This window comes from Crassostrea angulata, chromosome 4, assembly GCF_025612915.1.
Source record: "Crassostrea angulata isolate pt1a10 chromosome 4, ASM2561291v2, whole genome shotgun sequence".
NCBI lineage: Eukaryota > Metazoa > Mollusca > Bivalvia > Ostreida > Ostreidae > Magallana > Magallana angulata.
In genome coordinates this window covers 21,602,299-21,725,232 of record NC_069114.1, presented here as the reverse complement: position 1 = coordinate 21,725,232, position 122,934 = coordinate 21,602,299, and the positions used below count along the sequence as shown (strand labels likewise).

General features: G+C 32.3%; 7 protein-coding genes and 1 long non-coding RNA gene across 12 annotated transcripts; 7 read left to right on the top strand and 1 right to left on the bottom strand.

Moving 5' to 3' along the window:
• Nucleotides 1–1,262: 1,262 nt before the first annotated feature.
• On the bottom strand, nt 1,263–9,827 carry LOC128179268 (methionine--tRNA ligase, mitochondrial-like). Its single transcript, XM_052846648.1, has 12 exons — nt 9,669–9,827; nt 7,748–7,863; nt 7,212–7,283; nt 7,000–7,086; nt 6,674–6,802; nt 6,468–6,573; nt 6,111–6,238; nt 4,950–5,059; nt 4,198–4,297; nt 3,495–3,606; nt 2,486–2,677; nt 1,263–1,786 (listed from the first exon to the last, which is right to left on the bottom strand). Exons 1-12 carry the CDS (start codon nt 9,793–9,795, stop codon nt 1,428–1,430), a joined length of 1,638 nt encoding a protein of 545 aa, XP_052702608.1. The 5' UTR covers nt 9,796–9,827; the 3' UTR covers nt 1,263–1,427.
• Nucleotides 9,828–11,062: 1,235 nt separating this feature from the next.
• Nucleotides 11,063–13,370, top strand: LOC128182563 (uncharacterized). The gene is made up of 4 exons (XM_052851278.1): nt 11,063–11,219; nt 12,134–12,251; nt 12,558–12,633; nt 13,124–13,370. The coding sequence occupies exons 1-4, from the start codon at nt 11,080–11,082 to the stop codon at nt 13,132–13,134; spliced, it is 345 nt and encodes a 114-aa protein (XP_052707238.1). The 5' UTR covers nt 11,063–11,079; the 3' UTR covers nt 13,135–13,370.
• Nucleotides 13,371–16,317: 2,947 nt separating this feature from the next.
• LOC128182564 (uncharacterized) lies at nt 16,318–20,407 on the top strand. 3 transcript variants are annotated; one of them, XR_008243434.1, is made up of 4 exons: nt 16,318–16,869; nt 19,170–19,287; nt 19,801–19,876; nt 20,201–20,407. It is a non-coding gene; the product is annotated as an uncharacterized LOC128182564 (long non-coding RNA). The 3 variants fall into 3 exon arrangements; XR_008243435.1 differs by lacking the exon at nt 16,318–16,869 and adding an exon at nt 17,944–18,421; XR_008243433.1 differs by lacking the exon at nt 16,318–16,869 and adding an exon at nt 18,442–18,691.
• A 1,514-nt stretch (nt 20,408–21,921) lies between these two features.
• Nucleotides 21,922–31,830, top strand: LOC128179270 (annexin A7-like). The gene is given in 5 exon segments (XM_052846650.1): nt 21,922–22,050; nt 24,386–24,407; nt 29,642–29,991; nt 30,081–30,156; nt 30,698–31,830. Coding segments are annotated over 4 exon segments (459 nt in total). The 5' UTR covers nt 21,922–22,050; nt 24,386–24,398; the 3' UTR covers nt 30,722–31,830.
• A 3,174-nt stretch (nt 31,831–35,004) lies between these two features.
• LOC128180952 (rhodopsin-like) lies at nt 35,005–36,950 on the top strand. 2 transcript variants are annotated; one of them, XM_052849164.1, is made up of 5 exons: nt 35,005–35,134; nt 35,847–35,873; nt 36,042–36,325; nt 36,501–36,576; nt 36,729–36,950. In XM_052849164.1, the coding sequence occupies exons 2-5, from the start codon at nt 35,868–35,870 to the stop codon at nt 36,744–36,746; spliced, it is 384 nt and encodes a 127-aa protein (XP_052705124.1). In that variant the 5' UTR covers nt 35,005–35,134; nt 35,847–35,867; the 3' UTR covers nt 36,747–36,950. The 2 variants fall into 2 exon arrangements, with proteins under 2 accessions (XP_052705124.1, XP_052705125.1); XM_052849165.1 differs by lacking the exon at nt 35,005–35,134 and adding an exon at nt 35,269–35,364.
• A 4,822-nt stretch (nt 36,951–41,772) lies between these two features.
• On the top strand, nt 41,773–52,013 carry LOC128182460 (sideroflexin-5-like). The gene is made up of 12 exons (XM_052851088.1): nt 41,773–41,936; nt 42,690–42,758; nt 44,124–44,228; nt 45,320–45,374; nt 45,606–45,631; nt 46,364–46,474; nt 47,643–47,708; nt 47,911–48,001; nt 48,261–48,376; nt 48,513–48,598; nt 48,822–48,939; nt 51,887–52,013. Exons 1-12 carry the CDS (start codon nt 41,886–41,888, stop codon nt 51,962–51,964), a joined length of 972 nt encoding a protein of 323 aa, XP_052707048.1. The 5' UTR covers nt 41,773–41,885; the 3' UTR covers nt 51,965–52,013.
• A 3,539-nt stretch (nt 52,014–55,552) lies between these two features.
• Nucleotides 55,553–73,522, top strand: LOC128182457 (homeobox protein EMX2-like). Its single transcript, XM_052851086.1, has 3 exons — nt 55,553–56,226; nt 67,999–68,171; nt 72,688–73,522. Exons 1-3 carry the CDS (start codon nt 55,770–55,772, stop codon nt 72,862–72,864), a joined length of 807 nt encoding a protein of 268 aa, XP_052707046.1. The 5' UTR covers nt 55,553–55,769; the 3' UTR covers nt 72,865–73,522.
• Nucleotides 73,523–104,931: 31,409 nt separating this feature from the next.
• Nucleotides 104,932–111,225, top strand: LOC128179362 (homeobox protein EMX1-like). Of its 2 annotated transcripts, none has more exons than XM_052846774.1 (3): nt 104,932–105,651; nt 108,830–108,993; nt 110,667–111,225. In XM_052846774.1, exons 1-3 carry the CDS (start codon nt 105,078–105,080, stop codon nt 110,886–110,888), a joined length of 960 nt encoding a protein of 319 aa, XP_052702734.1. In that variant the 5' UTR covers nt 104,932–105,077; the 3' UTR covers nt 110,889–111,225. The 2 variants fall into 2 exon arrangements, with proteins under 2 accessions (XP_052702734.1, XP_052702733.1); XM_052846773.1 differs by having other exon boundaries at nt 104,935–105,651; nt 108,827–108,993; nt 110,667–111,224.
• The last annotated feature ends 11,709 nt before the right edge of the window (nt 111,226–122,934 follow it).

The window sequence follows — 122,934 nt, the reverse complement described above, 5'->3', positions numbered from 1 at the left end:
TCTCCATCTCGTGGTACTCAGTGGACAAGTCAAAGTCGATTTATTCAAGGAAAAACGAAATGTACTTAGATCAGTCGACTTTTTTGGAATTTTGATTTTGTTGACGAGAGGTTTGATGAAAAACAAACTTTTCATCGTCTGTGTCTGTCAGTGGAAATATGAAATGGTCGTTTCAAGACACAAAGCATGCATGGTTCAAACTGGAAATCATCGATTACAATTAAGTTTTGATAAGATATAGGCAGGGACGTATTGATACACAGATATATTCCAAAGGTGCTTGGGGACAGGACCCCTCCCCATATTTATACCCACGGGGTAGTAGACTCTCCTAATGATAAATATTCTTTTAATGCGTGTAAACAACTTGTGCCTTTCCCAATATCTGAAAATTAACGACAAATAATCGATTTATACATGTAAAACATATATTACTACATGTAGCTATGCTGGTCTATTAGTCTCTGTTCATTTCCAAATCTTTGGAAAAAAGAGATATACAATCTAATTAAAATTAGATGTTAGATACGCTCGCTTACTCGCTGTACACAAGTGTGCAGCGAGTAAGCGAGCGGATCTAACACATAGTTTTAATCAGATCGGGGGATCTATTGTGTATATGACATAAAAAAAATTCTATCAAAAGGAGAGTAAACTGGAGAAGTGGGGGATCCTGTTCGCAAGAATCTCATATATATATATATATATATATATATATATATATATATATATATATATATATATATATATATATATATATATATATATATATATATATATATATATATATCTTTCTCTGATATATCGATATATATAGCTAACAAACACCTCAAGTTTGAGCGAGTTATTCTGGTCTTACGTTGCACGGCGGCCCCCTGTCCAATTGTTTATCACTTTTCACATTTTTACATCTGCTCTGAAACTACTTAGGTTATATAAACCAAACTTGGCATAAAGCATCCCAGGGTAAAGAGAAATTTACATTTTTAAATCAAAGGGCAACGCCCTTATTGAATTCGAATGAAGGATAATTTAATCAATTACAAATGATAAGATTTTCTCAAGGAAATAATATGAAAACCGCTATTTAAAAAAATCATTAAAATTGGGATATCAACATTAAATTTGTTTAAAAAAACCCTTTGCAAACTCGCGGCGTTTTGTCGACTTATGACTTATCAGCACTCGTGATAGTTCGTAGCTCTAAATTGTGACAGTATGACCGGGATGTTAGATGGGCAAAGAATCCCAAAGGTAATAAATAGCATTCATTATTAAAACCAGAATATCATTTATTTTCCATCAAAATCAAGTTGACACAGAGACATACTGTGGTACAGATATACCCTATCATCAAGCTCAGCTGAATCTTGTCTATCAAACACCAATGAATTCATGACTTCACAAAAGAAACATTCTCTGAACATCTACTTAATTCTGTCCATGATGTGGTTTTTCTGAACTTTGAGGCGATGGTCTTGATCCCGATGACTTTGTCTCCTTTCCTTACAATGTCTAAACAGTCTGTCATCCTCACTAACTCCAAGTCTATCTAACACTTGAGCTGCTATATCTGGTATCAGTGGTTGTAAAAGAATGGAACACACACGTAATGTTTCCATGGTAACATGCAGTAAACAGTTTAAATGTTTGTCATTGGCTGGTTCCTTGCACATGTGCCATGGTTCATGGTCGTTGAACAGTTTATTACTCCATCTGATGTATTCAAAGATGGCTTCACTTGCTTTGTAACACAGCAGCCCTTGGTAATGAGTGGTGCAGGTTTCTATAACAAACCACAATGTACACGGATCACTACTAGATAAAGACTGATTTCTCACTTCACAGGATTCGTGGCCAGAATCTACCAGTATTGACTCTTTATTGTAATGTAGCAATAAAATACATGCATATAAAACGTGATATATAAAAAATTGATTTCTAGTATGTTAACATGAGCATTGAAGATGTACATGTATGTATATTTTTATTTCTTCCATTAATATAAATGTTTGCCATTCTTAAAAATAACATATAAATGTTTGCCATTCTTAAAATTAACACAACTTGTAAAAAATGTAAAAATCATTTTCTTGTTGATACATATGTTGTACATACTGTATGTGCATGGCGGCAAAACTTTTGTTTCAATCAGATTTTTTCCATTTCAAAATAAATATGAACAAGACTACAGTTTTAGCATTTTATCACCTCATTTTGAGTAAAACATGATACATTCAATCAGAAATCTATGTGTATTAAACACGGCAAGAGCATTGTTTACCTAGCAAAGAATTTTTAACTAATTGCATGTACATGTACTTTAAAACCCACATTCAAATTTTGATTGATTGTTGGAAATAATATCTAAGCATTGTAACTGAAAAACTTTCATTGCAAACTGTGGTCATGTAACTTACTTTTCATGTTATTTTTACATCGGGCTTTTACTTTAAGTACAAAATATTTGGAGATCATACTCTACCTGTTAGAGTAGGTAAATTATTGAACATGTCCCTTTCCTCTTCTGTGAAGAAGGTCTGAAAGTCACCTTCATCAAATGATGGAAAAATTGCCTGTTTGTTTATAGACTTAGAGGAGGACCTGGACAGTAGGTTGAGGTAGGTGTTCACAATCTCAGCATTTATCAACTCCTTGGCAACCTCATCATTATAATCTACAAGTTGATATACAAAAGGTGTACAAATAATTTTTCAGTGGAGCCCAAATACATGCATGGGTTTTAAAAAAATCATACATAATAATATTTACACATGCAAAAGTATATGGGTATTTTTTAATCATACTGTAGATTCCGAATTTATTGCGAGAAAATAATTTCTGCGTAAAATCGTGAGAAGCAACCCTTGCGGATTTTAAAATTCATTTTATTTTTCAGACAGTTTTTAACCTTTAAAAAAATTATAACAAAAAAACTGGTGCTTGTGATTTTATATTCTCGTGATTTGATACATAACAGCAAAATCGCAAATTAAGTACTCGCTTAAAATAAGGAATTTACAGTATTTCATATTGGTTTGCTGCTTTGTAGCTGAATTAGTGATACATGTGTTACATTAAAGTTTGAAAATCTAACTGTTATTGATCGTTTTATTTTATGAGCTCTAAGAATTTTTAAACTTTATATAATACATGGCCAAACTGTTAATGCTCAAAATGCATAACATACAACAGACATACATAATTACAGTGTAATAATTCTTAAATGTGTTTTGCTTTTAATGCCAGGGTTGTCTCTAAAAATTAAAGTAGAAGGAGGAAATAAAAAAGTAGCAGGGGGTCTGGGGGTCTAGCTTATAGTTACATTGTGTTTGAAACGCAATAATAGCCGGGTTATTAAGGCAATATAGGCGGGGGAATTCCCCGCCCCCCGGTTCTTAGAGACAACCCTGTAATGCAGTAAAACATAGTGATTTTCATTCTTAATATATAAATTCAAAGTGCAATAGTGCTTCACTGCTGGTAAAACGTACTACAATTTGTGAAGGTATTCCCAGATTTCAGGAGGAAGTATCGGAACCCAGACTCTGTCAGTTTATTCATCCGCTCCTGAGGATCCACCACATTGCCCCTACTTTTGGACATCTGTATAATGAAAGACAGAATATGAAAACTTTCTAATGATTAAAAAATGATTAGATATTTTTAATGCTCTATTATAATTCATGTATCATAACTTTAGACTTTAATCAACTATTACTTCAAATGAATTAGTAATTTGAAATAAAATATTATTTTAGAATAAAAATTCTCTATACTTCTTGCTTTCATTTATCTCCGCATTTCAAGAATATGGACGTAAGAAACCAAGTATTACAGGCTATGTTTGGAGTGGACAGATAATTTTTACTTTCCGAAATAAAACTTTAATGTTATCATAAACTATATGAAGGGTGTAGCATTAATGTAAAAACTAGAATTTTTTATGTCGCACATAGCACCGCCTAGCAAAACTTGTCATTGCTTATTTTTCTTTTTCTAAAAAAATAAATCAAGTATGGATTTGGTTTATTTGGTATTATATGATAAAGTGTCTTGACTCTTGGAACAAAACGTGGTTTTATAAAAAAAAAATTGTAATGAACAGATTTTAAGTTTTGCTTTCTGCATGTTCTGTCTAAATAATTGTAGGACAACCCTTGTATGTTATGTACAATATAAAGAATATGTAATCACCTTATAACCATCCACTGTCCAATGGGCATGGCAGACAATCTGTTTGGGTAAATCTAAACCTGCAGCTATCAAAAATGCAGGCCAGAACACAGCATGGAATCTGAAAAATTTAATATAAAGTGTTTATTAAAAATCATATCACCAGTATAAATATTGATTCCTGAAGCATGTACATGTAAATGTGTAACACATAAAGTTACCTCGTTTCCAATTTCAGGTGTCTGGAGTGGGATGATTTTTTACATATGAACATGATGTGGATTACATGTGCATGTATTAAAATTTATAAAAAAAAAAGAAAGAAATGAAACCTGATAAATCTTCCAAGCTAAGATTGATACTGGCTCAATTATTTTTATAATGACTGTGCAAATATATCTGCATTGAATACTAGCAATCACACATAAATATATTGAAACAACATTTATCATAATGATAAAATTGAATACTTAATGGAATATACATTGTATTGAACATTATACTGTTAAAGTACTACATTTGGCTGTGTATTCTATTTAGCGCTTTTGGCAGAATGAGGCATCTGCTCAATCAAGCACATCACTAAATGCCATGAATAATGAATAAGAATAGTCACATTCCATAATACCCTAATTCAAACCCACACCAACTTGTTCAAAAACTAATTTCCGCCAAATATCGTACAGGCCAAATAAAATATGTTTAAAGTAATTAATTTAACTGTGTTTTTATACATGATTATCATTGACATGTACATATTTGGATATCCTTACTTGATGATGTCCTGCCCTACTATCTGAATGTCTGCCGGCCAATTCTGTAGGTCATCAGGAAATCCCGCCACTGTTAGGTAATTTATCAGGGCATCCAACCACACATAAATCTGCAAGATAATGGAAAAATATTTGGAAAGGTATCTACACTGTACAACAAAGCAATATACATGTACAAACAAGCGAGTCCAAAACATTAATGGAGTGTATAAACACGGGATAAATTCGTTTTAATAAATATGTAATGGAATTGGTGTCGGTGACAGGATCTAGGTAAATGATAACAATTATAATGTTGTACATGAACAAGTGCATTGCATATAGAGCAATTTTCAAACCAATTTTTTGTTATACTCTGTCCTGAGTTTTTGCTTCAACCACTTTCCACTTGATATTTTGATAACCATAAATACCTTTGTGCTCAAACTATGTTCATCCACTTTTATAGAAAATGTCCAGATTATATGTTTCAAAACGCCCCCTCTACTGCTTTTGGTTTCAACACATATCCAAAAAAAGTCTACGGGGACTTTGCATTGCATCAGCCATGACATAGCCTTGATAATAACGTTGAAAAATTGTACGAGGTATTCTAGGTGAGTACCCAATGGAGAAAATATGTAAATATCTCCCATTATAAATCTCCATAAGAAATTTGTTTTCCTTCCTGTTAACTTTTTATGAGTGAAAATGATAATTTGTCAAAGAAGATATCTTGGATGTTTTTCCTTTTATCGAATACAACTGTATTTCTTTCACTGTCAGGTATGTGTGTAATTTTATTAAAAATCATCAAAAGATGATGGTAATAATAACTTGGGACAGACTATAGTGGTTAGTAAGCAGTTGCATATAATCAAGTAATTGCAAAACTCAGTGAGGGAAGAAAGAAATAGGAATACATGCTAAAACACAGGAATCATGAAAATTGCTACACAATTTGAACAAAAAACATGCTATTTTCCCAAACAATATTACAATTTCACAAAATCATAAATTCACTAGAAACAAAGAATCATGTAGAAAGATTTTACTGATTAAAATGAACGCAAAAAATTGAAAAAAGTAATTAATCAAAACCATGAAAAGTTTCTTAACTAAAATAAGGATAGATCCCTCTTTGAGTGTTCCCTGCCCTTGTACTAAAATATGGTTACCTACTGTTTGGGAGGAATCACCAGGAACGGGGATTCCCCAGGAGAGCCTGGATCTACTCCGGGATACCGATAAATCTTGTAAGTTTTTCAGAATCATTTCAGCTTGATTTCTTTTTTCTTTAGGATAGATAACTAATTAAAAAGGAAAAGTAGTCAATTTCAATATATATACATGTAACTGTATTATGTTAAAGCATGATAGAACTGAATGAACATGAACTATTGAATATGAAAAAAATGGACAAATGGAGTGGATGACATCTGAAAAAACCAGTAACAGAGTCAGGGGATACTACATATACTGATATAGTGACAAAACCTCTTGTGCTACATAATGTCACTAGTTGAGAAGTTAGAATACCTCCAGAATTTAGCCACTCCCTCAGCTGGGGTCCAAAGCTGGCTAGTCGGAACATGTAGTTTTCTTCAGCCATCCACACAACAGGCTGTCCACTGCTCACGGAGACCTGTCAACAAAAGCAAAGGGGCTGTCAATTACATCTAACTTTGTCACTTACTGTAAAGATTACAGACTCACCTTCTGAGTTCCTTTATTCACAGACTCACCTTTTGAGTTTCTCCAGACTCCAACTTCTGAACACACACCTCCTCCTCACTGAGGAACTCCTCGTCAGACACAGAATACCAGCCCTCATACTGCCCTTTGTAGATATGACCTTTCCTCACCAAAGTTTCCTACAAGCAGTTGCTATCTTAATAAGATTGATTAAAAGACAAATTAGGCATGGCAATTCCAATTGAAAGATCATATAATCAAAAGGATAATTTAATACATTGTACAAACTTCCAATCTAAGCAATTTTGAATACAAATAGGAAAATGGAAGTCCAAAACCAAAAGTGCCCTGTAGTCATAGGATTTCTAAAACTTACCCAAAAGTGTTGAACAGCTCTGATGTGCGTTTTATCTGTTGTTCTTATAAAGTGGTTATAGGACACACCAGCTCGATCAAACAGCGCCTGAAAAATAAAAACTACCGTAATACACAAAGAACAAACTTGATTCTACTTCATATATTAAATAGATAATGAACTTATAACAACAATCTCCAAAATGTTTTGAGTGAAAATGAACTTCTACATACCTTGAACTGAGAGGATATTTCATCACAATATAACTTTGGATTTTTATTATGCTTTGCTGCAGAAGCTTGAATCTAAAAACAACCATTAAGAACATTTGCTAACAGTATAATTCTCATTTAAAACAAAATTCTAAAAATTTTAAACTGATTAAGAAGATATGCTATATGTCACTTACACATATATTAAAAAATACCTTCAACCAATTTTCAACCAACTGTTTTTTAACAAAAGGCTAAACTTTTTTTAAAATAACTGATATCTGATAAGTAGTGATAATTTCCGGTCATAGTTTTATCCTTAAAACATCAATATCAAATAATATAAAAAACGTATTTTTTTCAATGGTCAGATGAAATCATAAAAACATAAATTGGAGGGAAAACTCTTGCATCAATGTACTACAATCAAGCTCTGGTGCTGTTTCCATCTAAATTTTCTATAGATGCCTCCATCCACAGCTAAAAACATATTTACCTGTTCGAGAATTTTTTTTACTTAAGATACTATGATTGGAACAGTCATCAATTTTCCAAACCTTCAATCCATGCTCATCAGTTCCAGTGGAGAGCACGACATCCTTTCCCTGAAGACGGTAGAACCGGGCGGTAGCATCAGCTAATAAGGCTGTGTAGAGATGACCAATGTGTGGCGCTAAATAAACAGAGGGAAAATGTATTATAAGCAGCAAGCAACTTGGCTTGGCAGATTTGTTAACAGAATTATTTATAAAATTAAAATCATGGAGGTAAACAATTCCTGATAAAACTAATTTTTCCTAGCCAAGGGTTTTCAATCCACTTCATTCCCAAAATGGGAAACAAAGTGGATAAAAAAAATACCCAAGGTTTTAGAAGATGTGCATGTCTTTAAACGTGCGTAGTAGATGGGCTATATGGACCATGGATATTGGCCTGGGTAGCTCAGTGGTAGATCTCCTAACAAGAGTTGCAGGAGTCCCGTGTTCAATTCCCGGTTCAGCCATATGTTTTCAATGTTTTATATGCTCATTCCTTCTTTCCTACTTCAGAAAATGTAATAGGAAAAGTAGGAATGAGCATATAATACATTAAAAACATATCACTGGACCGGAATCGAATCTTGGACCCCTACAGCTCTAGTCAGGAGCTCTACCACTGAGCTACCCAGGCCGATACCCACAGTCCATATAGCCCCAACTACTACACACCATATACATTGTATGTGCTAAAATTGAAAAACAAAAATGAACAAAACACTTAATTCTACTGGTGTTCTATTAAGTGATGCAAAATGACATTTAAATTTTTTGATACTTTTACATTCGTTACTCCAGACAGTGAACTACAGAACAATATCTCTACAATATTTCTTCTCAAAACAAGAAACTTTCCCTTCTTAGAATTAGAGGACGGATAAAAAAAAAAAAGTGCTTTAAGAGATAGACAAAAATTTCTCAACCATTAAATTTACTTTGAATTTACGAACAGCATTTGCCTAAATCATTCTAATTTGTAAAGTTTTAAAGTGTGGTGCTTCAACACCTTTTAAACTATCATGTTCAACATGTTCAACGGCATAGGTGCTTTAGGACAGGACCGACCCTCCACCCCCCCCCCCCCCCCCCCAATTTTTTAAAAATTAAATTATCCTTTTATGACATATTTCTAATCTACTTTATTCATTCATTGCCCAAATTCACCTAAAACAAACATTTTGAAAAAAATCAGACCCTCTGTGTATATAATACAAGAAGGTTGCTAACTTCGTCCATCTAGAAACAAGGGAAGTAAGGGTTTATCGCAAGGAAGATAACTCGTAACATTAATTTATTAATTTTCTTTTTTAATACAATTGTAATACACTCAGTATGAGTGCCTTCTTTTAGGTTTTCCAGTACCCAAGAAGATAAAAAAAAGTTTTCATTTCTTTGCGGCTTGATTAGAATTCATACTTCTAATGGATTGTACTTTTTTCGAGTTTGCCATGCATTTTCGTAAATCTCCTACATTTTCATTGTTCTCGTGTACACTCGCAACTTCTCTGTTTAAGAGCGGAGTTATCTTGCATCTTGTCGGTGAAAATTGCCCTAATTTACCCAATAAATGTATTTACACGGGCATGGCATGCAGATATTCAGTGAAGGGAATTATCGGCTACGACATGAGGTCACCGTTTTTACTGGTAGATGTAGTTTGATAGTACATTTCAACAAATATTCATCGGCAGTGCCACTCAGCGGGCAGACGAAGTAAGCAACCTTCTTGTATTATATATGTAGAGGGTCTGATATTTTAAAAATGTTTCTTTTAGGTAAATTTTGTGCAATGAATGTATAAATTAGATTAGAAATACGTCATAAAAGGATAATTTAATTTTTTCAAAAATGAATAAAGCCCTGGGGGTCTATATACTGGGGGGGGGGGGTGGGGGGGGGGGTCGATCCTGTCCTCAAGCGCCTGTGTTCAACTGTCCCTTACCAGCATTGACATAAAAGATCGGCGTCGTAATGAAAATTGACTTTGAGTTAGAACAGTAGGACTTGTATGTAAGACAGGGCCAATTCTTCCGCAACCACACCAGGTTGCATAATTTACCGAGACGCATTTATGGTAGTTTAGTTTGTTTATCGACGTTCACTCAAACTCAAAGACTACTACCTATGGGAGCAGACATCTTGGATATGATTTTAAGTCATTCCGATCCCGATGTAGATAAAAATACAAATTGTGAGAATGTAATAAAAATACCTTCAATTAGGTTACAACTAATTAGAATATGTATTTTATAATATTTGTAGATATATGAAGAATGTGTTTTTTCTATAGTGCAGAGAAATTTGTCTATGTTCTGATTATATCTTAGTGATTTGTGGTTAAAAGTGGATTAATTTTGATTTGTGATTTTGAAAAGTAGAGTAGATATATATATCATTATGGATTATTTGGCAGTTTTTAGTGTTTTTCCGCTGTATCGCTATCACTGTGTTAAATACTAAATCTGTTTCTTTATTTGCAAATGTGATGTCTTAAAGTTATTCTTGTTTCCAACTTATCTGTAGACGTCCAACAATTTAGTTAACATCCAGGTCTGTCTCTGTCCATTATTTTTTTTAAAACGGCGGTTTCTATCCATTATCTTTATAAATGGACACCTGTTTGGTTTTTTTTTTAATTAAGAAGTATTTTCAGAACAGCCAAAAAAGAACTTGCAATTAAAGGGTTATTCAGAATCAAAATATTTTTAAAATAATTAGGACGAATGAATTTAATTCCCAGGGCATATGAGCATATCACACCTGATTTACACGAACATAAACATCAAGTTAATTTCAATTTCTAGTACAGACCCTGTGAAAAATTAAAATGAGTGATCAACAGAAATCAGCAAGAGTTAGAGAGAGAGGACAACTTGATTTTCTGGAAGCAGTGGACTAACCAAACTAAACGCGTACGTACCGGAGGGTTCAAACTCATTTAATTCACATACTTGTACTTAGTGTAAAAGTTACCCAAAATATGCATTGAAACAAGCCCAACCCCCGAGCAAACAAACTTATCCCCTACCCCCACCCATGAACATATTGATATGGATATACGCATGCACTCGCCATATTATCATGATTTACAGAAAAATAATTAAGATCAAAGAAACTAACGTTGTTTCAAATCGTGCTCTTGTTTTATTACATGATTTACATGAACATTCAAAGCGTGCTCCCGCCAGCTTTTGTTGTTGTTGTTTTTTGCTATTTTTTCTTATTTACAAATAAAATATTTTTTTTTTTTTACAAATAAAATATTTCAAGATTTTTCGGACTTATTATTTCTGCAATCGGCTGGATCCACCCCCGCTTCTTTAATTTGTCGTGAAATTCCATGTACTTTTTCCATGAACAAAACTCAGTCACGTGATTGTCTTTGTCATTCGAACAGCACAGAGAACCACACTGTGGCACACAAAAGAAGCCTATGTCGTAGAGAAAACATCGACGGAGGGAAGAAGATAAGTTTGATAAGTTTGAAACTAAGGTAGGAATTGATTTTGGGTTGTCTTTTACTTGTAATGCAGAACGCACGAATGGGTGTATGTAATTTTTTAAGTAATAATCCCTTTGATAAGTTACATGTGATAATTAATATCCTTTTTAACGAAATTTGTATCCGAAATTGTTTAACCGGTATTGTAAATAACGGGGTGATATGGTACACCTAGGCAATCGACCTTGCTAGACGATGACGAGTCTGCACGAGAGATAAATCTGAAATGCATACTAAGGGGATGTGGTTTGTAAAGGCGTAAGCAATATTTGGCAGTTATTTGTGAAAAACAACATTTTGGGGGATTCTTATATCATATTTTGCCACATTTAAGAAAACATGAAAAATTTAAGTAATTTAACCATGTTCCCCAGCACTGCGAAATTGATCTTTGCCGCTCTATGATCGAGCATGTGCGAAAGACAGCAAACACTGTCGGTTACAGTACAATCTCTTCATTTAGCTGTATATAGTATAAGTTAGCTGTAGCTCTTAGATAATCCAAAGTATGTCGATGACCATCAAGAGGACTATATGGTCGATGCTAGATAATTTTTCAGCATCTAGACAAAATGACACTTTAGTGCAATGATAATTATCAACTTTAATTAACTGTTCTGTAAACAATGCATGTAAAGATTACTCATCAATTTGCGTCTCTTTAAGAGACCCTGCACTTAAAATTTTAAAAAGTTTGGGGGCAATTGATTTACGATCACACAGTTGTACTTCTTGGATGAAATATAAAGAAGGTCAGCTATAGTAAGCAAAATATAACTGATTGGTACATGTAAAAATTCAGCACATTGTAAAGAAATCATACTTATCCACGCATCAGTGCACACAAGGTGGTGGACAGTTAACCAAACATGGGAATATAATGTTGTTATTTTTAATTCTTTCAGTACCTATATAAGGACCACTATCTTCCATGATGTCAGCCACCCACCACACAAATACTACCACGGTAGTCATGGCCGCTCCCCAACCCACGGTAGTGGTCCAGCAACCCAAGAGGGAAAGGTCAGATTGATTGTTAGAAATTTTGTCTTGTTATACTAAAAATGAGTAAAAAGCTCGACATCTGTTATATTAATAATAAATATACAGTACGTATTTCATACATTTTAGTGCAATATCTTTTGTAATATGCAATTCTAGTAGTCTGATATTACAAAGCAATGTCAAAAGCAAATACCCATGCTATGTGAACATCTGATTGAAAAAAAACTTAATTCATATAATCATTTATCCATCTGACAATCGTATGCAGTAACAAATTATGGAAGCTACATATAACATAATTCATATGTTCTATTTGTTTTGTAGGTTTGCGGACAAAATTTTGCTGAACCTCATAATCTCGTTTTTCTTCCCTTTCTGGCTCTTTGTGTGGTGCTGCATGGTAAGTAGTACTGAAATATGTCAAAGTAGTATACACTTGGACTTATATAATGAAGACACTAAGGGGAGTTTATAAGGTTACGACAGCTGATCAGTTTCAGTTGCAAAAAATTTAGAATTATTTTTTTTATAGTATCAATGAAAAATATTTTTATGTAATATAAAGTAGATGTATGTAGAAAAAAAAACTCTACATCTTTTCGATTCTTTTAAAAATTGTGATTTTCATGTTAGTTTTAAAACGTTAAATACACAAGTTTTATTTTATTTGCAATTTCTGTATTGACTGTCATTGATTTCACTTTTGAAATATCATCATAAAATGTAATTTTCATGTTAGTAAATATTTTCAGTTTTAAAAGAAAAATCCATGTTATGTTGCCATGGTATTACATGGTATACCTGCTATATACCTCGTGGTTGTATATAATTATGTTAAATTTTAATAGACCATGTTATAAAGTGTGCTAATGTACTTCTATTCTTTGCAGTGTATTTGTGAAAAGTGACACAGCGCAAAGGATCCTCTGGCGATCATTTCTGTGCAAGGATCATGTTCACAAAATGTTGAGACGTGACTTTTCATCCGTAGACTCCATAAATATAATTTATGTGTCCTTGCCTTTATTACTGCGTATACACTGTTATTCAGGATACATGCCTTTGTATATACTTTTGTATATTTATGTTCCGCAATCAAGCATAAGATAGTTAAATTAAATGCATAATACAACAGTTTACTCATGTTGCCATCGTTTAGTTCCATTAACTCACCTCGGACCAAGGCTTGTCCAACCGACAAGTACCAGGAGTAATATACGCTTTCAAGACATATTTATTTTATTTGTTTAAAACTGCGCAAGGTTAATATGTCAGTGCAATGTTTGACAGAAAAGTGCAGCACATCAAGTAAGCATTTCTGCAAATAAGCTAACTTTTTTGCTCTATAATTTTAAAATGTAGGATAAAGGGTTTTTTTATGGATAATGTAAAGAGATTTGATTGTCACGACACACCAATGGCGCCGCATTTGAAACCTTGTAAGAAACGGTCACACAAGTCTATACGTGTATTGCACGTATTCAAATGACAACAATTACTTTATAAGCGGTTTTTTTGTAAATTTTCCCTCCCTAATCATTAATAAATGTGCACTTAGTCTAAATTTTGTTATTGTAAAAACTTAAATTAGTATTGTATTGTTTATTGGCTAAATTCAAATGAATTATAAGCTGTTGAAACATATGTACATAATTATAAATATATAATGCTACACTCTATCCAATCAAAATCAAACAGTTCGCTATTGACGTTAAACAATATTCTAAAAAAATATTATTCATACATGTACATTCATAGGAGGAGAGACCCTATAAATCAATAAATCAAATGATTATAATAATGATAATAATGATAATAATAGTAATATTAATAATAATAGTGATAGTAATAATACATCAGTTGGATGTACTAGTTATCCGACATCCCGTTTTTTACCTGCCTCACGCAGAAACATTGCGAGATGGCACAATTGTTTGCGATTATGAATGGCAAGGAGTTGAACTAACTTAAACATTGAAGGACGAGACCAGTAATATTTTTTTAAATACAATACCCGTAGACTTTTATAAAATGGACAGATAAGTATGAAATGGAATTCATCCTCGACTTCACCTAAATTACAATATTTACAGATACGCATCGATCTGACAGTTCCATTATAACGGCCTTGCTCTACCAAAAGCATATGCGATGACAGTCTATATTTTGTTAAAAGGACAACAAGGTTTTCCGGAATATTTTTACTCAAATAAAATTGTAACGAAAAAGTGTCAGGCAGATACTTGTACAATAAACATTTAGAGGATGACTCGAAAAATGCGTCTCTTTCCTGAATAAAAAAATCAGACAACCTCTGCTTTACAATTTTTAAGAAGTAAATATTAATAAATTAGTATTATTGTTATCATTACTAACTATTCAGATATTATCACATCAGGAAAGATATTTATGTAATTTATACAAAAATTTACAAATTTATATATAAGATTCCTCTTCCTCCTAATAAGTTGAACAATGTAACCTGGAGTGTATTCGTGCGATCGTATTATGAAGAGAACAAATGGGAATCCAGTTATAGCTCTGAAACTGAGTATCATTGGTCACTTTGTAGACACTGGATGTATAAACTAATTACTTCCTGTGGTATTATCACATCGGAAAAGATATAAACTACGTTATTTCTACGAAAATTTTCTAAATTTTAGAGTTCCCCGTCCTAAGAAAATTACCTTTCAATATTGAAATTGGATAACATTTTAATTAACTAAGTGACAATTTACAACGTGCTTCGCAAATCTAGACGATTTTGTATACCTTGTGTGTATTACATGTATCTCCATGATATGTTTTAACCCGGGGTAGCTATAATTTGTCCCAATTATGAGATAGCAATAAAAGAAGAGAAATTTTAAAAAAGAAATTCATGAACTTGTAGACAACAATATGCATGTATTTTTCAAAATCATGAGTTCATTCTATAAACCCGCCACAGTTAATGATTACCTTTAAAGCATTTATTGGCATTGAATGTAGGTACATATTCCAGTCTTTGTCTGTGATAACACTAAGAATCGATTTTTGTACTTTACAGTCCAATAAATTCAAATGACGTATTGTTGGGGCGCAAGCGTGTTTGCATACTTAATATTGTAATTTTAATCGTACAACTGATTAAAATTATGTAACATATAAGTAATAAGGAATCATTCTTTGAATATTATAAGGTGATAATTTCATGAGATATCATAAAGCCTTCGGGCTTTATTGGATTTGATCACGACCCGACCGAAATTATCACCTCATAATACTCAAAGAATGATTCCTTATTCCTTCAAAACTCTCTAAAACTGTGAACATTCACTACAGAAATCCGTATATATGTACATGTATAATACCTAACTCATAGCATGGTGTACAAAACTAGTATGAATATTTATTTCATTAAATTAATCAGGGTAAAAAAGACTGGAGTAAAATGTTAGAACCTTGGACTTTTGGTTGGACGTAGCTATCTATTTCTTGCGTCAAAACAAGTTAGAAATGACGTGGTTTCAAGCGAAATATGCACCGATTTCGTAGTTTTGCCTCAAAAGCCAGACAAATCTTGTTGATTTCAAAGAGCAGTGGCTGAGTGGCCAGCAATGAAATAGACAGGCCTACGTCACATTGCTGTTTGACACAACTACCCAAAGTCCAAGCTCTTGTTAAAATGGTTCTATGTTACAAGTCAAAGGTAAACAATCCTCTATGTTGTGCTAGGTGGATAAGATAGAAAAAAGTCTGCTATATGTAGACTGAAAATTTTAAACATTGTCTAGTCTTGTTCATTTACCTCTTGCATCACTGAGGACTTCTATTTTCATTGTACATGTTTTGCTCTTCCCAGTTTTGTTCTTGTGATAATTTCATCAAGTTTCCTAATCTGCTTTGTCTTCAAACCACACTGTACCAGCTTTTTCTAGACTAGACTTGATTTCTGTCCGTTGGCTGGTAATTTTAAAAACATCAGAGAAATTTGACTGTCCTTCTTGAGAAACGTACTCTAGGAGAGCTTAAAAACATTTAGCAAGGGTTAAACAAAAAGTTATCGGATTGAATTTAAGAAAACGACATCGGTGAAGCTAATCTTAATTATCCAACATATCTTACACATTCATACTTTTTTTATTCATTTATAAATATTCCAGTTTTTCATTGATGATAAAATAAAAACACTGCAAAACAAAGTTGTAGACCTCCGCACGTTCTATAAAATGAGGCAAAATTATGCACGCTATCACTCTGTTTGCATATGTACATGTACTTTCATTCCTTTCAAATCTCCTGCTATGTAACTTGTTCAAATGTGCATTACATTGCATCTTAATCCTCGGCATAAGACGAAGTGAAACTGAAAAAGCTCAATTTCTGAGTCAAGATGCACAATGCGTTTCTTTGAAGCGGTTGAGTCAACCAATCGAAAGCTTGCCTGGCATGCATAACTCAGCCAATCAATCAAGGAGTAATGCACAAGTTCGAATTCTGTATAGTAAAAATTAATTGGTGTAAAATTACTTAAAATTTGCTTTTGTGCTTTCATTTAGAACAGTTATGCGGTTAGGTCGCTTGTTAAGAGTGCATGGCATCATATTTTAATCCTCAGAGGAAGAAATCTCAGAATTGGAACTCATTTAAGGTAAGAAAACTAAGTGTAACTGCATTTCTTTACAGTTTTGATGTCAATTATTTGCTTTTTCGCTTTAATATTATTTTTGAGTTTTGAGATTCAATTTACTTAGTCTAGTCATTGTCCATAAGAATCTATGGCCATCATTTTGAGATAGATTATCGATAGATAGGTTATTATTAATTGATTTCGTGTAAAACACGTAACTGAGAAGATCATGAAATTATACAGGAGTGTTAAAAACATCATGTTACAAATCAAACTATACACAGCAATTAATGTGTAAATCTATTTATTTTGAAGGATTGTATAATAGGAGGAATGTTACACTGTAATTTAAAGATGTACCTAATGAAGGGGATACCTTCATTAACTCAATTGTTCAAAGAGACAGTTGAAAAAATTCCCACAAAATTCTTTTCAATATATACTAGTAAGTTATATCAAGAAAACAGCATTTCGCCACCAGACTTGTAGACTTAAGGAAACAAAAGCAAGGACAATGAGTAATGGCTATCATTCGACTTGGTCTGGAGCATCAGTGTTTCGTTTAATTATACCTCAACCCCTTAGTATATGAATTTACCTCTCACGTGTATGCAAAAGTGTTTTAGCTCCAGATACTCCAAATGGCCTTGTTTTGAAGTTCCTCAAAACGTGTTTGTCAGTTGTTTACTTAAACAATAAAATGCTTTCCTTGGTGATTCACTCGGGATATGAAGGTAGCGACATTGCAGAAAAAATACATTCCCGCGTTAGCGGGTTATATAAAATTTTTGCTGCAATGATCACTACCTTCATTGTATTGTTTATATTTACATCTTTCTTTTAACGAATTGATCTGATTTGAACATATTTTATTGCATTATATATATATATAGAGAGAGAGAGAGAGAGAGAGAGAGAGAGAGAGGGGGGGGAGAGATTACAATGGAATTGGGCACAAGTTATAAAAACTTAATTCGCCCTCTCCCTGCATATTGAACAACAAATACAATATTATTGCAAATACGTCTCAATTTGTACTTATACAATAATAGATTACATCAGTACGTAGATATTTGATAAATGTTATCTATGTTATCTAATATTAGTATTTCATGCATGCAAGGATGAACGAGATAAATAAATAAAAATAAGCAAACTAATTAATAAATTGATTCTAAAAAGTTAGTAAAATTCACTAAATTACTGTTAATGTACACAAGTGAAAGAGCCAAATCGTCTCCTGTGAGACATCGTCATGATTAATTCCACCGTCGGTGACCCACGTGTGATTCACATCGATTCTCTCCATCATCACCCGTGTTCGTGCAGTCCGTGATTTTTCTTAAGTCGCTTTAGGCTTCGACCAATCGATAAACATGGCGTGTCAATTTCAGTCCTGTCATTTTCTTGTTAGTTTCAGCCGCTGTAGATTTCGACCAATCGATAAACAAGCGTGTAGATTTCAATATGGCTGTTTCTATAGAGCTATGAAATAACTATAAGTTTCCGTAAGAAATAGAGGAAATTATACTTGGTATATGTATATATAGCAAAATGAGTTGACAATCTAAACGTAAGTATACATTACTATAGTATTGTTCTCAAAATGGCCGGGTCGGGGATGGGTGGAGACTGGGAAGTACAGAAAACCATGACAGAGCGAAAGAATGAGCAATGAAAATTCTGAAGATTATATCATGTTAAGGTGGTATGGGAAACTTCAATGTTGTGACGTATTGTTTATCGCAATAAACAATAAAATGAAGTGTAATTCTATAAGTAGTTTCTTCCCCAACATTGTCAACAGTGTAGCGCAGTTGGTTAGAGGATTGACTACGAATCTGTAAGTCATGAGTTTGAATCCCACTGGGTTTTGGGGGTTTTTTTTTGGTTTTTTTTGTTTTTTTTTGTGTTGTTTTTTTTTTGGTGCTTTTTTTTACAATTCTTACTTTTCCGACTATTTTCAAAAGCTATATTTTTGGTTAAATATTGTAAAATTTGAAAACTCTAAACTGGTGAAAGTATTTCAATAATAATGTACTTTAATCCACATTAAAATTGACATATGTCCCTTACCACCTTAAAATTTATTTTCTGAAAGACATGAGTAAAGATTATATTTCATAATACTACTATTTGTCTGTCCTAACAGAAATATACTGAATAATCACCTATGTATAAATGACAGTAAACGATGCAAATGGCATTGCACCCGAGCAGGAGGCAGTCATGTAAATGTTTGTAAAGATGAAGTTATAGTTTTTATTTAATTATTGTGTTTAAACATCTTTCAAATCATCATCTTGTTTGAATTCTTTCAGTACCTATATAAGGACCACTATCTTCCACGATGTCTGCCACCCACACCACAAATACCACCACGGTAGTCATGGCCGCTCCCCAACCCACGGTAGTGGTCCAGCAACCCAAGAAGAAAAGGTCAGACTTTTCCTTATCATTCTAAAAGTGAATAAAAGCTTCTATTTTTGATATGAAAAAAAATAGTCAATGTACATTTAAGTTGTAAGAGCGTTTGTATTACGCATACAATGTCATGTAACTGATAAATAATTTTGGTGCTCTTTTTTATTTCAAGTGAATTTTAAGAGGAATGTGCATTTTTGTTTGTAAAATCTTTACATTAATTATATTCCTTATGGTATAACGTTATGTAATTGGTATTACATTCTTATATTAGACGCTTCAATTCTAAGGAGACATATAACAACTACTTGTAAACCAGTTAAGGAAGAATTAATGTTTCCTTATATCAGTTCTCAAGGATTACAATCTGCAACGAGGATGTTTCTGTGACTCCAATGTTGTTTGTAGACTTCATGCAGTTTGGCACTGAATACTGAGTACATGTATATCAGCAAAATACTGTGGTTAAGTACAATAAAATTGATATGCTACATATAACCAGTGTTTTGTTTGTTTGTTTGTTTGTAGGTGTGCTGACAAAATCTTGCTGAACCTCTTAATCTCGCTTATTTTCCCTTTCTGGCTCTTTGTGTGGTGCTGCATGGTAAGTAAAACTTGGAATATGTCATAAGTACAAGAATAGGGAACCACTATAATGCATGGAAGTTGGTCTCGTCAGACTGCGCCTTGAATTCTTTATGTTTGTATGGCCGCTCCCCCAGCAGTGACACGAAACTTCCAGACCATTGTCATTTTTAAAAAGAAAATAACACTTATTTAAAAAAACGATTTCCTTTGATAATCTTTTATTTTCTTTGATGTAATTGTGGATGCCACTTGAGGCTGCAATAGTTATAAGGATTGTTTTTTTCTTCTTTTCTTTATCCTGTTATAAAATCTGCTTATGATGTGTTTCTATTTCTTCCAGTGTATTTGTGAAAAATGACACAGACAGAAAGGGTTTCTCTGGCGATCATTTCTGGCCAAGGATTATGCTCGTGAATTGTAGAAACGTGAACTGTTGTTCATAAACTCTATACCTGTGTCCTTAACCATATATTTATTTTATTTGTATATCAATGCTCAGTATTCATGTACATAAAAAGAATTGTAATAAATAGGTGATCTACCAGTATTACCAGTTATTCTTTTAAATATGATACAAGACAAAGACTAAGGGTTGTCAAATCTACATACTAGTAAGTCTACTACTGTAAATTCCTAATTAAAAGTGAGGAATCAATATTTGCGTAAAATCGCGAGAGTCACATCTCGCGGATTTAAAAATCTCGTTTTTATTTTGGATGCATGTAAACTATAATAGATAATGAAAAAACTTCGGCGTTCGCTATTTGATGAAAAATAGATATATCGCGGAATTTAGTACTCTCTTAAAAAAAAGGAATCTACAGCTATATTAAGAAACGTGCATGTAATAAGCAAGCAAGGATATATAAAAAAAAAATTGGCAAGTAAATAATCATTTATTCCTTTGGCAACATTTCAACATCTTTTTTTTTTCAATAAAAGTATTCCCAATATACAAAATAGAAAAACGAACGTGACGTAATTTAACGATGAAGACCCATAATTAACGCCACATGTACATTATATTCTACAACAGCAAAAAAAAATTGAATATGTTTTCCTTTTCTAAGTAGATAAGGAAAATCGAAACAATTTGCTATCAAAGAACATGTATCTTGAAATTGTCGAACCACGCCGGTCTTTTTAGCAATACTTCACCCCATTCAGGGTCGCTTGTGTCTATAGAAAAATATCTTGATAACTTATTTTATAATATATTGAACACTTATACACTGAAGTACAATTTAGACTCACGGTTTTTATAGTATCAATAACAAATTAATTGGCTCATATAAAAAATTCATTTAAAATGTTTGGTGTTTTTTTTTTTGGTCCCACATTTCGAGGAAAACAACACCATTTCGCGTCTGTTTCTGATTTATATGATTATATACATGTAATACCATTAAAGACCCTCCATTTATATGATAATTGTAAAAGTCTTCCTAGCTACTTATCTTTTTTTCTGAATATATGTCATATACTAGTATCTAAGAAATAAAAAGTAAGCTAAAAAGTTCACAGGGATATGAACTTTGTTGGTCACGTGATCAAATTCTCTGATGATATTTAGATACGGTAAAGCTACCATAATATTGTCATGTACAGTGGGTTGCCTTAGTATTGTTGTTGCAGTGCAAAGAAAACTTTGCCTGTGATGGATTACAATGTACATATATGTTTCACAAAGATGTGCAAAACCAATAGAGTTGCATGCACTATTTCAATTCCAGTATAAAGTGTTTTTAGTGAACATCCTACATTTTTATACTGAAACAAATAAATACTGATTCTGCCTCTAAACTAGTTTGTAAAGCAGAGTAAAGTGATATGTTTCGACAAAAAGGTTTATCTTGCAGTGGATGAACGTCATGTATGTGCATCTGCAATGAAGTTGGCGTCTTTGCTTACAGTCAAGGGTCACAATGCTTTCTCCTCTCTCTCAAGCGGTTCGTTAGTCAAGCAAAGAATACAGAAATAATTTGCCCGACACTGCTTAGCAAATTTAACAAAGATTAATGCACATTTTGTAAAAAGTCGATGAAATTTCAGTATAAAATTACTAAAGCACGCATGTGCTTTCATTCAGAACAGGTATGCAGTTGTAGTTATGTCACGTGTTCAATGTGCATGGCAACTTGATCCAGCTCCGAAGGGAGAGACCCTAGCACCGTTTCTGCTAAATTTATTGTAAGTGAACAAAACTCTTATACACATGTTTATGAAATTTGCATGTGGGTGTTTTTTGCTATTTCCTACTTATCTATATAACGTCTAAAAAAAAATTTGATACTTGTGAAAAAAAATTGAATGGTACTTTTAGAGGCATATCATGAAATTGCATAATGTGTAAAGAAAATACATGTATTATAATTTATGGATTATAATACATTTTGTATAATATTTATGATGGCCATGACTAAATAATTGGGAAAGAGTATAGTTATCTTGTAACTTAATAGTGCAAGGGAAGATTTCCGTGTCACGTTTTGGGTCGAAATAACAACAAGTGTAATGAGCACTGGGAGGGGGAGAACGATCTATCTTTAAAAGAAACTTTCCCCATGGGACCCATTTCCTAGCAGGTGGATTACTATAGAAGGGGAGTTTTATATAGATTAAGTGAATAGTCAGAGTCTGTAGCATCCATGTGTTCACACACTACTAACCTGTTGCAACCCCAGCCATTCTAAGTGGTGAAGATGATCTTTATTGCATAGATGTGCAAAGCGGGGTTTTTTTTTTCAAAGTTATTTTCCTGTCGTCCAAAAGTCCCGACATTCAATAGTATATTTACTCTGTTAATCTGGTATGTGTCTTTCTGTTTCTCCTGATTAATGTCCAATCAAAAATATTCATTCTGTTTTCGACAATCTAATATCATCGATTATCAATACACCTGTAAATATACATGTAAGTTTCTATATGGAGCAGAAGTACGTGTATTGTTCCGATAAAATGGCCGCGGCTTTCAATTCAGCTGTTTCATAGTTCTGATAGATTAGATTTTAATAGATGGATATATTTTGAAATATTTGATAAATGTATGTTTTTTACGATATTTAAATTTCCCAGTGTCTTTTTCTCTGATAACACTGCAAATCAAATTTGTAACTTATAGTCCAATACATTCCATCGAGGACGCAAATGAAATCATTCTTTAAATATTATGCGGTGACCACTATGGTCGGAGCACGAAGGGTTTTATGATAGGTTTGATCACCATAAAGATCACCTCATAATACATTTTGTATTCAAAGAATGATTCCTTATTCCTTAGATATAATCAGTGTCCCGGTCGGATATTAAATTTTCAAGGACATCATACCTACAATATTTACAGGTTTTTTTGGGGGTGGGGTGGGGGTGAGGGGGGGGGGGGGCGCTAAAAACTTGTACTATTAACTATACTTCTTACTTAAAAAAACAAACACAAACATCAAATGCCTTACAGCCAGTCGTGGTCGCTGGACGCCTTTCATTTATTTAATATTGTCATATATATAGACAAACTTGCAAAAATACATCACGATGAACTAGCATTTATTAATATATCAAAACTACTAGAGTACTAATATACATCAAAAATAAATATCAGAATCATAAAAAATATCTCCCTTTACACAATGCATCAGGGTCGGCCAGGAAAAAATAAAGATAAAACGATAAAAATCGAAATATAAAAACTCTAGAAAACCTGGGTCTGTTACCAGGTGCCGCTGGATGCAGGAAGGCTTTTAACAGACCTCACAACATTTACGGTATATTGTACATAAAGATACTTAGTACATGTAATAAAAAATGTATTAAATTTTGTCTATTACTCCTGACGCGCGCGGCTAGAAGTGAATACCTCAATAACACCAGTTAAAAGGGGCATGGTCACGATTTTGGTCAAAAATCATTTTTTCGATTTTAATGTTTACAATGCTTCAGTAGGGCATTTTTACTAGGCAACCAAAATTTGAGTGTCATATGTTGAGTTATAAGCGAGTTACAGAGCTTACGATTCTTCGCTACGTAAACAAATCTTTTGTTTACATTTTGAATGTTGAAGTGAAAATTCCCGTTTAAGACCTATAATGAATGTGTTAATCGTTCGGAACTGTTTATTTATGCTTAAAATGAATAAGAAGATAGACAAATCAGTTAAAAAAAGAATTCTTTTTGGTATATCGAACCTATGTATACAAAAACAGGACACGAGCCTTGTTTACATGACGAAGAGTTGTGAGCCCTGTGTCTTCCTTAAAACTCATCGACTGGCACCCAAATTTCATTCGATCATTAGAAATGCATTTCTAAAGCATTTTAGATAATAAAAACAGAAAAATAAAATTTGACCAATCGTGGCCATGCCCCTTTAAAACCTTTTCTACTCTCCCATTCTATTGGCTACTAATGGACCCTTCCATAATAATGCACCATTCCGTAAATACAACATTTTCCCGCTATTACTACCCAAAATACAAAAAAATTTGTTTACTATGCATTTACTGATGAACGAATTCATTTTTTTCTTCAGATAATTTAAAGCAATGATGTCTGTAAGTACAAAACTATCAATTACATTGAAAAAAATCTGCCACACATTTTTTCTTTCTCGATTTAATAAACGTTTTCTTTTAACATTTGTATATATACCGGTATATACATGTATATATACATAATGTATGATTTTTTAAGGTTATTATTGAATTTTGTAGCTTGAATTAATTTGATGTATAATCCAAAGAGGGTAATATGTTACAAAGAAATGATGTGTCCTAGAGGAAAGTGAAAATTCGAAATCAGAGGGGGGGGGGGGCAGGAAGACGCTTTTTGTCACCCGTGTGTCTGGGTTCTTTTTTTTTTATTGTTGGCTAGCCAGATGGTTAAAATGTCTCTTTTCTAGTAATTTTTAAGTTAAATATAGTTGAGTTTTATGAATTTCAGATCAAATCGCTTATCGGCAAGAAGCAGTGCTGGTGCCACATCCAAAGTCAGTTAAAGTGCCCCAAAAATTTTCAAAAAACGGCTCAATACAGATATCGCAGGAAATGTATAAATTTGGAAAGAGCAATATCTGAATGACCAGAAAACACATATAAGAGCTCTGGAAAATTAGATGTTATATTTTTCAGACATATTCAACAAATCCAGTGTAATTTTAGAAGTGAATTACGTTACTTCATGTAATACTATACAAAATGTAAAATCAATTTTTATTGTAGCATTCAAAATAGCGTTTCAAGTAATAATACTTGATGCAGATAGAGTAACTATCCGATTAAAAACCATAGTTCAATGGAAAATTGACTATCAATTCTAAAATAGTCCATTTTACACATAGTATCTGTAAGGTAAAAAGAAAAAAATGTCGTCTTTTAAAAAAACTATTTTATTTATTCTTTTTTTAAACTTACTTATTAAATTCAACAAAGAATTATGCATCTGCTTTCATTTGTATACCTTTTACGAAGAGATTCTTAAGTTTTTGTAATGTTGAAACTCGGAGGAAATACTTTTTTGAGACATAGTTAAATGGTCTTCTTTGTAACGTAATTCACATTAATTCCTTAAATTACAAATCAATATGATTTTTTATGATTAAACAACAGTATTTTCTCAAATGAAAGTATGGGAAATAAAAAAATATATATTGCAATACTTATGCAAATGATAACATATATCTCTAATGTGTTATGATTGTTTCAAATCAGACTATGTCACATTTCACATATCTTGTTAAACATCAGGGGAATTCAAATGCTATATGTTCTTAAAGAACATAATTACTACTTACTACAAATAATGAAAGCAACATTTTCTTGTGTCCATATAAATTTGATTGGAATGGGCAATAAATTATATTCCAAAATTAGTCTGTAGAATAAAACAAGCAACGTAACGTAATTCACAAACGAGGTTGTAAGAGTCAATATGTTACAAATAAACATTAAGAAGTAAATTAAGTTATCTTATTGAAGAGATTTTAACAGTTTATCACACAAACTTTGAACTTTTCCTCATATATTTCAGAAAATTTAAACATATTCATAGTCTCTTCCTGCTAAATACTGGATCGTTCAACGAGAATAGGATATCACTATTTCTCTGTACTAGGAATCCAAGTTTTGTCTGTCTGTTTGGGCCATCTAAAAGACTTTTCCCCACCTATCAAAAAATGTGATATGATATCCCTGGTCTTATTTGATAATTTTTTGAACACACAGTGTACTATAAACCTTCATACGTGGTGGCAACATGCACGCATCTACTTGATCTACTTGATACTTTCATTCACCTATTATCACTAACAATATATTTGTTCCAGTGCTTGCTTTCTGTAAAACTATTGGTAGGGGTGTCACTCTCACTGCCTTGACAAGGAACAGAGCTCATACAACAAGTTACCCACTCTTTGCAAGCCACATGGTACCAAATTGACGTTTTTGAAACATGCGTCCCCGTAAAATGATCTGCACGGCTATTACAACTCAACCCCCCCTCCCCCCACCACATGTGAAATAACAGCATAATAACCTCTTTTTGCGATAGTTTTCTCTAACCTTTGGTCTTTTTTGTTCCCAGGATTTCTTTTAAAGCTTTGCATATTTCATTCTAGTAATTATATAAAATTAAAACAGTAGTTATGTATGTTCGTGAATTACGTTACACTGTTGTAAATTACGTTACACTCTAATACAGACTTATTCCTGATTTAAACACCCAGCGAACCAATGTTTTATATTTATGATATCAAAGTTTAACCTTTATTCTTCATTCTCAATATAAAATTCCAATAACATCATTAAAAATCAAAAAGTTTTCCTCAGTCACAAATAAGCTTAATCACACTTCTGGCGATTGTGTACACTACTGCAGTAGTCAAAATGGTTCCCGCATGTAAACTTTCTTTCTACAAGTGCGTGTATGTTAAGCGGTGTCAGTGAATAAAGATTCATGGTGATTTTGGCCCTAGTTAGGATTATTTTACAATATCAAGTAAATTGATCATAACGTAATTCACTGTAACGTAGTTCACAGTCTTGGCTTTTAATTAGAATATGAAATAAAACTGCGGCAGTTAGAAGCATTGTGTATGTGGTGATTATGATAGGCAGCGGTGTGTTCATCAGTCAGGATAGTTGAAGTTTGTAGCATTCAGGCACTGTGTGCAAGGTTGCGTAACGTAATTCACAATTTAATGTAAAAATGGAAAGTTTTCAAAATTAGTAATTCTTTTTTTAAAAATGGTATCTTTTGTTAGTGAATCATAATTTTTTTCATATCTTTGTAACATTGTGATCAGTTTTATCAATTTAACCTCACGGTAAATGCCTATTACAATTTCATTATCGATGCAAGAAAATCGTAACGTAATTCACAGCATTAAATGGGACACTCAAATTTTGGATTGCAATTATTTTCTTAGGCCAATAGTGAGAAAATTTTAGACAAAAAATGTAAAGTCTATCCCTTGATCATTATAATATACATCACTTTGCTTCCTATATTGGTGTTTTTAGATTATTTTTTGTAACTAAACACGACCACTCTCGTTTGTGACATCCGGTTTTGATCAAATTTGGCTCATAAATTCTTTATTTTAGTACAGTAAATGGGATTAATACATCGTAATATCTTAATTCATAAGTCAGGCATACCTAGATATTAGATTTTATCCCCTTAACAACTAAAGATGGAGAATTTTGTTTTCAAAAATAGCTTGTGACAACGAAAACTGGTTTTGGGGCACTTTAACTGACTTTGGATGAGCAGATTTTTCTAGCATTTAATCGTACTCATTACTTGGGTGATACTAACCTGAATCCAAAGAAACACATGTACATGCAGTCACATCGAGAAACGATACAATTTCTCAACTGAAGTTTATGTAAAGTCGGTTTTTAAGTTAATAATTCGAACCCAAACAGAGGAAAATAGATGTTAACTTTTATGCATTTAAAATATAATAACAAGGACATTTTTAGTTATATCTCCATCAGGTCAAATGTGTATTATTTAAAATGTTTGTATTATAGTCTGTTCCAAGTTATTGCTCCCATCACTTTTTGATGATTTTTAATAAAAATACACATACCTGTGAAAGAAATACAGTTGAAATCGATGAAAGGGAATATATCCAAATATCTTCATTGAAAAATTATCATTTTTCACTCATAAAAGTTCACGGGAACGAAAACAGATTTCTTGCGGAGATTTATAAAGGGAAATATTTACATCTTTTCTCTATTCGGAAGTACTCGAGATACCTCGCGCAATTTCTTAACGTTATCATCCGGGCTTATTAATGGTCGATGCAATGCAAAATCCCCGTAGACTTTCTATTTTTGGATGTGTATTGAAACCTGAAGCGGTAGAGGGGGCGTTTCAAAACAGATAATATTGACATTTTTCATATTGGTGAATAAACGTAGTTTGAACACAAAGGTATTTATGATTATCGGAATATCAAGCAAAAAGTGGTGGAAGCAAAAACTCGGGACAGAGTTATAGCAAACAATACCAATAATATTCTTTGCGTATCATAATTTTGGAAAGTGATCGCAAAAGGAGCAAAAAATATATCATTGCAAAAATTAATGAAATTTATTTTTTTTAAATCTTTAAAATGACCGCAGCTGTCTATTTTCAATAATATATCTACACGAGAACATAACTGTCATGTACCTGATGTGTTGTGTGTTTATCAATTTAAGGGGGGGGGGTTTGGGGGGTGTTTGTTTTTTGTTTTTGTTTTTGTTTTTGTTTTTGTTTGGTTTTCAGTTTTGTGTTGCATGTTGATTTTTCTCTTAGTATGGGGGGGGGGGGGGGTTTACGTGGGTGGGTGTTTAGTTAACCATTAGCTGCTTGTTTACGTTTTGGTATTGTTGCTAATGACCGATGTGGCCCTTAATCTTGCTGTTTTTTTTTCTTATTGGCATCCTTCACCCCTGCGAATGCTATTGTCATTTAAATTTTAGACCATGTGGTTTTATTTGACCCTTTCTGTTTCGCAGTAAAAATCGTGCCTCGTGTTTATAGTCTATTTTAGAGAATCTAGGTACACTGTACTTGTAGTCAAATATAAATTTAAATTTTATTTTCATTAATTAGTGGATAAAATGTGTTCTAGAAATAAACGAGACAATACAAAAAATAGGTTTTTTTTCTGCTGTTGCAACAATTAACATGCGTAGTAGAGATCCCCTCTAAGAATTAATTTTCGATCCGCGCCTGACCTAGTAATAACATCAATAGTGAAACAGACTGACTGTACTATTTTATGCAGTATGTTCCTTGAAAATGGCTCGATACATTAAGTTTTTATGCAAAACATTCACCCATTAATTTTTTAAAAGCATGGTATTGCACACCACAAGCATCAAACATGGCTATGATTTTATTAAGCAACCCAATGTTTATATTATCAATTACTTTACACGTGGTTGAACACGGACGATAACTCTGTTCTGAATATCATCGTTTAATTTAAAAAACCGCTAGATGGAAAATAAGACATACATCTTAAAAGATGTTGATGTTTTAACATAAATCAAAGTAGAATATGATATGTAAATCTTACGTATTTTGAGAATATTATCCGAACACTTATACTTCCGCTCGAAATTTCACAGGAACTGAACAAATCTCAGTGAAGTCTCGTGAACTTTCATTCGAGCACCTCTGGATTTATTACATACTTAAAAACGGTAAAGAAAAAACATTCCGAACACATTCGTAGGGGTGTCCTTAATTGTTTATAAAATTCAAGTATGCTGAATTTCTGTTATAGGACAAACCACCACCTTATCAATCACCCCAAGGCTATGCCGCACCCCAACAAGGCTATGCTGCACCCCAACAAGGCTATGCTGCACCCCAACAAGGCTATGCCCCATCCCAACATGGCTATGCACCGCCCCCATAAGGTTACGCGACACCTCCCCAGGGGTACGGTCCACAACCGCAAGGATACTTTCCACATCCGCCTCAGCATGTGTATAACGCACACCAACAAGGATATGCCCCGCCTCCCCAACAAGTGCACGCCCCTGGCATGCATTCCTCGCACTCCAGCACCACAGTGGTTGTCGGGGGAGGGGTGAGTACAGCACCTGTTGTGGTAACGCCGGTTCACGAAAGGTATTTTTCAATCGTAGAGATTCATGTTTTACTTCATCCTTAATTAAGTATTATATGTATACGGTGTAAACATCACGGTCTTTTTTCAGATTTGCAGACAAGATCTTGCTGAACCTGTTGATCAGCCTGATTTTCTGGCCGTGGGTCATTGTGTGGCTGATCATGGTATGTTCTTTTTATGTATAAACTATTTAATACTGTATTTGATTGAACGATTGCCTCTTATATACACATGTGAAATTCATAAGTAGGTGTTGATATACATTTTAAAGAAATCAAAAGAAATCAGGGTAGAATGTTCTTTTTCTTGATTTCGGCATTTGATGTTGATGGATTTTGAGAGATCTTACATAGAATGAAGTCAAATGCCAGTCAATCATCAAATAAGTACAAGTATAATAATACATTTGTTTAAAATATGAAGATAACAACTACTAGATAATGACAAAGTACATAATGTGTTCCTGCACTTTGGACTCTGTATATATATAAAATAAATCGCTAATGCTGTGTACAAATTCTGACCTAACTCTAAGACTGATTCATGTTCCTGGGGCTAGGCCCCAAGGCTATAAATATTAAAAGAACTGACACTAAGCCAGCTGTCTGTAACAGACAACACAAGAATGGTAATGTATTTTCATTTTAACAACATTTGTTATGTATTTTGATTCAAATTTTAAAAAAAAATATTATTTTATTTCAGTGTGCTTTTGAAAAAAGGGTGTGAAGAATTTTAGTGGATTCGTCAAGAGTGGCTTGCTGACACGACATCGATATAATAGTTTTATACTGGCCTTCTACTATTAATGTTACATGTTTATACAGATCATGTATATCTTTAACATCATGTACTCTTGTATAGTGTAGTATTATTGCATGTCATACCACATGACAGCACGAAACCTTGTGATTGAATAGAGAATCATTTAAGAAACAAACCCAGACATTTACATGATCATAATCAACAAATATTTCAATTCGCAAAGGAAGGATTTTGGACCTCTTATTTCAAAGCATCATTACGAAATTGTTATCATTTTTATCAAATTTTTTCATTCTTTAATGTCGTTTGCTAAATTTTGTTCAATCAATTTAAATAAAATACACGTCTTTACATAGTCATATGCATGTACTTAATTTCATCTGAGAACACAACAAAAGCATAGTAATTTCAAACATATGATATTAACTACCACTGCATGGTAATTTTTTTTCCTATTTTCTAGGAAAATCGATTGTAATTTATGTAGAAACTGACGAGACTGAAATCTACGCAGTCCTGTAAAACGACATGTCCGCAAATAAATAGAATCATTCTTGTAACCTTATAACCTAATTTCAAATGTATTGTGTTGCTAATTAATAATACTTACTTTTGGTGTGAATTATTTTTCGATCAAATCTGAAAGCACGAAATTCATGGACCAAGAAGATTTAGTAATCATGGTAACCTTCACATCTATGGAAAATCATCCCGTTCCTCCGATGTAACGTGCTGATCAACAATGAAAAAAAAATTACGTACTATTATTTACTTTCTATGGATATATAATCGGTTGAACGAGTCAGATATAAACTATAAAAATATAAACTAATGTACTACTCCCCCCCCCCCCCAAACTCACACACAAACACTTTTCTTTCATCTTATTCTCACTAACTTCCTTTTTCAAGTAGTATACAGGTACATTTGTAAACGAGATATATGCATAATATATAGACCAACATTATATTGTTTTTCTTTAAGAGACAAGCTATTACATTGTGAGATATGTATACTTGTATCCTTTGTATCTTTTTCTACTGTCTTTGTCAATGAATCAATAAAAAAAAACAAAAAACAAAAAAAAAAAAAACAATATAAACAATGAAATTGATTTTTGTTGATGTCTTTACATGTATATGAGGTATATAGCAAGAATCCCTGTGAATACATGCTATAACTATAATTCCCCCCAAAAAGTGAAATAAAATTAATCAAATTGAACTAATTAATTAGATTGAAAAATACATGTTATTCTTATCTATATTTTGATATGATAATTGAAATAACAAATTCAATAAGAAAATTTTTTTTTGCCCATGTCATATAAAGGACGATTCTTTTTAGTTATATAATTTTCAGCATTTCTACGATTATATATTTATAGTCATTGATGAAATGTATTGGATTATGCATTACAAAATCGATCCGTAGTGTTATCACAGACAAAACACTGGAAAATGTAAATATTTGTTTGCAGAAATTATGCAATATTTCCCCCGGCTTCGTCCAACTCTGCGCTTTACCTTTGCAGTTAGAAAGCAACGCCTGATTGGTTAGCTTGCACGTAAACCAAGACAGACATGTGCATATTTGGTAACTGACAAACTTCATAGGTTTTTGGAGATTGTAAGGGAATTTCGTATTTTTTATCTTTAAAATCACACTTTATGTTCATTAAAGGGTACCTGCAGCCCAGCCGATGTGAAACATATGTTAAAGAGTTTATTTACCAAAATTTAATGCAAAAAACCGCATCGAAATCGGTGCAAAAATAAGGGAGTAACGCCTCTTCAAAGTGGCTATTTTTACCTGCTTTGGGAAATCTAATCAAGAGAAAACAGAATTAGGCGATAACGAGGCTTCAGCGGAAGTGACGTCACGAGGTCAACAGGAGGAAAATTTCCTTACAAAACTATACAAATTAAATTCGATTTTTCAGCCAAAATGATTGATATAGGTCTGATGTTTTGACTTATCTTGTTATTTTAAGTATTGTAGATCTAGAAATTTGTATCCGTTATTATTTTACTACAATCAGGATTTTAAAATTTGTTATTCTCGTCGCCTTTTTACCGATGAATACGATATCTTAAAACGTTTACATGGGCAAATTTATGTTCATTATTCATTTTTTGATTACATAATATCCTTTCACACACGAGTGATCCGAGACAATGACACAGGTAGACAGGTAAACTAACGAAGCCACTGCTCCAGACACACGTGTATCTGGGGTATGTATACACAAGGTACACGTGAGTCTGGTGAACAAAAAGAGGGTTTCACACCTCTAGACGGGTAAATTGATTTGTGTATAATTAGCTACTCAATTGTTAAAAGATAAAACAGAAAAATAAATTAGACTGTGTAAAATCAAGCATTCGTCAGCTAAAACAAGTGTTATAGTCCGTCAATCAGTGATTAAAGAATCATGCATGATACTATTAAATAGTAAAACTAATGTTCGAAGTAAATGCCTTTATTGTTACTTATCTAATCACCTAAATAGTGACTAAATTTACTATTGAGCAATTGAAACCTTTTTTATGTGATCAAGTAATTATTTCGGAAGTAATTACGTTGGTCTTTATAATTTCTTATTTAATAAAGTGCAACTTTTTTTCGAGCGCTATGGCCAGCAATTAAACGCTTTATAACTCCGTATAGCTTAAATTGTAATACATGTACTGACAACGAATCATTATGAAATCTGAATAAACTGTAACATTTTGACAAAGGATGTAAATAAATGTAAAATTAAATTCCATTATCGTATTTTTAAAAGAATACGAGACAGACTTAATCATGCAGCCATCTTGGACTTTCGCCTTGATCCGTTTATAATCCCGTGTTTGTTTGTTAAAGAATGCATACTATTTTGATTATTATTGGTCCGATATCAATATTATTGAATAATCGGGCGACACCATTTATAATTTTATGTCTTATACGAGGAATAGACCCCGAGTTACCTTTTACGAAATATCATTTATTTATGTATTATCAATATTATTAATCAGTTAATAATGTCACTGAGAAATCATTCGAAAGAATGACAATATTAACAAAACATGTTTCTTATATCAATAATGCTTTGATTATTGTCTTTTTGCTACATATGTTGTGCATTTATATGTAAAATGTGTTACACATTTGACGAAATTCATGAAGCAAACAATTGTCCGAATTCGGCATTTTTGTTCGATAAAATACGGGTTAAACTCAAACAACAGTATAATTAGTCATCCAGGGTTGATAAGGAAATAAAACAACAGAAAAAAATGTTCATATATCGATAAAACAATGCAAGAAAACGAACAGTTTTCATACGATATTCCTGTTTCTCACACAGCGGTGTTGACCCCGTGACGTCACAGTTCATCTCGCGCCAAATCGGCTTGATTCAAAACTCGTTCAGGTGTGAAATCGGGTTTTCCCCAAATATCTCGAAAACTACGTAAGCGATCGCTGTAAAATTTTCAGGATGATGTTTTTACACATAGATCTCCATTATATCAAAAATTGACCGGCACTGCAGGTACCCTTTAAGTAAAACTATTAATGGCGGTTATCTAATTACTTAATTTTCTAAACCAGTGCTTACCTAAAACAAGATATGCCGTAATGATATTCAATATTAATGTACCGCCCTACCTTGGGACACATGACCCTTCCATCTATTCATCAGGAATTGTTTGAATCATCGCAAATGTAGAAATTTTAAAATCAGTCAAACAAAACAAAAATATAACTAAAGTGAACACAGCACAGGAAAATAAAGTACATGTCATTGTTGTGGTATCTGCACATAGGCCATGAATGTGTTCAGATGAATTGCATATTAGTGTTTGAGTGTCCGCTACAAAAATAAAAGTAAACGTACATGTATATCGCGATCTTTGTATTTTATTAGATAAATATATCACATACTAGCAGAGACATAAATAACAGTATTAAACCAAATTAATATCCCTGTCCGAACCCCACCTTAAAATGGAGGTGTTCGTAACGAATGGAATGCGGATGGAGTTTCGGTTATTTTTTATATTTAATGAAATACTATAAAGTTTTCTCTTTTAAAAATGTTACTCTTAATATCTTTGCCAACAGTTGGTTTAAAGCGGATAACCACTCTTTGCTGTAACGGAAATGTTAAATAGGTCGCAAGACACCGATTGATCATGAATTTCATATAATACCATGACCATCAAAAATGTAGCATATCGCATCATTGTTTGTTTTGGGCTGTTCCGAGGTGGTTATTATCAAGCTGACATGTAGTCATGTCACGTGTTCAAAGTGCACGCGACCACATCTAGACTACAGCTAGATAACCGGAGGAAGTCCCGTGATTAACAAAGACACCGTGATACCGTAAGTCAGGAAATATTGTGTTGCTAACTTATTTGTTGTATTTGCATATCATGTTGTTATAAATTTCGAGAAGAGTTCCTGGACAAAAATGGGTTTTATGGCTCCACACATTACGTAATTTATGGATTAAACAGTTAAAGATTACAAGAACCGCTCATGGTCTCGTTTTGGTGTTGAACTACTAGTATAGACTTATTTTTGAATCGTGTAAAGCCGGTCGCTGGGTGGAGGTATGTACGGTAATGGGGATCTGGTTTTATAATAGAGGAGTGGTCTGTTACAGTTAGTACTACAGTTGGAGGACTTTAAGTAATGAGAGTTCGATGACCAGAGGTCAATATAACTTTATAATGGAATATTTTTTTTTACGGAGGGATCTGAAATCTTGCATCGTAACTGCAAATCCGCGTTAGTGTTTTTAAGGGGGGGGGGGGGGGGTTATATAGAATGTAGACAAACTTCATTATTTCAGTAGCGGGTGATAGTCACTTTGTTCGGTCCTTTGAATACGCTTATGGGGTTATTTACAGTTTAATATAACAAAGCGAAAGTGGTGGAATTCGAAGAAAAGCAGCGAAGCATTTTCGTAAAAAGCATGGAATCTGAACTTCGGGGGGAGGGGTGGCCGAGACACAGGGTGTGTTTTTAAGATAGATCTGAAGCCAGGAATAAAAGTTAACATTTTCTGAAAACATTGATTTTTTTCTTTCAGATTAGTATACACAACGCGGAAATGTCTGTAAGTACATGTATGCAGTTTGGTCAGAAAAAAGTCAATGAGCATTTTCCTTCCCATTTATGAATTGTAGCTTCTTTGCTTTTTGTATAAAATTATACAGTAAAATTATTGATGTCATATACGTACATTTAATTTAATGATGTTAATTTATGTTACACTATGTTTTAGGAAAAACCTCCCCCTTATCAGCCCGAACAAGGGTACCCCCCGCCCCAACAGGGCTATGGTCCGCCCCAACAGGGTTATGGTCCGCCACCACAGGGGTACGGTCCGCCACCACAGGGGTACGGTCCGCCGCCACAAGGCTACCCCCCGCCGCAGCAGCCTGGATATGCCCCGCCACCCCAACAGGGGTACGCCCCACCCATGCACACTTCACAATCAAACACAACCGTGGTAGTGGCGGGAGGGGGAGGGGCGGCGCCGGTCGTGATTCAGCAGGTGCCCGAGAGGTAATCTTTTGTTGACTTCCTTGTTGTTGATAAAGTTTTCCATTGTGGTTGTATTTTACCTTCACTCAGTTTATGTACAGAGAAAAAACTCGACCGTGAAATAAAATGCGCTCTGTTTAAACAATTTGTCATGTACACAAGAATGATTTCCGATTTATATACTTCTGTCTTTTAGATTTGCAGATAAGATCTGCTTAAATTTGGTGATCAGCTTTTTCTTTTGGCCTTGGCTGATTGTATGGCTGTGTTTGGTATGTATAATATTAATATACCTCTATATACATATCCAATGTACCTTTCCATTTTAATTGCAATTTTCAATGATTCAAGCTGTAGTCAGCAATGTATTTATGTATTTGAGGCTTTTTATTTACATTAATTGGTCTTTTTATTACATTTTCAGTGTATTTTTGAAACATAGAGTTGGAGATCTGGTGCCTCTATATGGAGATACAGAACAACTTATGTGAAGAAACATTCAGTCATATAATCATATCAAGTAGTTAATTCCGACGTTATTACGAATCATAAAGAATTCACATTGGGGTTTTTTATTAACATTTTTGTGATCATTTGAAAGAGCATAATTATATAGCTTGCATTTATAATGAAAACAGACATATTACATTTGGTTATTTTTGTATATTTACGTACAGTAAATAGTTTCCCTGTTTTTCTTATGGATTTAATCAAATGCTTTGTTTGGTGATTCATGCGGCCGGATGGATATTGGCGACATGGCAGGAAAAAAAATCCTGCTATGGTCGCTTCCTTCATGAACCGCATGAATCATCAAAGAAAGCATTTTAATACTGTTTATATTTTTCATCTTTCTCTTAAAAGATGATGAATTGGTAATAAAAAGTAAGTAAAAGTAACTAAATTATTGTTAATCTGAATCGGAACATTAAAGAAAAGAAATGCATGTAGCTAAATATTATCATATGGGGTCTTAGAATTGCATTTCTTGTAATTTTTAAACACTGTTATAGATGCATAGTTTAGTTTTTAAAAAGTCAACTTTAATTCAAGTACACATGTAGCTGTAATAAATATTATTATACTTTCATGGAAAATACTTAAATCTGATTGGTTTAGACGCGGTTTAAATCCGTTCTATTGCGGCCCTCAGCATTAGCAACGCACTTTGCAATGGGTAGCACTATATAAATAGTGCCTGTTTGGGAGGGTAACTGTTGAAATTGACACCCCAAGAAAACATTGTCAACCGACGCAAAGCGGAGGTTGACAATGGTTTTCGAGGGGGTGTCAATTTTAACAGTATTATATAAGTAGTTTCTTTCCAAAAATGGTCACCTAACTCCGTAGTGCAGTGGGTTAGAGGGTTTACTACGAACCTGTAAGTCATGCGTTTGAATCCCGCTGGGGTTTTTACAATTTTTACCTTTAGAAATATTTTTAAAAGCTATTTTTTGGTTAAATATTTTAAAATTTGAAAATTCTAAACCGGTGACAATTTTTCAATTATTTAGTACTTTAATCCACATTAATATCGACAGATGTCACATACCAACTTAAATAGAAATGACGTGAATTCTATAGCGAACCGTACGCGCATGATTTGCGCGCATGTAACAATTCGTTGTGTTACCCGTTGCCAAGTGTGTTGCTAACGCTGAGGGTATTAGAACGGATTACCAACTGCGTTTAAACCAATCAGATTTCAGTATTAACATGAAAGTATAATAAATTAAAACGAATTGTTTCGTGCACCTTATTCTACGAGTAATGCGCATTCAACGGAAGAGCCTTTAGAACAGCCGAATAATGCTGACAAAAATGATCTTTGGTATAATAATAATAATAAGTTTGATGTTGATTTAATTGGTATTTGATTAATTAAATTCATTTAACTGTTAGAAAATATTTATATCATTGAAATGATTATCAGTGTAATTACATGTATAATACATGTACTGACTTTCAGTGTACAGTGAGATGTCTTTTGCAATGTGAGGATAACAAGAAAATTCAAAATATCAATGTCAAGTTTAAGATCATCTATGCATATCGATACACAATTTTCCATATTTAAAAAAGTAAGTCGCATCATTGGATTGACTATCTGTTCGTCCTGTTGCTTTGAACGATATTCATTCGTAGCAAGAATTTAAATTGGAGTTCGGTAGATAACTTGTATTTTGAAAGCACATTCTGTGCCTACAAAATACCCTATCTGACAGTGATCGACTTTCACACAGACTCATACGGATTCGCATCTTTTTCCTTATCCCACGCCCGTAATGACGGTGTCTTCCCACTTAGCCAACATTTTGAAAAAAAATACAGGTGAAATACAGGTAGATTTGTGTTGGCTAAGTTGGAATGGGGTTCAGGTAGAGAACAAAAGAATTTTCAAATTACAGGTAAGCTATAGTCTGTTTTCAGATGAAAGTAGGAGAAATAATAATAATAATAATATATATATATATATATATATATATATATATATATATATATATATATATATATATATATATATATATATATATATATATATATATATATATATATATATATATATATATATATTTGTTAGCCTACAGAATAATACATATGAATTGAGCTTCTGTCCCAGTAAATTATTTAATAATTAATTCAGATGAAAATGTTATTTTTACAAATGAACTGTTACATATTCCCCTATGCCCTTGATTAGGGTACAGATATCATGGTTTTCATCATTAACTGAGATAACTATATAAGCTGACTTAACTTAAACATGGCATTGAAAAATATTGTAATTGTAAGAATCACGTTTGAAATTTTAACTATACATCATATGGGTCATATTTAATTTTTTTTTCAAGTTTCTTTGGTTTTTATGATTATATTGATTAATTCCAATCTACAGAATAAGAAGTTAACAAAACACAAAAAAGCTGGAGTTAAAGTGCTAATAGTTTGAATGGTGTAAACTTTACATTTAATAAAAGGTTAATACATCATTAGTTATGAAGATAAACTCCTCCGTTGTCGTTTTCTATAAACTTGACCTGTACGTTAAGATTAGGCATTTTGATTTTTTATGTCTTTTAACTAACAGTCCATAAACAATTAAGAACTCATAATTTTCAGGCTTTTGATTCTGTAAATTAATGGCCATAATAATGCTTCTCAATTTCAATTTGTTCATTCCCTCAAACCATTAAAATACACATGAACATGAGGTACAAAATTGTGTTATTTGCGTTAAACTGTAATGTCAAAGGAATATAATATTGTATTACAACATAGTAATTCATATTTCTAGTCTATTCATTCTTTAAAAACTTCTGATCGATCTTATTTGATTTATGTTTATATATTTTATACATCCAAATTTAAACAGTTTAAAATTATTTACATGAACGTTTTAATCATGCAAATACCGTATTGGTTTATGCAGTCATATAAAATGTTTTGTGTAATGATCTTGCAGAAAATTACTGACATTTTTTTTTAATGGTTATTTTTATTCATTTATTCTGTTTATCATGTTCTAGGCAAAATTAAATGCTATTTGTTTTCAACAAACTATTCTCAGATAATTGATTCAAGTTCAAGTTCAAGCTTGATCACTCAGGCGTGAAAATCAAAATGTTGGCCAGGTGGGAATTGAGAATTTCAGAATGTGAATGTTGCAATTTTTTGAAAATATGTATATTGATTTTTAGAAAATATATTTAAAAAGGATGTTTGCATATATGCATACATGTACGTAGACTAGTAGACTGCACAATCGACCACATTTTACACAGATGACATTTTAAGGCCCGTATATGGATGGGAGTTGTTTTTATCAGCATAAATTCTAAGAATTTGAGTGAATTATTTTTAAACTTATATTTTCATTTACATTTTCTTCAAACACAAAATCAAGAAATACAACAGAACTGTGACTAAAAACATGCAACCCGATTTCATTAATTTCGACTGCCATTTTCGTATTTTCGATTTAATCGAAATTTTACTTCCATTGAATCGATCGATTTGTGACTAATATATATTATTTTAATATTTTTTTAAGCAACAACCACATGTACAATAAAAAGATTTTCCTTCCAAAAAAAAAAAAAATCAACCCCTTAGGGATATTTCGAATGTGATAGAATTTGGATAGTCCATATTATGTGTCATCTATATCATATATTTTCCAGCTTCTAGTTCCCGGCAAAACTAACACCCCAACCCCCAAAAAAGAGATACTACTATGCTTACCCTCAAATTGGAAATATAAAAAAATACATTTACTTTAGTTTCAATGTAGTGATTTAGATTTTTAAAATTCCTATTGTGGTAATGGTGCTTGGTTTGGTTTGGGTGGGTGAAAAACAGTTTTATGAACAGTTCATTAAATTTAATGTGTTATTGTATTTTTGAAAGTGACGGAATTTTGTGATGAAAGACTACCTGTATCTTTCGGACATCAATGCACAAAATGATAAAATTAAGGGTGTTGTTTTACTCAGGGTTTGAGTTCTCAAATTCGGATTGCTATAAAGTTCAATGTCATGAGTAAAATTTGTTCTAAACACAAAAAGTACCTGTGAAATTAAATAATTATTGTCATTACATTCGATATTTCTACTATATTATGGAATTATGCCAAAACAAAAATAGACTTTTAGCCAAGCAGAGGAAATTCGGACTAAATTTTGCAGATTTTGTTTTCCGCTAAAATATTTTTGGAAGTACTCTAATATTAAAAGTTAAGATTTAATATTTTAGTCTATATAATTTTGCAAATTTTCTGTTAGTTTTACCTCATTTATTCATTATAATAACCGTATGGCCCGAATTTAAAAATTATTGAAATATGCTTAAAAACGAGAAAAGACACCATATCTCAAAATTTTTATCATTTACCTCATATAAATTATATGCCAACAGAATAAGATCAATATAAGTAGTTTAATACTATAAATGTTTTTGTATTATCATCATTCAATTTTTTGTAAAATTGGATCAAAAATGGGTAGGAATTTGAAAAGTAGTAGAGGAAATTCGGACTGGAATATTTATAAAAATTGTGAACGAAAACTTAATGCTTTGTATGTATTTAATGGCATTGCCATTCATAAATTATATTTCATTTTCAAAAGTGTTGAGCAGTTTGTATTATTTTCATAATTAAGGAAATCTCAATCATAGTGTAAAATTTTAAGGGATTTTTCTTTAATTTTCCAAAAATACAAAATGGCCATTGATTCAAAAAGTAGGTCATTGACCTACATTTTTGAAAATGAAAATTATCACTACAATAAAAGTTCTATAACACACAATAGTTAGTTTTTCATTATCATCAGTGGAATTTTTTTCGTTCTGAGTAAACGTCATCCTTAATATATTTGGCCAAATGGGATATCAATGTTATGTGTTTTTGTGTTGAAATAATCCGGAAATCACAAATCTGCGTTGAAGGTTTACTGCATTATTGAGCAAAGTCTACATCTCGTACTTTTTCTCAAGGCTAGTTTCAATCTACTCGGACTGACAGATAAGCAAAGCACGGAACTGTCACATGACAAAGGCATTGTTTTCATAAAAGCCGAGGAAAATGTCGAATGAGTACCCTCCTTTTAGGCTTGGAAAACCAAGATACGACCAAGTAAGTGGACTGACAAAAATGAATTGGGGAAAAAAAACCCGAAATACCGAGACCTAGCGCTGGTCACGTTCACATGGTTTGTACTATAGCATCAGCTTTAAAGCCTTTTATGAATGACTTCTCAGCAGCAATATCTGTTTACACCAATGATGCATTATTTTGGATGTTTATATAATTTAAGATCATTGAATTAAAATTAATATCGTGTATCGGTCAATCGGGTAATACATGTAACATGAAATTCCTAACACCTGTCAAAGTCACGTTTGCGTTGTTATTATATTTTTTTGTGGGGGGGGGGGGGGGCTGAATGTAAAAAAAGGCTCATGTTATGGTATTGAATTTTGTTTGAATGGGAATCTATCTTCCTGATCTTTTAAATTTATAAACATTTATTGTAAAAATGTAACAATTCTAAGAGCTTAAGAAGATGCTCACATTTACGATGGCATGCTATTTTTGTGATGATCCTTGGCACTTATAATGTCCAGGAAATACAAAGTCTGGGTTTATGCAATGCACAAGTAAGAATAATGACTAATGTAGATATAATGAAGATAAAAAAAATTATATTTGCATAGTTTTTGTACCATATATTTCATTGCATATTTTTTCCCACAGCTACAGCTATGTAACTTAACTAGATTTGCAATTAGCTTATTCACAAATTAATGGTAACTACTGTAAATGACTGTAATTATGAAGTTTCATTTTTATTTTCATTTTGTATGTATTAGATTAAAATTATTTTAGTCTACATTTGATGGAAGACTTCGCCACTTTTTTGATGTCATTGATCCAAGGACCCTCTTTACTTCAGAGGTGGGTATATTTATATTAGCTGTTTTTAATCAACGCAAATGAGATGACTGCATTTCAAATGAGCCATAAATTTAGTTCAAGGTCATGTTCTTGCATGTAAGAATGTATGATTATTGTTTTAAAGGTTATAGCTTGATTGAAATGAATTTCTTATCACATGTATTAGTTAACACTCAACTGCCATACTATGAACACTTGAGAATATTTTTCAATCAAATAATTAAAATTTTGTCTGGTTTGATAGAAATACGAGGGTTGTTCGGAAATTATTGAGACAACTCGAATATTTTCTTTTCTAATAGACGAATTTTGGTGAAAATTGGCAACGACACGGAAGAAACGCCAACAAATAATAAAACAAAGTAATATTAAAAGAATATTTAATATTTTTTTTACGACGGTAGATAAACAAGTCGGTGGTCGGGGTACCCGGCGCAGCCATGAACTCGGAGATTTAACAACTTAAACATCTACTTTATAAGTGTACGTAGAATTACAGTTAATGATAAAAGAAATCAAATTAAATATGTTCATTTTATTTGCTATTCTTTGCGACTAACTTTTGATTAAGTTTCACTGAAGTTCGAGTTGAAATACGGATATGGTACACGTATATTTACTAAACAATAGAAATCTGACAACGACTTTACATTGAATTTTGACGTTAAGGCGGCGCATTGAAAACCGTCAAACTGGTGGAAATCTCACAAGAAGACCTTTTAAGGCCACGCAATTGCTTTAAAAAACTATACGATGACAAGACAAGGTATAGAACTTCAGTTCATCATATTTTTTTCACTGATTTTTAACTAGAATTAGGCCAAAGGGATTAATTATCAAGTACTTTCGACACGCTAATTGTTGTCAACAGTTCTAAAATATATTAAAAATGACTGCAGGAGACATTCACAGTAATTAGACTTTCGGGTAAAAATAACTCGATTTTTCCTTTAAAAAAACCAAGAATGAGAGAAAATGTGAATGATGACATCTTGAAATGAAAACAAAAGATGAGAAATAAAGAATAATTCTTATTTCCGTTCGTTTGTAAGGTGTTTAAAACACATGAGCAATAAGAAGCGTTAAAATGACGTTGCGAAAAGTTTGCGGTTGCGCCGGGTCACTGGACGAAGGCACGTTGGCCAGCTTACCAGGAGTGATCTATTCATGCCATGGACAAGAAACTTTTCACATTGATAATCTCTATCCTGATTTACTTTTTGGTGAAATTTCAAGAGTATATCTTTTTTACTAAAAGAATAAGAGAAAATGTCTCAATAATTTCCGAACAACCCTCGTACAATATACATAAACATATCACACAAATAAGTCATGAGATTTTATCTTTGTCTTTTCTTTAACTAGGAGAAGCTAAAGAGTTGTGTTAAACTGTTAGACGATTTTTCCAAAGGCCACCTACCCCCAACTGTAACGAACAAGGATCTATGGGAAGCACAGAAAATAAAACAGGTGAAAATTTGTATATGTATGTTGTGCACAAAGGCTGCCTTAAAAATGGGTAACAATCACGCACTTTATGACCTGGTTAAGTCTATAATAAAAAAAGATATACTTAGACATGTACAATGGATTCTTTATATTCATGGGCAATCGGGCATCAATTCTGTACTTGTTACAAACACACTTTAGGGATACTTTATGTTAATTTGTGGACATTGAATGCCAATAAAATTATTTCATGTTCATGTTTTATACCGGTACTTAGATGAATCTAATTTTTTTATGGCTATATATAAACATATAATATAAAAACTTAACAACAAAAATAAGCATTCTGCATATAATGATGAAATCCAATTTTATATTTTCCATTACAATGATTAGATTCTATTCATGATTTAAACATATATATGTTTATATCATTTATTGCAAAACAAGAGGCAGTGAGGAATTCAAAATAAATGTACATGTATATAACTTTTCCATTTAAAAAAAAAGTTTATTTACCTTGTTGCCAAATAGGAGACATAAGGTACTAAGATAATTTCTGAAACACTTCACTGGTTTTGAACTTTGTTTGACCAATTCCATGGGCCATGAGGCAATATTTAGATTAAGTCATCAAGTGTCCAGACAGTTTTCATTGAAAACACAAAGTCTAATATATTTTTAAAGATTTTCTTCATATTGAATGGTCAATTACAAATATCAATCACCAGTTTATGTTAAATTTTCATTTAGGAATGATTTTAATTTTTATATGTGTCCACTGCTACATGTACATGATCCCAGAGCTTGATTCAAAGTCTCTATCTTGTTCAAAAGATACATGCATGTTCAATGATAAATTTGTAGGTACATATGTAGGCATCCAAAAGAAGAACAGATATTTTGAATAACAGACTGATCTCTATCTACAATCTTACAAATTACTATAGAAATGACTACATATATATGATATGTATTAATATATTAAATTGCACACATACATGTATATATAAATAAATGGCTATAATTTTGTGCATTGTGCAATCTTAACAAGCCTAAAAATAATGACTCCGCATGAACTTATTATCTTTTTAACTTAATTTGTATCATAGGCAATCATTCACCCAGACACAGGAGAAAAGATTTTTATGCCCTTTAGGATGTCAGGTAAACTTAACCAATTTATTTGTGTGTGAGGAATTTTCACGAGGTTCATGAGAACCACCTTTGTTGCGAATATTTCTTGTCGTGAACAAGTCCTCAAATGTCTGTGGTATAATATTTTCTAAAAAATCTATTTTGTAGTTGTGAAAATAAGTCACCGTAAACCAGCTTATTTCCATTATATTGCGAAATAGAATATATTAGATTTCAATTTGATGTTGACTGTTGTTTCAGGATTCGTGCCTTTTGGCTCTCCAATTGTAAGTATTTTCCTTATCCACAAATCTAGTATCTCTAATCCAGATATAAATTTTGATTTTTACTGTCATGTTTTTCTGAGCTGTCTTCTTTTGTTGGAAACAGTTCTTTAATTGTCAATTGTATGTTTTTAAAAATGTAGTATACTCTGTCCCAAGATATCCTGGATTTGCTAAAAAATGTGATGTCTACGGGGATTTTGTATTGCAGCAAGCCCGGATGATAATGTTGTAAAATTGCGCGATGTATTCTGAGTGTATTCCGAATGGAGAAAAGATGTAAACATTCCCCATTATAAATTTCCGTAAGGAATCTTTCTTCGTTCCTGTGAATTTTTCCGAGCGAAAGATGATAATCATTAAATGTGTCAATGAAATTGTCTTGGGAATTATCCCTTTCAACTATGTTAATTGCACTTCTTTCACAGGTATGCGTATTTTTATTAAAAATCTTCCAAATGTGCTGCATAAATATCTTGGGACAGACTATAAGTCAGAATTAAGTGAAAGGTGCAGATAGTTTACATAGAATATGAAATTTTTTTTATTGAATTGCGTTCGATTTCTCATGATTTTAGAGAGTATAATGTGAAATTGAATTTGTAAATCAGATTGGCAATAACAGTGAAAAGAATTATTGAACTTTAGATTAATATCATTTATTTAACATGTTCTGATATGACAACTTAGTCCTCTCTTCAATCTTTACCGAATACTTCGATACTAACTCCCTAGGTGGTAGGATTGTTGCTGCCCAACCAGACCATTGCCACCACCATCTTCTGGCAGTGGATCAACCAGAGTCACAACGCCTGTGTCAACTACGCCAACAGGAACGCGACCTCCGTAAGTTCATTCTGTCTTTTCTTGCCACTGATTGGTCAGTTATTTGATGTGGGGAGATGTAAACACACTGGCCATTTCAAGTCATTTGCAGTGAAATAAAGATGTATGTGTATTAATAAAAATTATACAAAGTAGTTAATAGGTTTTAAATATCAATGTATGGCATTCAAAGACACTGTTACTTAATATGAAATATATTTTTTTTTGCATGTGTGAATGAAGCTTCAATACTGGTCTTCCACACACAAAATACATATAAGCTGTTTAGCAGAAAAGTTTAAAGAAACATAGGAAATGAAACAGTTTCTGTCTATGTCTAAAATTAATCAATCTTTCTTTCGAAAAATTACTAATTTTATTCGCAATTTAACATTTGTTAGGAGACACAAGATGAGATACTTTTTCATTTGTGTTAATTGTTTTGTTTGTATGGTATTTTTGGCTCTCGTTTTGATAGATACTTGAAAAAATAAAGTTATGAGACATGTTACAGATACATGTATTGCACAATAATTGTAAGGAGATTTATGAAGGTATATTAATTCCCCCAAAGAAAATTTGTGTTTCCTGAGGGCATATTTTACAATTTAATAAATTATTTAGTTGAAGACTTGAAGTATCCTGGTTACGAAACTTTGATACTTGAACATAGTGATGTCTTTTTGTCAAACAATATCTATATCATTTCAGAAAGACAAATAATACCCATCCATTGTAAGTTCTCTGTTTTCTCTATCCTTTAGGCTGTCATACAATATAGAGTTGTTTCCCTCCCTTAAGTATTTATGTTTGGTTATTTTAAACACTTAATTTTTTTTTTCTGTTTGAATGCACACATTTTTTAGGCATTCAAAATTTAGTATTTTGAAAGTACATTCACATACCTAACTAATATAAATTGCAGTGCCAACAATACGTATTTATATGTTTATTAAAAATGAAAATTAAAGGAAAGCAATAACCTTTTATTATATATAAACATTGAAAAACAATTTTACCTTTTGTAAAAAATTTTTGTTTGTTTATGAATTTAATACATGTAGTTTTGTTTTGTTTGTTTTAGCTTTTTAAGAGTAAATATTAACAGTATGATTATAAGTTAGTATTCTACTGATAGTAACAATAACAACACTGGTATATAATAGAACGTTGTGTGTTTTACCTGCAGCCTACTCCAATGAGCCGATTCCTACTGGGGTACACTGGAGCAGTGAGCACAGCGGTGTCCATCGCTGTTAGTATGACAGTATTACTGTCAATCCTGATCTATTTCTATCTGTAAACAAATTATTTCTTTGTGTTAATTGTGTAATAATTTTATATCTTAACTTTACAATGATGTTTTCAGAGAATTTAAGTATCAAGAGTTTTCAATATTTATTAAGATATAAAAAAAAAATCACTTTTATTCTATTAAGATCATTTTAAAATTTAAGGTGGGATTAAATCTACTAATCCAAAAGGCCAACAAATTTAGTCCTGCTACCAAAGTCCTCATACAGAAGTTTGTTCCATTTCCCGCAGTGGGTGAGTTCTCTCTGTTATGAAATCTTTAAAGTTTTTCAAGATGAATAGAATATTGAAGTTAATTAAGACCACTGTACAGTTTAGTAGCATTATAAGCATAACATTTTATTCATGCATTTAAACAAATTCATGTCAGATCAGAATTCTCTGGAAATTAAACAACAGTACAATATTTACATATTTATTTGGTATGATTTAAATGGGAATTGTGTATATCTATCATTATCAACTCATACATGTACTGTTGGTTTATCTGTAGCTTGTGCAAGTACTTGTAACTTACTGCTGATGAGGAACTCAGAGCTATCTACCGGTATAGAAGTGGAGGATCATAATGGAAACGTTATAGGAAAGTCCAAAGTGGCCGCTAAAAAGGTTAAAAAAACCTTTGCATCAACAAATAAAAAAAAAATGTTGATTTACTTAATACATCTATATTTATACAAGAGCAGTATTACTATTATGGTGCAAGTTTTTGTTTATCAGGATAAATGATTTATTCCTGTTTCAGGCATTAATGGAGACTGCAATCACCAGAATGTTCTTGCCCGCCCCAATCCTTGTCATTCCACCAATCATCATGTCTCTTCTTGAAAAGTAGGTCAAAATATGTTCAGGTAGTGGATGCTTGATAGAGCTTCACAATAACCATTTTATATAATTCCATTGATAATCTAGTTATTTCTGTATTGTTATATATTATGTTAAGAACTATGACAACATTTAATGAAAGTCTTTTAAACATCAATGTAGAGTTATCTCTCTTTGCTCATGATTTGCCTTGTTGGAGGAAATATCTAAGACAAGTTTTGTTTTCTAGGACTGCATTCTTCAAAAGATATCCACGTGTCCATTTACCTGTCCACGCTTCTGTAGTCACCATTTGTTTTGGATTAGCTCTTCCTGTTGCCATAGCAATATTTCCACAATATTCAAAGGTACCTGTCACATATTTTATAACTTATTCATCTTTTAACGGCAAGGAGGATTGTCTTCAGTTCAGGAGTACAGAAAAAGAGACATTGAACACCTGTTCAACGTGATTTACAATTTGATAAATGCTCTAATTTTTTTTAAGTTATATTCTGTAAATCATCTTTTGATATGATATACATGAGCATGGTCAGGTTATAGCAATATGAGCCTCCTGTAACATTAAAAATATCAATTTTGCAAAGACTCCTTGACCAAAGGATTAAACATTATTCTTACAAATCAATTAGAGTACAATAATGCCTTCTTAGCTTTTAGTTCTTTCTTTTCTCTTTTCTTGCTAGCGTTTGCTATGGAAACTGGGGTCTATGCATGGCTTACTGATTTCAACTTTCTCTCCCTCTCTCTCTCTCTCTCTCTCTCTCTCAGTTTTTTGAAAAAAAAATGAATTCCATGTCAGAAATAAATAGGATGGCAATAAGTTATAAAATTCACCAGTCATTTTCCTGAACATTGTTTTGCCCTCCTTTTGCTAACTGTTGAGAAGGTAGCTATGGCGATAAACCAGTATTTATCCTGGTAAATTTTGTAACCGTTCTAGTAAAACTTCCATTGGTCCTGCCATGAAGTGACTTTTTTTATTGGGTTTAGATGTTTAATTATCTTCCATTGCATCGGCTTTTATTGTATAAGAAAACTATAAGTCTTGGTTTTATTTTTTTTTTTACAGCAATAGCCTAAATATGCAAATGGCCAAGAGCTGTAATTCTGAGCCCCTGTACTGGGCCCCAAAAAACTAGTATCATGCAATATCTAAAATAGATCATGAGAGGAGGTAGTATTCTTTTATACTATATTAAGCTCTATCCTTTTATATACCCACAAACATGTGACAGCAGGCAATGGAGGGTTTTTTTCAAGGTTATTCATGCCCTTCTTAGGGCTGGTATTCCAAAAGGGCACTTGCATAGCTAAAAAAAATAACCAAGAAAAGTGACGTAGAGAAAGGAAGGAGGGGACCCCCCCCCCCCAGCCTTTCCTTCGGTGTGTGGCACCTACCATTAGGGATGTAAATACATACTTGAAACTATTTCAAATTACCTTGTGATTAGTTTATTATAAAAAAATTGTAATCTCCATGTTCCTCAGAGCCATGGAATAGATAGGCGCTCGTAAACCGCGAACGTTGTGGATGGATCTGTGTGTGACGAGTTCCTAGAAACAGAGATGTTTCAGGGTTACCTTTCTGAATATCATCTGAAGAAATTAATAGCCGAGTGCTTGGAAAAAAGAATTTCACGCCAGCTATGCTAAATGGTGAAATTTTCTACTGTATGGACAAGAAAAAATTCCCCGCTAGATAATCTGTATGGTAGAGATGCAACACTGCAATATAAAAATTTTCTGGGACAATACATAAATAATACTTATTGTTTTGTATTTTGATGAATAACATTCATTTTTGAAGAAACAAATTTTTTCCCCACCTTCAAAAATTATACTTCGAAATTTTGTATAACCATTTCTTTTATAGACAATTCCTTTTTATTACAAATATATTCTTTCCTCATTGTCAATGAAAAAAAATTTGAGAAATGAAATGGAAAAGGTATTTTATAGAATTCAACTCCACACAAATATGCATTTAAGTAATTAAAAAATAACCACAAACATGCTTGCACTGTACATGTATCTTTAAGAAATAAAACATTGATTGCCATGTCTCGAATTCAACCAATCCATGTATGATAGAATCCGATTTTAAATGTTATCGACAGTGACGTATGGGCTTACATTTGACGGGTTTCTAAGAAAACACTTCATTTATCTTGGACAAAATTTTGAAAATTTGTAAGATAAGAGGAAACCCCAAAAGAACTTAAAGATTGATGACAAAAATAACAACAGAAAATGATAAGGCATATAACTGTCTTGGGGCTTGCAGGAACTAGCCGTGTAAATTGACAGCTTAATAGCTTATCAGTGGTGTTAACTATGTTTTCACAAGTGCAAGAAACGAACATTTACGAAGAAACATGTGTATTTCCATCAGATAAAGACAAGATCGTTTCACTTTTGATTTAGAAAGACAAACTTTTGACACCTTTGAAGGGGCCAATTTATCCAAACAAACTATAACTGCCTCTTCCAATTCCTGTAATGAGGACAACCCCGGAACATCGGAAAAACAATTAACGATATTTGCTGGGTCGTCCCTCGTAAAATTCAGAACCCGGCCGATGAAAAGGATTGTCTTATCACACGCTTCAGCGGCAACGTCAAGACACCCAACATCTGCAGGAGCCAATTGGCCCCCTAAGAAGTGATTATGATTTATTAAGCGTTTTGTAATTGGCAAATTAGGTAGAGCATGATGTGTGTCAAAGATAGGATGAAGCGGGCAAAATATGGAAGGAATACTATTGTCTCTGCTTGAACTTCATTACGCCGCGTCGTCTGTCGCCTCGCTTTGGGATGGCTGTAAATCACGGTTTTCGTGGTCCGCTCGTTAGGTGTTGCTTTTGGCAGAGTGGACCTCAATTTGGGCGAGGAACACAGAGGAAATAGCAAAAACCTCAGCATAATGTGGTGTGTTTCCCTCACTAATTGTTATTTACTCTCTGTGGTTTTCAGGTAATGAGCGTGCTATGGGTCTTTGGTGCTGATAAGCTTAATTGTTAGGGTGGATACCATTGATTACTACGATATATTCTTTTTTCAACACGTAGATATATTGTTACAAGCTAATTAGGAGAAAACAATTATCTAATTTAGAGCTTGGTGATAAGCATTTTTGCTTAGGGTTCTGTTGGTTTTCTCCCCCCTCAGAATCCAAGATTCACAAATAATGCCTGCGTGTATTTGAATTTCTAAAACGAATTAGCATATTGTAAATTTTGAATTGCTTACTATAAGTGTAAATACGTAATATGCTTTGATTTTTTGTTTCAGGTTGATACGGCCAGTCTGGAGCCCGAAATTCAGAAGCTGACAAAAGACACCACATTAATTTATAACAAAGGACTTTAAACGAAACAAGATTTTGTTATCCTATATTTTTATAAATGTATATATATATATATATATATATATATATATATATATATATATATATATATATATATATATATATATATATATATTCTGTCATGTAGATTTATCCTACGTGATACTGGGGACCGGAGTTATAATTAAAATGATATTGGTCTTACTATATTCTCATGTTATTACAGAATTGATGAAATATTGTGTATACACAATATCAAGTTGTACTGATTTTTTGAAAATATATAATAATTAAGTTTTGTAAACCAATGTTATGTTAGATGTGTTGATTCTTTGTGGCTTACTGCTCGTGATCTATGGAGGAAAAATATTCTGAGGCCTCGCCAAACGATTGTCCTGTGATGATACAAGCCTCCATTCCTATTATCCGAAGAAGAATTTTCAGAGATTCCGTATTGTTACAAGGACAACCTTGTTTGCAATCCCCATGAAAAATTGAATTGTGTCTTAAATTTTCAATTTAGTTATGCTTTGTAATTATTTTTTTTTCTCATTGGAAAACCTACCCTAAATAAATATACGTATATAAAAGGTCGTTTACTTTAGAAAGATGGCAGAAAGAAACCGGAGATAGGGGGCTTTTTTATTCAAGAGAACTAGAACCAGTAAGGGGAAGAATAGCACCAATGAAATTATTGACAAATATAATTTGTCATATATTTGATTGAAATCAATTCCACCGAATGCCTCTGTTCTATGGTAGTCGTTCACTTTAGGATAATTACGACAATGTGTGTTGGTGTGGATTTGTGAGGTTTAAAAGAATTTCACAGAATTTTGCCGTCACTCTGAAATGTTAATTTTCACAAGTCCTGGTAATTAACATAGTCTTTTTTAAAGTGTCAAAATATCGCACACGATGTGCACGAATATACCCATCAGTTTGGAGAACATTTCATAGAGTTAACCTGCAGGGGAATTATCCGATCATTTTACTGAGATGTTCATATCATTGTATTTTTTTTCCAAAAGAATTGAAGCACATAATAATATTTTGGATACAGGCATACATATCTTGACAACCCCTCCCCCCCCAAAAAAAAAAAACTAAAAAAAAAACAAACCAAACAAACAAACATATACATACACAAAAGAAGAATAAAATATCATATTTGACGATAAACTACGAAGTCCGTTACACAATTTATTGCGATGCTGTGTTGAGATTTATAATTGCTATTTTTCCAGATGAACATGTTTGTGCGAGCATCACTTAAGGAGGTTTGGTGGTCAAATTAAACACCAGATCTCCCTAAATGTTTAGATACTATCAGTATGATGTCTTTAACTATAACACCATCATTTAGTATAGAAAAAATCCATATATTTTAGCGTTGAAATTCGAAGACTTTGCTATGATTGACGGGCAGGCTAGCTATAAGTGAAAGTATGGAGGCATAGGCCTTGCAAAGCAAAAAGCCATCTTCACAATTTACTAGCCACCAACACCTTCAAAGTATTGGAATCTTGACATTCTTGAGATTTCGCTGACATCAAATGATGTATTGCAGATGTTTGCTTTCTAATTGATTTTATACCAGTCAATGTATACTCTTTTTTTTTTCATTATATTAATATAATATTCAGAAAGTACAACTTTGGGCAGTACAACCAATTATGATATATATAGTTAGTTTACTAGTATAAAAATATACACGCAGTTTACATAAGACACACGACTATTTATTATACGGCACAGTAAATTACTGTTGTATTAGTACCATTGTCCGTTTTGTGTAGAATATAATAAAAAAAGAAAATTATATTGTTTCTTAAACAATTTACTGTTCTTGTAATTCTCTTGAACAAATTTTTTGAAGAAGAAAAACAATACTGCGAATAAATAGCATTTTATTGATTAAGTATGTAATTTTTTTTTATCCAGGCCCGAATACCATAAATTGAGAACGTTATCGTATGAAACCGGCGCGGGTTTTTAACAAAGGAGGAACCTTACAAAATTCATAGAACAATTAAAAATAAGAAATAAAATGTATTTATTTTTACTTGTATATTCATATGGCATACAGCGTAGGGTTTTAGCTTGTTAACCCAATAAAGCGATAAAACGAGAAGCTCACATCTTTGAAATTAAAGATATTGCAAAGAATGTATGCACAATTTTTGAAAAAATCATAAATCGGCCAATTTTAAAGAAACTGACTTAAAAGAAATTTTTCTGTTTAAATGACCGGTTAAAAACCCTCATGTTATTTATATTTGAGAAAAGGAATAAAAAATTGCAAGTTTTTATAGAATTTTTAATTTTAATACCAAACAAACACGCTAGCAATTTAGGGAAATAGAAATGGAGACAAAATCCAAAGGGACAAATGTCTATTACAAACTCATTTTTTTTGTCAATTTCATACGAAGCTCAATTCATCTTTGCTATTTTAATTTGATAGTGACTTTTATTCTGTGACTGTATGGTTACTAAACTGCGTTTTGTATAGACTTCCAAAATCGTAATTTTTTTGCGAAATAATTAAAACTTATTAAAGTTATTTTTTCAGTAAACTATCAAAAACTCTATGTCTCGCTTTCATGAGATGAAATGAAATTTTGAACAAACTTGAAAAAAAATATAAGAGTTTGGTCGATGAAGTAAGTAATTTTTTTTTATTCGAATATATGATATTTAGAAGCTGTGAAATAGATGTCAGGTACTGTAAAGTGTCTTTACGCTCAGTATCAAATGTCTTGTTGAGTTGATAAAAAGGCGTCCATATTGCTTCAGTTATATTACTGTCTGGATTGGTATGGACAGATCAAAGATTTCTGTGGGGGCCAAAAAAAAAAAAAAAAAAAAAAAAAAAAAAAAAACACACACAAAAAACCCAAAAAAAAACCGTAAAGCTAACATGATTAACTTAGATTGTGACGGCTTTATTTGTGCTTAGCAAGAAAAATATCATTTTTCATTCTCAAAATCTCACTTTCCACTTAAGTAATAATTAAAAGGGGAACAAATTATGAAATAGTGTTGTTTACACCCTACAAGAATACTACGTGTATTCAACCCAAACCAGTGTCGATAAACAAGCCCAAAGCATCAAGTTAAAGAAGTGGAGATTTTGACCCGAAATTAAATACAATTTCAATTTAATTAGAATTTTGTTTTCATTTCGCAGTGGCAAATCTATTATGAAAGGACAAGCACCCTGTCAATTTACATTTTAATTTACGGGGTATTCCCTTCTACAAAATCTCCGTATCACTTCTCGCTGTAAACACGTGTGTTACCGCTGTTAATCCCCTTTCTGTTGGATCTGCCATTAAATATTATTTTGCATTTATCAAGAGGAAAATATGGTGCGGAATATTGATGTTTTTATTTTAATACGAGGGTTAATGGGATTTGGTGAGCCGCCATCTGACGGCAGGTAGCGCAATGACCCGTGGAGACACGTAAGTGATAAATCGTCCAATCACTGTCCACGGTTTAACGGGCCATTGAATGTCTTTTGAAAAGCAAGATGACGGAATTACGCCCCTTGCCACCTTTAAATGGTTTCCAAAAGACAAAAATTACAAATGCACCGAAAACTCAGTGATTTGCAATTATTTCCGATACTTATTGTGTACCTCAAAACAATTCACATTACATGTATTTAGTTCGACTTCATAAATTTGAAGTGAATTTTTTTTTTTACTTGATTATCCGATAACTCTCTTTTATTGTTGTGAAGCAATGCCATTATCATTTTGACAAAAAAAAATATTTTGAAGATATACTCAGGGAAAAAACTATACATTCAGGTTCAAAATGTTGCCAATGTCTAAACAGCCGTCTGGCGGGTTTTCAATTGATTCTATCATCAACACAACTAGACGTGAAACTTCAAGAGAAGACTCACCACTTTCTAGAAACAACATTGACAATCCGAGACCGAATTTGGGAACGCGTAGTGAACTTTCCGCCATTAACGGCAGGATTCCTCCTTTACACCCGGCTCTTCCACTCCATGTTCGGAATCTACTGTTGGCCGGAGAGACAACGAGATCCCTCCCTCCGGACGTTTTTCACTATGGTCAGTCTTGGCCCCTTCACAATTCATCTTTGCCCTCAATATCAACACTGGCCCGGTCTTTGCCGCAATACACAGAACCTTGCCTAAATGCCGGTTTCCCGGGTCTCTGGCCTCAAGTATCGGAACAAATGGCCTTCCTGAACCCTTGGCTGGTCACTAGAGGGACACAGTCTCTGCTTGGGCTTCCTTTAGGTATGCTGTTTGTCTTTTTAAGTTTTAGAGAAATGTTTTGATACCCAATATAGAATTCCTGTTGTTATTCAAATGCGTATATTGTTCTCTTGCACTTTTTAAAAACATGAATTTACAAAAGCACTGGAAAAATGATAATTTTTGGTGTATATTGTCTGAAAGTAGTACTGAATGATAATAATTTTCACACAAAAATCCTCATTTAACTCAAAACATCTAACAATAATTATCTAGATATTTAAAAAAAAAAATAACAACAACAAAACTGAGAATGCAAATGAATAAATATTGAAGACACTAATATATTCGTCTATTTGTGAGAAGGCTAATGTTTTAATGTTAATAATTACAGAAAATTACAGAGAAAAATGCAAAAGAAAACTACATATCTAAATCTCATTTAACAAAATTCTAATACATACCTGCAGCTTATTTAAATGTAAATATTATTTTTTAGTTTAAAATAAAATGGCGCACATTCAAAACATAAAGCGTATGACCATAACGGAAGCGAGAAATGATCTGCAAATATTTTGTGTGGTCAAACTTTAATCTCCACCGCTTTAAGTTCATTAGCTTCTTGAATTTCCTAAACATATTTACCAAAAGTCTTTATATTGGACTAACATAATAAAATACACAAATATAAAAACTATGTTCTGTTGCTTTGGCACACAATCTTGTTGTAATGTTGTGATATCAAAGGAGAACGGAAATTAAGATAAACAGTTTAAATCAAGATATTGATACAGTGCTTTTTATGCTTGAATTGGGAAAAAAAAACAAACTTAAAACCAGAAATATAAAATCACAGTGCTTTATAAAGGAAAAGAACATGAGTTTAAGTAAAAATTTCAAAACATTACGATTTTGTTTAGTCAAGTTCTAACAAACTTCATTTTATTTCTTTTGAATATAACTAGTATTTTGCAATGATCATCGTTGACTGGGATATGTTCAAATACATTTTTATTAATGAAATAGTAATAGATTTATCATTCTCGGGAATTATTAACTTAAATGGGGTCAATTCCCCGTTTGAATAAATATTTATATATCTATACTGTTCACTGTCGGGTTAAGTTACGATAAGAATGATAGAACATATGACCTTTCCTTCAATGTCTTGACTTTTTCGATTTTATTTGTAAGTCATTCACAGTGAATTTGATACCCAAACACTCTCTTAAGTGAAATCCAAGAGGCCTGATCTGTACATTTAACACAATTCTCAGACAATACAAGGTGGTATTTACTAAAACAATTAGATTGAAAATGATGTTCTAAAAGCGACTAATGCATTTCAAACTTTTGAAAATGTATGAGTATAAATCGTCTCTTCGTGTGTGGCTGTCGGCAGTTGGAAACACGACGACCATTAGACTTTCATTGTTTCCCAACAGTACAGTCCTACGTTGGCACCATCTAGGGAGAAATATTGATTCAATCTTGATATAATGGCACCAAAGGAGGAACCCAAGAACAAAACAGCCCCACACCGTCCGAGACAGATTGACCAGAACTGGGTATATAATATTGTGGGTGGCTTTTTTCTGGATCTTCTTTATAAAAAGTATAATCGAAGAGGGACAATTGACGCAATTTCCTGTCTGTATTTTGTAATGTTGGTTAGCGCCTGCCCGATTCGTATCGGCCCTAGAAAAATGTTTCGCTCTTGGGGAGTTGTTTGTTTCACAAAAGTAAAAGAAAATAATCCGTCTGTCCGCACATTAATAAGCTTCTAATTATGTCTATGTTTATAAAATGTCATTTTTTTGAAAACAATTTATAAAGAATACTTCAAAGCGATTCTGTTGTTTCCTAAATGGGAATCTACTGAGCGAACTTGCTAATCTAACATAATTTGCTATAATTATTCGACAAGAAATGTAATTTTATATTGGACAAATGGATTGAACGAAATAAAACCTTCTGTTTAAAGTTATATAAATTGCCCCAACCTCCATTTTTTTACGCTTTGGATTTTACATTATGATCATTTATTTTTCGTTTTTCGGATTTGAGGAAATGCTACGTTTTCTTTTAAGGAGGCCGGATGGTCAACCAATGACCCGTCAGTTCTGTCTGAAATTTTAACATATGGCATGTTTATAATTAGCTAAAAAAATTATTTAGTTTAGAAAAAATCCATATAATTTACCATTCAAATTAGGATATTTTCCTATAACTTTATATCTATGGAGCTCTTCTTCTAAAGGAGATCAATACAGTCTAAAAAATGGCCCCGACCATCGAGCCCTTTTAAGAGAAAATGCGACGCAAAAATATATTCCTGTTTAAATAATGCAACGTTAAAAAGATTCACCGAAACTCTAAAATTTATAATATAAAGTAGTAATAGTAGTAGTAGTTTTTATTTTAAGTGACATATGTATATACATTCTACTACATCATATCAACAACAGTAGGTATATTAATTTAACACCCGGTCCATTGGGCCTATATGCCACCTTTAACACAATTATATCTGCAAAAATGGTTAAAAAAAGAACACAGCAGATACTTGTCAGTGTACAAGTCTTTAAGTTATTTAGATTTTAACAGTTGATGATAAAATAAGATTTATAGGCAGATCAATAATGACTGTCTGTGAATATAGCATGACTATAAATGTTTTACAACATGGCAGGTGCAATTTGAAATAAGTACATTCAGTGTATATGCATCTTATCCTTCTCTTGAATCAATCAATCTTAAAGCAGCTGGTCAAACTCTGTTTCATCCAGTTGACAAAGCTGATGCATTTAACAAGTATTTTGCTGAAATCTCATCCTTGCCTGTAGAGCCTCAGCTCCCTGACCCTCCGTTACATGGACCTGGGCCACCGAACCATATGAACAATCTTATAATCTCTGACCAAGAGGTATTGGATCAAATTCATATCTTAAATGTAAACAAACCCTCGGGTCCAGATGGTATATCACCCCTTATCATAAAAAATATATCTTTATCTATTGTTAAACCCCTTACAAAACTATTTAATCTTTCCCTATGCTTGGGTAAACTCCCTAGCATTTGGAAAATTTCCCATATAACACCGGTATACAAAAATAAGGGTTGTGCGCAAGAAGTTAATAATTACAGACCCATATCTATTACTTCAATACTGTGCAAGATCCTTGAAAAAATTATCTTTAAACATATTCACAACTATCTCTTTGAAAATAAAATTATTTACAAATACCAGTCTGGGTTTCAACCTGGAGATTCTACAACTTACCAATTAGTTGAAATTTATAATACTATCATATCCGGTCTTGATAAAGGTAAAGATGTGAGATTTGTTTTTTGCGATATCAGTAAAGCCTTTGACAGGGTATGGCACAAAGGTGTATTATATAAATTAAAACTATATGGCATTTGCAATCAAATTACTAACTGGGTTGAGAACTATTTAGTAGAAAGGAAGCAAAAAGTCTTTTTGGATGGTTTTTCCTCATCACTCAGACATACTACCTCAGGTGTTCCCCAAGGATCTGTTCTTGGTCCATTTTTATTTTTATTATATATTAATGACATGTCTTATGATATATCAAACAATCTTCGTCTTTTTGCTGATGACACTTCTATATATGTTATTGTTGACAATGACACACATGCTGTAACAAATTCACTTGTTTCTGATCTTGACAAAATATGTAAATGGTCTGACATATGGGCAGTTGACTTTAATCCCAGTAAAACCAAAAACCTTGATTTCAGTAGAAAAAATATATCTCATCCCCCTGTGCAGTTTGGTGTCCATGGTCCATTTATACAAAAAGTTGATAGTCACATCCATCTTGGAGTAAATCTCCAATATGATGGAGGTTGGAAACAACATATTAATTCTATTCATGAAAAAGCTTGTATAAGGTTAAACCTATTGAAACTTGTTAAATATAAGCTATGTAGATGCTCTCTAAAAAAAATATATTTTTCATTTATAAGACCAGTTTTAGAATATGCTGATATAGTTTGGGATAATTGTTATGATAGAGAAGTTAAACTTCTAGAAGATATTCAAGTAACTGCTGCAAGGATTATATCAGGTCTTAGAAGTAACTCATCCAGGTCAGCTCTATATGATGAATTGGGTATTGACCTACTATCAGATAGACGAAAGGTTCATAAACTCACATTATTTTATAAAATGGTCCATGGTCTTGCTCCCAAATATCTACAGGATTTACTTATGCCATGTACACCGCAAAATAATTACTCACTAAGACACCAAGATGATTTTAAATTTGTTATACCCCAGATAAAAACAACTGCCTTTATGAACAGCTTTCTACCTTCATCTATAAAATTATGGAATGAATTACCTCTTCACATTAGAATTTTACCAACTGAGTCTTCATTCAAAACAGCCATAAAAAACATATTCTTTAGAAAGCCAAACAAACTTTATGACTTTGGAAACAGAAAAGCAAATATTATACATTGTCAGATAAGAAATAATGCAAGCAATTTAAATGCTGACCTATTCAATCATTTTTTGTGTGAAAATTCTATTTGTAATATGTGTGGTTATGTATCTGAAAATGCTTATCATTATTTTTTTGTCTGTCCACATTATGATGCACAGAGGCAAGTTTTTATGCAGTCAATAAGTAATTTTCACTTAGATACCCCCATCTCTCTGGACTTATTGTTATATGGGGACAGTAGTTTGCCTTATAACGAAAATGTTGCTATATTTAAGATTGTACATGATTATATATTAGCTACCAAAAGATTTAAGTTTTAATGCATTATTCACAGTGTCACTCAAACAGCTGAACTGCTAGCTTTCTACAACTATTTTTCATTTTGTACATAAATAATACCCGGTACCAAGCATTTTGATTCCACTTATTTTTATTTTATTTTTTCCTTTATTTTTCTCTACTATATTCTATTGTTACATTGTACCATCAATGTTTGTCAAATTGACTGTTAAAGGAGAGGGCTCAAATAGGCAGATTGCCTGCTGCCCAATCCTATTATGTGATATTTTTTACATAATAAAATATTGTTAAAATCAATCAATCAAATAAAGTGTGTTTAAAGAAGTTTCTTCGGTAATAATAATAAAAAGGACAATGTAATAAAAATAAAACCAATTTTCAGAGAAAAACGTACAAAATCGTTCCTCAGCAGGTTCACCGTGGTATCTACCTGTCTCAATTCTAAATTTCCACATCTAAACTGAGCCAATGTTGATTGCAAATACCCAGGCATAACCAAAAACTCAGTCAAACACTGTTTCAAATTGTATATCATGTACTTAATTTGGGATTATTGACCATCTCACTGCTCTAAAGCTAGACAATAAACAAAGATAGACAAAAATGTATTTTTGATTGTACATGCACGATAAGTCTCAATTCCAAATAGTAAATATCTAATTCTAAGCAGTGAATAAAGTATATTATGGTTAAATAACTAAGACTTAACTATCTGTCATAATCTCGATCTGTTGTATTCATGAGATCGATGATATACATGTTTATTTGTATAATATAAGAATAAGCAAGAATAAGATTTCATTGATCAGATCAACATTTTGTTCCCATGTAATACTATGTATCTAACAGGAACTTTTTCACATAACCGAAACTAATCAATAAATGTGCAGACAAATAGCAATAAAATTGGTGAATTTTGCAGCAGTTAAAATATTATGTTTTGACTGCAAAGGAATCACTTTTTGTTTATGAGGATACCAGCATGCTTCAGACGCTATTGCAAGCTTTCTAAGACAATGGAATAATTGTTATGGTGTTCCATCACGTAGATATCATATCCTCAAATCTAGTCGTCAATTCAAACAGTGGCAATTAACACCAAAAAACTCGTCGAACATGGTCTTTTACTCCTTTTAAGACGTGCGGGCCCAGTCAAATGCCTCGATCTTTGTATCTGATAAATATAAATTGATCAACGCTAGTTATCCTCTACATGTTTATTTCGAGAGAAAAAAAATGCCAGACACAAAACTCAGACGATTGCACACTATGGTATCTTTTTGTGTATGGTAAACTTTTTCTAATATTTAGAACATTCTGTAATATGCTTAACAAAATTAATGCAATAGGAGTAACTTTTACAAGTAATCAAAAACAGATGCTATTAATTTTTATTATCTTTTTTAAAATTTTTGAAATCTTTTGATTTAGATGAATATAAGCTTTCTGCAATTACATAATCATTGTAAAAATCAATTTAAAAAAATGCAAAATGGTGTTTAATGTGTTTTATAAATAATAAACCAGCTTCAAACCTTTAACGATGGTCTGTTTTTTACAGTCTCTGATGTTTTCGCAGTAAGAAGAAATAAAATTCAAAGAAACGAACATTGTGGTCAACACTTGAAACAAAAAAATTATGCTGGTTAAATTTCACTGTGATTTATTTTTACAAAGTTAACCAATATGTATAAAAAAGATAAATAATTCTTGCACGATTTGATGTTGACAAAGTTTTTGCACGGTCCACTTATCGCACTTCAGTGTGAACACATTTTTTGTGGACCTCCTAAGTGAAATGTATGCTTAAACTTCTAAAATGCAGCGCACCTTTAGCGAGTTTCTTTGATTGTAAAAGGCGTTGCAGGTTAATACGATTACTATCCAAATGGCTTGCATAATTGACTTGCATTGATTATTAGAGCATATTACGTATTATACCATATAAATCTGGCAAACTGATGCTATTCTTCGACTCATTTCATTAAGTCTCACCTTTCGATCCTGCAAATACAAAAATGTCTTAAATGACATCATTTCAATTCATAGAAAAGAAATGGTTAAGCCCAATAACTTGGTATCAACTCATTCCCTTGTACAAAGGAAATTGAATATAACCTCAAAGAATAGATGGGGTGGATAAACGCTGATCCTGATTCTCCTAGCCTTTTCTATTCATCGGCTCCTTTTTAAGTGTCAACAGCCTAACAATTCGCTACCTCACAAATCGTCATTTATTATTCTCAATCCGTATTGTAAATAATATTTTATTTCAGAAATTTAAACCCATTAGAATCAAAAGATGAATATTTCGTACCTAAATCGTATTTGCTTTCAGCAAACATAAGCACAATTTGTACTCCGACAAATGCCTTTAAGCCAATTATACCGTCTACTTCTGCCAAGCTTTGATTACTCTTTCAGGAGATTTGGGATTTTGAGGGGGTCATTGAATTACGAAATAAATATGTAAAGAGAACAGTTTTATTCATTTGCATTCAAGTTAACGTTCTGAATCATAATCGCAGATATTTGTCTTGAAGTGTTTGTTTCTTTTGATGTCTTTGACGGTTTCAGGGTATCACTGAGTGAAATATCATTATAATTGCTATCAGTGTTCAATATTAGTCTTATTAATTACCAGATGTAGTTTGAACCCTTCCTTAACTCTCTTAGTATCCTTTAAATCTTGGCAAACCACAGCTGAGCAAGAGGATAAGAACCTAAGGGGTTCGTCTTGTTGAACAAGTGATTAATGTTATGCAAGGTTAATAATTGGCATAATTATAATTCCTTTAGTACATTTTTGCAATATTACAAAGAAAGTTTAACCTTTAATGTTTTGGTCTACTTTTTTAATCAAACCATTCTTTATAATTGGTTTTGTTTTCCTTGAAAAGCATTTGTCGCACCTGTTACACCTTTCTTTCTCCATTTCTTTTTCAGCTAACACATCTATCAAACAGGGTCATACTCTAGATAAAACAGAAAGCTATCTTCATTTAACTTCCATAAATCTTGATTAGAGAAAAAAATATTCTTGATTTGATATGATCATAATTTTCACGATGACGTTTAATATAATATTAAATTAAACTTTGTAAAAAATTTATGGCATAGCGGTAGCTTTGCCCTTTCTAATGCTTTAAAGAGAAGACTTTGTTTGGGACCACAGGAGCTATTCAGCTATTATAACAACATGCACTATTGCCTAATTCTTGTTTTACTTTCCATTAATTGGGATAGTACCCGTGTCTTCATTTTAGCTGAATATAACATAATGATCTTTTATCTAAGGATTCATTTCATAACCCCCAGGAAATTAAACCAATGAAAAGAAAAATAAACTAGATTTTGATTTTATCATTATGAAGATCAGACACTGTATTCACAACAACTACCAAATTATAATTTATAATTATTGTTGTTATTATTATCAACTTTTTTTCTTTTCTTTTTTTTGTTGCATTCGTTGAATTTTCTGTCAAGCTTCATTAATGTGTATTAATAGGTTTGCATAACCAAATTTGTTTTGAATCCAGCTAATTGTTAATATATAATAAAGCAGTAAAATACAGCAATTGAACAACTTTGCAAAGATATTAAAGAATTGAACTTTCTTTTAGAAATTAAATGTAAAACATAATTCGTTTGATTATATACAACGATTTTTAAGGTCTTCCGTTTCCAACGGAAGACCTTATAGTTTTCGTACGATTTCTTCTTATTATTATTTTTTTCCACAAATTTTGTGCACGCGATTTCTCGAAAACTTTTCGACCGATTTCAATCATTTTTTCACAGAAGATGGGACTTGATGTAAACTTCATACATTTTTGAGATTTTTTCTGTCGTCACTTCCGGTACCGATTTATCGGCCATTTTGCACATTTTCACGACCTATTTTGTGCAGAGCTGATCTCAGAAACTATCAGAGATATGACTATGAAATTTTCAGGATAGGTAGTCTATAGTTTGAAGTTGTGCACTATTATGTTGTTTTACGCCAGTGGCGCCATTTCTTGGAGCTCGCCTGGGCTCGAAAATTGAGTACGAATTTTCATTCAAAATTTTCATACGTTTTCATCTGTATCTTTTTATCAGTTGATATTTTGTTAAGACATATATAACAAAAGTAGTAGATAATTAAACGTTCTTTCCAACAAAATCAAGAAAAAGGGGCTGGCCCCTTAAATTAGGGACCAAGACACTCGTAAACTCTATTACAAATAACTTAAAAACGATCAAAATTTTGTAATGCAAGATAGAAGCAAAGTTGTTGATTGTAGCAATATTTATCAGGTAAAATCATTTTCACACCCATTTATGACGTAATTAGGGATTTTAAGGGGTCAAAGTACTTAAACTTTGATGCAATATATCTTGAGAAGGAGACATATTTTGTTAGGCAATGTAGAAAAGAAAATGTTTACATTGATGATTCTAATCGATTCCACTAATCAAAACTCTAAAGTCTGCTCCCATTAAGGATCTAGAGCGCTGGCCCCTAAAATATTCAATCATTTGTATCTCAAAAATGAATAGCAATTTTAGATGGGTGTAAGAACAAAAAATGTTAGTATTCGTGAGACCTTTCGATTGAACTGAAGAAAAAGGGACTGGCCCCTTAAATGAGGGGCCAAGACACTCGTAAACTGTATTACAGATAACTTGAAAACAATCAAGATTTCAAATATCTTTGGTACCTAGCCTTTTTACAAAATTGATACCAGCGAGATTTTAGTCACTGTAAGTGATTGAGACACAAACTTTTATAAATGATAGACAATCGATTGAAGATATATTTAACGGGTTTTCTTTTGTCAACCGTCACTTCCGGTACTCACCAGAAGAGTTCAAACAATTTATTTTTTTCACAAGTTTAGCTGATTATCTTTGGTGTTTCATCTTCCATGATTAACAGTGGTGTACACTAAACAAATGTATAAAAAAACCTAGCTTTTATTTTCATAAACCTCTTTTGTTCGTCCGTTTTCGGTCTCGAGACAAAAAACCTAGATTCACCAAGATCGCAGATTTGGCAGAGAATATCGATATTTCATCGTATCATATGAAAATAAAATCGGGCGGAAGACCTAATCGTTACTCGTAACGAGATCTAGTTAAATTATAATTTTTGTTCAAAATACGTCATTTTCAATATGTTCATAACTTCAACATTAAAGTAATTTGATGAACATTTATTTTCTGCATAATCTACATCAATTGCACATCAAGAATACGAAAAGCATCTGAATTATTATCTATAGATATGCATATTTTCTATGTTTAAGTTTTGTAGATGAAAAGATATCACTTTCTCCTTTAGCTCAAGGCTTTAACATCAGCCAGTGCGCCGACGGCAGTATTTTTTACTATACATCATCGCGAAAATAGACACAATTTTTTCTCGTTAGATAAAGAAAATATAAAATCACACAGTCGTATTTTTTTCTTACACTGGTTGATTTTCTTTGGGGAAATTAATTTTCCCCCACAAGTGACACGAAACCACGTGGTGTGGTTGTGGCATTGCAACATAATATACGTTTATTTTTTATAATTTACATGTACATCTTTAAATTTATTTGTTACTGAAAAAAAATTATTTAGTTATAAAGCTTTTTAAAGTAATTAATTGTAGTGTAACAATGTTCCTAGGAACACTTTAGATATGTTTATAAGGATGAAAAGTTTAGGCTTTGCTTTCCTTTGTACATGTAATAAGATGCACGACAACACACCATGATCTTTAGTGGGTATACTAGTATCATCATATTTGTTCTCTATTTCAATTATCTATTTTTTTTCAAAACCTTTTGAAATCTATTTTTGCAAACAAAAAAGAAGATAAATGATATAGAAACAGATTTTCAAAATCAAGATCTAGATCTGCGAGAGCGGCAGTCACAAAACAGTTTTAGCCGGAAGTACAAGAGTAAAGATTAACCCGTTGAGTACATGTAAGCATAGGTTAATCAACGAGTAGTATCTATTCATAGTATGTGCATATATATCTACGATCCTTAAAATTGGGTCAGTATAATATAAAAGTATATCATATCTCAAAAACAGAGCTCTGTGTGACAACTAGTCTAATTCCTTTATGTATTGTTAACTTTTTTGTTTTAGTTAAGATTGCCAATTTGGTTACACTCCCTTCCAATAAGCAACATGGTTTTTGGTTGTTGTTTTTTTTTTTTTGTTTTTTTTTTTGTAGTTGGGGGTATCAATTAAAAATTAATTAACTAGAATTTCATTTCAATTAAGAGAAGGAAAAAAAATACAGGTTAACAATCATATACTTGGATCATGGGAAAGGTTTGGAATGTCACAAGGTGGTTACTTTAGGGGCAAAACATGCCTTCTTTTGGGGCTATCGCGTTACCATTTAATAGGTAAAGGAGGGGACTCCAACATTGTTAAAATCAATTTACAGTTTTGTTTTTGCTTGTTAATTGATTTGTTAAAGACTTGTTGGTTAGTGCACCGTAAAGTGATTCCATTCGCTTTGTTATTAATTACACCCTTAAATGACATGCTAATCGCTCTATCGGATGTCGTGTCTTTCGCTTAAAAACGACTTCTTTTAAAAGAACGCGAACTTCTTTCTTTCAAACAAGCTTATTCAATTTGCAATTTTGAACTTGGGGAGACATAATGATTTCCGATCGCGTGTCTTGATTACCTTCTGATTTACTCCCACTAGAAAATGTTTATTCAGACCAGTCAGACCATTGGGTACTGCTACCATTATCATATCTAAACTTGTTCACCTTTATGGTTTAAATCATTTTATCATTGGACAGTTATACATTGTTGACTACACCATGAAATATGTTTATAGGTTTTGAATGACTCGATACATGATTATTCTTATTATCTTTTAATATGGCATTATTTTATTGAATGATAAAAACAAAATTGTAACTTTGTTTCTTTCTATTTGGTTTTTTAGAACACTTACGTATTCTCTAAACTATCTTATAACCAGATTCCTTATATATAAAACTCAAGCTGAACCTTAATTTTACTGTAGGTAATTCAGCTCCAGGGTTATTTTTTCAACCTTATCGAAAGCCCAAGAGAATACGAACGGCGTTTTCGCCCTCCCAGTTGTTGAAATTAGAGAAAGCGTTTGAGAGAAACCACTACGTCGTTGGTCAAGAGAGAAAGGATCTGGCAACAAATCTCAATCTTTCTGAAACACAGGTAAGTATAATTGAACCACCACTCTTTAAATTGTTTCAATTTTCAATCAATCATAAATAAATAATATTAGTTATGCTTGCTTTTAAAGGTTTAACAGAAGGATAATTAACTGAAAAAAAATTTAATCAAGTTTAGTATAAAGTTAAACGATTCTCTATAACAAATACAATTGTGCAAGCTCTTTTTTATACTAATTTATTTTATTTTGTTGTTTGTTTAATGCATTTTGTTTTCTTGACTTCGATCTTTCAAAAACCTTAAAAGAAACCTTAAAAAAGATAAACCTTACACACAATTATGTCTAAATGACAAATTAACTGAGAAAAGCGTTATTTTGTATAAGATATAAGAACATTTCAAATGGAAAAATGTTTTTGAAATGTTAAGTAAAAGATTTCTTCCACATGCAGTAAACATTTAGCGGTACAAATTTTGGGGAATTGGAATAAATTTTGCCAAAGATTCAAGTAATGAAAATAAAACAAATTCTTTATTAACACCTTTCCAAAGTGTGAACTGGAAAATGATTATCTGTGTTAACATTAATTTACTTAACCCTAACATAAAAACAAAATTGTTCTAAATTTTTCTTTTCAAACGTTTTACGTTTTTCACTAGTATTACCAGACCTAGCATTCTGATAACAAAGCAATTTTTAAATTAGGGAAATTATTCTTCAATAGAGGCATTTACTGAGATAAAAATATGTATATTCCTTTGAAGTAGAAAACAAAGACCAATCTGGTCCACATGTTGAGTAGCATGTCGCTAATAAGGCCACCAGAAAGCAAAAAATGTGTAACTATTATTGCCCACGTTTTGCAAGAACAAATCAAACTTAATTGAAATGTTTGCAAGAAAATCGGAAACTGTATGATTATGTAATAGTTAGCGTAGATTGCAAAACTAGGGCTATCAACTATTTAGACCACCACTAATGGTTAATTAATTTGAGAAGCCATGCTTAAACGGTCACAACGATGTCTAACATACACAAACAATATTTTGTTGCACGCGACAATTTGCAAGGAAATCTAATTATCCATAAATCAAGTCTGATCTAAGAAATACAATGCCCAACGTAGTAGTCAACTGTAGTTGTGGCAACTCTGATCGCAATTATATGATAAATACTGAGCTGAATAAACACATTTACCTTTTAATCGATTGGAATTGATTTGGATTGAAAGCAAATCATATTAGATTATTAACATATTGTTAACAATTAAATACCTTGATTTGTTCATTTTTAATTTCTTTCGCTATACACACAACATATAACATACCTTCACTTTAGTAGATACTAGTACTTATGTTAAACATTGTTCTGAGAGCCTCTTTTTTTAACGACAAACGTTACAAAAGCAAAACAGACGTCTACGATGTGTCCTTTTTGCGCTTATTTTGTAAATTGATAATGTAATTCCATTCCTTAGATAATAAAGATATAGACATAGGCATGTTACATGAGTTTCTCCATCTATCCAAGTCATAGCGTCTCACGCTTTGAACTATACACGTTTCTCTAAAAACCCATGCATAGATCATTAGATAAGAGAAATTTTAGTACGTGTTTATTCGTTTTCAAAATCATTGCTGTGCATTCAATGGCCATATTAGTCTTATCGGCCATTTAGATCTCACGGCTGCTTTGACTTTGTGCAAAGCGGAAGTGATGTTTGTGAAAAGGGTTATCTGTAGCTCAAAGGTCTCTGGTGGAAATCACTGAAAACAATTAAATTAGTGGCAATGTTGAATAAATTAAGCTGTCTAATTTGTTCAATGAGATGTGAATCCTATGTGTGTTTTTCATCTGTACTGTAAATAAAGCTGGAGGCCCCCTTATCACTGCAGTCAGTAGTCATAACGATTCATTTATTTTGCCCATATTCTTCTTGTCCGTTTACAGTCAAGAGCAATGTTCACGGCCATTTAAACTGTCATTTTATGTATTAGGTAACAAAAGATTTTTCAATTATCATTTGCTACCTCCGTTAATGTTTCCAAATGGTTTTGGAGCTGGAATTAATTTGGTTATCAGTATCGGGAAGAGATGCGAATCATGATAAGAAAGGTCGTGATTCCTCTGTGTGTGGCTCGGTGGATATAACTGCATGGCGAATGTTATTGAGCCTTTAACAGAGCTGGTGGTGAATGTCTAACACCCTCCAACAGATACTGACAACTTCAGGTTCTAACGGTTCAGGATCCCTCTTGTCCATTCTTGACAAATTCTATGAATGTGTAATCAGATGGCATAACATCATTTCATTGTCTTTTTGCCTCATATTCTTCACAACACACCAACGGTTTCAGTAAACAAAACTACAATATGATACATCCAAATTTATACATTTTTGATGTACATTATGATTTTGTAGCTTCTGGAGAAACTATTTGTTTTTTATACAGTATATATCTGGCATTGTGATATTAAATAGCAATAAAATGTAAGCTAGGGGCTTTAAAAGTGAAATAAATCAACACCAAACACCTTCCGCTCCCTGCTAAATTTAAAATACTGGCAGAATTGTATTTGAATATCCCAGCAATGAACCTTATAGCATGATATATTGGTATAATGTCCATGTTTAGCATTTATTAGATGAAATTTACGCACAGTAATTGGATCGGGGGACGGTAAGTAATTCCTTTCTTCCCGGGACATCATCAACGAAAATCAAAATCTTCTCAACAGTGGATGATTATATTGTATTGCATGAAATCTTGCTTCCCATGAGTCCAACAATTTTGCAAATGATGGACTGCCAACATCTACATTAAGGATTTCGGTGAAATTTAATTCTTTTTAATTTCATTTTAAACACGAAAGGGGGTCTTTGTTGGCTCGGTTTATCCTTGTCTGGTTCCAGTGGTTCTAATGAACGGAATTATAATCTGTTTAGGGCTAGCGTATCGCGTTGCGGTGATTTATTACGCCAATTACGTTATCTGAACTAGCTAAACTTCTGATGTTGAATGTATTACCAAGCCATGTACGTTCGGCAGTTCTGTAAAGCCGTCCATTGCTGACTTATGATTAAATATATACATTCAATTGATCATGATCCTATATTTTATTATAAATGTTGGTGTTTTTTTCACGTTATACAAGTATCAACCAAACACTACATTTAACTGCTTCCTTTTTTGGTTGATGCTGGGTAAAAAGATGATAGAAAGAACTGAAAAGTAAATTGCAGAACCCTGGTTTGCTTTCTAAAGGTTTAAAAAAGTCGATTTTGCTTACATTCTAGAACAAATAAAAATTACTAGACTTTTACCCGTGCGTGCACAGGTTGACATTGCATATGATATCGGGCATTTACAAAATTTATAAAATATATAGGCCTACATCGAAACACCTTATATATATTGTTGACATCTGCATAACGAAACTTCAAGCCTACAATAATGCTATTAATTTCACTACACTCTGCTGAGTTGGAATAATCTAACTATGTCTCGGGAAATGCCTTCATCACAGTCAAAATGTCTCCATCGTGGGAACCCACGGGTTTTCTATCCGTCACACTGCAGCACGTAACGGATAGAAAACCCGTGGGTTCCCACGATGAAATGCCTCCCACATACCCGTAATGTAGCAGAAAATTGCTGAACCAAAACGATTTTGGAGAAAAATAAGTTGCATTGAATATAACAGTCAAATTGTTCACAAAAACCATTTTGAAGCTGAAAATACCTTTCCTCGAAAAGTTTAAATCTATAATTGCAGAATCCAACATATTTCAACAACGTTTTTTACACATCTTGTTGACATTCAAAACTCTCGGGATGCACTGTCTTAGAGTTATCTCCCGTATTTTCTTTGATGAACATAAAAAAAAATTCTAATGAATTTGTTTTATTGTTTCCAAGTTTATCCATGCAAATATGATATTGTGGAAACATAAAATAAAGAGCCTCTAGTGATTTAGCGTGAATGTTATGCGCATGCGCAAGATTATAAAATCCAAAAAATTCAGATGATTTTCGGAATTTTTTTAGGAATTTCGTTGATTATTTATCAAAGAAGCCAGATTGAGAATAAATAAAGACAAATTGGTAATCTTCAAGTACCAATGATGTTTAAAATATATAAAACAAAAGACAGTACTCTTCCGAGTTATCGGTATTAAAGCTAAAAAATTCAAGTCTATTATTTTAATATAGTAGTATAGATAAGTTTGGTAATAGACGGAGTCATTCATTTCAATGAAAGCCCAATGTTTAAAGTTCAAATTATGCAGGAAAAGCAGTTGCAAATACTTTTTAAAAGGTAGAAATTGTTTACATTGTGCGTCTCCTAAAATGTATTTTTCTTATTGTGCTTGTTTTTTTTTAATACAAGAAATGCAATTACCCTTAAAATTTGCAACATTTGTTCTGTAACATTAATGCAACAGCTCTAATAATGTGTGCAGAAAAATGCCAATTCTAGAACAACAATGTAAATGCTTGTGTCACACTTTTTTTCGAAAATATATTTCTCAGAAATATCATTAAACTTTTTTAGGTCAAGGTGTGGTTCCAAAATAGGAGAACAAAATATAAGAGAGTGAAAGTAGGTGATGAATCGGAGCTGGAGGATCAACCCGGAAGTTCCAAAGACCATGAATGTGAGGAGATTTATGGGAACTTGAATGTGACTGAAAACACAGATGACGAAAGTGACAACGATGAAAATTCTTGAGGCAAAATTATGATAACAGTATCTCAGGGATAACATCGGGGTTTTTTTTAAAGTCTAACATTCTTGCAGTTTTCAAAAGCTGTTCTAGATCTATTTCAGCAGAGAAAAATGATTCAATATTACAAATTCATTTTTTTTAATTTATATCCCCCATGACTGTATAGACAAAAAAGCATTTAAAATAGAGAAATGAACTTATTTAAAGACAGTTATAAGGAGTGGTCAAAAATATCAATGTGAAGTTCATCATTGGCAACGTAAATTCAATCAGTTCATATGTTATATATTCAATAAAATATATTCAAATCAAATCTATTTTTGGTGAGCATTATTGCATTGTTTGTGATAAGACTGCTTCAACGGGGTTTTTGTATTCCTTCCTTTTTATCTCTTAATACAGTATTGACCTATTATAGTCCCTTAAACCTTTTGCTTTTTCATACTTTTTGTAAATGTAAATCAATTTAGTTTAATTTTGTATAAATAATCTCACGTACCAGATTTCTGTAGCATGAATATTATTCTAATAACTATTTTCATTGTATAATAGTATATACCTTATATGCATTTCCTTTACGATATTATACTCTATAAACAAATTGTTGTTTATTTTATCATTTTGAATTATATTTTTTATTAAATGAATTTTTAAACAAGTTTGAATGATTGTTGTTTCACTATATATATATATGCAGTCGAATCATTAAAAATCTTGGAGGTCATTTTGAGGATTGCCTTTTTCAGGTTCAATTTGACGCATTCTCGTGGCTTCATTTATTTGAATAATGAATAACTAATAATGCTATGTTTCATAGTTATTTCATAAAATCTATGAAGACTGACATAGCACGACTTTCTAATTAATTAACAATAAGTGAAGGCAATTGCTAACAGTTTAACTGGTTATCTCTTACAGGAAAAAATCTCTTTACACAAAAATATGCTCTTGTAATTATTATGTCTAGCTATTGTACATTTTCACGACAGTCAAAAACTAAAATTCCCTCTTCTGAAATGTGTTTTGTACGGGATAACTCCTTACATTTGTGTTTTGTTCTCCCTAATGATCAAATGGTATATTATCTAAGCAACAATTTTAAGACACCCCCTTAAAAATATCCCACTCATTTCGACTTGAATATATTTCTATAACATAGATAAAACATTTGTCATCTTATTGATATTAAACAATCGATCGCGAACAATGATCAAATTCTTAAAAATGATTTGCCAAAATGCTAGATCTGTTAATTGAACAAGATGGTGCTTGAACAAATGAATGAATAAAATCACAGAATTGATTTTTTTTAAAATTCTTATTCCTTTTTTGTCTTTATTTTCACTCAATATAAAATATGTTAAGAATATTAAAACAAAGACGTAACGTGTTATGCGCATTGCCAAATTCTTTTTCAAATTTGTGCAAGGCCAACTGGCTCCTCCTTACAAAATCAAGATGTGTCCTTTTACTTTTAAATAATATAATCATTTACTGTAAACCAACTTTTATTCGCAAACGATAAATTTTTATCGATGTTCGCGAGAGCATCGTCGTCGCAATATTTCACGCCGCGAACCAGGGCTGCATTTTACAAAAGAACTTACGACAAAGTCCTAAATATTTACAGTCTCATAAAATGATCTTTAGAGAACAAAACTGACATAAAACCAATTGTGTTTACAAATATTTCATAAATTAGCATTCATTTATTTGGTCGTAAATCTTAAGTTCTTTTGTAAAACGCAGCCCAGCCCAGCCCTTGTCGTATGGTTGTTTTAACAACACAGCTCTTTATAAGGCTTACTCGCGAAATTTAGTCATCGCGAACCAGTGTTTTTTCAGTAAATCGCGAAATAAAGTCGTCGTGAATAAAAGTCAGTTTACAGTATTATTCACGATTGTTACCATTTTATTTTTCAATAATTTCTTAAAATTTTTCGTTTTTTTTCTTTTAAAATCATAAGAGTGTCTAGGCTAAGAACATTGCATGTATCAAGGAGGCTACTTGGTAACTAAATTATCTATAGGTCTTTTTAATAATTTTAGATATGGTAACCTTTTATAAATTTTTGTTCAGTAAAAAAAAAATCCTAATATTTTGCTTTAGAATTTTAAATACTTATACATCTTTTAACAAAGCTCTTCTTCTTAGTATAAAAAAACCTAGTAAATTATTAGAACCTGTGTTTAACCCTTTGTATATTATATATAAAATAAAATTAAATAAAACGAGGTCTTCTTCTCCAGAGAAATAATATAATATTAAAATGACCACAACTACCACACTTTTTAAGCCAGTTACTTATCAATGTCCATTACAAATACAGCAAAACCAATACTCGCGGCTATCAGTATCTTTTTTGCATAAATTTTACATGGTTCTCTCCTATTAAGAAACCAATGTCTAATACTGTATTGCACAATGGGTTTCTTTAAAAATAGTTTTTTTTCTTAGTATTTTTAGCTCTAAGATTTATTTAAATTTACTTTATTTCAACTAACTTCTAATCAGATTGCATAATATCTACGACATGTGAAACATGCATGTATTCCCCCGGAAGTTGGTTGAAATAAACAATCTTAATATGAATACATAATGTTGCAGCAGAATAGAAACAGGTGTCACTAAATCCCTGAAATCAAAACCAAGTACTAAACAACTGTCTGAAATTCATTTTATTTCCCTCCACACCTGATTTCCTTCTAGAGTTTTCTTTTATCAAAAGGTTACTTTCTCATGTTGTTTGTGACACCTGATCATTGTGTAGGCCCAGAGAGCTGGATTGCAAACACAAGCAAAGCATGCAGAGACCACATCTGACATCCTTAGAAATTGTCAAATAGATATTCCGCTCTAAACCTAACATGTGCACAAACTATTAAGTACAAGTCACTGGACAAAAACATTCTCATCAATGATATTAAGCTTTAATCCTTTTCTATAATTACATTTTAAGAATAATTTTAATATCAAAATGAAAAATAAACTTGCCAATGTGTCCCATTTGACACTAATTCCTATTCATGAGCTTTATACGATATGCTTTTCAGATAAACGATACAAATTTTAATTTTCTGTAATAATATGTTGTAATGACGCCCAGCGGAAGACCACGGTTCATTGCAAATATTTTCGATGGGACACCTTTGCGAGCATTTCATATTCTTTATAGATTCCTTTCACATCTTCTTTTATAATAAATCAATTTTAATCCGTGTCCTTCAAACTATACTTGAAATCAGAAATGAACTTAAGACAAAGTCGTAAATATTTTTATTCTTATTGAATCTTATAGGATAATTTTTTTAACAAACCCCATTTATATATGATATTTTACATTGTTTAAAACATTGATTAGTTTATAATTAATAAGTATTCCACAATTTGGTCGTAAATCGTATACTGTTTTGTAAAACGCAATAGGTCAGGACTCTAGTTGTAACATAATTTTCTTGCATGGGATTATTCCAAAGACAACAACAAAAAAGGAGGCCCATGGGCCACATCGCTTATCTGAACAATAGTTCTTGTGTCAGTTTAAATATGAAAGTTTTTGAAAGCATTAAAAACTCTCTTCTGTTCCAAGATTAAACAACATATAAAAAGAAGGCTACTTATTAGGAAATCTAAGATATCTAAGATTCCAAGATTAAGTACGCATCACCTGGCCAATCTTATCCTCGGCCTCAACATTTTAAAGATAATAAAATTGTTAAATGATCTATACATCATTACAAAAAGTGAACGAAGGTCAATGATACCTTGATACTATGATATGAAAACCTGAGGATGCTTATACATAGTTAAATACCGTAACTTAACGTAGCTTTGAATTTCTTGAGAAGAAAAACTTCAAATATTTTCCCTAAATACTTCTATGTTGAATTTTTGACCCATCTTGGAGACCTAGTATTAGTCTGGGGGGTCACGGTTTTGACAATTAAGAATCTTCTAGAACTTAATGACAAAAAATGACAATAACAAACTTTCAACCATCTCAAAAATTCATAAAGCGAGATACGAATTTAAAGCAGAGCAACACGGACTTCTAAAAATATAGAGGTAGGATCAGGTGCCTAGGAGGAGTAATCATCCCCTGCCGACCGGTCGCATCCATCGTGTGTTCGTTGTCAAGAGCAAGAAAAACGGAAGAAACCCTATTCAGTCCGGTGTATAAATAATGGTCTAACAAGTATGATAAACTTCAGTCACCATGTGTCCTATTAGAACATTGTACTTCCTGACAAGGTCATTGTATCGACCATAGAACTTGCGTAAAGATGATTTTAATTAAGGTTCTTAATATTCTTGTTCCATCAACTTGTTTGTAAGTGGCATGCCTCGTTTAATAAATTGATCGTATGTAGAGCATACACTTGCATAACGAATAAGCTGAGAGACATAAACCCCATGAGCAGGTGATGATTGTATATTGCTACATAATATAAGTAAGGGAAGTTGATGATAGAAAAAAACCCATCTCGTTTATCATGTAGTTTTGTTGTTAGGTTACCATTAACGTCTTTTTCTAGAATCTTATAATATTGCAAAAGTTAACCTTAAAACCCTAGTACTAAGAGCCATTTTAGTCTCAACAAAGTGTGATTTTAAACGCTATATGGTGCTTTTGGCACGAATTCACCGACTTGTATGATTTTTCTAAAACGTTCAATTGTTGGGATTTAAAATGATATTTTCAATGTGGGTCATCTCTCCACGTGTTTGTTAATCAAAATCGGTTTGTTTACCATTAGACCTTAATTAGACAATGACAAATAATACATGTATGGAGCACAGACACACTAAATAAAAGAAAAGGCATTAAAGGTATCAAATATTTTGGGGTTTTGATGTTCATACTCCAGTTTAAATCAACATAAGAAAAAGTATTGAATTTATTTATAGGATACAGATCGATGTTTTTTTTAATATACTTTTTTTATTGATTTTGAAAAAAAGTCAGATTTGTTGATATTTTAATTTTTCAGTATCTTTTCCCCCTTGATATAGGCATTTTACACGCCTTTTCCACCCATCTTTTTTTTAAAACACATTTTTTGGTCAAATATTGTGAAAATTTAAAATTCTAAAACGGTGAAAGTATTTTTAGTATTGTCTACTTTTATACACATTAATATCGACAACTGTCCCATACATGTACCACCTTAACACTTTAAACCTATATATATATATATATATATATATATATATATATATATATATATATATATATATATATATATATATATTTATATATATATATATATATATAGCGCTTGCAGCGTAGTGCGAAAAAGAGTATGTTTTGTAGGTCTGGATGTCGACATATACAAACACACACACACATACCATTCTGAAGTTTTTAAATCCATCTTGTGTAGAATTGCTTGTATCAAATGTAGCAAAATTTTGTCCTCAGTTGTTTTATTGCATATTTTTCCATTTGGTGTTGTGCCTACACATTGTTTTTTAAATTCCTTGTTTTCTACGACATGTCAATATTAATTCTTGATGATGCTTGCCTCAGGTGTTAGGAACGTATCTTTTGTCATTGTCTTGACATAAATCTTTAAAGAACCATTGTCGCTTTCTTGTTTAAGCACTGAAAACACCTGATGATGCATAAGATTCATTTTTTCGCTCAAGATGTTCGAGACTATATTTTAATATTTATTTTATGTCTTCTTGTCGTATGTTTCATGTTTCTTGTTAAATCTCCAACTTCATTCTGCATAGCTTTTAAACAACCTACTTTCTGAAGTGCATATAAAGGATAAATCAAAAAGATGACCTGTCTCTTATGGGTCATAGGGGCATGCTAGAAAAATGGGGAAAAAATGGGGAAGTATGACATTAAGAAAATCAATACAGGTGAGTTTAGGTTTTATTGCATAAAATAATTAAAATGGGGGAGAAACATGATACAAAAGACTGTAATTCGATTAACTGTGCTGATTTTTTCATTCAAAAAACTTAAAGTGCTAGTTTTGAGAACTGGAATTGTTTTCAAAAGGATGCATAACTCCACCAGGGCGACTATTTTGTCATAGTCATATGATGCCTAGAAACTAACAAGTCAAATACATTTAGTCATTCAGTAACATGTATAAGACGGTGTATAAATCTGCATTTATAGCCTATCTAACAAATGCGTAAATCAGTGGTATGAAATTTATTCATTGTTACATCATTCTTTTTATTTTTTTACTGATTTCTACGTTTGTAGTAGCATAATTCTAAGTATGTTTTTTTAAAATATGAATATTTTATTAATTATCTGATGATGTAATAGTCTTTTCTGACTTCAAAATCCTAAACTAAGAATACATCTTGTAAAAATGTTGTGATTTTCCTTTAAAAATAATTTTACACAAATATTGAAAAACATTCTCAGGGTTTTCATGCCTGGATACTTCACAAAAGAGTACAATTAATTTAAAATGTTTAACATTAGGCATATCAATACTGAAATATAAAATTGTTAGTTTTAACTATGGTCGGTTCATGGAAAGAGGTTTGTTTTTTTTCGTCACATCCATTTACTACTTTGACTAACCAAATTAACGATAAACCAGGTTTATTTTGTTAAAATTTGAACTTTTAAAAAATTGACTTTAATCCCAAGTTTACGAAATGCTGTATGGAACTATATTTTATACGTAATTTTCATTGTGATATGATAAGAAATTCATATCATATTACTACCCCAAGACGTATACAGAAAATAAAAACACAGCTTCGATGCAAGAATATCATTTGATGGTTTCGCTGAAATTTGGTATCTTAAAATGTTGGTATTTGAAACATTAACGGTGTAAGTTAACAATTATCGACAATTCAATCATTCAGATGTTATTTGGGAATCATGGTAGATAACTCAGTAACTTTGCAAAGGCGGGAATTCGTTTCGCAAATTTCTGTTAGAATAGATTTCCCAGGCTTTGTGCTCAGTATATTTCATTTTAAAATTATTTTACACTTCCACAACTTTTTTTTATTTAACTTATATATAATTGTTATACATTTTCACTTTGAATTTTCTATCCCTCAACGTCATCAAATAACACATTAGCATGACTTTTCATTCATATGACATCTGAATCTATATTTTTTTTAAATTGTTAAAAGTTGAGTTTGACAGAAAATACATGATTTATTATGAATTCTTCATATATGCCGTCAGTTTTAAATTAGAGTAAATTGACATAAACCCCTGTGCTGTACCAATAAGTACAAGTACATTATCTTCGCATCAAATTGAATTAACTCTCAGAAAGTTATTTTTAAGAGCGGAAATTGAGAAGGGAAATAAACACTCTATGGCACATTAGAGACTCTAGCGCTATGTCCTGGCGATTCTTCCTAAACATGCCTAGAATTTTTCTAACATTTTAACTACTTGTGTCCGTGTGTACGGAGAGATTATTCTGTTTAATGTGTGACAATGATCAAACACGGTTTTCCCTCTATTGCAATACAATTTGAGAAAATGCAAACATCAAAGATTGTTAAACCGTCCACTTTTTAAAACGTAATTGATAAAACATTATATCGATAATAGATCAACCATTTTCATGTTTCCAGCGGTAATTAACGGACTCTTTCGATGGTTTCACGGCAGAAAATGGACAAAGGGATAGCTAAATAAACAAAAGGTTGCAGTTTATACACACAGAGACAGATATCTTATACGAGTGGACTCAATAGATAAACAAAGGACGTGAGAAATCCCCATTATTTCGATGTCAATTTTAGCGAAAATGGGGGCTTTATTTACTCAATTTTCAGTAATCTTTAAAATGAATTTATTTATGTACTCGCTAAAACATACATTAAAGCACTAATGCATTGTCTAACATTCCCTGAAAGCAACAATTAAAATGAAATAATTATGTCTTGTTTGTTTTCTATTTTATGACATGTTTGATTAAATGGAAATTACAGAAAATTAAGTGTTCTAGCAAAATAGACGATATTGATTACCAGAGGTTAGAGATATGGGTGACAGCTATCATTATACTCCGTTCTGTCATTGCCGGTGAAGGTATCTAGAAGAAATATAATTTTATATGTATTTAAATAAAAAATCACATCTCCTTCTATCTTGTTGTAAAAATTTCCCTACATAAATGTACTGTCAACTTTTTAAGTAAATCGACGCTCGTTTTCTATCACGATGCCCTTTTAGAAACAAAAATAAATCGCTAATTAAAGCATTTTCAATTAGTAAGTTGGTGTTTGAAAGGGTATTCCCAAGTACTTGATTACAAATCAAATAACATAAAAACGTTCTAATTGTAAACTAACACTTTTTATTAAGATTGGTCAGGGGTACGGAGTAAGGAACATAAAAAATGTTGTTGTTTGAATGCCACAACAGCATGACACTGTTGTTGATCACTCTGTTAAGACACAATGATAACAAATAAACAACAATAATATAAAAATAACAAGCAGAACAGCTAACAGTTGACAAGATTCTCTAAAAATTAATTAATACGATGAAATATATAACATTTCGCGCCAGAGGGTAGAGCCTGTCAGAAACCCCAGCTGCTTGGTAATGTAGAAATTTTATTCTCTTTGTCCTCGTTCTAGGTAAATACTCGTTCAGAACTACAATGCTTAACGCAACAATTTAAAGGGGCATGGTCACGATTTAGGTCAAATTCTATTTTTTCTGTTTTTTAATTATTTACAATGCTTTAGATATGCATTTCAAATTATCAAATGGAATTTGAGAGTCAGTCATTAGTTTATAAGCAAGATACAGAGCTCTCAATTCTTTGTTATGTAAACAAGGCCCGTGCCCTGTTTTTGGTTACATATGTTCAAAATACCAGTAAAAAATCTTTTTCAATCTGATTTGTCTATCCTTTTATTCATCTTAAGCATTACATAACTTTAACACATTCATTTAAGGTAAAAAATTGGACTTTTCACTTCAACATTCAACATGTAAACAAAAGCATTGTTTACATAGTAATGAGCTCTGCAACTCGCTTAAAACTCAACGAATGACATTCAAATTTTGGTTGCAGATTAAAAATGTAAAAATTAAAATCGGAAAAAATAGTTTTTGACCAAAATCGTGACCATGCCCCTTTAAAAACTTCATGTTTGTTCATCAAATTAAGTATAACTACGTGTTTTAGTTATTGGGAGAATATTAAAGTTGATATCGTTTTTGTTTTAAAGTGCAACACAAAATTTAAAGAAAAAGTAAATTCTTATTAAAAAAATAAGTCCTTTATTATGTATTTGAAAATTTTAAAATATTCTGAATTTCTTTAAGGTAGTTTTCATGTCATTTTTATCTGAATAAATCACAATCATATCTTTGATAAAAGACCATATTATATTTGATAAGCATATATACCATATAGTTTTGATGTAATTTATCATATAGATAAAAAAAATAATACTGGTCATTTTAAGTTTTTGACATGATAGTAAAACAGTTTTCTAGATTTTATTGTAATTAGTAAAGTATATGATTTAATATCATTAAATATCTTACAATTTTTTTTTATCATTTGTAGGGTGTGTTTGCAATTGTGTTTTTGTGCAAGTACTACATAAATTCAAGTATATTATTTCTTTTTTCGAAACATGCTTATCGTTCTCTAGGTTAACAAAATCATGAATTTCAAGCACAAAAGGCAAACTATGTTCAACAAACGCATATTCTAATGCAACATATGGAGATCATCTTCCACTTCAATGATAACCGAATGATTAGGGCGTTAATAACGTAGATTAAAATAATAATCATTTCTATAATGATATTTTAGGGCTTCGGGAATCCCTTTTATCTGTTGTTATTAAATGTGACATCTTGGTTGTAAGTTTCTATGTACTCAATCAGCCAAGAAAGAAAATGTACACAACATTTGATTTACCACCGCAAATGTTGCTTTGAATATGGGCATGTCAATAATTTTTTAACCAAATCGAATAAGCATAAAGGACTTAGTCGTAACTAACTTCTATCGGCCTGATACTCTACAGTCTTATTGTGATTGTTATGAAGGTAAATCATTTACTTAATCAATAAAAATCTAATGAGATTATAAATTAAGATTCAATAATGAAAAGAAAATTGAATTTTAATGCTAGAACAATGTACAATTAAATCTGCTTTAAAATAAATACCAGTATTTAACGAGGAGTCAAAGCCTTCTATTCTAATTTACCGGTACTTATTTTAAAAGCTATCAATTAAATAGTTATATTCGAGTTATTTCAAGAAATATAAATGAATTGATTTTAACATCTGCAACTGAGTTACTTTCCTTCTGTTCACCATTGAACTAAGTTATAGAATAAAAACAATATATGATCAGCTTTTTAAAAACAAAATACTTAAATGTCTGAATATGGTGATAGTGATAGATTTTTTTTAATTCATCCTGAGACAATACTGTACATGTGAAATCCTTTTTATTTAATTCACTTTAGAGATTAAATTCAATTTACATCGTAGTTTAACAAAATGGTGTTTAGCTTGAAAAAATATTTCATTAAGTATATGAAAACAATCATCAAATATACATAAGTTTCGCGAAATTAATTCTTATCTAAATATCGGTGTTTCATCAATAATGTGAAACTTTTCACATTAATTCAATTCTAAATTTTATTTGAAATTTGTTTTGACCTGATACGTGCATATACTTGGTATTGTTGTATATATATTGTTATCTTTACTAGTCATTAGAACAAGTAATTTTCGCATTCAAAGATCGCGTTTCAAACGTTCTTCGAAATGAATCCAAGCATTTTCATTTGTACGTATGTTGGAAAAGAACTGCAAATGTTGAAAAGTAGGGTTATAGTTATTTTTAATGTGCAACAATTTAACCTATGCCATCCCGCTTTTTTTTCTTACCTTTTCGTACTTGTTACTAAAGCTTTACGTCGGAAGTGAATTTATTGGGAAGAGCATTGGTACCACGAGCGGACAGGAACCGGAGCTAGCCATAAATATTCTGTAATTTGTTAAAACCGGTGATCTGCGGAAAGCGCGGTTATGAATTGTTAATTTATTCAAATATTCACACCAAAAACGCCAACATCAAACCTTTATCATAAATCATCCTTAATGAGCCTGATATTTGTTTAATTAACAAATATCTCTCGATGTTTTTCCTTTGTTGTTCATCTGATCTGCTTATTAACAATCTAATTTATAAAATCATATTTGGAGTATGATTTAGATTTTTGGTTTTAAGTTTAATGCTTCTTCAATATCGATTGTTTATTCTTTATACAGAGTGAATGTTTATATTCAGAGACATTAAAGGTAAAAAAAAAAACACAACTGCAATTAACTTAACCGCACTCCCTCATATGAATACGAAGTATTTAAAACAGACATAATTACAACAAATGAATAATTGCAATGATTTGTAAGAGTCTTAATGTCCCTGGCTCCGCCGTCATATATGTGACAAAAGTTACGACTTTCAGGTGATATCCGCCCTAAAACTTTTGTCGGTTGAACGCCCGTTAAAAAACATGGACAAACAAGCATGTTGGACAATGGCCGCTAAAGGTCATTTAATTGACAGCTGGGAGACCTATTTGAGGTGTTGCTTGTTGAAAGATTTATAAGGTTATCCCGGTAATACCAAACCAGGTTATTGCAAATTTTATTTCTAGTTTTTTAAAGAGTTTAATAGTAAGCAAATGGTAATCTGTAGATGCAAGTATTCCATGAATTTTATAAGTCATAAAAACATAAATTGTTAAAATAATTACATATCGTTTGTTTTTACAATTTGAAAACTTACATACATTATATATCAATGATCTTTTATCAGAAAATGCTGATTTTGTTTACATTCGGGTTGTTCATTTTTGTAATTCATAAAATTATTTCATTTACTCCAAAAAGCATAATTATAAAACTTTTAAAGGTAAAGATGTGGCTTCGTTATTTGAAACTAGAAATTCTTTGTTTCTGTTTAAACCACGTCCATCGCTGTTTTCCTGTAGGATACAACCTAGATGTAGGTTTGGTGTACATATAAATTTAATAACAATTCATGACCGCAACGAATCTTTATATAAATGCTTTTGATGTATACACGTAAGTACAAATGTACTTGAAAATAGGAAAAAGATCTAGATTATATGATCTGTCATACTTATTGATATTTTGGTCAATGCTTACAAATGTTATTTTAGTTATTCCTAATTACCATTTTCTCTCTCACTATATCGTTTTTTGATATTCAATGATTAACTTTTAAAAAACTATTAATTCAATTAATTAAGATGTGCGTATGAGTTCTTAAGGATTTAACAAGGTTATTTATGATAATAAAGACTTATTGCAACTCGGAAATAGATAAACGATTAGCATTTGATATAGGTGATTGATTTGAATTGGTTTTTAATTTTTGAAGTTTTAAAAACTAAATCACTAAAACAAAAAAAAATCAAAAATTAAAACAAAAACGAAAAAAAAAGAAAACACTTCAGAGATATTTGAATAAAATCTTACCTGTACAGGTACCTTTGGGGAGATAATTTCCACTCCGTCACTGTGCAAATACATTGTACAGTGTTGATCTTGGATTAATTTTACTTAAAACGTGTGTTTTTCTAATGAGAAAATTACCGCTGTTTTAATCAATTAAATAAGCATATTAAAATATATAAACCAGAACAAGCAAAACAAAAAATCCTCAGTTTCTTACCTTTTTATTTCCAAACCTGTTCAATGGTACAACATAGTACATAGTACATATATTCAATAAAATATTAAAATATGTCTTTAGGAAGAGTAGATTTTATAAAATGTTGAGATAAATTTAATAACATTAGGCGTTTGTTGACATACGATTTCTAATCTGGTTCAAGTTTGGATTTTTACAATATAAAAGAACATAACTTTCTAAGATACCATTTTGTAGTCACTCATGTATTTAAGTTCAAGATCTAGTAAATGAAAGGTGCCGACAGGTTTATGAAATTCAAGATATAAATTCTTTTAATGATGCTTCATAACAACATCTTATAATAAGTTTGTTTCATAGGGTATACCGGGGCTTAAAGTTTTGGTAAACACAATGAAATATCATGTTTTAAACAATCATTTTCTATGAAATATGAAGGATAAAAGTAACAAATCTCGGAGTTTTATCCATTTTTTGACGTATGAAATACATCTAGATTGCCTACAGTGTCTCCAAAAACGGCATTAAACAACCTTTTTAAAATGTCAAACTGAATATAGGTACCAGGATTACTTTTCCCGTGATTAAATATAGAATGTCAGTTTATTTTTTTTTTAATTTTCTATACAATTCCTTTAAAGTCGTAAAATACGGGAAAAGATTCATCAAATCAATCACAACGTCATAATGGTTCTAGCACCAAAAAGACACTCTGGACTCATTTACTAGATCTTGACCTTAATTTATATTTCCGAACCCGTCTTTGTCGCAATTCTAAGTACATAGTATACTCTTTAACTTAAAACAACATAATGTCATCTTCCAGTTTTAAAAGACAATTAATGATTCCTGGGGTTGAAATGTTTTAGACGATATTCATATAAATTTGAACAAGAACGAAGTAAAAATGCACTTAAAAATCTTTAATTGACAGTTGTCTGATACATTGTCCCTGATTAGAAATGTTTAATTAACAATGACCCAGATGTGCTTAACAAAGACCTTTTCGTACTTTGTTTTTCTTTATTTGGCCATTTTATGCTTATAATATTTTGTAATTCTCATAATAAAAAATGAATAAATTGATTAAAAAAAATACCTTTGATTTTTCGATATTCGTCAGCCAAGGATATACAAGACATTGTTTTTTCTAACAGCTCAAAAATGATACATGTACTTACAACGGATATCAGTGGTATTTTTTAAATGTATTTTTTAGACTTATTTTTTAAAGAATTCGTCCATTTTGAAAAAGTTAATCCCAATAAACATCTGACATTTGAATATGTTAAATGAAGTTGAATCATACTAGAGAACTGCAACTTTCAAGGTATTTCATTTCAATTTCTAAAAATGAGTTCATTAGCTGTACAGTTACTTACTTCATGAATCTTCGTGTTCTTACAATTTGAAATTCAAAAAAAATGACGAGCGTGTATATTTCCTAGTTCATTTACATCATAATTCAGCTAAGGTTAGTGCTAAATGCACGGCTTCAGTGTATATACACGTAGATCCTTCTTAGCTGAAGAAGAAGAATTCACAGGATGTATCTCTGCCATTCAGTCAACTGAAAGTTAACTGAATGGTCTGGAAATGTGACTGAATGGCATAGCTGTTCAGACACCTTTCAGTTACCTTTCAGTCACATTTCAGTTGACTGAATGGCAGAGATTCATCCTGTGATTTGTAATGAACGTTTCTATAAATCATATTAAGATTTTTGGGACCTTAAGCCTTGTCCGTAGTATCCTGTCCAAGACCAATGATTAGAACTATTTGTTTTCCTTCAGCGCGTTAAAAGGTATAGCATTATTATAGATCATGTAAAATGGTATCAAAGAATTTTTTGAGCGAACCTCTATGTGGTAGAATTTCTAACCTGATTCATTTTTACAATGAGGATTTTAATCAAAATTTAGTTTGAGCTGGGTTTACTAACTATAAAACTATAAATCAAAACCAATTAAAGATAAAATCAAATAGGATTTGAAACATTGATTATTTTGTTTTTCATTTCTTATTCTGTGGAATACAACGGAAAATTGTTGTTTTGAGAAAGACAAAACAAGAAAGTTAAAAATATTTCAACAAAAAACTAGTTACAAATCTATATTGAAATAAAAGTTGTTAAGAGGATTTTATTTCATATTCATGACAATTATAGATAACAATATCTTATGAAACTTGATATTTAGACCGCCAGAATAATGACAATTTGTAAAGCCTTTTAATGAAATGCAATAAAAAATTTGGGATATTTATATCATCTGTAACTAAATAGTCTCACATTTACACACAGGAACGGGTGGCATTCTTACATGTATCTTGGATATTGTGTTTCTAATCTAAATAATATATCAGTTTAATCATTAGTGTCATAATAATTCGATTTAATTGTTGAAAGAATTAAATCGCTTTATTAGAGGGGCCATTGTTTCGGTTTTTTGGGGTATTAGCATTCCCCAGTAGTTACTTCGTATATTACTCAAACCCCATTCCACTTCCTTTTCATTTTCATCGACGGAGTGAAGCAGACGAGAAATCACATTTCCAGTTTGAAATCTGTTTATATTAATTCATTATTGCTAAAATTTATTATTATTATCATTATACAAGTAATTAGTATTATTATTATTATAGTAATATTCATTTGACACAATAAATACAATACGTATATTGTAAAAAATCTTTTAAGCTGATTTCATACTTATTACACGAATAAGTCGTGAAAAGAACACTGTGCTTGTAAAATTCTGATATCGGCCATTACATATGCAGCAAGTTCAGAATTTACCGACGACGTTGTGCAGCTATATAATGCGTCGCAAGCGACAGATTTCTGATGAATATTGGAATGTTTGGTTATACGAGATACATTAAGTCTATTTATATCCTGCTTTTTTGTCGTAGTAAAATGTCGCTTTTCTATCGTGAAAAAAATAATTTTGCTGTGGTTGAAATTGAGATATTTTAACGAAGCCGAGCATGATTAATTCTATCTGAGATATCTTTATGAAATTCCTTGCATAATGTTTTTATACTGCCATATCAAATATTTTTTAGTTTTAAAAATCGTGTATTTATTATTTAAGGAATGAATTCAATATTTTTTTGTTTTATACGATATAAAATGGTTTGGGACAGTTTACGCTTTATAAACCGCGAAGCGGTTTATAAAAAAGCGTAAACTGTTTCAAACCATTTTATATCGTATAAAACTAATAAATATTGAATTCATTGCTTATAATTTAATTTTTTTACTCTTCATTGTAGATAAAAACGGTCATTTGACCTTTAAAATGACGTAAATTTGTACAGAATTCAAACGTAACGTCAGGCGTATTGATACGTTTTTTTACGTTAGTCTTACTATGACGTAGGCAACATTCTTTATACGATATAAAATAATTTTTTAGCCAATCAGAAAGCGCGTTACAACCAGAATTAAATTATTTCAATTTCATAGGGGCCGTCTCGAAAGTTTTCAGTTTTTACTAATGGACCCTTTGAGACTTTGTTAAAATGCTCTAAATATTCACCTTGTTGTATATATTGTCGTAGAAGAAATATTTAATCATGAATTGCTATTTAGGCTGTTTATATATTCTATAAAAACTGTAAACAAATCTAAATTGAAAACGAGTTCAAGCGAGTCACAGTTTTGTAAAGCTGTATACATTCCAGAAAACATTGATGACGTGAAATCCACTCTAGTTTTAGTCACAGAATCACAATTTTTTAACACTTAACACAAATACGATACACATGAAAGTTATATATTTGCACCATCAACTGCGTGATTATAAAATGCTGCGCAAAGCAGTGCGCATTTGAATTATACTTGGCTTCGTTAAATATTTGACTTCGTTAATTAATCAAGAAAATGAAATCTTTTGGGGGACAGGTTAGCTATGAAGATAATTTAAAATTGATAATTCAATGAGTCATTTTTTGCGACAAACTGTTTATTGCTATCTAATAAATCTAGGTTAAAATACATTCACAAGTTGCTGTCCTTTAAAAAAGGACTACAATACGTGGACCATTTGCATGTGTTTCCAACGAAAACGTGAAAGCCTTAAGATTATCAGAGATTCCACCGACTCTAGCCCTCTGCTTTTAACCACTAAATTTGTACGTTGTATTACGCATACATGTATGTATAGCCCTGACTTTTTATCTCAGAATTTAAAGGATTCATACTTCTAAAATAATTTTGATCTATCTATGAATGAAGTTTGCATGTATAGTATCAGGCATTCGGTGAATTCTACTATTTGCGCACACATTACGCTTCGCACTACTTTGTTGACTATGCAGTGACAGCTTTGTGTAAATTAAAAATTTCATATTTTGATGCATTTTTCTTGAGATTCAAACTTTTATAGTGACATAATTATTCAATCATACTAAAATTCTTTAAAAAAAAAATTAATCGGGAAGTTCTCTGGCCTCGCCTACTATAAATGTAAAGTTAAGTTACATGTCATGATGTGTATTCGGAAAACAACAAAACATTGCAAATTATGCTACCGGTATTTGATGCATGTTGTAGTTACGGCATAACATTAACTTATTTCATAATACTGATAGTTCATATCACATGCCAATCATTTCTTTAAAAGGAATACTTTGTTTCTGTACTGTTTACCGACAACTTTACAATTACAGCGCCTTTGAACTTATGTGTGCATATGGCACGGAATCCCGATCCCGATTCAGATAAACGTGCTAGCCTGGTTCCCTGAGCTACCCATTACGCACAGGAACCAAGCTTGCTCATGCGCAGGCTGAATTTTCCCCATAGCATCCGGTTTAACCTCGCTTATATATTTTCTGCGTGGACCTCAGGGTCCACGCAATAACCTACCGGTTCATAGCAACAGATGGCTGAAAGGGAGACTATACATGTATATTTATACTACTAAGCAGCATTAAAGATAGGATAAGACATTGAGTGCCCACCAAAAACCCATTCAATCGCCATTTTAATTGAAATACATTGGTACCGCTATTTCAAATTCATTTTGAACAACAAATTTTATTCCGGGGGAATTGATTTCATTTCGTGGCAATTAATTGATAAAAGAGATATCTCAAGCATACGTCCTAGTGCAACCAAGGTAGCATCTAATTTATCATCATGCAATAGATGATGTATATGTATAACATTTGAAATAATTAACAACGCATATGCATTAAGTTATGGTCATTGAAAAGTTATGCGCTCTGAATGATCGCGGCATGACGGTTTGAGAGAGAAAGGCAACTGTAGGTTTATAAAGATCGTCACGAGGACACGATAATTACGTGTTTTGTTTACTGCTTACTATTAAAAAAGAAACAAATATATTTGAATAATGAGGAAAAATATTTTAATGAGATAAAATAAAAATAAATAATTAAGACTTTTCTGCGCAATAACAATACCGAATTAGTATAACTTAGAGGCATTAACGTGGTACTCGCATTATATGGATTCCAATAAATGAACACTAAGGTTAAGCTTTTCTTTTTGAAATTATCGGTTTTTTAAATAATTATGATAATATTTTACCTAAATTGCAACGATCCATGTTATATCTTTATTGTAATGAGATATAATTATACTTTCATTTGTATTTAATTGACCCACTGGCTGAATTTCAAGACGGTCTAATGGTGATGATATTTTTAAGGCACAATCGAGGGCGGAATTAAATACACGTACTAAAATGCTTAACTTGCATTTTGGATTATCATCTCTCATTTAAAAAAAAAAATTCGTATAAATAAAAAATAAGGATAGGAGAAGTGTTGTTTGACATTGACAGTTAACTTAGGACGCAGGGCCGACTGTCTGAGTGTTTTTTTTGTTTTGGTGTTTCTGGTGATTTTTCTCTCTGATGTTCCATTCTATTTACAGACTTGCATCTTCTATAAGATTCTGGATCAGTATCATCAAGGTCGGGCGCATCACGGAGTCTTGCCGACACACGACTGTAAACAAAATGTCAGACATGACATCGTAATAGGAAAGGTGGTGTGACATCTGAGATGTTAATGTTAATATTTTCTCGCGGTTGTCCGTTTAACTGTTAATTCTTATCATTTAGACAAATTTCCATCTAATAACATTTAATAGTTTGACGCCATGCATATGCATCGACGTCATGGAAAGGCTATTGTTGCTTCGTGATTCATTTTTTGGGAGGCTTCGGTTTAATTAACAGACCACAGTTTCATCGTAACCTTGAAACCATCTAATATCTTGCAACTTGTCTCTCACTTGACCTTCAAATAGATTCAATACCTAATAGCTACGTCATCATCACCCATAATGCTTGCAGAGAAATTGGAAAATTAAATTTAGTCGTTTCAACATCTCACATTTCTGACATTTGGCGTGTCTTTATTTTTTTATTTTTTTATCCATTTTTTGCAATTGGTCCTGTAAAAGTGCAAAATCGTGAGGTCTAATAATGAAACATTATACATGTATGTAAGAAGAATTCATATCACTATTTTAATACCAAATTCAATGTCTTTCCAATAAATCAAATATCTTAGCGGACTTCAACATTTCTTTGAATATGTATTAATAAAGAAACTTTTAAAAATACAGGTTTCAAGCTGTTTGCGGTTTGTTCAAAACAATATCTGAACATAAATTATTAATACCCTTATCCCAACAGCGACTGCCCCCCCCCCCCCCCCCCCCATCGAACTAACATCGAGGACAGAAACCAAGAACAAGGCATTTTGTTGAACCATATCAAAAATGTCGTAAAGCAAAAACAATTTTAACGAAACGAAATTTAGATTTTACGTGAAGGGGTCTTTCATACCACATTACTGCTTATGCAATTTAATTTTTAATAGCTTTGCTCTCTCCTGTACTGGATAAGTGGGTTAAGAAATAAAGTATTCACGAAGTGAGAAAAGTTCCCCGAGTTGGCTGGCGATCTCTTAGCGTAAACGTATGCGAAACCGTGTTTCCGAAGATGACGTTTAAAACATGTAGTTTTGATAAGCCAAAGTCTCAGAAGAGAAATCTAGGTAATTTGTGATAAACTATTCACACTTCATTATTGCAGTGTTGAACAGGAATCAAGTTATGGAAATAACTAGCTGCACTTCAGAAATTCAGCAAAAACAAGCTTTATATGCCTTTTAATTCAATGGGATTGTTGTTTATTTTTCTCGAGTCAAGTTATACTCTTTTTCACATATAAAAATAATTCATTTCCTTCTATGAATCGTAAAAATGGATAGCAAAATCCTGAATCCTATAACAAAAGTATTGAACAATATTTGTGAATCCTGATTTTTAATGGAGAGGATGATTTTCAATGATAGATCTCTTACGTAACAGATGAAATACAAAAAAATAACATAAAGACGTGCAATTAATAATTATTTCTTTAAAAACTTTTGATTATCGCTATCTGATAAACAATTAAATTACAGTACGTGATTCTTGTTGCCGCAGCAATTAATGATATTCTGAGCTGTATCAATGGTCATTATGATTGTTATGCAGTCTCGCCCTTGGATTACTTTGCCTTAACGACCTCACTATATACGTCCACACAGACACAGAGGATGCTCAGCGTCAGCAGTGGTTACAGTAATAAGTATGTTATTAATTGGCGACGATTTAAAAGTGTGCGTCAATAAATCAGCCACTAACACGAACGCCAGGGCCAAAAAGCTTTATCGAAATGTTAAACGAACCTTTAAACCTTTTAACAGAACAAATCGACCGGTATCCTTTAACTGTTCATTGACAGAAAATGTCCCTCTACGCTGGTCATAATAACTGCTATTAGCAAGATATATATCTTTCTAACTAGGTTGTTTAATTGACATATAGACCCCAACTTGATTTCGACGATTCCGTTTTTGTCCGACCGGAAATCATCCCGGAACGAATAGTCATGTGATGAAACCAATTGCGCGAATCTGGGACGCCATTAAATAATTGTTTCGACTCAACAAGGGCAGTCTCAGAGAAATGTTTGACATCAAATGGCAGATAACAGTGGACCCTTAATTAAGTGATCATGTAGTCTCCTCAGCCATTGTTATTTACAACTGTTTTACAAATAAATGCTTTTAGATTCCTTCATTGTGCCTCCTAGTGTTCAATGTGATTTACTTGTGAGGAATCAACTCTAATTCCTCTGCAAACTGCTTTTAGAAAGCAGGAAATGTGTATAAAAAAGTTGTAAAGTGTTCATTTCCATAAATACTTATTTTCATAATCCTTAAAATGTACTCTGTATATGCGGTTGATAGCTGTTTGGTATAAGATAACAATACCTCCTGAAAATGTTTTTTTCCTGCAATGTAGTCTACATCGTCATCATCAATCTGAAATTTGAAATTGAATTTGAAAAAGTATCTGAATGTATTTCTGAATGTATTTCTAAATGTAACCGCATCCATAAAAGTCTCTTCATAACTATAGTGCAATATTTTACAGCATCCAAATTAAAGTCTTTAAAACGGTTGCGCTTTAGCCCGTAGCGTGACTGCTAGGACTCGAGAAGCACAGTGTACCACATCACAAGTCGCTGTATTGGTATGGGGAAAGGGCAACGAGTGCAGTTCAGATTATCATGTTCAAAATTTAACAAGTTAGCAAATTATCGAGTGTATGATTTCTTTTTTGATTTATGCTTTTCAGGCGCCAAGATAGGATCAAAAGAATTTGTTAAGTAATGAGAATTACATCAGCACAATCCAGAGTAATAGTGGGTTTAAACAAGTTAAGAGAATAAATAAGGGCGAAGAGTTCAATGAGAAAGTTTTTTTTTCTTTTTTCACCATAAGTTGCAGATTTTAAGTCACAATACCGCTCGTAATTAGCGAAGAAAGAGAGGGTCCGATATACTTTAGGTTGTTTAGTAGAGAATGGAATGGATATTCGAATAAACTTGAGTTGAACTTTTAAAGCTATTTTTTTTTTTCAAGAATGACAAATAAGGTAATCTGTCCCATTTTGTTGAAATTTTGAAAAAAGGTTTATAATCAGTAACCTTAGAAATACTTTTTTGTATTAGTCTATAAATAACAGTAAAGGAATGATGATATGATAACAGTTTGATGAAACGTTTAGAAAACTAACCGAGATTCCACATGCTAACTTTGATCACATCGGGTTTTTTTTTTACTTTTTCAATTGCTCGATATTCTATATTACAAAGAATAAATTATCCAATTACGACTTGCTTTATTAATCATTCTTCTGATTGCCCGTCAATAAACATTAACAACTTGTGAAATGTCACCGTCGTAATGGAATTATATCTCTTTCAATTGTTCACTAAAGATCATTTTACGGCCTCAAAAAAGAAAGAAAATTTAATAAATCAACAACCATTGTCGTCCGTATCATTCTGCTAAATAGTTTCGGAAACTTCACCTTCATCTGAGTTTGCACTGCAAACAGCTTTGGTACCATTGCTCTCTCATTACAGCTCACTGGAATGCGTTCCCACTAAGGCCAACCTTTCAGATCAAATGCTCAATCAGAGGTTTATTGGTCTCTAATTTGAAAGTTTATTTTTCATTAATTTGACCCTTGTTGTGAAGTCCGGATATCTTGATTCCACGGAGAATGCGTTAAATTCTGTAAAAACAGACACTTCCGGTTAGTGGTTGGCCGACCTGAGTGCATTTTGACGTAGTAAACCATTAACTTAGAGATTTGTGGACAATATTGATTTCATTTAAACCAACACATTTAAAACATTCAAACAAACCCACCGAGTTTTTTTATTTACATGTGTAGATAAGCTCTTCAGTATAATTCATTGTTTAATGTTAATATCCTTTTCTTAGATACGGTTAGTGACAACAATTGTTGCAAAATTTGGTTTGTAAAGTATTACATTTAGTACAATCAGTAAAAAAAAACTGTACTCTATTTTTAAAATACTTTTCAGACCTTGTTTTAAATTATGTTGGTTTCTAGAAGAGTTAAAAAATGTAATTGAGTTTACAAAATTTATAAAATAAAAAGTAGACATAAGAAACAGCAAAGCGCTTTGCAGCAATCAATTATTTTATAAATTTGAAAGAAGTGAAATATGGAGTTAGTTTGGGATTTACTAAGAGTAAAGACCGTTGCCGTTTGAGTTGGGGACGAATTCAGTGGGATCAATATCATGTCTATATAAATCTGTAATCCAAGATGTTACCTGATGCTATTTTATTAATAACAATTTATCAGAATTACCAGCCCACAATTGCCAAAGACTCCATTTCTACACAAAGTCTGCATGCTGCGAACAAAAGTGATTGAAGGATATCCACAGCTTAACAGCCTATAAAAGTTGAAAGGAAAACGAAAACGTCTTTATAATCCGGAGTCAGAATGATTTCGGCCAATAGTGATAATTGTTCCAGCCATGTGTCACCCCTCTACTCATGCTCTTGTCGTGTTTACAGAGCTTTATCAATAGCTTTTGGTATTAGTTATATGTTTAACAAATGTCTCACACACAGACACACAACATAAGCCTTATTTGTGTGCAGATACACTGACTTTATGGATATAAATTGATATCCTAGGCTTTATTAATGGCGGTCGTATCCGCAACATCTTTCACTTCATTCAAAACGCATTTGATTTTGGATGAGTCATCTTAATACAGTGTATTATATATGATTTTTCTTTTATTTTCCAAAACTATTCTAATCGTCTGATATCTCACTGGTAAATCTGACACTCTATATATTATTGTCATGGTTAAATAAACATCTAAATCTAAAACAATACATGTATATAAGAATGTATTACCCTCCTTTTAGATCTTTTTCTTTTCTAAATTGTTAACCATTGCTTGGTAAAGATGCCTTTATCAAGGAGGTATTTTTGCACTGTCTGAGATGCATTTTCGTTAAAATCGATTTATATCAAATGATAGACCATTGCTTAGATAGTATATAAAAACTTTTGATTTTTTATGCCCACTTGACAATTGAGATATCCACCATTCAAAAATGATATCTGATTAAAAAAAAATACCGTAGGAGAAATAATTTTCCTACAGGATATTTTGAAAATCCTGTAGGAATTTCTAAACATCTACAGGAATTATATTTCCCATAGGAATTTATTTCAGACATGAAGTTTTCCTGTATAAAATTAAGATTTCCTATTTGATATGAAATCCTATGGACATTTTGTTGCACACCTATTGGAAATTAAATTCCCATGGGTAATAGTTTTTTCGGTAGGACATTTTGAAAATTCTATTACAGGGAGATTCCTTTTGGAAAAATATTTGTCCTCTGGATAATCTTTGAAAGGTAAATATCACACCTGTCACGCGAGATACATCAATTACAAAAGTGGTTATACATTTATATTCCCTAGGCAATGGTCTTTTATTTGGTACATTTGGGTTTTTACGAAACTGCATCTTAGACGGGTGCAATGATGCTTTTTGAAGAAAAAAAATGCAAAATTTAATAGTATCAACAGTATTCTTTATTTGTGTATAAATAAACAGTAAACCAGAAAAAAGTGAATAAAATTAATTTTAAAAAAAATATGAAAACAAACATTTTTGAACATTTTAATGTGGATTTATCTTGTCCTTGTTGCATACGCGGTTATGGATAAAACTAATAAACGTCAACTGCTTCTCGGTGCCCATACAAAACGTAGCGCAAAAACTGCAAAGTAATGAATGTAAATATTCATACATAAACTAAATACTTATGTTAAAAGTTGTTCCAAGTGACCTTCTTTGGGACTTAATAAAAAATTCCTAGTAATTAGTTGTAATTCAAAAATTTAAAGATTAAAAAGCGAGTTGAGTTACACTGATATTGGCTGTTAGAGAATAGAGACCACTGCAACCAACACATTGTAAAGCATCCAAAATTCACTTTATCATGCAATATTTATATTTCTAGTGTCTTTGTCTGTGATAACACTTCGAAACGATTTTGTAATGTATAGGTCAATAACTTCATCAATGCCTATTTTGATACTACATCATACATTTGCTGATAAATATATAAGTATACATGTAAGTAATTAAATTAGGAATCGTTTTTTGAGTATGACATGTGTGAGATCATCAAATAGTCTGGCGTGGTCAAATCTACCATAATGCCCTTCGGGCTTTTTGGATTTGACCGTGTTTGATCACCTAATAATATTGAATGAATGGCTTCTTATTCCTTAATAAAAGTCAGTCACAACCTTGAATATTGAACACAATAGTGTACCCAAAATGAGAATAAAATGAAGGCCATGGGAAGTTAAAGTTCACGATATAGTGTGCTTGTAAATTAAACCCATTGTTTTCTTTACATATAGTTAAATAAGTACACATTTAATTTTTGATTTGAAACTCATTATATCAAACGTATTTGTTAACAAGGTACAATATAGTCGTGCTTAGTTCACTTCTTTCGTCCCGTGTTTCAAAATGGTGAAGGGTAAGATGGGGACGACCCTCCCATTTTTTACCCATTGCACCACTAGACCCTTAATACTGGGTACTTAGCGGAGATTTATGGGTCTGGGAAACGATTAGGGTGACACCAGCTAACGCAAGTGCTAGTTTAAAGCATATAACTGTAGAAAAACTAAGTGTAACTGTCGTAAAATTTGCCCGTGCCATGGTCATTATCCTTAATTTTCAGTAGACCGTGTTAATAGCTGGCTATTGGATCAGACAAAGTCGAATCATAAAGTCTTGAAATAAATATGGTAATTCTTATCAAACACTGGTACAGGCACAAAGAACATCCCTTCCCACTAGAAATGCACACACTTCTTTATACTTATTTCTTTTTGTATGTAACAATTTTCCTCGTTTTTATCTATATATGAATTGAAAGACAATGAATTGTTGAAGTAGAAATCTCAAAAATGTGGAAACGTTTGTTTTTTTCTCCATGCTCACATTTTTCATATGCCCTATATCCTCTATCTCTTCTTATTTGCAACAAGAACATCTGCACAGTTGATTTAAGAGTTCATTTACAAGATATTATTTACAAGATGCAAAAGATTTTACATTATGAGTAATTCTAAAGCAGGAAATCAGTTTGGTCAAATTTATAAATTCAGAACCATGCGCAAAACGTTATTGTGTTTTAACGCCAGTTTCTTCCCAAGTGCAAACCATTTTGTAAAAGCTTTTCCCCATAATTTTCAGGGATGATGCCATAAATCACCTCTAAATACCCCTAAATAATCGTCGAGCCCAAATACCCTGTGCATTTTGTACACTGGTTGACAAATGTCTTATTTGTGATTGTCCGAACGTTCATCCGCGAGAACAAAACCGCATCACGACGAAGGTTATCATTACGAGATGACAAATAGCTTCAGAATCGTAAACACGCATATTAAAAGTCCGCCCATTTGTAATTACGGCGACTTGATATATTAATTAAATGCTATTAAGCCATATTGTCGGAAAATGAATGGTAAACTACCATTTAAGGGGTAGCCCGATATCCCAAGCCTTGCTAACAAGATGTTTGGCGTCAAGGAATGTTTAGTTCAAATTTGCATTTATCCCTCGATGAAACGCACGGTACTAACAGTTTGTTTTGACTTTGATTTACGGTGATAGACTTACACGGAATGAGAGAGATATAACCCAACAACCCGACACTTTTTGGCTGTTCTTTGACTATTGCAAAATGAATTTTTGAATGTTTTATTTTTTTTTTAGAAAAATCTGTAGCATATATTTTGTTCTTTTATTATCGCCATGTTCTGCTAGAAAACACAACAATACCAGGATCACCAGTTATCCAGACCCCAAACAACATCGACATTTCAACTTCCGTTTTTTATATTTTCATGAAAATATTTCATTCGAAATTGTACTGCAGGCGGTTTGTTGTGAATCCATCGTAGATGTAAGACGCGTTTTAAAATTTAAAAAAAAAGGTTTTTTTAAAAGCAGTTTTCGTGTCGATGTCGTACTTTACAATTAATGTATGTAAGACAACTTTAATATGCACTCTCAAAATTTTTAAAAGATGACCTTAAGATTCTGAAACTAACGCGTATACGATTAAAAAAAAATCTTTGAGCTAAAAAAGCTAGGAAAATGGCAAGTCAAATAACAATTTCTGGTAAAATCTAGAAGCTGTACAGGTACACTATTTACCATACCCTTACAGACAAAATGATACATTCTGACAGAAATAATAAAGATAATTTAGTAAGCTTAAAATCAATTGCGCATGTGTACATCACAGCTTTGTAGAAAACATTTTTAGAAATGCGTATTTTGTTCTAGATATTGCAATGTTCAGCTACTGCTCCTATTTGATAAATGCTTGTCACGGCCAATGAGGGAAGTGTTTTATTATTAATATTTTAATTTCTTTAAATGTATGCATTTTGTATGAACTTGTGCATTCAGCAACGTCAAAAAATACCATGATCATAACTACGTTATAACCATTTAAAGGTGTATCCTTAACGTTAAAAAAAGTTTTATAGTTCAAATAAAAAATTAATTACCACCCGCCGACACCCGTTTTGATGCCCCATCTACATATGTAAAACACTCAAATACAGGCCAAAAAGATTTTCTCTCGCTTTCATTTATGCATATTTAACGGGGCCAAATATAAATATATATTTTTTATGTTTGGTTTATTGCATTACCTTAGGTTTATTGCATAGATTTTACAAATATACAGATCATTTCAAGATAAATTTTAAGGGTGGGTGGAGGTAGTCATCTGCAAAGTTATTTTTGGCATTTGGACGACCCATTTTTCAACGCTTATTTACCTTGTTACTTGGTTTTTTGTGTGTGTTTGATCCTGATTAATATCTGTCACCTAGCTCCGGAGACGGACGGAGTAATGCTATTTCATGAACCATTAAACTTTTAATTGGTAGTCATATAAGTTTATTTAGATGTTTACATACATATACGTCTAAGACAAAAGAAATTAACATGTGTTAAAATAAATGAAGACACTTCATAACACTGACAATGAATATCTCCGGAGTGAGGTTTTTTTTCATATATTACTCCTCGTGTACATTTATTTTCCCACTTAATTATCTTAATTTGTTTATTGCGATGTTCATCAGCTTTAACATCACGACACACGTTTCTTTATAAACACAGGTAGCGTATGTGGTAACCAGGCACGGATTTACATGTACAATGAATGGATACCGCTTTCTTGTCACATTATACGATACGGTATTCTCGTTAACGAATACATTTTTCGTTTGCTCTTCTTAAATACGCTGTTAAATAGGTTTTTGTGCGGGAGTTGGGGGAGACATTGCCCCAAAAATGTTGTTTAAGAAAACAGCAACACAAAAACCAATAACTCTGCGAAACGTTGATTTTTTAAAATATCTGCGTATGTCAGTGACATGGGGGAGGAGATAGGGGGGGGGGGTGTGTGGGGGGGGTGGGGGGGGGAGCTCCAATCCTTTTGTTTTAATTAAACTAACTTTCAGTATCATTTTTAATGCTGTCTCAAAAAGTTGGGAATAGCAGTCGGCTTTAGTAATTGTATTTCTAGTCTCATATAAACATAAGATAAGGTCGATCGGAGAACAAGTGAAATATCTCTATTTAATTTCACGGACACCAATATATTATATCTCTACTACTGCTTCTCATTTCAAACTCCAGGATTCTAAACCTAGTACATTGAAATGATCATGGCTTGATTTGTGAATATACATGTATTGTATTAAATACGAGGGGAAAATAGAGATGTTGAGAACTGCGGGGGGCGAGGGAAGGGGGGGGGGGTTGTTAAAAAGTATTAGCATAAAAGAGGTGCATGTAATACAGAAACTGGAGAAGAATAAGCCGCTGTTTGTTTTGACTTCAACTGAATGTTAACATCGAATATTCTGTTTTAATCAATACAGGATAATGCTCTTCTTTGGGATAGACCAAACAAAATCAATTATTCCGACTTTTTTTGTTTGTTATATATGATGGTAACACAGTGTGTATATATATATATATATATATATATATATATATATATATATATATATATATATATATATATATATATATATATATATATATATATATATATATATATATATATATAATAAAAGAAAAAAAGCAACACTAACTATATATATATATCTTTATTAGTAAGAAGAAATACATTTACCGGTATTAGAAGTCTTCGTTCACTTATTGATGATATGGACCGTAAATACATATTTAGATCTATAACTTAACATGACTTATTGTCAAAATATGTTAATTCTCTATCATTGGGAAATATGCATTCTGTTATGTCATAATGTGAGATCGTTTTTGCATATAATGTAATTAAGTTCACAAAAATGATAATTTTGTCTGTTTGGAACAGAGAGGGGTTTTCGTACTTATTTTCACTTTTTGAAGTGCTAATTTTGTGTGATTGTTTTCATTTTTTAACTATACTTACTTTTGTGTTAAGTTATTACTTTTTTAAAGCTTATTGTAAAAATTCGTGTTGATTAATATTTTTTGCTTTCTTGTGTCTTTGTTCTATTGTTAATTTTAGTAGGGTTGGTTCTTTTTTTTTTGGGGGGGGGGGGGGCATTTTTTTGTGAAGGGAGGGGTAAAGTTTTATATCCTGTTTTTGCTTTTGTTTTTTTTTTTGGGGGGGGTGTTTTTTGTTTTGGGTTTTTGGTTTTTTTTTTTGTATTTTTTTTGTAGGTATTTTTCATTTGGTATTAATTTTTACACAACCTTCACTTCAGTAAATAAATTGAAAACTGTCTTAAAAAATTCGACTGAGCAGACTGAATTCTTAACACGTCCACAGGAAGGCACTGTTTCGTCACAAATTAGCAACGTTTGTGAAATCTTATTTGACACTAATTTCTACAGAATAAAACGATTTTTTCCTTGTCTTTTCTTGGCTGGAAACTGTGAATTGTGACAAGTACTAAAAATACCACCGCATGATTAATTGTAATAACTTCGTTTCCCTATACTTTTACATGGTATTCATTCAAAAAATATCCCCTCTATCTTAACAGAGAAAGCATTCATTGTACATGTATATCCATCAAGGGAACATACATCCAATTCTCTCTTTGTATTTAAAATCTAAAAATTAATTAATACATTAGAAATATAATGAAAGGAATTTTTAGAGAGAATTAAAGGTAGATCTTATATCCAAGTAGAGTATATTTAGATTCTGACAAGTCAATGAATTAGAGAAAAAAATCTATCATTTTATGTGTGTTTTTTATTTGTTCCGACATATTTTTTATTTCAATATTGATTACATAACCATAAAATTATCTTTTTCCTGCGATACATTTTTGATTTTTTTTTTGGGGGGGGGGGGGGGTGTCAGTACTAAAGGTCATTTGAATTTTGAGCTACATGTGTGATGTAACTTGTATGATTTAAAGTAACGTATGCATAACAATAAGAATGGTGAAAAAACAACAACATCAAAATAAAATTTAATTAAGAATCTGATGTTAGAAGAGGTTTCAAAGATATATTTGGAAGACAAAACGCAAAAAAATGTCAGTCTCATAGACATGGAAACTTCTGTTCCTGCGAAACTTTTTATTCTAGGCCTGAGATATCGAACGCAAATAAACTACATGCATTTGCAGTTGTAAAAAAAAATTACACATACGGATTTCCTTCTTTTTCAAACTTTTAGAGTAGAAGATGAAAAATTTTGAACATCATAAACTAAGAAAAATTCAAAGAAATAACTTCATCTTAAATATATCAGTGTAGCAAAAATGCCACGCTTAAGAAAAAAAAAAGAAAAAAACACCAAATAATATTCATTTATTTATAGAATATGCACTCTCTTAACTTGTTTCCATGTGTTTATTTTTTCACTCTGTTCACAATTTTCTATTTTGTACAGTAAACTAAAATCTAGGTTGTATTATACTGAACATATATCTGATAAAAATTGATCCTTTGTAACAGTATTGTCTGTATGTTGATATACATACTATGAAGAGAGCTATTTTGTTACTACTTTGTTTGTACATGTTTTCTGATCTATATCTCTGTTATAATGGCAATATATCTGAAGTTAATCGCACTGTAAAGTGTATTGCTCATACATATTTTTTTTTACAATTGGATTATGTGATGGAGCTACTACAAACTGCAGACCTGAGCCTAGACTAATGGTTTTCACAGACTTCGCTCAGTGTGATTCCATATTGACGGGTGATGGAAATGTCCGTATGTCCCCATAAATGCCGTTTCATCCCATTCTGTTAAGTTAAATAGCGTAAAAATAAACTGATCCCTCTTGATGTGAATCTACTTCCTAAAACAAAGGAAATTTTAACCCCCCGAAAATTTTCGACAAAATATTTTATATAAAATTATAGAAACAAAAAAAAAATTAAATATTTTGTGAGAAGGTCCATTTCGTGTTAGTTATGGTTTACTAAGTGTTGAAATTCTGCATTGTGTATATCAACTGATCATATGTCTACACATTAAAAACCTAGCTGCCAACGGCGAAGATATTAGGAAAGGAAATTGGATCCATATTTGCAATTTTATGCAGGTGTTGTTTCCTTTGATGATTGGATGTTGTTGTTAGTTTTTTTTTTTATCAAGGTAAAACTTTTTATATGACATAGTTTAAAAAATCAGCACAGCTGAGAGAGAGAGAGAGAGAGAGAGAGAGAGAGAGAGAGAGAGAGAGAGAGAGAGAGAGAGAGAGAGAGAGAGAGAGAAATTAATATCAAGCTTATTACATATACCTGTTTACTTCTAGTATAACATGTTAAAAATTAATTGAAAAATGCAATTCTTGAACATCCATCTGATTAGTTTTCAAAAAAGGTTACCTATGTTGAGAAAGTTGACAACAACAAATTCGCTTGTAATAAACTTTTGAAATCGGGCAGTAAAGAAGAATTATTTTATAGCTTTAATTTCATTATATCTAAAAATTTTAAAAAGTTGATCTTGCGACAAATTTTGATTTCAAATTTTGTAATTTTGAATTGCTTATCAATTGACTATTAACAATTAACAAGTGTATGTGGGTTTTTGGGTTTTTGTTGTTGGTTTTTTGTTTTGTTTTGTTTTTTTCTTTTTTTGCTCCTTAAGTTTTGACTCGATCGGGTGAAAGTTTAAATAACCCGTCAACAATATTTTGTATCGTAAACGCATTTCGTTTTAATAAAATTCTACGATGTAAATGGATACTGCGAAATTTAAATCAAAACTGGTCGAGATTTTGTTGATAATACAACTGAAAATCGTATGAAAGGCGAGGTGCTACACACATGATTAATCAATTTGTGGAATTAGCGCCGCCCGGTGCTTATTTTTAATTGGACAACACGAGATGTGGGCGGTCTTAAGTTATGAAGAACTGCCCTCCACACGGCAGAGATAACCGAATGCATTTTGTCATTGAAGTAAAAATCGGATAAGTCTTTCAATACTTTTCAGCTGAAACTTTTTGTCAATTTTGGACGCATACATTAAATCAATCTGGATAAATACTAGTTGATGAGGACTGGAGACATCTTTCTATAACACTCATGGTGGTTCATGCTACAGACATGGTAGAGCACGGTTTGCGAAAGTCCTCGGGCTTTACGATTGATTCTTTAATAGGAAAAGACTCCGAAAAATCAGACAGTTCGCCAAGTGGCCGAAACTATGAGGAATATGTGCGTGTAAGTTCAGAGCGGACCGACCGGGAAAGTCCGCGACCTCGAACACAGAACGGTTCCGAACTTTTGGAACGTTCCAAAAGGGACACAGTGGTCAACGAATCTCCGGGAACGAGACAGGTTCCCGACTTTTCCGCAGCTCGGAGAGAAAGAGAATTATTCCTCGCTTCACATCAACATAGTGCCTCTGAATCATTAAAACATTTACACGAGGTCCTGTCTCAGACGGCGGGGGCCACGGGGACTTACTACGCCCCCCGAGTGTGCCGCCACCCCCTGTCACCCTATAGTCTCCACTCTGTGTACCCTGGTCAGCTACCAGCCTCAGCCCCCCTCCATCCCTTGATGTTAACCCCCTCAACCTCCCGAGACATCCGTCATCTTCATCCCTGGATATCGGAACGCTACTCTGGATACTACTACCCACGGTTCCCGGCAGGTAACTAGAGATCATGATTTGTTTATCTAGTAGAAAAAAAGATTACCAGTTTATTATGTAAACTTACAAGATACAATTATAAAATGATTATATTACAAATGCTTCAAAACGTGTGTATTTATTGTAAATCAATGTATGGTTGTGTCCAATATATATCTAAATTTAAATGATGCAAAAAAAAATAAATAATACAAACATGAATCTGCATCAATTAACGTATTTAGCTTATAATGGTCTGAAAGGGTAAAATATGTATGTATTGCAGTTCATGGTAATCTCAGACTCTGATTTCATTGAAATGTAAATAGAAAATAAGCTATCATAAAAAAACAACAACACTGATTTGATTTTACATATAATTCTAATATACATTCTAGCTTTGTGCTAGGACATATGATTGTGCATAAGTGGCATCACATTTCAACACTTATGATACAATGATACAGCTCAAATGATGAAATTAATTGATAATAAACCCTATTTACTTTTGTAACGAGCTGTCAATTACAACCCTTCTGTTTTATCGATTTTCTTCACATAGATTGACCCACAGTGCCTGTTTTTGATTTTTATCTTTGGATAATTGTTTGTAAATATTTTTCGTTCTTTTCTTTCTTTTTCCAAACGGTTACACCCTCTTCTTTCCTCTATACAAAGAATAAACTAGCTTTATTTTAAAACCCCTTTCTCCATGAGAAAATGTCATTTAATTCACGTTCACGAATATAACCTCCCCACTGAACGATTGAAAAATTATTCCCGTGAATGAGTTTTAATACATAGACACATTATTAGTCTTTGAAACTATTTACAAGTAGTTTATTTTATCATTCTGATATCCAAAAATTGCATAAGTAATATTACATATTGTTCATATATCAAAGAAAATCCTGCACTAGGAAAGTATATCACCCCCTTTTTTTTTAAAAACCAAATACTTGTAAGTGTTAACAGATATAAAATGCGAGGTCAGTTGAAACATGTTGCATAAAATACTGTTCCTGCTATCACATATTTACATTTTTTTTAACCCGTTAATTCAATTCAGGCCTCGGTATCATGAAGCCTTTTTAGGCTCAAGTCAAAATTTCAGTACATGTAATTCATAGAATTATAATATATCGTAGAATTACGCTTACAATTTGTAAATATCACTGTAATATTGAGACAGATTTTAATAGCATTCTATATTTTCGAAATTTTTAATTAAATCACAATAAGACTGTGTACAAATTTTGACTTAAGTCTAAGAGTTTTTTGCCTTAAGTTAATTTTGATTTAAGTTAATTTTGACTTAAATTTTGACTTAAGTTAAGTCATGATCCTGAAGCCAGGAATTTTATAATTTGTATTGCTAAATAAGATTTTGAATGGTCGAACGTAAAGTATTGATGGTGAAGAACACAGATTCATATTTTAAAGGGGCTAAATGGTTGTAGCCAATTTTTTCTGACTATATATGCCTCCTTTAGAAGAAGAGCTCTGTTTAAAGATATAGGAAAATATTCAGATTTAAACGCTAAAATATGCGGAATATTTCTTGACTTATCAATAGTTTATAGCTTATATAATTATATTTAAAAAATTGAGGTTGCTTTGTTGACCGCCCAGCCTCCTTACTGTAACATCAATGTGTTTGTGTAGACCCCAGAAGTTGATGTCTGAAGCACATGAATCAGGGATTCATGTCTCTGATTAAGACATTTTAGGCAAACAAGTGCAAATATAATTATTAACTTTTGGTAAAATGGGAATTATTCTTATTTGTTATCAAATTGCTTTTTAAAAGTTTAAAATTTTTTTTTTAAAAAAACTCAATGTGAAAAAAATATCTTAAGCAGGTTCCATTAACTGTGATGAAAAATCTAAGAAACAGACACTGTCTTTAAAAAAATTCAAGATTAAGGATATATAATACCAAGAAAATTAAAGAATTTATTTCAGAAAATAAACCAAATTGCTTCATGTTTTATCACAAATTCATCTCTCTTTTTATTATGCAGTGTAAACTGAACTTTCTCATTTCCTGGATTAGTCTCCAATTAAGAAGTAATCACTGCTTAGTTAATATTTCGGTTAACATATTTTCTGTTATTGCAAAGGATGAAATATGTGGGGAATATAGAAATCCAGAACAGCAAGTTATATATAGAATAAAAGATTTTTTTAACAGAAAGGACAAAAATATGCGCTAATTACGCTAAAAGTATCATGTGTACTGTTTGAGGTAAAACAAGAGAGTCTTTATCAACGTCCGAGAAGAAAATTAAAATAAAACAAGATGAAAACAACGCCGTCCTCTTAATTTCTCAGCTTGACACTAAAAAGCCATCTATTTTCCGTTTTTTGCGCGCATTAGTTGCCAAATTTTGTCGTTAGGCCATTCTTTAACGCGCAAGCTTATTAATAATTTTATGACAACTTTACAAATTTAACACCTTTTATGGGAAGAAAACACCAATATATTTGCCACGAGCCTGAATGGGACGAATCCTGGCCACACTGTGTCTTCGTAACGGATTTATTAACTCAAATAAATTAATTACGATATTTACAAGTTGGTGCCGTTATTATGATAATTATCATTTAACGTAGATTAATTTTAATCGCATTAGTGAGTTTTGCATCACAAAGTCTAGCGTCGCCTTGCTCCCTGACCCCTCAAGAGAGGATGAGGATCCCCGGGCAGTTGTATGATTATTGTTATGCGGATCTTCTCCTTCTTTAACATTTAGTTTCCCTGGCATTATGCAGCTCTAGGGTGACATTCGTTATATTCTGTAGCCTTGATTCCTTATGAAATTGATAAACCTTTGCTTACAGTGTAATATATGAATATGAATTCGGAAGTTGACATACAAATCTTGTAATTACTGCAACCATGCGAAGGTCTTATAACCTCAAATAATCTAATGATGATGTGTGTAAATGTTAATTAGTAAATGAAAAAGGTGAATGAATTCGTTTATTGCGCGAGACAGAGAAATGTAAATGCATCCAAAAAGAAAGGATAAATGTTGAACTTTGCAATTTTAATAACAGGAGATTGAAAACATAATTTAGATGATCATGTAATCATTAAAGTTGAGAAGAAAGTTCGTACAAAAATCTTCTATTAAAGACAAGACTGTGTAGCTATTGAATGCAATTAATAAAATAACGGTTTTATTTTCAGCAGCTCCCGGGTTTCTTTTCCAACCTTACAGAAAACCCAAACGAATACGCACCGCATTTTCGCCCTCACAGCTTCTTCAACTGGAGAAGGCGTTCGAAAAAAGTCACTACGTGGTCGGTCAGGAGAGAAAAGATCTAGCTTCTGAACTCCAACTCACGGAAACACAGGTAATTCACGACGCTTGCGCACAACGGCGGAATATAGAACTCACTGAGTCCTGATTCAGGAACTAATTTCAGTTTTGGGGAAAACCTGTAAAAAAAACTCTTAACCTTTTATAAATATCTAGTTACAAGTTACTTATCCTTATCCTACACAATTTTGAAAGTTGTTATTGGTTTTAAATATAAACAAAAGGCTCCTAGGGACGTCTTTAAAACTGTCAATGCAATGGAACCCAAGCCCTTAAATAAAGATTTCATGACCTAGACGTAGAATGGTACAAAATTCATGATATTGACAGAAAGATGAGACAAGATGAAAATTCATTTCTACGACATATAAAAGCCCTGATTAAGTTATATCCAGAAAACGCGACAACGGGTGACATTAGCGTTCAGCAGAGATCTGGTTTCCTCTCGGAAACCCTCGGCCTTACTATGTTACGGTCCTGCTATTAGACTGCAATGTGAGCAAAAACCTGAGTAATTATTTTAAAATGATCGCGCGACAAATAATGGTCTAAAGTTAATCTGAATTTTATTGCCTCTAATATAATATACTTTATACTTCAATTAACAATCATTGCATTTTATCTTGATTCCTCTTTAGTTTGCTATCAATGGCTGCATTAGAAGTGTCGTCTGCTCGGTATAGCCCCAGAAGTATGACCTGCCGTTTTAAGGGAAATTAACTCGGAAATATACATAGAAAATGCGACATCGCTGTTTTGAATTAATGCTTTCTATCTGGTATTTATCCCTTCCCAGTTGAATGATCATCGCTAGTCAGATAAATAGAAACAGATAAATTGCCAGCTAGTTAAAACCTATAAGAAGTATTTAATAACTAAATTACTGCAATCGCCGCATTTAATTTAGTTTCAAATGAACTAACTTTCTAGCCGTTGTCAAATATTACAATATATGCGAATGGTTTTAATGGGACAATACTTGAACTAATCCCCCATGTTCGGAGTGAATCTACTGCGATTGATTATCTCTTGGATGGGCCTAACGGGAGATTGAATTACTGTCGACTGCGCGTTTGTGGCCCCCAATAACATGATAAAGATTCTCCCTTTGTTCCGACTATCGAAAGGATTACCTCTCTAATCAAAAGCTAATTAAGACGAATTCCCGCCATTTATTTGCGGGTATCTTTTCATTGCAAAAATCACTAAAAACTTTGGAATAGCCAACGTTGCAAATAGGAAGATAATTGGAGTTGTGCACGCCTAGTTGATGCGGCCATTTCAACTGATACGGCATCGAATTGTACGGTAACGACTGATAAGAGACATGTCAGGGGGGTGTTGCTTCATCACTCCCCGGGGAAGACGCCGCTTTGATAACCGTTTCACAGCAAATATCACACCTAATTGAAGACCAATGCAAGGAACAACTTGTCTGATTTCTGCGCGTTACCGACTTGCGTGGTCCTGTGGGGAATGTTCAGATTCCCTTTTAGTTGTGTGATGGATTGAAATGTATGAGTGATAATGGGTGTCCATTACCCCAGTGCATTCACGTATTTTCTGATCCGTACCGGTCAATTGAAGTTCCGCGGCCGTCCGTGAATGGACTATCAGACTGTTACAAGACAAGATGCCCACAGACGAACAATTACGATTTCAAAATCTTGTGAATAGAAGTGTAATTTAATCTTTTATCTATTTCAGGTAAAGGTATGGTTCCAAAACAGACGCACAAAACACAAGAGGATAAAATCGGAAGACGGCGATGATCCCAATAGTCCGGACAAAGGCTCTTCTAAAGACATGGACAGCGACAACGAAGAGAAGGACGACAGTGATATTAGTGACATTGATGACATAGGCGATGACGGCATGGGTCATTTCCATGGCAACCAAGTTCATCATCCTCCCCCGCCTCTTTATTGATGTAGTGTGCTTTAGGCAGCCTGAAGGACGACGATTAGACTGATGAGATTAAAAGTTAACGGGTTTATGTTGATGTTATATGAATATATGAACAATGGCAATTGTAATATTTTTTTTTTCAAGATTATATTGTATAGAATTCCCGTCGCTGTTAATCGTACTCACACTCTATTCGTAAAATGCTTGTTATTTATGTGCCACAATGTGTTTGTGACCTGTTAAACAAGCAAAGAATCCATATATGCTTTCTACAAGTGCTCGTCATTATTTATTGAGTGAATATTTGGGAAAATAAATGTTATAATAACTGATACGAAAAATTTGATTTTTTTTTCTTCATTGAAAAAAAGCATTATCGGCCCAAAGTCTACATACATGTAACTCCATGGCATCAGAGGTGATTGAGAAAAACAAGAAAGTGATTCATTTGGTGATAAATATTGTGACGTGCTCCATTTGGAAAAGTCGCACGAAGTCGTAAATTCTATTTAGTCATAATTATACTTAGCGCGGGAACAAAATCACTGCCACCTAAATGTGTCCCTCGTTAGAAGAAAGTGTTGAAGAAAGGCCGCCATAATAGAATTATGACAGGAGAGACAAAAGACCTCTGCAGTCATTGGTGCATACACCTTCTCACTGGATGACTTGATGACCGTGTGTTTATGTCACAGAGATGTCTTAGTCTTAGTGAGACTCTTTCTCTTTCTAGCCCTACACAGCTTCTATGAAAATAGGTCTTCTATTATTAACTCGACAGTCGGGCGATCTTAATTGTCTGATGCAAGAGACAAGACAAGCTCCCTCAACGTAGAAAAGACACAGGTTTTTTTTAATTTTTTTATATTTCAAAACGAAGAAAACAATATTGGGATTGTACATATACATTGTATTTGTATTCTAAGTTAGGAAAAATTTTAAGTCATAAATAAATTCCTGCTGATTTTAAACATGTTTTCTTTCTTCTTTTTTTTAATAATTTGATAAATAATTTCTTTCCCGAACTTATCACCTAACAGAGTGGCGCAGTGGGTTGGGGGGTTCTCTACGTATCTGTAAGTCATTAGTTCAAATCCCGAACTTTAAAATGTTCACCTTTCCAAAAATAATTTAAAACGAATTTTTCGTTAAATATTGTAAAATTTGAAAATATTAAACCGATCAAAGTGTTTTAATTATAATTTACTTCATTCCACATCAATATCGACAGATGGCCCATACCACCATAAAGAGAAGGGCTCTGTAAAAAAAGGAAAACATTCAAATTTCAAAGTCTTAATCAAATGATAGCTAGAATTATAACTTAACAAATTATTTCTTTAAATCTAAGCTACACCAGATGGGCAATCTGTTGACATTGAAGATGATAAATATCTAGATATCTAGACTACACGGAGATCAAGAGAGATAACTCTACATGGACGGTTTGAATTTTGATTTTATTCTGTGGGGGAAAACCCAGAACCACAATCCCTCCTTACCCATTTCATTCCGTGCTTGGAATATTTGCAGTAAAACGAAACGCACCGCAGCCCAAAATAGTTCCTCTAAAACCACGAGTCTATTTTCTGCACAATTAAAAGTAAAGAAATATAAGATTCGTTTGTTTTAGCTTGAACGTGTCCATTCTTTTACCCGCTAGTAAACTACGATTATTTCAGTAGGTATGTTCTATAAAGGAGTTGAATAGTGTAGTTAATAGTCTCCTTGGTTTGGACCGAATGTTATGTCATGAAAACTCACGAGCTGGATTTATGGTCGTTTAGTGTGCATGTTCTATTACTCACTCCGACATTACCACGACGCTATCTAATTTGACACAAAATGGCAATTATTCACAGTAAAGTGACAATTCAAGACTAAAACTTCAAAAGTTTTTTTTCTGCTAATTATATTTTTATCTATCACTCTCTGTTTTTATTTCCCCCTTACATTACTACCTCGAAAAGTTTCAATCTGTGTAAAATTATTAACACTAGTGAATTTATAGAAGCGACAAATTAGTTACATTAATTAATGTTTAATTTCATAAATAATTCCTTTACTTAAATTAACGATATATATTTTTTTGTGTTGAAAATATGTTTTGGAAAACAAAAAGCCTTGCACAAACAATTAATACATTAACATTCATAATATCCAAATTTTGACACCTCGAAAATAAATGAGAAAATTGCGAGAAACGTAATACTTTGTTTTGAAGATACTAGTAATGAATTAAAGTATATATAATGCATTCTGTTACAGTTATAACAATTATTTCGCTTGATAGAAAATATACATTAAAGTTATTTGTTTCGTGATGTAATTTTGTTGTCTGCACTGTCCTACTTTTTTAAGAAGTTCGTAGAATATGTACATGTACATGACGTACGTTTCCAATCACACAGTCCGGAGACAGAGTTGTATACCTGTACGATAAATTGTGTGACCTCGAGCTGAAATTAAATTTGAACAAACTCGTATCATCTTGCTTTGCAAGCTGATCTGTACTTCATCTATATGAATCTACTATAGTCAACAGTTATATCTATTTGGATCGCTTAGGCTTTTCACATACTTATGTAATTTTCGTGGACTGTTACGTGGGTATTTTATTGTAACGTGTACATATGTATCCGAAATGGTCTACGTTTGAATTTACTTCGTAGGACAATACTGGGAAAATATTTGAAAATCTCTTGTCAAGAACCACAATGCTACATTTTGTTATATCTACGAAATCATTCCATAAAATATATTGTATTTAAGTTTGTTCATATATGACCCCTGGACCAAAAGTAGGGCACAAAGCCAACATATAGGCTTTATTATAATGTATAGTAAACAAAAATCCTTGAAACCTTACCCCCACCAACGGAGTTTCTGAATTTGTTGATAAGGGGTACCCACGAAATCAGCGGACATTGAGAAACCACGAATATTAATGATTCCACACTATGCTAATCCTAGGCCGTAACGAGGTACTCTAAAATCAATCTAAAATACCGTGCCGTCATGATTAAATAGGTTGAAAAGTGATTGACTGAATGAACATCTGTATATATCATCGCTCTAAAGTCAATTTATAGATTTTAAGAAGTCACTGCGGTGTGGAAACATTGGAAGGGGCCCGGGGTCTACCCCCCTGGCGTTTCCATATCTGCACCTAAGGAGGGAACGAGTTAGACGGTCACTACCAGAGAGCACAATGAAAGACAACTCGAGTAGACTAACTAAATCCATGACCCAGGTTGAAGTATGTCTTACGGGGTAATACACAGCGCACCTGGTCCGCGGAAAACCTGTCTGATTAGCATGTGAATGTATGCGATGGACAATTGCACGGTAATTTAATTTGTTAAAACTCCTAAGTATCAATTCACATCACACCAAGATCGACTAAATCACGATAAATTTATATCTCCTAAATTGAAATCTATACGCTACTTACGGCTAAGTCTGCGGAAGGGTGTACCATTTTAATCTATTACAGTAATTGTCCGCCTGGATCTGAATAAAACCAATCTCATTACAGAAAACAAGATACCGCTTCTATTCAGGGCTGTAATTTGTCGGCGAAAGGCTCGCAGCCGTAGGGAGGCTATATGAGAAATGAATCCCTATTTCTGTTACAATTCGAATGTGTAAAGCTATTGTCACTAATACGAATTGTCCTTAAAATAGAGACCATGAGTTTGTCTGTGTCGTCTGAGGATATGGAGTATATGTATTATTTCAGATGTATGACGCCTTAGTACATTAAAACGTCCATTCATAGATTTGTCTGCTATATTCTGCTAAAGTTTTGAAAATATATTTCTTTTTTCAAATTTTGTCAAACATTTTAGTAAAAGTTAATTAAAAATCCTCTATTCCTCCTAAACAAATTTAGGACGAACTGTGTGATATCATCACGTTTTACAATAATTACATGGAATTTAAGTTAAAAGATTTTCGACATTTTCCATGGGAAAAAAACCCTCCTTGTTGAAAAATACCTTCCTTAGATTTGTTACTTCCACTATTTATGTTACATCTTCGAAACAATGATACCTTTTATCCGGACAACATATTTCTTAAAGGTGGAATCGTTAAAAATATCAAATGCATATGACTGAAGAAAGAGAACATCATCAAATGCACAGACATCAATTTACATTGAACATAATACATATATATAAACAATCGGCTATGGTATTATTTTGAATGCATATTATATGTTTTAGTAAACTGACATTTAAAATCAAAGATAAATTAGATTGTTTTATAGTAGGAAACAAAGGACAAATTAGACATCGTCTATCGAGCACCCAGAAAACTATGTATCTCAGTGTCGTATGTACTTACTAGATAACTGAATTACTCCAACGATCGATACTGAGAATAAATACTCAATGACATATTACTTTCATATACAGGTATCATCAACCTGTTATGTCATTTTTTCTGAAATCATTTTGTATGATTAAAAGAGCTTATGAGACGGCATCTTTTTTCAGCTAGCCTCGTTTGTCAGGTGTTATGTCAAACACTAGTCACCGTGAGCTTCTGATCTAAGACGTCTGGGATAAATATGAATACGCCTACTTACCAAAAAACAAACACACTTTTTTTTTTTTATCAAAATTTGATCATTGTTCAAAGAATTTTATGATCATGATTAAATATAGCACCACCTGAAGCCCAAATGCATTCACGCATGCGCACACAGATCGTAGACCAATTCATTAAACATAAAAATTAATTACTCTTAATCTACTATTATGAAATAAAATATTTTAGCTTTTAGAGGTAAATATATACTGAAGGAAAAACGAGGATTAAAATACATAAAAACCCCACACCAACAACATGCAGTTGGTTATAGATGCACGCGGAAGCAATCAATCCATCACGGTTGGTGAGATTTCCTTCCCGAAAGTGTAAAGGAGCCAATCGGAATTGGATAAGAGTAACAAGCTTGCCTACGTCAGTAAGCGAATGCAAGATCAATCGTGATAGTTCTGTTTATGCTGATATGTTCTAATACATGTAACTCGTTAAGTAGAGAAGTGAATTGTAATCATTTTTCTAATTATCAGATTCATTTTAATTACTGTAGATTTTTGTAATGATATTTGTTTAATATTGTGTAAGATGGTGGGGATTATTGAATGAAGTTGAAACAGATAGGCGTTGTTCTCATTTTCCATCCAAACATAAAAAGGAACGTACCCTTGTCGCAGATAAAACATTTCTATACAGTTAAAATTAATTAATCAACGTTGTTAGTTCTTGAAATAAGTTTCGTTATAGAATCAAGTGAAGTCGTACCTAAACTGACTCGTACCCTAACAGAGTCAGACTCATAATTAAATGGTCCGCTCGAACCCAAAACTCTGTGATCAACTCGTACCCAAACATTTGATTACGACTTCACTAGTCAACTCGTACCCATCGTAAATATTTAATTTAATATCATCATAACAATGTAATCAAATTCATGGTTTTAGTTCTTAAAATACTTAAAATTACTTGTCAAAAATCAAAACTACTTATGATTGAATTTTTTAAGAATATGATCAAAATATGTCTGTAAACAGCGGTATTTGGATTGTAAAGATAAAAGATGAGCTGATTAGCCAAGGTTTTACTATAATTACAAAAAAATTATGAGATAATAGAATGTAGAATTTTGGATATCTTTAAACAAAGTTAAATGTTTTCTCCTTTAAGTTCGCCAAAAATATTCCCTTTATCAACATTTGATTGACAATCTATGTTTACATGCAATCTTTCGTTTAATAGATTGCACATTTTATAAATTTCCCTCACTCTTTGAAGGCAGGCATCTTATTATAACACACAGAGATAGCTGTAAAACTACACACACAAAATACTACAGGCCCCGCGACCATAAAACTGAGACGATCTCACTTTTGATCTCATTCTCACTTTCCACTATCTATCCACTATCTATTCCTTTTGTAAAAGCGAGACTGAGAACAAAAGTAAGCTTGTCTAACTTTAATGGCCCCGGGGCCTGTATTTACACTCCAAATTTGAAACGCATTACGTATAAAATTTCTGTGGGTACGAGTTGAATTGTGAAGTCGTAATCAAAGTTTTGGGTACGAGCGGACCATTTGATTACGAATCTGTTTGGGTACGAGTTGATGTAATTCCAATTTATTATATTTATACACATATATTACAATATATGTATATATGTGATATACTTATAGACGTTATATTGAGATTACGAGTTTGTTTGGGTACGAGTCAGTTTGGGTACGAGTTGATGTAATTTCAGGTTATTATACTTATACACATGCATTATTTTATATCTCACTCATATCTAATAAACAGTCAAAGTGATCCTATTTTTTATGCATATATTTAAGGAATAAAGAATTTATCTATCAGCTAAAGGGCTAAATGATCTTCATATTTATTAGTATGTAAATGGAGAAATTAAATAAAAGCCACATAATTGAATCGCATTACGTGTCTTAGACATAGACTTATCAAGTTCAATCACGTTGCTCTGACAAACTATTTGATATTTATAGGTTTTTCTAGTTAGTATTTATAGAATTTTTCAAAGAGGTTGAAATATTACCAGATATTTTTATATAGACACGAGTAGACTCATTATTATTATTATGTTGGTACATGTACAAAGTCATTTTCATTCAGTGTACAAGTTATCATTTCCTTAGGTTCAGAACATTCGAAGCGGATGTTTACCAAAACAGAAACTGAAGTTATGTAAGGAAGCAGTAGGTTATTTAGTACTCACCTGCTGCTGTTTATTATGTCATCGGCTTTGTCTCCGTGAATACATTGAGGTGTTGATGTGGCTTCAGTCAGGTATTTTTTACTTTCCATATTAAGATGCGTCTTTTCTGTTGGTTTATGTATTAGGTCTAGTGGGAGACTGGGTTGGCAGATAGAATGATTTAAGATTTAAAAGTACGTCAATGATCATGAAATTTAATGAGTTTGCTAGGGTTAGATTTGTTTCTTCAAATCTTGAATTAAATAATCTTTTTGATCGTTACATGACAAAATAATGGGGTTCGCAAAAAGTACAAATAAATGTTACTAAACATATGCCTGTTTGCTAGATTTTTAAATTCGGTAAACGTGTCCTTACGGATGAAAAATAAAATTAACGTTAAGGAATTGGCTCCTTAGATTTTGGGTAGCCATTTTGGGTCACCTGTAGTCGGAGAATTCTGCATCACATATAAATTCTAGTAGTATATTTAAATTTTAAAATGCCAAATAAACGTTATTGAATAAAAATGTTTAATTTTTTTTAATATTTTTACAGAGTTTAGTATTAAGGGACTATATTTTGTGGCGGAAGGTTTTCAAGAAGGAAATGAACAATTTTCATATCTCAGTAGTTTTAGGGCACTGTTACTTTATCTTCCTAATTTTCGGCGCATACAAAACTTCTTTATAGTTTGTGTATTACGATATATTCATGATGTTCTAAAAGCATATTTGAACAATATTTTGATATTTGTATCGATATTTTTTGGCATATTTAGCTTTTATTTGATAGAAGTTAAGAAAAAATGAACCCCATTTTGGCCTAAAATTAATTTATTTCATGCTATATCTCAAATGTTTAAGATGAGATGTATTCCCACCTTTTTTTTTTTACTATTAAATTAGACATTATATGTATGTTTATTTGTATGCAAAGTTTTAGAAAGATGACATTACTAGTATTTTTTATTTGCTTTATAATTTGATTACTCCAAAATTTTGTAATATCTGTTGTTGTGTTCATTATGTACTGTCCATTGAAGCCACCAGTAAAGCAAGAATTTTTATACTTTGACTTAGATATTACTTTAATAGTTTTTTTTTATACTTTTATGTTCAACTTTATACTGTATTAAAATCAGCAAAAATTTCAGGAAAAGTATTATTTCTGTTGGGGGCTCTATTTTTTTATAAAAAAAAAAATGGCACGTGACATGGGTCACAAATAAAACAAATGATCATTTTAGGTCCCCATCTTTATATCCAAGATGTTTTTTGGATGATTGACAATACTAGTATTTCAGGTGCCAACCTCCTAAATTAACTTGTAACTGATTAAGTAATTATAAAAAAGGAATAATATCATAAATTTATTTACTTACTTTAATTTACTATTAAATCACCGTACGTTTTTGCCTCTGAGACCTTCACCAGACCTTCCATTGCTGCAAGGCATTCCCAATCCAACAATAAGAAAGTGAAAGTCTTTGAATTTTTGGAAATATAAAAAAAATGTTATTTAAATATACTGTAATCTATATAGATACATGTATAATTATGCGAAAGTCTTAACGCGATTGGCAAGATTTCCATCCCAAAAGTGCGAAGAAACCAATCAGGAGTACACATTAATTATTCATGCAATTGAGAAAAATTCAGTGAGTTGGTCAGCCGACGGCCAATGATAAAGAAGTTGTGAGACAGGCCGTGTGTCTCTGTTGTTGTTAGACGTATTCAGCATTTATATTTGCCCTTTTTAGGATCAGTTACTACAAGTATCCTTCTCGTTCTTTTAATCCTGCAATACCTGTATTTTTATGATGCATAATTATGTTACATCCTTTACCAGAAACCTATCTAAGTCATTTTTGCTTTCTATCTAATCTTTTCTTATCATTATGTATTGAATGAAATATTATTTCAATAATATATCTGACACTTCAGCCAACCCCTTCTTTTACCATTTCTTTTCTTATGAAAGATCTTGGGTCTTTTGTTCTTCCCCTTTTCTCCATTTTCTTTGAGTCCTTCTTGATGCTCAATTCACTGAGAGTTTAGATACATCCAGGAGACATTAACTGTCTGCTTCTACGCTCATTTCGTCATTTAGTCAGATTCTGTTATGGTTTTGTGAGTTCAAAGGACACACAACACATTAATAATGGAATAACGTTGCTGACCAGTGAATGGCCTTTGGGTCAGATGTTTAGGCCCTAGGGCGGGACCGGTATTTCTTAGAAAATAGTTCTCTTTACTTTTACAGCAGGGGATATAAAACTGAATTGCACGGTTATGGTGTAATTGAAGCCTTCTACCTTTTTGTTAAAACGACGCCAAGGTCAGAGGTTCGGTCTTTGGGTGGGGCAAATATTGCCACATAGTGAAAAACGTATCTAACTTAAGTTTTCTTCTGTTCTTTCACAGCCATTGCAGATCAACTAAATGCATTGTATTTTTTTTTATAATGTCCTCTTTTTTTAAATTGAGAAATCACTACCCATGAAACAGGGTTCATTCTTTTTATTTTGACAAATATGACCATATAGTGAACATGTACCTTTTAAGATCATTTGAGTTACTCTGGTGAATTATTGCTGATCGAGGGAAACAGTCAGGGTCTTGATTGAAGATTTTATGCTCCAAATTAAAGCTTGAAATGCAAATATAAGACTCCCTAACAGGTCCCTTAAAGGCTATGGTACTCAGGTGACCGCCAATGCCCGAGGGTTTCTTAGTTTTCAATTCTTCTTGAAAAGCATTCAGTCAAAAAGATTGAACTTGCGTGGATGCTTCCTTGGGTAATGTATATTCATGTCTGTACAATTGATGGCTCCCATTGGTAGGGCGGGGTCACAATAGGGGGTTGATTTTATACATATATATTTGATACACATAGAAAAATCTGTAATAATCTTGTACTAAAAACCATTTCGTCAGAAAGGCTTAAACCTGTGGGGGCACCTTTAGGTAGTAAACATTTAAGTTTGTATAAAACGTGATCCCCAGGGATAAGGAGGGGCCACAATGGGTAGTTCAATGTTTTTAAACTTATGGCCTAAAATATATTTAAAATTTCAAGGTCAAGGTAGCCCTGTATGGTAAGTGCCAATCGAAAATGTGGTTGATTTGGATCACTAGCTATACTGATTTGGGTACTTTTGTGTATGCTTGAAAATACAGAACTTCAAAAGTGGATTAGAAAGACGAAATATTTCAGAAAATTTAGTTTTGAGTTATTGTGGAAAATTTTGTTTCTCAGTTTTCTCCGAGAGGCGCTACCATTTGTTTGGGTTAATGCCATAATTTGTTTGCAACAATTTTTTGCGATTGCTATAATTTTTTGGCATCTCTGTCCAAAAACCAACGAATGAAGTTTTTTTATTTTGATGAAATTATGATGACTTCAACATTCACGTGTAAATGATATGGTTATTGATAATCTGTAGCGAGACATTATTAGTTGAAAAGTATTAAAGCGGTGTAAGAAAACGTAGAATTTTATTTCACAAGTCTAATACGAACATTGTAAACTTTTTGATTGTAATAGTTATCAAAATTTCATATTGTCGTAATTTTTTTGTTAGACCCCCCCCCCCCCCCGTTTCAACTGTTAAATACCTATTACAAAACAAAAACGCTATGCAAACACAATGACTGACTATTGTGATCAGTATTGTCTTACTGTCAATCTTAAAAAAGAGCAAAAATTATAGTATTCAGTAATAAAAAGAAAACCTGTTCAAAGTTTCTTCTAATCAAATCATGTTATCGAGCAAGAGACATCATATAAATACCTAGGAGTAGTGTTTAACTCACCATGTTCAGTTTGGATGCTGAACATCCAAAATTGCCAAGTTATTCTCTACTAAAGAGCTTCAAAAGCCTATTCCATGCTTCTCAATGAATCAGAAATATTAAACCATCTTTCCACACTTTAATACATTTAAAAAGGTACATGTTAAATGTTTTAAATATATAAGTGGTGTACATAAAAAAGCTTCTAACAAAGCAGTTTTAGGTAAATTTTGTCTTTTTTTGTTGATAACTACCTGTAAACATCTTGGTGGTTTAGATGCGTGATGATCCCATCATCAGGTGATCCTCCTTCCTCGGTTGTTTCAGCGCTGTCCACTACCTCCAGAGTTGCGCCGACTGGGGTGATCAATTTTTCGCTCATATTCTCCTTCCATTATCTCCTCCCAAGGAACTGTCAGCTTCACTATAATAACATGCCTACTTAACGAAGACCAGATCACTTCGTCAGGGCGCTTGTTGGTAGATGCTACCTCCGTTTGGAATTGTATTCTGGTCTTTAAGTCAGCCCGCATTTGCCAGTCTCCTGCCGTGCCAAGAAGTCCTCAAACTTCCACAGTGCCGCCACTCTTCTCCCTCTCTTCTGATCTAACAAAGTTAAGAAACTTGAACCGCTTGGTTTTTGGTGGTGATCTCTTTCTAGCTTTCTCGAGAGAGTCTGCAAGTACCGAAAATATCTGGTCATACCGCCATGTATACCAGCATTCAGACAATGCTACGGTACATAACAATATATGCTCCACATTAGCTGGTTTTCCACAGAGCTTGCAATTTGGGTCATCAGATAAGCCTCGTACTGCCTTTGTTCGGCTTGGTAGCACATCATACACTGATCTATGGAGAAACTGCTATCTGTTTGGCTCCATCGACCATACGTCCACCCATGTCCATTTTCGCTCACTTGCTGCTTCCCGATTCACCCAGCTTCCTTGTTTCTTCATGTCTACTGTCTTCCTGCATCACTCGGACTTCCTTTTGCACTAGCTTCCTTGCACTTCTTTGTCTGCTGTTCCCCATCTGGTTGATTTTACTGTTCCCAGGCCTTGTCTCCCGACTGCTACATTTCCCACAATGTCCAGGCGTAACTCTATTTCCAGCACCGTTTCTTGAACACTTTCTGCCTGCTTCTAGATTCACCCTTGCTCCGCGCACCTTCTCATATTTACTGTTTCTAAGCGTCAGATGTTGCACTTGGATGACCTTGTATTTTTCGACGAGAGATAATAGCGGTAGTTGAGGTTTAGTAGCTGCACCATAGAGTCTAACGCTACTAAAGCACTGTGGTATTAATAGCCATCGGCGAAGATATTTTGTAGTCAGGCACTCCATAGTTCTACCCTGGACATTTATATATCGTACACTTACAAAGGCCACAAAATCCGAGGGAGTACTCTATGCTGGTGTATCCAGGTCCTGCAGTCCACTTTTGACTATTGACTTCATCCACTTTTGTCTATTGACTTCATCCACTGTTGCAGTTCTTCTACAG

Bases quoted from the DNA above. Each gene is read 5' to 3' on its own strand.
- LOC128179268 (XM_052846648.1), bottom strand. From the start codon at position 9,795: ATGCGTCTCGGTAAATTATGCAACCTGGTGTGGTTGCGGAAGAATTGG. The intron at 7,284-7,747 runs GTTTGGAAAATT...GGTTGTTTTTAG, and splicing joins CTGATGAGCATGGATTGAAG to ATTCAAGCTTCTGCAGCAAA. The intron at 3,607-4,197 runs GTGATTACATAT...TTCATTATACAG, and splicing joins GGACAGTGGATGGTTATAAG to ATGTCCAAAAGTAGGGGCAA.
- LOC128182563 (XM_052851278.1), top strand. From the start codon at position 11,080: ATGAACAAAACTCAGTCACGTGATTGTCTTTGTCATTCGAACAGCACA. The intron at 11,220-12,133 runs GTAGGAATTGAT...TAATTCTTTCAG, and splicing joins TTGATAAGTTTGAAACTAAG to TACCTATATAAGGACCACTA. The intron at 12,252-12,557 runs GTCAGATTGATT...TTTGTTTTGTAG, and splicing joins CAGCAACCCAAGAGGGAAAG to GTTTGCGGACAAAATTTTGC.
- LOC128180952 (XM_052849164.1), top strand. The intron at 36,326-36,500 runs GTAATCTTTTGT...TCTGTCTTTTAG, and splicing joins ATTCAGCAGGTGCCCGAGAG to ATTTGCAGATAAGATCTGCT.
- LOC128182460 (XM_052851088.1), top strand. From the start codon at position 41,886: ATGTCGAATGAGTACCCTCCTTTTAGGCTTGGAAAACCAAGATACGAC. The intron at 44,229-45,319 runs GTGAAAATTTGT...TTTGTATCATAG, and splicing joins AAGCACAGAAAATAAAACAG to GCAATCATTCACCCAGACAC. The intron at 48,599-48,821 runs GTAGGTCAAAAT...TTTGTTTTCTAG, and splicing joins ATCATGTCTCTTCTTGAAAA to GACTGCATTCTTCAAAAGAT.
- LOC128182457 (XM_052851086.1), top strand. From the start codon at position 55,770: ATGTTGCCAATGTCTAAACAGCCGTCTGGCGGGTTTTCAATTGATTCT. The intron at 56,227-67,998 runs GTATGCTGTTTG...ATTTTACTGTAG, and splicing joins TCTGCTTGGGCTTCCTTTAG to GTAATTCAGCTCCAGGGTTA. The intron at 68,172-72,687 runs GTAAGTATAATT...AAACTTTTTTAG, and splicing joins TCAATCTTTCTGAAACACAG to GTCAAGGTGTGGTTCCAAAA.
- LOC128179362 (XM_052846773.1), top strand. From the start codon at position 105,078: ATGGTGGTTCATGCTACAGACATGGTAGAGCACGGTTTGCGAAAGTCC. The intron at 105,652-108,826 runs GTAACTAGAGAT...TTTTATTTTCAG, and splicing joins CTACCCACGGTTCCCGGCAG to CAGCTCCCGGGTTTCTTTTC. The intron at 108,994-110,666 runs GTAATTCACGAC...TATCTATTTCAG, and splicing joins TCCAACTCACGGAAACACAG to GTAAAGGTATGGTTCCAAAA.